At 29.7% G+C, this 126,566-nt stretch overlaps 2 protein-coding genes across 3 annotated transcripts; both read left to right on the forward strand.

Annotated features, from left to right (window-relative positions):
• Positions 1 to 26,370: 26,370 nt before the first annotated feature.
• Positions 26,371 to 32,954, forward strand: LOC129959944 (uncharacterized). Its single transcript, XM_056072859.1, has 4 exons — positions 26,371 to 26,525; positions 27,287 to 27,971; positions 31,162 to 31,423; positions 32,692 to 32,954. Exons 2-4 carry the CDS (start codon positions 27,287 to 27,289, stop codon positions 32,876 to 32,878), a joined length of 1,134 nt encoding a protein of 377 aa, XP_055928834.1. The 5' UTR covers positions 26,371 to 26,525; the 3' UTR covers positions 32,879 to 32,954.
• A 10,714-nt stretch (positions 32,955 to 43,668) lies between these two features.
• Positions 43,669 to 103,465, forward strand: LOC129960011 (potassium voltage-gated channel subfamily KQT member 1-like). Of its 2 annotated transcripts, none has more exons than XM_056073010.1 (18): positions 43,669 to 43,720; positions 45,169 to 45,325; positions 53,178 to 53,306; positions 55,566 to 55,656; positions 58,490 to 58,616; positions 58,713 to 58,791; positions 65,629 to 65,725; positions 66,876 to 67,016; positions 71,954 to 72,064; positions 76,517 to 76,612; positions 77,921 to 78,037; positions 78,116 to 78,193; positions 82,015 to 82,153; positions 83,000 to 83,132; positions 89,700 to 89,775; positions 92,785 to 92,879; positions 93,476 to 93,572; positions 94,351 to 103,465. In XM_056073010.1, exons 2-18 carry the CDS (start codon positions 45,195 to 45,197, stop codon positions 94,450 to 94,452), a joined length of 1,839 nt encoding a protein of 612 aa, XP_055928985.1. In that variant the 5' UTR covers positions 43,669 to 43,720; positions 45,169 to 45,194; the 3' UTR covers positions 94,453 to 103,465. The 2 variants fall into 2 exon arrangements, with proteins under 2 accessions (XP_055928985.1, XP_055928984.1); XM_056073009.1 differs by having other exon boundaries at positions 43,714 to 43,847.
• Positions 103,466 to 126,566: the final 23,101 nt, after the last annotated feature.

The following is a 126,566-nucleotide window of genomic DNA, read 5'->3' on the forward strand; positions in this document are numbered from 1 at the left end:
TTCTTTAAATTATATATATTTAGAAATTTTTAGAAAGTGAAAGATTATCGATAGAAATTCAATTATAATTACAAAAACTTTTTCATTATTTTTCAGTTTGTGTAGCATTTTATTTCCATTTATTCATTCACAAAAACCTAATTTATTCTGAAGAAAGAAAAAAATTCATTATCCTGTAGCTAAAAATATTTTTAAAAATTAATAAAGGCCAGCTTTCTATTTTTCATTTTTATTTTAATTTATTTAATTATAAAAGTTTGAATATCTTCAAAGCTTTGTATATATTTATACATTCGGCAGTTTAAAAAAATTACAGAACCACTTGTACAGTTTTATAGAATGTGACAGAGAGATCAGCATTACTTTTCCATCGTTACAAATTTTTGACTTTTATCCTCGATCAGTTTTCAAGATAATTTTGATTACAATCCCACATTTCAATAAGATGCATGTTACTCACATAAACGCATAAGCAAAAATTGCGTATAATAAATTTTAGATTAAATATTTTTGACTAGCTAAACACGAGCAGAACAGATACGCTATATTTGTCCTTTTGGACCTATCGAGAAAATAGTATCGGAATAATTTCAGAAAAAAATTTTAATATGTTTCCTAGTAATCACAAAAATTGCCTAATTAATTTAAATTAACTATGCACGTTTATTAAAAATTAAATGAAATCAAATTTTAACTCTTATTTAACGAATTTTCTGAAATATCAGGAAATGAAAAATAAACATAACAGTGAAGGATTCATGCAGACGCATCAAATACTAATTATTAATTGATTTCTATAAGTTTGTTACCATGGTTTTTTCGATATTTTGTAAGTTCCAAATATCCCCACCCATGCTGATTTATGATGATTGACAGTATTTTCATGATACTGCAATAACCAATTATCTTAATTTAACTTTAATTTATATTAATTAAATCAGCAAGTTTTGATTCATAGTTCGTTAATTAATGCAACAGATTCTGGCTAGTAAAGAAAGCTAGATTATCAAATAGGAAATTCCTTGCAGACGTCCAAATTGTTGGAATTTCTCCACTTTCGTTTGATTCATACGAAACGTGTACTCGTAAGAGTCAGTTATCGCTTTCATAGAACTATCAACATATTCGAATTTACAGATTTTTTACAATATTTTTTTTAAGTAAACATCATAAAAACGAAAAGTGAACGTGCTTAAAAGGCAATAGAATGTAAGTAAAATTTTCTAATGCATAGGTTAAAAATGCAAAACATAGTGCATAATTATAATTAATGAAAAATAAGGGCGTCAAGTATTTGCCATACATTTAGTATATTCAATCTTCTTTTAACATTATAAATTGAGGATTTATTCGAAGACAAAATTTCCATAAGATACTCATCATGTTTTAATACCTGTAAATTTCCTGATTAATAATATTACTAATAACTTACAATTCTACAGACATTCACTAACAATCAGGTACAAATTTACTAAATATTTGAAAATGTTAACATTAATAACCTAGACAAAGAGAGAAAAGTTATTCATTAGTTCATGAATTTATTTTGATTTTTGTTCTTTAAGAAATCTGTGCATAAGTAATATAAGAAAGAAAGCGAGAGATAGAAAGGGTCAAAACTAGTGAATGATGAAACGATAGGGAAACATACAATGTATTCCAATTTAAAAAAATAAATTCCAGAACACTTTCATCAATTATTAGAATAAAAAGGAAGGGTATAACATCTATCTTTTCATTCAAAATTCTCGAAAATAAATGAAAACATTTTAGTGCTGAAGTAATATCCAATAAAGTATATTAAATATTAATTCAATATTCAAAGAAAATTATCAGAAGATACCAAATTATATCAAGATAAACACCATAAAAGCACCAAATTCCAAAACTGTTTATTTGTTTTTTAACTATAATGCTAACGTAGCCGCATTCATCTAGTTAGCTAGAAATATTGGCTGCGTTTAATTTCTATAAAATCTTGGGCATAGCTTTCATTTTATTCCTGTCTCCTCAAAAAATATTTTTAAGATCAAGCTTTGATAGATATTAGAGCCTTGTTATTTTAGTTGCCCTGGACTTCTTCGATTTATTATGTAAATGAACCTTCTATACGGATCTTTTACTGTGTAAAGGAACCTTCTTTCTTCTTAATGTCTAGTCCCAAAATGCCATTAAAAAGATTAGCTAATCAACTGATTAAATCATCGTCTTTGAATATATTTTTATTTCAATTTTTAATTTCTTTTGTAACCTAAGGAGGTAACATTAAATTGCATTAGAATTAATAACATTAAATTAGATCATTACATTTTTAATCCTTCGAGCTTCGATGAAAATTTACCGAAAACATTTCCTGTGAATGTATTATAGCCCGTTTTCATTCAGGCAGCGGCAAAATGTCACCTAACTGTGTCTTTCTTCAACAGTCTGTACATGAAATTCAATTTCAGCTGCAGATGCCTCTAAACAGGAAAAGTTATTTTATAGTCATCATGTATTTTAAATTCCGTAAAAAAGTATCAAACAATTCTTAACTGATATTTATAATTCTTAAACTCATGATTTTGAAATTTTTTATGTAGTTATACAACTATTATTAAACATGTTTAGTAATTCTGAAATTTGAAACTTAAATAATATCTCATTTAACAAGAGCATTCCATAATGTCCTACTTACCAAAGAACATTATGTAAATTTTTTCATAGTATTCACATTTATGTAAATTTCTTCATAGTATTGACATTTATGGAAATTTTGTTTTCTCAATAATAAAACTTAAGCGTGTCTCCTTCACTGTAATCATTAAAATACTTTACAAAAAGAAATCTAATAATTCATTCATTCATTATTTTGCATTATTAACTGCTGCGCATTATTTTATTATTTATGAAACTAATAGTTCTCTCTTTATTTTTTTCAATTATAACTAAAAAAGGGATAATGAAAGACAACTCAGAAACTGGTGAAGAAAATGTCTCTCACATACATTGTTCGCATACAAATACTGTGATAGCTAATGGCGGGCATTAAGAGCTTGATTAAACTTAATGGATTAAAGTAGGTCTGTTTATCAGTGCAATAAGCAAAAGATATGTAATGAACAGAAGTGTTAAACATACTGTCAAAGGCACGTAAAAAAGTGAAAACTGTATCTATTTAACTTATATTGTTACAAGTTGTTTAACTCTACTTGTTGAAAGCTGAATGCTCGAATATTAGTGCCAATATGTTAAATAAATGTAACATACATATAAATATATATATATATTATATATTTACAACTATATAGATAGTTAAAATTGATGTATTCTAAAATGTTTAAAATCCTGTTGTCTTGAGCATTCATGGCAAGAAGTAAAATGCATCAAAATTGATTAATTTATATTTATAATTTTTTTAAATTTTCTTTTTTAGTTTAATTTACCATTAATATCTTCATTACGATTATAAAAAATTCAACACAAATAATTTCAGATGAAGAATTCAACATGTTCATCTTACAATGCAATTCTTAATTTCTCCGAAAACTGAAAACATATTTTATTTTAATTTCCTAGTAACTTAAAAGAAGACAGTTATATAATTCACTGAAGACTAAAATAATACCAATTGAAGTTACTCACTCTAATCCTTACTGCTGTAACATTGTTTAAAAATTTATGACAACTATTGAAAAGAAATTTTAATAAAGAAAATTTCCTAAATTTTATTCTTAAAATATATTCGAGATTCAGAATCAGCATTCAGTTATTCCAATATGCATTGAAGATTGAAGTTAATTTTGTAATTGTTAAGTATTTTAAAGTCTTCAGGAATCATTTTTGATATCTAAAAGTTCATTCAAAAATTAAATTATACATTTCATGCTAATACACCACTCCTGTTTTGGAATTTTTATAGCAATATTTTAGTTCAATAATTATGAACAGGATATTTTGTTAAATAATAATTGGTATTAAAACAATTGCAATATCAAATTTGAAGAATATTCTTCTAAAATATAAGAAACAATCCAGGGCCTTATAATATAATAACTGTATTATTAAAAAGAAATATCAGTTATTGCAAAATATTTGTCCCTTTTTTTTCCAAAATTAAATTTCATTTTATTGAAAAACATTTAAAAAAATCAAGTAAAGATCATTTTTCTTAAGATGTTACAAATTGTTTTTGAATTCAAATGCAGCTTCAACTAAGAGCAATAAATATTTTTGCCATGAATGCAACACAAGTTTATTTTTGCTGTTATTTTTTTCTGTACTTCTTAGCACATTAGAAATATTTTTTGTTGAATATCTGTGAAATATCTGAAATCATGCATTCCCTTTGAAGTTTTACAAAGGAAATGTGGAATTCTTCTAAAATAATTTGTATCAACTGTAAGTTTAAAATTGCAAATAACTGCCAATACATAAATTGTTGATGTGAATAACTGCAAATATTATGCGGTAGAATAATTTATGTATCAACTGTTATTTTCAGTTTTAAACTTGTTATTAACTGATGGATTCCTGATGACTTGCTGACTTTGGCTTGTTCCGAAGTCTTATTTTCAAATGAATTTTATTCATAAAAAAGTGATATATGTATAAGCTTTAAGTATATTATTTTATGCAAAAGAGTGTGTGCAGATTCAAAATTCAGATATTTGACAAAAATGCAAATTGTACAAAAACATAAAAAGTCATATATACACATATAGTATTTAGATATTTCTGTACGCATCCTTTAAAACTGGAATAAATCTGTAAATGTTTTATGTTCTTGGACTAAAACTGTGCATAGTAATTCTACAATGTTATAATACCTTTGTAGCAAGTAGACTGCCTCTTCCATTCAATATCCCACATTTATGAAATATGCTGCTTTCAATTGCTTCAACATTTTTAACATTTGAGCATTTGAGAAAATATTTAAAAAGGAAGCGATTGAGTTTGTTGAACATGTGCTTTCAAAAAATTAATTTTTAATGCGAAATACATTATTTAAAAAATTTTCTTGGAATGTAATTGGAGTGATTTATATGAAATTTAAATTCAAAACTGTTATGTTGTTGTCACTTGGCAGAATTCTAATCGGAATGAAGTAAAGCATTTTAAACATTCCAAGTAATTTAGTCAGGTTTAAAGTAATCACCCAAATTGCATCTTCTGGAGGTTAAGTGCATACCTCTTCAATCAGATGCGTGTTCTGTCCGAACTTAAAAGAATTATCGACAGTTCCTCTGAATAAAGAAATTATATTCATGGCATATAAACATATTTGTTTGCTATATTTTGAATAAATTCAGCACATGTAAAAATTTGCTGAAAAATTGATGTATGTACTAAAGAGTCTATGAATGTTTGGTGTGTGTTTAAGTACGACATCCCAAGCGATGCGTATAGTTTCATGGATCATTCTTTACAAATGAAACACACTGTGTTTGTATGAATAGGCTGTGATAGCAATGTGTACTGCGAATTCTATCTCCCTGAGAATAATTCTAGTTACCTCCGTCCTAACTTCAAATTATGCGCCCTAGTTATTGTCCTAAAATCCTCCAGCAAATTAAATTATTGATGTTCTATTATCATTGCGTTATGATTATCGGATTCTTTTATTTGAAATATGTCAAACAATAAAACGTATTCATTTATTATCTATAAATTGTTTTTAATCCAGGGTTCTTAAATTGTGATTTCTATATCATGTAAATGAAAAATAAATTACAGGTGTGTAAAACATTAGAAATGTGATTTAAGCCCGATATAATTATTAATTAGAATGTTTAATGTTGATTTAGCCAATATTAAGAAACTGAATGGGTAAAAGAAATAATTTAACAAGAATTAAAAGTCAAAATTTTAATAACCGTGTCTCATAAAAAGACAAGACTTTCGTTTTTATTATTCTATTATGTAATAGTTATACATGAAAATGGTCAAAATTTTCAACCCTTTAGTACTTTATTCTAAAATGTTGGTTAATTTTAGAAAAAAAGACTGCATTATATTATATTCTCTGAAGTTAAAAATTCATCTTCACGGTGCAGTTTCTCAGATAAAATTAAATATCGTCAAACTTAAATACAAATTTATTATTCGTAGCTGTTATTATATGAAAAAATTGTGAATTTCAACAAAAGTAATTTATACTTTATTTTCAACCGTTGATTAAAATGTACCTGGGAAAATTCTTATACAAAATTTATAAGAGAAATGCTCATTTTATTTGCTTCTCTCAAAAACATTCATTGAAAGTACTTTTGAAAACCCTATTGTATGTTAAATTGCATGCAACATATATATTTTTATATGGGTAATTTAAAATATGTGCGTTAAAATAATTTAAAAATTTTAGAAATTATTTTGCCAGCATTATCAATGAAAAAACTGTAATCATGCTTTTCCCCACAAAACTATTATGCCTGCTTATAAAAAGATTATGCTAATTCGAAGATAACTATTAAGTGTGTTTTTAGATAAAAAAATATTTTATTCCAAAAAAGATATTTTGAAGCTTAGGACTGGTTAACTGGAAATCTTTTAGTTACATAAAAAATGACTTTTGAAGATTATTATGCGCTTCCAGGGAAATATACATTGTATGTTGAATGAATGTGGCCTTCCCACATGTATTTCATGTACACAAATATGACTGTATATATTTCTAACATCTGTACGCGTGGTGTCTTTTCTGTACATAGATAATGTCCTTCGCAATCACTCTCTAGCTTCTTTGTAGAGCATTTTCACGTTAGTCCAGCCAGAAAATGTGTAACTCTCTTCCTTATGTGTTTATTTGCTACTTATTTATTTATTATTGTTGTTACCTTTGATCAATGTCTAAAATGAAACCCAAAGTACAGAGGTATTCAAAACATTATTCTAAGGAATTAATTTAATGAAAAAATTCTTAAAGATATTTCTGCTCTTGCTATGTCTTTTTTTTTATAAAAGAATTCCCACAATAATAAACAATAAAATATTAGTAAATGTAATAGCTTCGTTTGAAAAAAAATATTTAGCGTCATTCTTGTAGGAAAAAAACCATATCATTGGACAGAACAATTAATTGAAACTTCAATGAAAATTATTAACTTGTTATTTGTCTTGCAAGAACCAATAATATTTTAATTTTAAATATGAATTGATTTCTATTTAAAAATTACCCTCGAGCATTAGGAAGCCTTTTAAAAAATTACTAATATGACATCGCTATTATATTTTCCTGGTTTCTATAATTCTTAATAGATAATAATTATTATAAACTTTGATGTTTTGAAAACCTCTGTTATAGTTTAAAAAAACCGTCCATTCTGAACTCCATTATCGACTTTACCCGACAATCTTTGCGTTAGACGCAGGTAATATACAGCCTTACTTCATGTGATTGTTTGTTAAAAGCCTTGGATAAGCAACTTTTATGAAAAACATTATGGATCGCAAAAATTCTGAATTCTAATTTTTAAATTACGATAATTAAAATGAATGTTTAATTATGTTTCACAAAAAGTGATCCTTAAAAATGATTTAAAATATAAAAGTAATGAATAAATTGTTTCCAGAAATCATATCTAAACCAAACAATACCTCGATTATGAAACTGTTAGACTCTGTATCTCATTGAACCAATGTTTCAATAATTATTTTGCAACAATTAGTAAATTGCTATATCTTTTAAGCATTAACAAAAGGCTTATTGATTAACCTTTGCTTTTTCTCAAGCAGCTAAGTTAACGCAAGTAAATTATCGGTCATAATATTCTTTCATATTCATATCAAATTCGTTTAAGTTTATAAATTTTTTCGGGATATTATTCAGTTTTTTTGTTTCTTTAACAAGAAAAGCAAATCTTGCTTGCTCTTTCCAAGAAAACAGGCGTCTGAAGTAAGGTCTTTAAAAAACTCTGTGCTTAACAAGGGTTTATATTTCTTGACTAGATACTTTAATAAACAATTTTGTACTTTAGATAGTAAAATCTGTAAAGTTGCTCCTATGGCCTTTTTTCATGACTTTATATGTGAAGATATTCAACAACTCCTGTAATAATAAATGTCTGCGGAGGAAAGAATTATTAATTAACATAAGCGTTATCCAAGTCATTTAATATTTTGAATTCAACGAAATTTATGTTTTTAGATGTTGTAACTTTATCGGGAAACATTTAAAATAAAACTGTGTAATCAACCTACATATAATAATCATAAATATTAATTTTGGAGATTTTATTTTTAAAAATCTTACGATACCACTTACATTTTTGGTAATAAACGTGTAATTTATAGCTTGGAATATAAGCTTACCGTCGACGACTTTTTTTTAGTCTGAACCGAAGTATGTGGTTACATTATTTAAATATGTAGAAACTTAATAAAATCTCCTAAATTCTCTGTGTTTCAAAACATTTTTCTGGATATTATGAAGGAAATACTCTCTAATTTCCCTTTGAAATAGTTTCAAAAGATGTATTGTGAACATTTAAATACATCAAAATAAAATATTAGAATTTATCATTCGTACTTTAAAATTTGCATGCTGTTTCAAATGCGTGTAAACGATCGTCTGTTCTCTTATTAGATTGATTCCGGACGATTAAGAAATGGTGTCATGTCCTTGTATTTTTATTTATTTTCTATGTCCTTCTATTTTTTATTCAACATATTGATGATTATCAGACTCTCCTAAGTGAGGTCTTCACTTTCTAAAGTTATTTTTGTAGATTAACAGCCCAACGTGAGTAGAGCAATAATGTACTGAAGCAATAATGTACTCGTATGCGTGTTTCTTGTCGCCCATCCTTTTAGCAATAAGAAATTTGGTTTACATATTTAAAAATAATTACGATAGTTTACGTTTTCATCAAGGATTCGTGTTCGTGTCAAATTTAATCAAAATGTTCGTGCTGTTTAAAGCTGAAGATTGTTGATAGAATGTTAATATTTTGAAGTATCATAAAATCATCGTATTTATCTTTTAACTTGGTTTATTAAATAGTGATAATTTTTCGTATAATTCCATATTTTCCTGTTTAATTGTTAAAAAAAATTTCTTTAGAATTGGAATAATCATTTATATCTATTGTATCTAAAAAAATCTCGTAAAGTTCTTTTTAATTTGAATTTGTTTTTCATGTGTAACAAGAAGCATATTAATTATGCAATTCGTTACATATTTGAAGAATTTTAAAACTTCTAATTTATACAATATTTAAAGGAATTTTTTTTTGTTCATGTAGACATTTTATCAAAACATTCATCTTACAGGGTTTATTTTTTTATATTGTTAGAGCATCAGAATACAATGATAGAAAACTGGGTGATAAATGAGTTGATACTTTTGAATTTTATAATATTCAGATTATAAAGTTCAAATCATAAAGAATATTTTTATGTTTATGTTATGTCATGCCAGTTATCTTTAGAGGACGTAGTTGCCGTAGTAAATTTTTCTCATTTATAATGACGTGTTGTGTTAAATTGTTAAAACATAGTTCTGTCATAACTCCAGGGATTCTTCCTAGATAATTTAAGAACAGATTTATAAAGTTCCGAATGCACAAATGAAATATCTTTTCATAGATTTCTTACTCAGGGTTTTACTTATCAGTCTACTTTGAATTATTTCTGTGTTGACAACGTTTTTTATTTTGTCCTTTACAATGTTGAACGAAACTTGATTTCTGTACGTGACTGTAAAGTACTTATATAAAGATGTGAAGTAGATAATAAGGCATGAGCTGATATATCTATAATACAATTCATATTTTCTTTGTTTTCCATCTTCTGCTTAATACGGTATCAATGATAGGTGAATTATATAATAATATGATAATTTATTTTTTGTACCGATTTTCATGTTGCTTTTAATAGCTTGTAAATATCCTTTTGATTAACATCGTAAGCAATTCGTATGATTGTAATATTTTGCTTATGATTCATTTGAACCTTAAATGCTACGCATAACACTTACGGCTCAAATAAATCATAATTAAGAATTAAAGGACATTTTAAAAATTAAATCAATTTTATGGTTTATTTGATATTAAAACTAAATTAATGACTTTTACAGAGTAAGCATGTTCTAATAATACCATAATTATATTATTATAATACCAGTTTAAATAGTTGAAATTTAGCATTTGTATGAGATTAAAAACTTTTCCATCGAACTGCAGTGATTCAAAAGGAAGAGAAATGCATGCTTTTAACATTTTTTTAAATAATTTCTAAAGTAAAAATGGCCTTAATTTTAATTTAAAAATATTTCAAACAACTGTTAAGTAAATCTAATTTTATATGATAATATGTGTATGATATGGTAATTCATAACCTTTATTTTTAAAAAAATAGAATACAGAAATGAATTATCAAAATAATTAAAAAACATTTTAGTGTTGGAGCACCGGCATGTTTTTTTTTCTTTTGATAACAAACTGAAAGTAACACTTATTATTGCTTCAAGCAAAGCTTTCTCTTTTTTTTCATAAATAATAATACAAATATTTATCCTTATTTTAAGAATTCGTCATTAGTCAAAACGAGTTTTAAAATTAGTTAACCGTTTATTTTCTTTCAATTTTGCGTTCCTAAATTTCTTACAAATAAGTTTTGATGGCCATTATTAGACATATTGATAGTGCATTGTACAGTGGTACAGTGGTTTATATTTATTTCAACTACCTTTTATGTTTTTTTTTAAATTTAGTTTTAAATATTTAAATAAAGGATAAATAGAGTTATTTACATATTATAAATCTGAATAGAAAAAAAATCAGTCTCGAAATTTTAATTAAATAATTACTTTTTATTTTTCATTTTTGTGAAAAAAAAATTGCTAGAAGTTTATTTCCTACTTATTTTTCCTATATTCTTTTTGTTCGTTTATTCATATTTACTACTTTTGATGCAAAAATTCGTACAGTGTAAGATTAAGCTTTCATTAATATTTTCTAGGCATAACTTTTTATTGATTGAATTTCTTTAGAAGAAACCGTGTTTCATTTGAAAACATAACTTTATGACGGTTCAAATATTTTATAGTTTTAATTAGACAATAACATTCATAAGAATAATTTATACTTCATTATAATGAATTTTATCGAACAAATAACTGCTTGGAATCTTTAACTTGTTTTCGTCTGTTTTTTTTTTTTAAGAATATTAAATATTAATAATTCTTTAACATTTATGAATTAATAATTATTTTACAAATATTGTTTGCATTCGTAGTTCCGTTTTGAGATCTTTCTGCAATTTTAATTTAATAAATTTTTATCGTCTTTATAATGTAATGTATCATCTGTTTTAACACTGATATATTCAAAAAAATCTTTCACGCTCAGAAATTGGGAATATTTTAAGATATTTAATGCATTATAAGTGATTGAAATTATGTAATATCTTCAAGAAAGAATAAAACTTTGTACACAAGTAGCATTTTTATAACAAAATAGTATAAACATCATTTATTTGGTTAGTAGCGTTCTAACATACAATGCTTTTCAATTATCTTAACTTCCATGATTTTATTTCTAAAAAGTGTGAAAACTCTACAATTTCAAACAGTTCATTTAATTCGTAGCAGTTCGTTTGATTTGAACAATTTCGACTGAAAAGTTCAAGTCTAATTAAAACAAAATATGTATTGCCAATTGCAAAATTTTATTAAAATATATATTTCAGTAATAAAAATCTATAAATGCAAATTTCATGTCGAATAATTTATCTATAGATGCAATTTTTACAAAAATATACGCTATTTTCTTGTCATTTACGCCTTTCAGATTTAAAAAGTGTGCAAGTTATATTACTAACTTCCGAAATACTGGGATGTTTTTAAGTTAATAGAAAATCTCGAATACTATATTGTTTAATGAATTTTTAAATTTTTCGACCAAAATTTTGTAAATTAATCTTTCAAATATGAATCTTAATTTTTCTCATAATTCCCAGAAATAAAAAAAACATTAAATTGTAAATAAGTAATTCTTCAGTGATCACCATTAGATAACTAATATATCATGTTTATGAAACCCTTTATAATAGTATAAAGATTCTAATTAAAACAAGAAAACATCCGCTCATTTTGGAACATTGACAGATGTTACTTGTAATTTAATAAATGTTTATAGTCAATCGATCCCACATTGTGCATTTCTCTTCAATTCAAAGGAGGCAAAAATCCCTATAAATCAAAGAAAATTCCATTTTGTGGGCAATTTTCACAAAAAGAAAACATATCATAACAATTATTTTTAATAGTTACAGCAGGAGCCGGGAAGTTTATTGTTTAATGTGAACTTCTAAATTAAATCCTAAAAGATAAGAAATTAAAGTGGTGTAATGCCAATTTATATGAGAAGTAAATATCTATTTAACATTCGATTTAGTTATTCTTATTTCTGATAAATAATTTAATATTAGTGTGTTTGAAGATATAATTTCTAAAATATCCTCACATATCATTGATCAGAGTTTTCCAACTTATAAATTAGTCAGTAAAGAATTATGATTAGAAAGAAATCATTACTCACTTGAAGCTATCTTTCGTCAACTAAATCATTTTATCGAAAGAAGCCAACATACCTCTTTAAAATATTTAATTTGTACTACATTAGAAATTAGTGATAGCTTCATTTTTATATTAGTAACAAAATAAATGAAATAATAATATGATACTAAATCTCAACAAAAAAAGAATTTTACTTTTAATGCCTTCCTGCCTCATTTCATGTTGAAAAATTTCTCTACATTTCTTACAATAGTTTTAGTTTACAATGTTATTAAATAGAGTTTATAAAGCTTAGAGCTCTTTAAATCTCGTCATCGTTAATTTAATAGCTCAGCTTGTTTTTACCTCTTCAGCTTGTATATTTTAAAATTTTATACATTTCTCTATACATGCACATATTCGTGCCGTCTGTGCAACCAGCTTTTCCGAAATACTGACTCCATTCTTTTTTATCTATTTTTTACTTAGACTTTAATTTTAATTATGATTTATATCTTGATGAAGTAACCTAGCTATATAATGTAAAATGTACAATGTGCGAGATATATTATAATAGAATCATTGCACAAGTGATTTACATTTGAGCACTTTTTCAATAGAGATGTTAATAACATAATGGTTATCATCCGTGGAAGAATTTTTTTCTAATTGTAACTTGCATATTTTAAACTTAGAGTAAGTATAGGGTATAGCTTATTTCAGTTTGCTATTTTTATACCAGACAACTCCACGTTCTGTGTAAGGTATGGAAAGCGATCCTTGTACAACGGCTGAAAAGAATTATGGATAAGAAGCTGATTTTTAAACAAGTACAAATATTGCAAAAAAAAACCAACCAAAACTATTTTCCGCGTAATTTTTAACTCTAGGACACTTAAAAAAGATACGTTTAGATGATGCGTCGCACCTATCAGAAGAGAAATTTCGTAATTCACTTATATTTAGTGACAGGATCGCTACTAGCTACGTACATTACGTCAGAGGTTTTAGCACTGTGATGATATTTCGAGTGAATTGGACAAGTTTCAGAATATAGCGCACTATCTATATATTTTTTTCAAATAGTGTTCTCTTTTGTTTTTCTTTCAATGCTATTTGATTATTTATTAATGAACCTGAAATATAATATACATAATTCTTTTTTTAACTTTATTTTTATCATTTTCCAGAAATTTATCTTCGCTGTTTAACATAAATTAGCAGCTTTTATTGTGTGAGTGTTTGTTTGTTAAATATATTTATGCTGCTATCTGTAACTTTTTTTTGTCATATTCTGATCGTAATGGCAAATAAAGGGAGGAGATTTTATAATCTTGTGTAGATAAAAATTATAATTTGTTTGTCAAGTGCGTCCTATTTCAGCATTTCTAAAATAGAAAAGAGAATCTTATAAATACTAATAGAATACAGAAATGTTTTGGAAGAACTCATTTTTAAAGGTCTTCTCAAAAACGGCATGCAACAGTTTAAATTACATTTCTTTTAAAAGTGTTGAAATTTAGCAGTTTATTACTAACAACAAAACTAAATTGAGTTTTATTCAAACATAAATTAATCCTTTATCAGCTCCGAGTAGATGGTATGTAATCAAGCAAAATTATTATTTGAATATATGAGCTTGATAAAATATGACATTCATTTTTTAAATATCATTTAGATTTAGTACTAACTCCAATATACACGAAATAAACTCTACAATGCCTTTCTTATAGTCTATGTAAAAAAAAAATTCATTTCTTTTAATTGAATAGTTCTAAAATATATACATATATAAATCTTTGCATAATAATATAGTACACGCAATTCATGATCATGGAATGCAACATTATATCGTAATTGAAATAGATCATCTGTTTTTGTTTTTTTAATATTATAATGAATAGAAAGTCTTGCTTTTTGTATGCTAAAGAGTAATTCAAGCATTATACTTTTCAAAAAACGGATATTATTTCTTTAACAGAAATAATAAGTATGGAATAAATAATATGGAAAGGTTTACTAAAAAACAAAACATTTACCACTATTCAGAAAATTTTAAATATTCCATTGTAGAACATTTTTACAGATGGAAATTAAAAAATCAGAAAAATATACTGTTTTGTATTTTAAATTTAATTTTCTCTGAAAAATCCTTTATCTTGTTTTCCCTTTATAAATAAAATCTTTTTGATTTTTCCAAAATCTTACAAAAAAAATCCTGGCTTTTACATTTCTTATGGAAGTTACTTTATTTCATTGATACCACTAGAGTCCTTTTCAAAGACTGTACGATAATAGCTCTTTCAAAATAGTAAGGATTCTTGATTTAATCTATAAATTTAGTCTCATATTTTTTTTTTGCCCAGTATAAATTTAGAAGATTATCTTCATTTGCTAATTTTATCTTTATCAAAAATTATTAAAGTTCTTTAAAATAGCTTTACTCAAAGAAAATAAAACTTGAATAAATATTACAATAATTTTATTTACTATTTTATTTAGTTCAAAACGAATCTACTACAATGAGAGCTTGAATCTAGTTGCAGTATAGATTTGAGGTGAGCAGTGCCAAAAATATGCGATATTTTGTTAACGCTTGTTTATTAAGACTAACTGGGGCATCATATTTATTCCTTTATGGTTAAAAATTACCTTTTTATGTTTTCAATACTTAATAAATTTCGAAATCGTCGTTTTGAAATTAAATGTTGCAATAGTGTTTTTGTACTAAAATTACATTGTTATCATATAGTTTTTAGAAAGAAAAATTCTTCTGAAAAGGAGAAAAAACCTACCTTTTTCTTATTTATGCAGTTCAAACTATTATTATGTATTTATATTATTATTATCAAAAAAATATTCGAAAAATTTCAACTTCAGAAAAAATGAGTGAGTACAACGAACTGTACAAACCCTCATTGTACTTAAAAGTTTATATCAAATAGCTTCCTCCCTTGTAAGTAACTTTTTCTGTTTATTTATTTAACATTATTCCTTAATCATTTCATTCATTTGTAAATAATTAGTGTTTTTTTTTATTGTCAGAGAATATATATTGTTGATCGTACGAGTCGTATAAGGAATTTCCTAAGACGTGATTTATAGTGCGGTAACAATCATAAATAGATAAATTGAATCAGAGATCATAACTATATATATAAATTGAGTTGCCTTATTTGGTAATGTAAGGTGTTTTATGCTATATTAAAACATCTGTATGTGATATTGTTTGTTATGAATTGTTATTAATTATTAGGAAATGTAAAAGAGTTTATTACCCAATATTCCTAAATGTATTTTATTTACTGCAAACCTTACTTTAAAAAATGTTAAAATAAGTGTAGATTAAAGTATTTTATGAAATATAAAATACATAATAAGAAGAAAAAGAAGCAATACAGAGCAAATTACTTAAAACTTTGTCAGAGTGGATCAAAAATGCGTAAAATTTTATGAAATGTTTTTTTATGCTTGATGATTTTATTTTTTAAATGACTTGCTGTTAAATATTAAATCTTAAAAAAAAACCAGTAGTGCTTGTTTTTCAATGCAGTTGATTATAGCGTCTAAAGAAAAATGCACATTACTCTAATAGCATGAAATTGCTTAAGGTGTGCTGGAGATATACACTCATACTTTCAATCCTTGTGAATTGAAAATGTCAATTAATATTTTAAATATTTATTCAGCAAGAAATTTCGTAAAAAAAAAAACTTTTTTCATGACAATAGTCGCAAAATTATTTAAGCGTAATTCAACAACTTTTCAATTTTTTAAATTTTTTAATCGAAATGCGAAGTAAATAAAATTTAATATATTTGATCATATTATCAATTTAAAAAATTGCACTGTTCCTTTAAAAAAAATCAATTATTCAATCAATTTCCTCTAGAAATGAATGCAGTAGATCTTTCAAATAATTAGTTCTTTATAATTAGATTAGATTCTTATCTTTGTTTAAATGGGTATGATAAAAAGTGCAGTTTTAACAAAAAAGAGAGAAAATACTTCTATAAAGAACAGTAAAATGCCCATTAGGTTATCTAATGTTTAAATGTAGCCCAAACATTCATGAAAATTCCATCTGTTGCTGTTTCTCTGGGCCAGATTAAACATCTTAAGTAAAAATTTCATAGGGGATTTAATTTTAAAAAATGAAGGTAAGTATTTAGAACATGTTTTTCCCATCTTATTGATTTTTATCTTCAGCTTTTGAGTTGGAATTTCAATGTTGGGAACTGTGATAACAGGACTGATTATTTAACATTATTCGATGTGCTTGAATACATATCAGAAGTTCTCATAATAATTTTCACTTCTTCCAATATTATTTGTCCTGTACAAAAGGGCATTAGTTATGATTGAATCTATCCTCCAAACAGTTTCACATTTTCGTGATTCTGTTCTCTTAGACAGTATGTGCTACTGCTCAAAAATGGCTTCTTTTAAGTAGCTGGGTTAGCTTGCTGTTGACACTTTAGTCTTTGACCTTTAAGATACCAAATCTCTCCTGATTATTAATAGATTTTTTTTTCAGAAATTATTCCATCAAACGAAATTCTTGGAGTGAAATTTATTTTGTCATGTATTATATTCTAAAAATACTTTTTTTTTGCGCATGAATTGAAATGTAAAACAAATTTTATTACATCGTATGATGTTGAGACTAATTAAAAATAAAATTGTAAATTTGCTTTCCTTATCCAATTCCAAAAGTAAGTCTTCATATGCAACATTTTTTCGTCTATTTCTAAGAAAAATAAAGCTTTTCCTTTAGATTGTAGAAAAAACAGGATTTTAGAAGTACTTCTGTTTAAAAAGCAATTATTTAATGTTAAACAGAAAACATGACAATTTTCAATAGAGCTAAACTACATTTCTTAATTATAGCATCTTTTCTATTTTAGTGGCAATATTGCTTGGATTATGCCACTTTGAAATTCTGCGAAACATAGTAAACTGTTAACTGTATGAATATGCGAAATATATACTTCGGTGGCTCCTTGTTTTATAAATATGCAACCTAATTCTGATTATTGCTTGTAAAAATCAAAAATTACGATGTCATTTATTCTATTTTTAGTTTATATCATGTGTATAATATGAAATTGAATGTATTTTTAAATCTTTAAACTATTACTTGTTTAATTATAACTACAATTTATGCTGAATAGAGTAGTTATGCTACTACTTGTTTATGAACTGGAAATTTTTGTTGAATAGAAAATTCTTCATATGAAAGAGTTTACGTAACTTTTTGTAAAGAGATGGAACACAAGTTTTAAAGTAATCAATGTGCAATCAAAAATTTAAAGAATTTGAATGCTTCAGAATATTCAGTCATCTATTCAACATTAATTTCATATCTGAAAACTTAACTTGGTTTTGAAATTGTTTACCTTACTATTTAAACATATAAATGCAGAAGTAATACTACTGGCAATTGTTGCTTAGAATGTATTTATATATGTAAAAAATCATTTTTCTATTATTTACCACTAATTTTTCAAACATTACTGAAGATGCCTTTGAATGAAATGGCATTCCACTGTACAGAAGCGAGTTTCAAAACTCGTGATTAAATCAATTTAATGTAAATAAAAATTTTCTCTTTGAGATCTTTTACTAAAAATGTACAATAAAAATAATTTCCGACACTTTGATTTATTTGTGCGTCTTTATTCCTTATAATCTAAAATTCTACCATAAAACATGATAAAGTATATCATTTTATACAAACTATTTTTGACAAAACATATATAAATGTTAAATAATAGTCTTTCATCCACTCAGTACTTTTCAAATTATACACGATCAACTAATGCGAAAATTATCTATAATACTACATTTGACAATACATTTTAATTACTGACAAACGCATTAATACTAATCTATATATCTATATACTTATAATAAAGCTCAATGTGTGTGTGTGTGTGTGTGTGTTGGCGCTCTACAGGCCAGACCGTTTGACATAAAGCTACCAAATTTGGTACATGTATACCTTAGAGGTCGGGAATGTGCACCTGGGGTCCCTTTTTTTGAAATTTTAATTAGAATTTTAATTATTAATTAAAAACTAACTTTCCCGCCAAAAAAATCTTCCATTTTCCCCACCGCCAACTTTTCCGCCAAAAAAATCTTCCGTTTTCCCCACCGCCAAATGATTAAGGCTTTATTTATTTTTTCTCCCAACAGTAATAAGGCTAGGGTTAACATTTTACGGCGGATTATTTCAAACGATTCTGTTTATTTTCTTAATGTTTTATGCATTTAAAATTAAACATTGTTAATTAATCCATCTTTCAGATTCATTCTGAAGTACTTTTGAATTAAAATAAAACAGAATAAAGGAAATTAAAAATTTCTAATCCGCATAGCGTTACCCCAACTGGCGTAGAAAAAATCACGTATTTGCGTTACGTAACCGGCGAAGAAAATTCACGCATGCGCATTCTGTTCTGATTGTTGCCATGACAACGTTATCAATGGATGATTTAAATTATTTTTGGGTTAGTTGCATGCTTTTGTAAGTAAATTGTATTTATGTTAGTTATATATTTTTTGTATATGCTTATAGTTTTAAATACATCGTTTTTTAAGTAGTTTTTTTAAAACCTGTCTTCAACCGTTTATTTTAAACGATTCGTTTTATTTTCTTAGTGTTTGATGCATTTAAATTTAAACATTGTTAATGAATCGATCTGCTCATAATGAATGTAAGAAAATTTTGTTGACCAACTCTTGAGATATTACATAAATTAAAAAAGATATTCTTTAGTGCCCATAAAGTTTAAACGCTGAGTGACTCTATTTTCAGTAATCAGATTATAAAAAAATGCTTTGTTTCAGTAAAAAATATTATTATATTAATTGAAGATAAATTCTTTCCATTTTAATTTAAAGCATAAATTCTATGGGTGCTAACAGAAAATGAGAGAGATACATATTACGTTATGACTGTCGGCCTTTATAATATTATGAATGATTTATATGATAATCAAAATTTGAAGTTTTAAAATATTTTGATGAAGAAGCTATTAAAGTAGAAATTGCATAAAATATTTAATTATTAAAATTTTAATGAACATTAAGATTGGCGAACTGGCTGGTCGCCAAAGGCGGCTAGTATACTAATGTAAATATGTAAAATGTAAGTTGACTAAATATGTAGAAATGATTTAAAGGAGTTGCAGACACTTAAATGGAATAATTTTTTAAGTCTTTAATTATTCTTTTTATCGGCGAAAGAGTACTTTCAAAAACTCTTCAGAAATTTTTTAATGCCAACCATGTCTATTGTCTCGTAAATACTGACATGAATTACATAAAATTATCCAAACCAGGAGGACAGGCTGAGAACTCTTTTTATGTTTTTGAAATATTGGAATTCCAGGATTTTTGCAAATTTAGCAGTTAAATATTATGGAGCTCAGGATGAGGTAGTCTCTATCTTAAAAAAAATTAAGTTATAGTTACTGAATTTTGAAAAGCGTGCGGAATTCTAAAAGCTCGCACAACAGGAATTGAAATAAGAATACTTTAGTTGAAGGTGAAAGTGTTTACATTTTAAAAAGTTAAGCGGCGTTAAAAAAGGATTTATTTTAAAAACTCAGATAAATATAATTTATTGCATACATGGATTCAATACACTATGAAACAAAATAAAAGCCTTTCTTTGATATTAAAAATTGCAAATTGATGACACTTCACTTTCTGTTCAATCAATTAATCTCCTTTGATTTGAATTATTTATATAAAATCTGCAATATAGAACTTCTGCTCTAAATCGTAGCATTATATATGTAGTAGTTCCAAATCTTTTTCATTCCTTCGTTTGTTTTCTCATCCTTGTGAAAGTACATTGTGCTAACGTTTCACGAACAAATTCTGAAAATCACAACTCCATTAAATCACTATTCCTTCATAAAAGAAAACAATAAATTTATCTCACTTCAATTAACTATAAGACCCTGAATTATAAACAAAATATTTTTATATTTTCTTCTTACAGAATTATCTTAAATATTTTTAATAGGGGCAGAAGTCAAAGTAGCAGAATATGTGCAAACGCACTTAGTTTCTAAATGCACTTCAAAAAGCAATTCTTTAACCATAATAAAATGAATAAAATCTGCAAAATCTTATTATATAGTAGATCAAAACTTGAAAGTTACAAAGTTACAAATCGAAAAGCATTATTGATTTTAAAAACATTTTTTCATGTAAAATTTTTTAAATGCATATTATAAAAATTCAAAATTTTGTTTTAAAAACAAAATTCCAATAAGGAATAGTATTTAAAACATATGTCGATATTCCAGAAATAATTTTATTGTTTCGATCACACTCAGAATGTGCTAAGAAAGATCGATATTTTATATGCCTATTTACTGGAAAATAATTAAATTAAATATTTCTTTAATTCATTCTGTCGAAAATTTTTCAATCGTTGTCCTTACTGCAATGACTTTGAAATTAATAAGATGTATAACAATAGTATTTTTTACCCTCACGCATATTAAAAATGTTTTGAAGGAAAAAAATGCCTTTGTAAAGCTATATTCTCGTAAAAAGAAACAGGTTGTATTGCTTATGCTGCGGCAGTTGAAATTAACAAATAAGTAGTAGCAAATAATTCTATCACAAGTTCGTTATTTCTGGAATATTATGGAAGCTATTGCACATAATGCAGTTTGATTTTAAAATTATATTTTAACATTTACATCATATATAAAGTTTTTTTAGAAATACTTACAATTCGTAAGAGTGCTGTTAAAGTCATTAAAGTGCGGCTATAAAGTAAACAAAAAGTCTTTGAAAAATAAGCATAAGTTGCGTATTACAAGAATGCGATAATTAAACTGAAACATGAGTTCGAAAAAACCAAACGATATTTTAGCGACTCTTTATGGCGTGAGTTTAATTACTTAAAAGTAAACAAACCATAAAAAACTAGAAGAGCCATCTGACGTCACTTCATAGAAACGCCGAACAAGCTCCCAATTTTATTTTAAATGTTGAACTTCGAAGAAGGAAGAATGAATGAAGCTGTCAATACATGAAGCATTGATTAAAAACTTCATAGAAATAATAAATACTTAGCAACACATCATACCGAAAAAAATTATTTTCTTAGAAATTATTGCTTATTAAGCTTTAAAATACGATTAAAGCCAATACTACACGTTGCTTCGATTCTTGACTCAAACATTGCATCTAATGTTTGAATCAAATGATTCATCATTTGCAGAGAAAAGGGTTTCGGATATACGGGTATTGGATGTTTTATCCAATTAAACTTGATCCAACGTTTAATGGTTTGAATGGAGTGGTTGATAACGGAAGAATTGCTGTTGTTGATGTCACAGTGATGATATTACGTTGTTCCAACTCGTTAATTTAAGATATGAAGCTTAAAAATTGCTTATTTACCTGATTAACGACGGCAAAATGACTCATGCCATGTATCTGTATGCCCACATAAATACAAGTTCTGCTTTTTGAGAATGTTTTACGAATGCTCGAGACTTCCTTTGACCAGCAACCGTTGGAACATCTTCCAACGCGATAGTTCGACCCTTGACAATGAGAGCCCGCAAAGTTGAAGTTTCACCACATGATGTAACTATCTAGCGTTAACGTTGAAAGGTATTCTTAGCAACGTATAGTTCCGGCTTAACTAATAAGTTAGTAAGAACAAAAAATCTAAGAAAATAGGAAAAGAAAAAAAATATTTTACTCTTATAATAACTTTTTTATTCTAGCAACACTAAAATTTTACATTTGCTATTAAAATTAATTCAGCTAAAAAAGCAAACGCTTGATGCTTGTATTTACACAAAACAGAATCATTGCATTTGAAATCAGAAATTTTAATAAAATTGTATAGTATTCCATTATTCTTTTTAAAGTAATTTTCACAATGAAATGGTATTAATATTTCATTGAAATTGGTAGTTACTTTCTCGAATATAAAATCCACAAAGAGAAGATCTGTAATCGTCAAAAAATTAGGGATTTTTTGAAACCTCCTCGCTTCAGGCCTTTTTAAATATAAAAAACAAATTTTTGGAATTATGTCTGTCTCTCTATGAACACGACTGATCAAAAATGCTTTAAGCTAAACAGATTAAATTTGGTATATGGACTTTACACCACATTTATAAATTTCTATGAAATTATGAACAAAATCCATTCAGAGGAAATCTGTCCGCTTGTCCGAATATAAGTTAACATGATAACAATGAAACGAAGAGTGCTAGATATATAAAATTTCATACATATTTATTATCTACAGTGTAGATATTTATCAGACTTGGAATCAGATATGTCAAGAGATTGACCGTTTGTTGATATGAACTTTCACAAGTATGAAAATGCGATTAATCGCAAATGCAAGAACTTAAATATATTAAATTTGGATTGTGATTTTGGGACTACAATGAAAACCTTTTGTCAAATTTGATTTCAATCAGTCTGGAAAAAAGGATCCAAAATACACATTTGATGTTCTGGCACTTGTTCTTTTACCATATTCCAGCGATTAAACGCCAAAAATTACAAACTAATGGGCACTTTCGTAACTACAGTTCGCCAGTAGCATGGAATTAAAAATACACAAATATGTATATTCATTGCGGAGTATGTGAGAAATTTTGGAGAAATCACTTCCGCTGGTTGTTTCTTCTGTATTCGTCAGGCACTCGTAGTATTTAATTTTTTTTTGCTTTGAATAATTCGAAATGTATCTAAAAAAAAGAAAAATGTAAAGAGAAAGTTAAGGAAAGTAAAGAAATATACAAAACGCTTTTTGTAAAGTTGATTGAAATATTTTCTCAGTTAGGTGCGTATAAGAACATAAATGTAATAAACATATAGTAATTTATTTAAAATATAATTAAGTTATAAGTAATTCTTAGCTTTCAGTGAACTCTCGTTATTTAAAAACATCGACTCCTTGCATTAATTGAAATTGATCAAGTACAATAAAGAATAATAAAAAAAAGACTTCGATACACACACATGTTATTGAAGATGGCCTTCAATTTTTTAACGCCATCAAGATTTCAAAAATTGTTCCAATGTAAAGAAATATTTTCAATATTCTGGAAAGGCTGTGTACTTGAATCATAGTCATAAACTTCTTGACAAAGAATTCATCATAGTTGAAGAAGTAAAAGTCATATATTATAAAAAAGTGTTTTTTGCATTTTATTACATTGTTTTTTATGACTCACAAATAAAACACATTCGAAACTTTAAAATGATGTATATAACTTTCAAAAAATTTTGAAGTTTGACTACTTGTAATAGAATTATCAAAAAAAAAAAATAATAATGACATACATATCCCTGGATTTGTCGTTCTCTCCAGATTGAAAGGCAATATAACATTAATATGCAGCTATCTTACTTTTTAAAAAAATAAAAAAAAATGTATGAAAATGTTTTTTTAAAAAAAACATAGCTTGTTGAATATATGAAAAAATCTTGCTTTCGTAAGATTAATACCTAAAATAAATACAATTGATGTTTAAATAAAGAAAAGGATCATATAATATTAAACAGCAATCGTTTCTCTAATTCAGCCAACTTCAAACATAAATTTTATGTGCCATTAATGTTGAAAGTAATTGCATTCAGGTTGATTTAAAATTCAACATACAGAAAGGGAAGTAAAGCCAGGAACACAAACGGAATGAGTTAAAGGTGCACCAGAGCTGAAACTTGGATTTCAAACGTAGTTATTTAAATTTCTTATAGAGTATGGAGAATTTACAACAGTGCAAACACTGAGATGGCAGATATGATGATCACATCTCAATAATTGCCATTGCAGTTGCAGAAGTCCACGAAATTCCGAGTATTTTAAAAAGAGTGAGCCAATCCATCCTAGGCCGCTGTAAAGTGTAAGTAATTGTGAATGGTAAAAACCTTTCTGCCGTTATTGTATGCATATACTTTCTACGTGTAAAATACTTTCCATCCATTAACGGCTTGTAATTTCTGCATCTTTAACTTCCTACTTGCACCTCCGGAAGGGACGGGGGGAGGGGAGTGATTCCGATCATACATTCCTATATGATAATGGTTTATTTTGAGGCTTTCTGACTCGTCTACAAATTTATACTTAGAATTTTGATTTATATCAATTAATATTTCAAAGAAACAATTTCCTTATCCTGTAGGATCTTGCTGCCTTAAAGGTGGAGTGGATGCTTCTACTTATTTTCCAGGCTTTCCTTCAGAACTGATGTTATGCCATCTTCTAAAATTAATAATATGCGCAAAATGCAAAATTCAATAACTAAACCACGAGGATAAAATTTTAAATTTTCTTGTAACTTCCTATCGTATGTTGAGTTTTGTGATTAGTTTTGCCTTTGACTGAAAAAAAAAATGAATATGCATCTTTGGACCTCTTTCCAATGATAGATTCTGCTATATTTTAAGATCAATTACATAATGAAATATATCTTATTCTCTCGTTGCAATTTTGAGTTACTGGGTTCTCAAACATACCAGTAGACGAACTGACCCTCAACCCCTTAAAAGAATTAAAATCAAATTTGTTATAGATCTTCAATTTTGTGATGAAAATCATAAAACAAACCAATTTCATTCATTTAGGTCATTGCATTTTTAATTATCGTATGCCATGTGAACATATGCGGACAGACCCTGTAGTCTGATTTCGTTCAAAATTTTATGCACATCTCAAATTTTGGTGTAAGACCGCATGCAAAATTTCATTTGCCTACCTTCTACCTTACTTAATGGCTTCATAGACAGACATAATTCTAAAAGTAGTTTTTTCAGATTAAAAGAGGTCTATAACGTAAAGATTAATCAGGTTGTCAACTTCGATGTCGAATTTTTTGACAATTAAAATATTTTTCTACTTAATATACTAGATAACAGAAAGCCGTCATACTATGGTAATGAAGATAGAAAGCTGTAGTGGAGAACACGATGAGATAAAAAATGGAAAATAAAAAAGTCTTAAATTGTTTTCTAGAAGCAAATTGAAAATTCTTATGTTCATGCAATTTCTTAACTTGTGTTCAAAAATCCAACTATTAATTATCCAATTGATCCACTTACACTTTATAAAATAACTACCTGCCCGTGGTTATCATGTCCTACGATAATTGTTCTTACGTCTGCAAGAATTTTGAACTGATAGGATCCACATTTAGTGTTGTTTAATAAAGCCAGTTAGAACTTAAAAAGCGAATCGAAATTAATTTCATAATGATAGCGGTCCAAAGCAAATATTCGTTCTTTTATGTATTCCTTCTTTAATGTATCATTCATCTTATTAGGATGAAATTTCTATGTATACAGTATTTATTGGTCCCATTTTCAACTTAAAATCTGCTCATGATCTTTTGAATCAACTTGACTAGCTCTAGCGCAAGGAAAAAGGAAATCTTTTAATTCTTTGTCACAGTAGCTACTGAAACGAAATAACTCACTCTAAAGTCTATGATTGATCATTCGGTAAAAATTGAATGTTACATAGAGTAAAATATACTCTTCGAAATCGATTCCTCAATGTCAAGCAATCACAATCTATTCTTGAAATTAATTAAGTGAAATAAGTCAGTTCCATTGGTCAGATACATGTAATTGTGCTTGCCGTCCTTGAATCTTTCCATTCTTTTTTTTGTCTTTTTATCTAAGCTCAACGTAAATAGATAACTACTAGATTTATGTTTCGCCAGAAAAAAAAAGATTCAAATTTAAAATCACTTTATTTTAACATTTGTAAAATGGCTATAATACCTTATTTCGAAAATCATCGTTCTTGTCGGTATAAAATTTATTTTAAAGAAACTGAAAGCATATAAAACATGCCGCATGGAGCTGAATTGTTTAAAACCGTTTAGATGAAGTATTCTAATACTTCTTAGCTAATCGTCAAAAAGTCTGAGCTTCGGGGAAAAGAAGGTTGTTTGTCAGCTTTTGTTGCTTGTCGCATTCGTTGAGAATTGTTCTCTCAGTTTGCTTTCATTTACATTTCGTCTAAAAATCTTGTTTAAAGGTAATGGAATTTATTTTTCCCTCTGAGTGTTTTTGTTACATCAAGTATTCGTGTAAAATTTTGTGTTTAATTGGTCAAATTAAAAATTATCTTAATTCCTCAAGAAGTCTGGTGAACAAATTCTGCCGCGTCAAAAAAGATAAATTTTATGTTTTTCTGTTTGATAAATTAGCAACCTTATTCCAAGTGTTTTCATATTTAAATAAACATAAGTTTTAAATTCTAATTGTTTCGCAGTATAAGGCATCATTGGCTGTACAAGACTATAAAAACTGTTGCTTTCTTTTTGAAGGCAGGCGTGTATATAAAAAGAAAATACTCCAACTAATGATGAATCTACTAAATAAGTAAGCTTCAGGTCTCGCTATTTTTCTCTTCATCTCCGTTGCTTTAAGCAAAAACTAAGATGTCATGAAAACGTTTCTGCTTTGCATGTCTAGTTGCTTTCGATTCGAGTAGTATAGCGGCAACAAACTCGTTCGGGAAAAACAAGAAATATCTTAAGTTGCGTTGAATATCTAAAACTTCTTACTGTTTAGGCATAAAAGATATATTTTTTCGGGAATGTATAGCTGAATTCTTCGCCGCGATTTGATTCTCTGACAGAAAAAAATGATCTGTGGAACTTTTTAGATTCTCTGAATATGTTTCGGCACTTAAATAGAATTTTCTTTTGTAATCGAATGTTTCGTATTTTTCTACATTGTCATTATTAACTCATCAAAAAAAAACTGCATTGAAATCTCGACACTTATTTTCAGATGACGAAACTAAATGGAGTTCTCTCATTGATCCTGGTGCTGACTTTTATTGCGATGACTGAAGCGGTTACTCCCATTTTTCTTCAAGCCATCACTTCAGCTTTAGCCACCATTCCGTTCAGTGGAGGTCCTATGACGACTGGATTAATTGGAGCCAAGCTGGGCATTGGAACGAAACTATTATATTACCTGGGGTATTTTGGTCAAGGATCAAAAAGAACCTCTCCACCTAAGCCCTCACCTAAGCTACCAAAAGCTAAAATCACCCCAAAATTACCCGAAGGGCTACAGCCGCTGCCTCTTCCATATGCTTTATCTGGAGGTGGAGGATTCCAGCAAATGGGTGGAGGATTTGGTGGTCCTGCAAATTTCCAGCAAATGCCTTTTGCTGGTTTTGAACCTTCTCAAGTATTTCAAGCTTTACGAGCTCAAGGATATGACGCAAATACAGCTATGCAAATAATGAATTATGGAGCAGGCTATGGTATGAATAGCGGAGCTGGTGGCTTCGGAATGAATATTGGAGGATTCGGTATGAATGCTGGAGGATTCGCGCCAAATATGCCGAACTTTCCGCCTAACATGGGAAGTGGAGGATTCGGCCAAAATATACCTGGTTTTTCTAACGGTATGGGTGGTGGATTTAATCCAGGATCCACAGGTTTTCCAGCTGGCACACCTCAAGGTAAGTTTTCCATAATCAAATCGCTATATAATGTTTTAAGTTAGAACAAGTGAATTAGTGCCAAACTAAGGTTTTATTGAATGTCGATATATATAAACTGAGAATCTTCTGTCAAAGTAATGGCATTGCATACTATAAATGCTTATTGGTAGTCCTTTGAACTATATAGTCTTGCATATAGCAAAGTTGTTCTTCCTAACTAGTCCACTTTCAGATTTTTATCAAGAATAGTAGAAAACTGATTTTAAAAAAAATGCTCCGCATGTACAAGCGACACTTGCAGGACTGAATTTTCAAAGTTTTTTCCAAAGAAATTTCAAGATCTAACATCATTAAAATGCCCTTTACATTATTCTCGCGGTAATAAGTTTACACGGTTATGTCTAGTAAGCAATTGCGTTTGCAAGGTATGGCAGATACGGCTGAGGGCTATTACCGGGGTGGGGCTCATAGTTAGGAATCGGTTAAATTTATTTCTCCCCTAAATTCAAATATTCTTGACGCTAAATTTGAAATTGTGTGGTGATAAAAAAAAAATTGGCAGAAAATGAAGTAGTCTTTCTTCTTAAAAACCAAGTCTAACTATATTCCTAGAAACAAAGAGGTAGACAATTTCATACTTGAAATTTGATGACCAAAACCCTATTTTTGAAAGGTGAAGCTCGTTAAGGTCACTTTAAAATATTTGTATTAATAGAAGATATGCGTGACTATTCTCAAATCGTGAGAATATATCGAATAATCCATAGGATAACTCGGGGCTTCTCTTGGTATACAAGTGAAAATTCATAAAAAGAAGCAATTATTCCTACATGTTTTAAGCTCAAAGGAATCCTTGCATATTATCAATTCGGAGTTTCAAAGACTGAAATTACATCAACATTTATGGGCTTTCCAGGGAATTTAGTGATCTGCATAAATCTTATACCGTATTTAAGATGTTAATGAGGTAAACAATTGTTTTACCTATTTAGAATAAGTTGGAAACTATGATAAATTCATAAATATTTTAATTGTTAATAATAGATGCATTAATTTCAAAAAGAACTTTAGTAAAATTTCTCTGGAAACACTCAATTACTTTAAATCGTCTTGTTTTCATACCTTGCAGATTAGAGCCATTCGCAGTTAATGCTTAATGTTCAATTATTCTACTAATATTAAAAATAAATTAGTCTGTTGGTGATGCATTGAAGAATTGGCCGCTTGACTGAATTATCAATCTTGGAACAAATGAATTTAAGATGGGAATATCACCTTTGCGTGATTATTCTAGGCCCTTTAAATGAATTATGATGATTGAAAATTTAACTTGGCGAGTTAATTAAAAATTAACTTAAATGAACTATGAAGTTATTAACCATTGAATTTTACTATTTTTGGTGATAACTTCTGAGCATACTGCCGCAAAAAATTTTCACGTCCTTTTCACTCTAAAAATTCTGTAATAGCCTTCTGCAGTTTTAACAATTTTTTAAATGCACTCAGATTAAAGTTGCAAATCACTTCGTAATTTCATCAAATTCTTAATTCGCTTGTATTTCTCTTGAATATTGAATCTCGGATAAGCGTTTTAATAAAGAATTTTATTTTGCACTTAAGATATGAAAAGGCAGTGATTTTTCAGGCTTTCAAATGGATATTTGTTATTTATAGGCTAGAAAAATCTAATCCTGAAATGAGAATTCGAAGGTGATATTTATTAAACGAGTCCTAGATATTTTAATTTTCCTTTTAGAATAGTTTTTAACTATAATTTTTTTACGAAACAAAAAAAAATCAAATCTTCAATGTGTGGCTGTGAATTTGCTGTAACTTATGCTTTGCAACTAGATTAAATATGCAATTTCAAGTCGATGTCAAGATTCAATAAATGCAATTGCAACCATTAGAATCGTGGCTCCAATTTAATCTCTAAAAATCCATTATGTATATCGAATGGAACTTTCCACCCTGAAAAAATTTTGAAGTTAAATATCCAAGAAATGATTCGCAACTTATGCATACTAACTTTTCTGGATCCTGTTGTGAGCATATAAATTATAATTTCGAAATATATTTAAGTAGATGAGCAATTAAATTGCTTTAATATTTTTACCTACTAAATATCTTGGTTCGTGCATTTCATAATTTAATTTCAGGCTAAAATTGTCTACAATTGGCTATAAAATTACATTTTTAACTACCAAAGTAATGTGCAATTGTTAAGTTACTGATGAAAATTCTTAGTTAAATCTTATTTTCAGAAAACCATTTTAACACTCTTGGAGTACTTAGAGCCTAAGCTGTTAATTTGCTTAGCACTGAATATTTTGCAACTTTCATTTTATTTGTGGTAAAATTAAGTTTAATCTTACTGCTTCTGTGTGTCGTTTCTTCCCTTTACGTTACAAACAGGAAATTATAATAACAATAAATACTTGCTGCATACCAAAAATTAAACTAAAGCTTGCATTTACGAAATTAAAACAATTAACTAACGAACTAGCTAAATGCTGAAAATAGCTTTGGTCATAAGTTGTAAATATGTAACATTTTTGGTTTGATTGCAACTTTATTAATGGCTCTACTTGACTTTACATATTGGTGATAATATATAGGTTAGGTTTAAAAACAGGGAAAGAGCGCTGTTTTTGTATTTGCCTTACTTGCTGTTTGATGAAAGTACGTTTCTACTCGTAAAACATGCGTTAATTACTTAACAAACGTATTAAAGTGTTCAATTCACTGGACTTATTTTATAAATCTCTCAACAAAGTAGGGTACGATAAAACGGATCGTGAGAAACCTGTTCAATCCTTGGTGAGCAAAAGGATACTGACGTTATATTAAGAGCAACGGTGACTATTGAAGCGCAAATGGAAACTGGGGAATTCATAAAAGGTGAATTTTTAGTACCGTATACCAGTGCAACTACTGAAATGAAATTGGGAGTTTCCCTACACTCGATTAAATATAACTTTTGGAAGTTTCGCAGCCTTTTTGCTAAAGTAAGCGGTTCTAGAATAGTATTAGAACTGTATATTAGCAATTTGGCACAGAAGTGGCTCCGTCACAGGCTCATTTTTTAAATGGAAGGGAGAATTGTGAAAGCTCGTTAATACGTAAGCGATTAACAATGTATTAACTTCTATGCTTAATCTACTTGTGTTTCTTTCAAACATTTGAATTAATGCATAGCAACTTTCAGGAGCATTTCCTCCTGGATTTCAGCCAGTCTCTAATGAAGGTGCAGATGTAGAAGCTAATGCGGATATTGGAATGGGCGAAGACGGTCAACCATCTTCAAATGCTGAAGGTGAAAGTTCAGAGGAGCCAAATGACGTCGAAAGCTTCTTTAAATTCTTGCAAGATATGGACGACAATGGGTGCATCTCGCGTCTGATTTGTGATATAGGAGCAGATCCTAAATTTCTCGGAGAATTCTCTGAAAATATTCATGGAATAGTCGGGTAAAGTATTCCATAAAATATTCCATCCAATCGGGTGGGAACAATTCTAAACTAATTTATGAATCTTAAAGTACTTTGTTTGTCGATATTTAATCCTTGAATATCCGGCTGGAGTTAAACCATCGTTAATAAAATTCAGTGGGTTCAGATTAATCTGCTTTTCTTGAATTTTGAAAGTTGATCTAATCGCTTTAATCTTTTGAATGATCATATCGAATTATTGTGACTAACCAGTACTACCAACGACTACGTACCAAAGATGGGGGTTATTAAACAGTAGCTGTAGAACAATGTAGTTCGAAGCATTTGATAAATATAACTTGGTTTACAATTATACCAAGAAATGAAACCGATTAAAATAAAGTGCTTAAAGTATATCTTGACAAATTTGAATCGGAAGACCAGGGGTATTCTTGGATATTGGATTGGAAGGTACGGAAATGGTCATCTGATTTTTCTGTTATAATTTAACACTAGCATTAAAGGTTCATATCGCACGTAATTGAATATCGTCAAATAAATTCAACTCGTGGTTTGATTTTGTAAGAATTTTGCTGAAGTTGCTTGCGTTTATTAATCTAGAAGTGGGTGAACATGCTTTTTAATACCGATACCGCGGTAGTCTCGGGGCAATCCCTCGATAGTCCCGACTTTTAAACGCTTATATTCAACTTAAAAATTGTATATAGGATCCGTAACAATAAAAATGAAATTTTCATGAAAACTTCTCTTCGCTGGTTTTGAGCAGATGTTCAGATGGAGGTCGCATCTATTAACCATGACTCAAAATTACGATGTTTGTCGCTAAATAACTCGTGTAGTTTAAAATGCGACGTCGATTCTGTTTTCGGTTAAGTTTGATTAACATTTTAGTCTAATATAATAAAGTACAGCATTTCCAGCATTAGTTTTTGATACTGATAATTTAACGCAAATTTTCTAGCAGCCTATCAATCCCCTTTAGGGCCCTCGTGGCTGCATGTTTTAATTTTCCATTAGAAAAGAGTAACTTTTCAAGCCATCATATCGTTCATTCATGGGTTGAATTTAGTCTACCCATCAAGTCTTGTAAACCTTGCTGAAATGAAGCGTGGTTGAGTAACTTGTATATCCGTGATACCGATGCGTTAAATTTACTATTAAACTTTGACTCCAGGTTATATGCAAATGTCGGATTTTCTGCGTTCTTGAATTTTAGATTAATATTAAAATGGTATCACGCATTAATATTAAATGAATTTCGTGTTAATTCTCAATTTTCACTTTAGATCCCTGGATGTGCAACCTTCTAGTCGAGCCTATCCATACGTACAAATAATGGAAAGTGGAAAGGAAGGTGGATGCTCCGCTAAATTTCCTCAGTGCGGTGATATGGCTTATGGAATAGTCAAGAGTATAGCACCAACTGTTGGAATTCCTCAAGATATCAACTTAGAAGCTGTGAACAATCTTTAAAAACAGATTTACAATGCCATTTGAAAGCGGAGCTTTTAAAAATTTTTATTACAATGCTATTGTGAACTGAAATAAAAAAAAGTTTGTAATTATGTCTGTCGGTCTATGAATGCAACAACTCAATCTCCAAGTTAGACAAATTTCATTCGTCTAACTTAAAGTGCGAGATAATTGTCCTTAATCCGAATTTGGATTTTTATCAAATTTTGAATGAAATCCATTAACATTGTGTGCCTGTCTGTACGAGTAGAAGGGAGAATAACGTTAGCTATCATGGATAACGAGATCGCTAACGTGAGCTATCATGGATAAAAGGATTCGGATTTGGTATCTAAAGTGTAGATCTGTATCAAATTCGCCAAAGGGTTGGTTGTCTGTCGGTTTGTACTTCCGCATGTGTGTCTAACGCGATAACTCAAAAGCACAAATTTTAATAACTGGAATTTGACATCTGAAAATTTAGTCAATTGTTTATAAAAAAAAAGTGGCTTCAATCGTGGGTGTAAAGGTATCCAAACTGAAAATATCCAGTTTCCATTATTTATACTAATCGCAACTCCCGTTTGCGGGGCTAAAATAAGTCCTCGGCATCCATGGCCTAGCCCAAGTCGTAATATAATGGAGTTTCCGAGAAAATTTCGAGGAGACTGCCCTCGCTAGTTTTTAAGCTTCAGTCATTGAATGAAATGTTATTTCACTTCAAAAGTCAACTAGATTTTGCCATTGATGCATCTTCTAGCATTGGCTTCAAAATCACTTGTTAAAATTAGTCGGTTAATTGGTTTTAGTTTTGCATTTTCTTACAGAATTTTATCCTTTTAACTCTGCATTAACAAGAATTTTTTTCTTTCTCGTACATGAAGTATAAAGCATTGTAATCGTCGAAAAATTCGAACTCGAAATTTTTGATTCATTCCACATTTCTGATCTCCCAAGTCCGAAAAACCAGTTTTTTAATTGTCAGTCCATGAATACAATAACTACTCTTTGAGCTAGGTGGATGAAATTTGAGTACATGGAATTACGACCAAGTTTGTTGATGTCAAAGAAATTTTGAACGAAATCCATGGGCAGGAAAGGTTTCCATTCAAATTTTGAATCAAATCTATCAAATAATTGACCATTTGTCGGTCTGTACTTTCGCATGAATGTAAAAAGAATGACTTGAATCAATGAAATTCGGAATGTATCTTGCGACTATAACATTTCTGTAAGATTTTTTCATTTTGTGGAAGCAGTTTATGTTAGAAAAGGATTTGAAAAAGAGAATTCCTTCACCAACAAATGGAAATTTCTAGAGAAACAGACTATTATGAGAAATGGAGCAGCTTTCTAGAATAATTTGTCATTTTTGAAAACTAGAAAGTATCGTGTTGCTATTATACTCCCGCATTTACAATCGGAGAAAATAGTTAAATACATAACATTTTTTTTTCTTATCCTTCTTATGAGTCCTTCAAGGTCGGTTAATTTATTCCTTTGTTGCTGAACTGTCACATACTATTCAAAGGCTTGTTTTTCAACGACTGCTCATTTCGAATTCCATGTTTATACAGATTCTGATGCTTAGGGACAATAATTTAATTAAATCATTACTCTCAATCATAATGTTTTGAAATAAATGAGATACTTCATTCTTTTTAAGGGGGTGGTTTTTTAATAATTATTAAAATGGCTAACACTCATTTCTCGGGAGAAGGAAAAAAATCTCTTAAGTTAAAAAAAAGCAATTCAGTTTGGCAGTTTCGCAAGTGTAATAACAAATGGTGGGAATATTGTTTTTCCATCTAGTCAACGTCCAAAAATAAGATTTCTGACTTCAAATAGCCTTTGTTTAGCTTTCCTACGGACATTAATCTCACATAATACAGCAGTATGACGGAGAATAATTAAACTAATCGTGATAGTGTTGATCATAGCCATATAATTTATGAAATTTGAATTTTATTTTCGAAATTGAAACGAAATATAGGAAATGGATAGGCCAATAGTTTATATTTGCTGTTTTAAAAGAAAATATTGCATTGTGAAACATTATCAGAATATGAAAAGTTTTTAATATTGGTTCTTTTTGTATAAAATTGCGTCGTTCAAAAATTTGTGTTGATATATTTCACAATTTACGTATTATTGCGATATTTTTCTAATAAATGTAATCTGAATATCATAATTCATTACAGTAGTTATTTGTTGACTGTTTAAATTTTTACAACTATATATCATTTGATATGAAAAGGGTAATGAGTATCTGAATAATGTCGGAGTTTGATGAATAATATTCAAAACTGTGAATAGGCAATGATTCAATTAATAATAATAATTTTAATAAAGTAGAAAAATGCAAATTTTTTTAAATGTAGGCATTTTTGTATATTTTTTATTAAATTCTTATTTTTTATTTACAATATTTCATTACATGCTCTAGTAGAATTATTTATTTATTTTGCTTTCAGCTTTCGGTTTTGCTGGCAATTTAACATCATAGCAGGTCCGATAATGAAAATAAGAATTCAAGTTAAGGTAACCGACTACGTTCGAAGGGATATTTTTGAAAAATTGGATTTTTTAAAACCTATTTATGGTTTTTAGATGTATTGTTAATTATAAACACTATAAATATAAAAAAATTATTTGGAAATATAATATATTTTGAGAAATAAGAAAATTTGTAGTAAATTTTAATGAAATTTAACCAAAACGGTTAACACTCTACACAAAATTGTAATGCAGCAAGCCTATTTTCCTTTGAACACAAGTTATAGAATATAATGATGAATGAAATGAACCAAAATCTAAGAAACATTTTGAGATACAAAGAAATTATAAGTAAAAATATACGTATATATACATTTTTTCCATAAATTTACAACTTAATTTTTCTAAAAACACCTATAAAAGAGAAAGTATTTCACCAGCAATAAAACTTTTGGTTCATTTCATTGCCCACAGTATTTAAAACACACGCTGAAATTTTTATGTAAATACCTCTTAGTTTTTGAAATATATGTTAACGGTGGATAATTTTTATGCAAATTAAAGTTAAAAAAAAAATTTTAGCTAAAAAATTGTTTAAAATTCTCCTGGATGATAGGTCAAACCTTCCTTTTCCTACAAAATACTATTTTGGAAAGAGAAAAGCCTGAACTACAAGAAATAATAATAAAAAAAGAATTCGCCAATGTGGTCGATAACCAGTGTTTTTAACGTAGTTGGATACCAAAAATCTCTCTAATCCACGGATAGCTGCAAAATGCAATTGTTTTTAATATGCATCAGGGGATCTTTCCTTTGGCAATGTTTCTAAAAATATTACAACTTCCAGGCCCATATAGCTTGCGAAATCAGTAACAAATTCAAAAAGTTGAAAATATCTTTAAATTAAAAAAAAATTCTGTATAATATTTCATTTAATAATAAAGTTGATGCTGTTCATTTAAGTACAAACTGAAGTTCATAATAATGCCTTTTAAAGGCACTTTTTAAATAAAGCTGTTTATTTTGTTTTTTTAAAAATTGGAGTGAATTTTATGTTTGATATTCTCGTATATTTGCTTGTAAGAACGCTATATATGGTGTGGGGCAAAACTAATTATGCTTATTCGCCTATATATATATAATTACTTGTATTATTAATTTGGAGTGGAAGTTTGAAGGGTCGGATGAAGGCTCAGAGGTCTTCAGTCATCCAATACGTTCATAAATTCAATTTCGGTCTCAAAATAGCCTTCGAATGACCTCAAAATGAGAGTAGAGTCTAAATAATAGATAAGAATTAAACTGAATGTAATCGTGCTAATCACAGTCATAAAATTTATTAAATTTGATGATTTCCGAAATTAATATGTAGCGTATATTAGTAAACAAGTAGATTAACATTTTATGTCTGCTTTTAATAATAGAAATTAATGCCCTTGCATTAATATGTGATAGAAGCTTGGAAAAGAAATTGCAAATAATTTGTGTTCGTCATCTGGTCTTCGTTCAGAATTATAAGGTCAGTGCCAAAAAAAGTATTCATCTAGCTTCAAAATAGGAAATTAATCTAGCATAATACAATTCTTTAAGGTAGAAGAATTAAGAATAGGAGAATTAATTAACAAGCCATAAAATACAAAAAACGCACATTAGTAAATAAACATTAGTAGAGATCGATTAATGCTATGTGTAATATAAAACAATGTTCTTATATTGGTATGGATTGGAATTTTGGAAAGTGGGGTGGTGATTCAGATGCCTTCCTTCTTATCTGGTCAGTATTTAAAATTATGAGGTCTGTTCTTAAATAGATCTTATGCAATTTCTTAAAAATAAGATTTTGATCTAATACCGCACAACAGGAAGAATAGAAGCGGACTATATTTGCAATTCCTACCTTATCATATTTATGTTCCTCTATCTTGCATGTACCATTATATCTGGAGATAGCTTTGAAAACCCTTATATGAATTATTTTTATGCCATATCAAAATTCGACATATTATCGATTCAGTGCTGCCAATCGGGAAATAAATTATAATGTTTGCATTTAAAATATTTATTTATTCTTTTTGCTATAAATTGATTTTCTTTAAAAAATTTTAATTGAAATGAAATTAAATAAATCACCAATTAAAATAAAATTTCTTCTGCTTCCCCCACCCCATCCCTTCTACAAAGTATTCTAGAGGTATATAAAAGAGAACTGAAATCATTAGACTCGAAAATATAATCTGATAAACTTGCAAAAAAAATCATTTCGAGAAAATACCAGTAAATGTTTACTGAGGTTCAATCAATCTAAACTAAAGATTTAAAAAAATTGAATCGAAATTTCTCAAAGTAAAGAAAGATAAATTGCTGAAAAAGAGTTGCAACCAGCCTTTCGATTGTCAGTCATGCATATTCTAGATTGTATTGTCTACACATTATTTTTATTGAAATTGTATTTTATTTTTTCAGAGAAAGTTTTAATGAAAGCAACGCACATAAACTATATTTATAAATCATAAATTTTATTAATTATAAAATGTTGACTATCCAAACTAAAATACCTTCAAATTAACATTCTTATATATTAAAATAAATTCTGCATTTTTTAAAAATGTTTATTGTGAAATTTTTAGCCATATTTCTTTAGAAACGTTTGAAAAATCGATGTCGTGTAGGATATAGATAAATGCGTGTTTGTGTCTCAAAACTATATGTTTTTAAGAATTAAAAAAAATATTTTGTGCAAATGGAATGCTTTGAAATGTTATATTCTAAACGTATAGCCGATAAAAATGTCTTAAAAATATTTCATAATTAAAATAAAATATATAATGTAATGATTTCAAATGAGACAATTTCTACCGATTTAAAAATCTCTGTACCTGAAACATAATTACTGAGCCAAATATCAAATTTGCTGAATATGTTTTATTGGGAATTGCGCTTCTAAAAAACAGAGAAGGGTGAAAATTCAATTGAAAATTGTCTAATATCTTCTCAACACTAAATTAATAATAATGGACACTGCTACTCTAAAAAAAAGTAAAGGTAATCGATTTTGTTTGATCCCAAGTCAATTTTTTTAACTATTATAGATTCTAGACTTTAACTACAATCAATTCTTTAATTATTATAGATAAGACTATTTCATTCTGAGAATTTGTTACTGAATGAGAGCATTTGGAAAAAGTTCAGAGATTTAGTGCAAAAATTTCAACGTTTTCTCAAATATTAAACAAGTGTATGTGTGCGTGTGTATATATATATATATATATATGTTGTTTTGGAGAAAAACTGAAATTAATTTTTAAATTAAATGAATTTCATCTTTGAAGAATTGATACCTTCCTAAATGATATAGAAATAAAAAAAAAAATCTTTTTTTAAATCAATTTTCTTCAAAACATGTCAATTTTTCTATAAGAATTCAGATTTAAAATGTGAAAGAATTAGAAAAGTATTATTTAAAATAAAATTTCATCCAGATACTTTTCCCTCTATGTTTCGAAGTGTGTTAAATATGAAACAACGCAACGTTCAAAATTTCTACTGATTAAAATTGGGCGTGGGTTTACGGAAAGTCAACCTTCTAACTCTCCGACCCACCCTAAGGCACACGGATTTAAACCATAGAACTGAATGACCGGACCGCCTCAACAGCAATTGGCGGGAACTGTGGTTGAGTCCTAAGGGCCGTCACCGGCCACGGTACAACCCTCCCCGAAGGAAGTACGTCCCGTCATCGATGGGAGGAGCCAGATCCCCCACCTATTAGTGTACCCTCCAGGGTGGCGAGATCCAACCACCATGCCGGAAGCATCTCATCCTCATTTCGAGGTGCCCCCCCCGAGGGTCTGTAGGTTTACGGAAAATTAGCAGATGTTTTGTGCTTTGGAAATCTATCCTTCATTCGCCCTCTTCCTGAGTTTACTCGGCCCTTCACCACCTTTTATAACTCAACTTCTGGGGAAAAACTCTAACTGAAAAAGAGGATCAATATCTTTCATTTAAATAGGCAATTACTAAACATGTGTAGAGAAGTGAATATGTTTTTTTCTACACCACTCTTTCTGATGTCTGCAGTTTTATTTTGTTTTCAGCTTCTTGCATGTTTAAAAGCTTTAGTTTTAAATTTAAAAAAATTGTAAATCGAAATTATTATTTTTTATTGTTCACCAAATTTTTAATTGATAATTTTTTCAGAATCTCCTTTGAAAACCGCTGGCGAATATATTTGATTCACTAATCTTGATTGTGATTATTGTAGATTTCAATTCAAAATGTTCTCAAAATATAATTTAGTTGAATTAATGTTAAAAATATATAAATAAATAAATAAAGCTAAAATGCAAGATCGCTGGAGATTGTAGGATTTTAGGCAAAAAAGAAAGTTAATAAAGCATTCTAAAAAAAATGCATTTAAATGACATGTGGATGGACACTAAGGATTTTTTATTTGTTTGAAATCTTTATTCCAAGTAGTTATATTAATTAATAAATTTGCCGCTTATTGTAAAATATCATTTTTTATAATTTGAATTTTAATGCAGTTGTACAACGTATAAAATTCTTACTTACTTATTATTTTATCGTAAAATCAAATTAGCCTCTTATTTATTTTTATGAACACAAAAGAATATATACATTCATTTAATGGCAATGCAGCACAAAATTAAACCCATAGAAAAATTGTGAAAAAAATTCAAAGTGTAAGTCCTTCTACGGTAAACTTGCAGTGTAGTAGAATAAGACAATTAATGAAAAATTTAATACAGTAAAAATCTTACTTTTTCTGGAGGTTACGAGAAGAATTCATAGCATTCGCAGCATTTTAATGAATACTATGAAGAAATATGGCATGATAAATATTAATAAAAATGCAGAGTAAATAGTTAGGATTTTAATTCATTAATCATTATAAAATATTCTAACAATACTATTTTTTCGATGCTATGAGATCAAATCTGTTCTACTTATTCTTAAAAATGCACACACACGCACACACAAAACAGATACAAATATTTTAATAGCAGAACAAGAAATAAATTCACGCCATATAAAAATTATACAGATATATACATTTTTTTTATTTCAGGAATTAAATCTTTCTCCCTAATTTAGAGAAATAATTTTACAATTTAATATAATAAAATTTTTTTAGTAAGTTTAAACATTTTACAAATATTCAAGAGATCGGACGCATTTAATTTATATCAACTAGAACCTTATCAAAGCAAAAATTATAAATATTTGTTTTTTTACATAAATTTTATGCAGTGTTATATGAATCAATTGAAAAACGATTACCAATTCCCACACAGATTTGCTGTGTTTTGAAAGTACAAGGCAATTTTAATTTTTCTCAGATATCGAAAAAAAAAAAAGGATCTATTCTTCTCACAAAGCGAAAATTCGATCCGATAAGCAACACTGATACTGCTTTCAGGTGACAGAGAATTAACATTCCTACTCGGGCGGAAAATCTGCAGAAGGAGAAAGCAATATCTTTGCCCCATTAGTGACACTTAAAAAGTAGTAAACAATGTAGCAAATATTAAGCAATGTAGAAAATGGTAAAATTGAATTTTAAAATAATCGTATTTCAGAGCAATGCATAAATATATTACGTCATCCATCCTTAAAAATTAGATTTAAAACGAACATTTTAGAAAAAAAAAGTTTATATTTTTTCAAAACACTTTTTTAAGAATACAAAAAGCTTATAAAAGGAATATAAAATTAGCTATGCTTAGAATAATCCATTCATCTATTGATTCTTTCTAATTGTATAGAAGAAATGAATGGTTTCTTTTACAACGATCTAGGAAATCACTTCCATAAAAGTATGTATTTTGTATGAGAAATATTTACACGATAACATTTTTTTTTTTTTCAAAATATATTTAACAAAAAAGAATATAAGTACCACTTTGTTGTATAATACGTGGAAAATAATCAACTTTAAAAAAATTCTTTTCACTTTATTAATATAAAATTAATCATTCTCAGGTTAATGTACGATGAAACCTCATGTAAACACTGGATAACTCTTCGTTATCAAAAACAGCAGAAATGAGATAGAATTATCAAAAACTGCAATTACAAATTCAAGGAAAATGAATCTCAAGTTTCCTCAGTATTGATATTTTTACCTTGAAATTCTGAAAAATGTAGTGAAAAAAAAATTTTTTTTTATTCATGATGCTTAAAAATTAATACAAGATCGATCATTCTTAGGTGAATATACAAAAAGACATCGGAGGAGTCAGTCGATTTTAATTTTATGTACGATATTAATGCAAAATCTTCGGCAATAGGCAAATATGTTGTAAGTGGAAAAGGAATAAAAGAAATCACGGATTCCCTTCAATCTAAAACCGCAAAGGAACAATTAACTTTATTGATATTACTCAATCAAAACTTAAGTGGCCTGAGCCGACATGTCTGAAAGAGAAGAAGGGGTATCGGCTGATCCCCAACCCTACAGAGGGAGAAAAGGAAATCCCAGAAGCACAAAACATTCTTTTCTTGTGTCCTCAGGGTCCATTCCCTTAGCGGGAATAAAGGGAAAAGGAGAAATCTGTGAATGGGTTGAAAAGTGAACGGACCAGCTATTCTTGGAATTATCGTATCATTGAATCGCAAATCACTGAAATTTATCGGAGCGTTGACTCACTAGAAAGTGTGAAGCCCCGGTTCCGCTTAATGGCAGAGACCTTGACTTTCCGATATTTTCATTTGACAATGCACTATCCCATAAAGATCATTTTTAACTGCCTGTGACATGACTTTCTGATAACATTCATTCTGTTCACTCTGCTGGCACCATCTATTGGTAGAATATAGAACTAAAGCAAACATTTTAAAGAAATGACATTTATTTTTAATTCAATTTTTTCAGAAAATGTTTTAATAAATAAATTAAATAAATAGTTTTGAAAAAAATCAAATTTAAAAAGTAAGCTGAAATAGATAAACTAATTCAATCACACGTTACTTAGATTAGTAAATTAAGTATGAATTACTAGTAATAAATTTTATATTTAATACTAATTAATAATTTTTAATTAATAATATGATTGAAATAACAGATATTTGGAGCAAATATTTAAAAATAACAATAGCAAAATTATTTATTATTCAAAAAATCGCGGATTAGGCATCTGTACTACTTAATGCTGAAATTTCAATTTTCTTAAATTATATCAAACCCAAAACTAGTAAATAATTTCGGAAAGATTGCAACTTTTTTAATATCCTATAGTTTCAAAAGCAATTATTTTTGCACTTAATTTCCATAATTTATTGTAATAACAAATCTTACGAGTGAAAGTCACATCCTCTTTGTCTTCAAATTCATTCTTAAATTGAAATTGTAAATAATTAATGTAATTAAAAAAACTGTTCAAAATTAGATATAAATGTACATAATATCTCACATCGAAAAAACTTCTAAAAAGTCATAATTTGAGAGTGGGGGTTAAAAACTTGTTAGTCCAATGAATAAGAATACGATTTGTTAACGGAAAAAAACTATACAATAACATTTCCAAATGGAGTAAAAGCATAAATGAAAACATAAGGGAGGAAGTAACGTCGAGGGTAAAACGTCTTTTCATAGAAGTGACGTGCATCGGAAGTTTGAGCAATGAGATTCCGATTCGGGTCATTCTTTGTCATTTGACCACAGTTGAGAATTATGAGATTAATCTCAAAATAACTCCCGCGTCAATTTTTTAAAAAATGTTAATTTATAAATCAAATCAAATGTCAATTATCTGTCATTTACCTAGGCTTGTTGCATGTTAATCTGTCGGTATCAAACGTAAACATTGGAGCAGCGAGAAGTGTGTTGTAGAGTCGCAGCGCAGACTCTGGAATTGTATTTAATATCAGATTAATTCAAAATATCAAAGTCCATAATAAAGTGCCATTTGAAAATAGGACTTTGAATCAGAACTTTGTCTAAATTATTGGAGCATTAGAAGGAACTGATTATCGTAAGCAGAATCTTATTTTGCAGTAATTTTACTTTTTCACTGGTAGTTTTTGTAGCATGACCTCGTTTCTGTGCTGTCTACTTTGTAACGGGCATTAATATCTGTTTAAAGTCCAACTATCCTTTAATGTAAATATATATTATCACCGCCATTTTGCTTAAAGACTGTATAAATCTTAATTTAATTGGATGAAGGTGAGCTGAAAGGTATTATCTCAAATTTCTAACAATGAAACAACAACTTGCTCTAGTTTGTTATTAAATCAGTTAATACGAAACTAATTTTCATGAGCATTTCTGAAATGAAATGAAATGATTGCTGGAAAAAATGAAACAAGAACGAACTTAATGCATATTTTGAAACATTGTTCGAGGTAAACTGCACGCATTCGTCTTCTGTATTTCTGATGTTCTGTTTATAATTAGGCAGACGTTGCTTCCTTGCGTATGCTCGTTTTGCATTCGTCAATTGCATTCAGTTTTCTCAAACTAAACAAATGTGTTAGTATGCTGTTTATAAATACGTCGATACTTCTTTTAGAATTTTGCATCTTGGGAAAATTTTATTTTGGGAAGAAATATTTTACTATATAAATATTAAAAATTGATAACTGTACTGATTATCTATAAACAAATAACAACACACGATAAATAGTTTATGAATTGAAACTTATTAGCATGTACAATCCACTTAAGATTTTAATTTTTGACTAATTATTGGTGATGTATTTTGGTTATATATATATACATTCTTATTTTTTTATACGGGTTCTAATGCATGCACATATGTATTTATGCATAATATGCTGCATATGCATGTTCTAATGCATAAAGTTTTGAAATCAGTAGCCGATATAATTAATATTTATTTTAAAAATTGTGCATTCTTGTTATATTTCATAGAGTTTATTTATTAACTGTAATTGGTCTGCTAGATGCAGTGAAAACTGTGTTAGCCTAATTTGAAAAAAGCTTGAACAATTTCTTGCAGTGTTAATTTTTTGCCATTAGAGATTAAATTATCTAAGTAAAATAAAGACCTGCAATTATCATAGATATTCTGTTTCAGTCAATGCATGTATGTGTAATCATGCTGTCATAATTATGCATTTTATCTGTAACTATCTTTTGTATATCTAATTGGTGTTAGTTTATATTTAATGATTTTTGTAGTTTCACGGGAAAGGTGCAGAATTTTTTTATTCATTGATATATTTGTATTTAATGGGTTTTATTACAGTCTCGCTGTTTTATTAGCTGGAACCAAAAGTAAAGAAATACTTTGAATATGTAAATCCAATGCATTCATTGCTTACAATTATGTATAACAGTTTTTCCAGTGAAATTTTTAATATTAATCATATTGCTTGTTACTATTGTTATTTTTATAGTAAGTTCTCATTTTTAGAAAATATTTTTACTGCGATGATTATGCTTTGAGAGATATTTCAAATGGTGTAACCGTTTTATTTAATTTCTCTTTATAATGTAATTCTGAAGCAAAAGTTGGTTTTTGCAGACTTATTACTGAGCCGTTATAACCTCATCTGATTGATCTAAATATTCTTGCCGTAGGATTGAACGATTATGAGAGAGCTTGTAAATTTATTCATTCTCATTTTAAAAATTTATATTAATTATTTCTTCATAACATACAATTGCCAGTTTTCTGTTTATTTATTATTTTATTGTTCTATTTAATTTACTATAAAGTAAAAGAGTATTTTTTTATGGTATGAAGATAAAACTGTATAGTGGTAAATGCTTATATCCATGTATTATTAAGAAAACATTAGATTTTATGATATTAAATATTTTTTAGTTTGTTTATAATTTGGAGACCCTTTCATGGCTTATTCTGCATATCCTGACAAAGAAGTACCATCTACTAGTCTTACAATGGTTGATAGATTGCCTTCAAGTCCTACAAATACTTATATTAGTGGCATACACTTTGATCTAAAGCCTTCGTTAAACAGGTAAGAATACATTGCAGTTTTCTGAGGAATCGCAAGATAAAACAATGATGAATTTTGTGTGTGTATTATCATAAATTAGAACTAGCAAATGAAAATATAGAGAATTTTTTGTAATTTTAAAATTTATTAAAAAGAGAAACTTAGCATTCGCACAATATTATTAAAAAGATTATCGAATCCATTCAGTTTTTAGCTGAGAAAAACCTCCTGTAACAAATTATTCAAAAGAAATAAAAGTAGTCTTAGATACAAAATTGCTAATTATCGTGTGATTATTTTTAACCTACTTAAAATTGACTTCATTATTTCAAATGGCCCAGCTTTTAAATCAGGATTTTAATGTTTAAATAAGCAAAAGTAAATATTTCTATTTTACTGTTTTAAAAAGTATTATGTTAGTATGTATGTATGTATGTATGTTATGTAATTACCAAATAACTTAAATAGATTATAATCTATAAAAACATTTATGTGCTGGCCCGCTCTGCCTATACGTGCAAGACAATGCAGCACAGAAGATACTAAGTCAAAAAGATACTAACATCTACCCTTTTAAAAAAGTCCAAACAGGGGGAAAAAATCCTTCATAAAACCAAATTAAACTTTTCATTGTCTTTATGGTGAAAGTAAAGTTCTAATACTCGTTAATATCAACAGTCTGTCTCTCTGTTTAGATAGAATAGTTCTTGTCTTGTTTGAATGTTTCTAAACTGAAAATGTGCGAGGCCAAAATGTATGAGGATAGGTATGGTCATAGGTATATGAGGATAACTTTGGATCAATTTCTTAGAACATTTATGAAAAGATAAAGACTATAGATTTGAAATTTTAAAATTTATTAAAAAAAGAAACTTAGCATTCGCACAATATTATTAAAAAGATTATCGAATCCATTCAGTTTTTAGCTGAGAAAAACCTCCTGTAACAAATTATTCAAAAGAAATAAAAGTAATTTTTTAAAGTGTGTGGAGATGATTATAAAATATGTGACCTTATCATGTCTCTACATATTAAGGAAACTTGAATTCAAACAAGGCATACCTTGGAGATAAAATTCAAAATGAAATAATTAGTGGTAATATAAAAAAAATTTAAATAAGGTGATTTTTTTTTCTATTTTTTTTATTGCATCCTTTATACCAGCTGTCAAGAGTATATATTAGTTTGTATGAGGTAGAAACTCATACATTTAGTTAGTTATACATTCATTAGTATTTTGTTCTGCAACGGATAAGAGAGGTGAAAGATTAACAACTTTTTTTATTAAAATTTTTGAAGAAAAATGGTTTAAACATTAGCTTTTTACGTGGTTAAGGATGCAACGTTTCAAATGTAAAAGGTAAATGTAGTGACTTAGCAAAAGGAATTTTGTATATCAATCCTAGAGTATTTTTTTCAGTCTAATTGTAATCATGGTTGGTAACTTGTTGTAAACTGTGCTATGAACAACGCTGTATTTAATACAAATGTTTTTCATCAGTTCAAAGGCTTTACATTTTTTTTCTCCTGCTTCAGTTAATTGTCTGCTTTTAATAAGTTGTTTCAAATCTAATGTTGAAACCTTTTCCAGATATGCATTGGTTGAGCAGGATATTTGCTATAACTCTTTTAAATTTCAACTAATAGGAGTTTTTGAGCCCTTTATGAAATAATTGAAAAGAATTGGTAATGCCACAAAAAATCAGGCTGTATCTTTTTAAGGGGGAGGGATTAATTTTACATGTGTACAGTTTTATCATACAAAATATTAAACAGAGTTAATGTTGTTTGTAATATTCCTCAAGCTAAAAAAAGCTTCTGAAGGTTTAAATAAACTATACTGCTTTCTGAAAGAATATGCAATAGGTTTTAAAATTGAGTATACACCAATTACTCTCTTCTTTATAAAATGTAATCCAAACTTACCATTTAATCTTAATATTTGCAAAAACATTAAAATATACATTAAGAAGTATATTGGACTAAAAAACAAATATGAAGTCTTTGGAATATTTAAATTATATAATTTTCTTGTGATGCACACAAAATTTTAGTCACGAAATTGAGTTTTCTAAAGAAGTTGTCAGTTTATCACCACTTTTTCTGACGAACATTTTCTTTAAAACATTCTAGTTGTACTACAAACATAAAAACTTAATAATTATTATTTTATATATACAGTTATTTTTTCACCATAAAACTCCCTTGAAATAAATTCTAGGAGGGAAACTTTTGAGAATGTATGTTTAGTCATCACACAATCAAAAAATAGCAAATATCTTAAAAAATTGTTTCATTGACTGGGAAAAGTCATGGTTGCATCCAAAAAAATATCATAGAGGTATTGTAAAAGCCAATGTGAGGCCTATATTTCAGGAAGAGAATGTAAAGAAATTTTGAGTATTACTGCAAAGAGAAAGATTATACATTCAGTTAAGAAAAATCTAAAATTAAGTGCCTCAAAACTTGCATATAAGTGTCTTCGACAATTTTTTAAAAAGCTTTCAGGTGAAACTGTTAGACGTTTTCTATGAATGCAGGATTTTATTTTACTCCTTTCATGATATTTACATTGCTTCATACAATTTAGCAAAAATTCTAGTCTCAGTTGATACAGCAGAGAGATCTTTTCCAATATTCAAAATAATTAAAAGTTATCTAAGATTTTTACAAATCAAGCAATTAACAATTGATTTAGTCTATTTCTTTATTATATGCTTTACTAACATTATCAAGCACCATTTATGTGAAAGTATATTTAACATTTTATTGTAATTTAATGGTAATGATTCAAATGAAATATTATTTACTTATCTGTATTTCTACATAACGCATCTTTTGCTGTGTATTAACCAAATATCTAACACATTATATACGTAAATTGATTTCTAATAGCAATGTATTTTGAATTAAATATCCTTTGTATTTTATTTTGCTTTACTTGCAGTTTTTTTTATATATATATAATTTTAATACATGTATAATTCTTCAATAAATGTATTTGAGTGGATGTTTTAACAAATCTAGAAATGTTTGCACTTGTAAAAAAATTAAAGGTTATATGTAAATAATTTTATTTTCTGTATTTTCAAGTATTAACCATAAGCCATTTTCCCCTAATATTACCATTGCATAAAGGTGCTGATTGGATATTTGCACGATGGTACCAATTAAGCTGTCACCAAGGTTCTGTGTATGTGTAGCAATTTTGTTTTCCACCTGGAATTGTTCAGTGTTTAAAATAGGCCTTCATTTATTTATTTATTGTCCAAGATTGTTGTTCTAATTTAAAAGTCATTTTAATTCTTTCCCTTTTATGAGAATATGTTGATTCATGAAATTTGATGAAGATATGAGGTACAAAGGTACATCAACCATCATAACAAGAGTTTTATATTGCATCATATTTCACTATGTATTTTTATAATTAGATTGTAAACTAAGATTTCCTCTGCACTTCCATTTCATGCTGTGACCCAAACACCTGTTTATTGCTGTCTCTCTACAATGGATATAGATTTATTGAGAGCAAATTTAATGAATGTAACTGGAGATTCCTGATTAAAGAAATTACGAAATAAAAATAATTTTTACTTCTTGCTTTTTTATTCCACCTAACACTAATCTACACCTGTGAAAGAAGAGTCCTTATAATATGCAGTATCCCCACATTTGAATATTTGAAATGAGTGTGTGTGCATGAGAGTGCAAGGGAGAAAGTGACTGTCTGGTCCAAAACTCAGATTTTAATCTTAAATTAGCTTAACCCTTCAAGTGGCTGTGTATGGCTTCTCTAAAATTTATCTCTAAACTACAAAAATTACTTCAAAAAATATCACATTCATGCGAAATAGAGTTTAAAAAAGAAAGACATTTTTCACTCCCCTTCCTTCCCAGCTGTGGGGAGGCCAATTACTACAGTGGGGAGGATGTTTTTTATCAATCTGGTTATTTTATTGATTGACCCCTTTCCTCCCCCACTCTTCACTCCCAAACTTTTTTCTCATATTAGCAACATGTAGTTCCAAACTAAACTAATCCAAATTCCTTTTTCGAAAAACTACCGTATCTTGGAAAGGGAAAAAATATTTTATATTAGATTATAATTTTTCTATAGCTTGATTATTATATGTCTTTCTTTATTTCAACATTTTTGCAAAAGACTCTCTATATTAAGAGATGTCTTTTGATTAATAATTAATAATATTACATAAAAACAAAGAAAAGCATTTACAAATATTAATGCATTAAAATCCTGCTACACATTTATACTTTTTCTGCAAAATTTATAAGTAATATCTAATGCAAATAATTTTTAATTCATATTAATTTTCAAAATCTGTATCTCCTACACTTTTTTTCTTTTCTAGAGACTTAATTTAAGATAACTTTTCTGCTGAAAATAGAAAATTTTACATTTTAGTGATAAAACCTCCCCAATTTTTGTCGTAGTCATTTTATAGAAGTTATCTTGAAAATATCATTTAAAGGCTTTCCTACATTTAATAACAGTGTGATCTTTCAATTTTGAGCTCGAAATTCTGGACTTTTTCACTAAATTTTTTGAAAATTTCAAACTGATAGAATCTGTTTTAGTGAGATATGAAGTGATATTGACTTTATTTCGGGCACAACTCTTTTTACTATTTATTTTGTATTTAAGAGCCTAAGTCATCTAAATTTTGCCATGAAATAAAGCAAAATTTAAGTTTTGAAAAATTTTTCCTTATTGAAGTAGTAAATACAAGCCAAATTTGCGAGCCCTAGTTAAATTGTCTTACAGAGATTTTCATGGATTTTTGCTTCTCGCAATTCACAGAAAGTACATCAACTTAAAAACATTAAAATATTTGAAGCGAGAATGCAAAAAAAATGTCAAATGCTTGCGAAAATTAAGTTTTGTTTGGAAGCAATACAAATATATTATGCAAAGCCGTGTCTTTTTACCTTGCTTTATTTCATTCAAAACTGCAAAAAGTTCATAAATTATTATTTTTTCAATTGTAATTATGAATAATCTGTGTAACGCTTATATGTAATTAGTTGGGGAATAATTATAACCATATTTCCCTAAAATTAGATTCATTTATAATATTTCCTGGGTGTTCCAAAATGAATAAGTGTACCATAAGCATTATTAAAAAATAGAATGAAATATGAATGCTGTTCTATAAAAAAATCATAAGAATAGATTTCTATATCTCTTCATAAAATATTCTCATTGAAAATTTATTATTCATTCTACATAAAACATTATAGTAGTACAGAGGAAAAATTAACGTTTTCTGTAAAGGTTTATTGGAAATGAATTTCTTTTCAAATTAAATTCTGAAACGAATTGATGTTTCAATGCATTTAAAATCTGAAACAAAACTCCATTTCTTAATTAAACAAATTTCTTTCAAGACATTATTCAGTATTTAAAAAGAAAAGAAATATTTGTGAATGGAGAAAATTTTGAAACTTATGTCAAAATATAAATATAACAAAACTGTCTTGACATCTTAATAGATGCACATTTCTGTTTTACGCAATGAGATTTCTACCCAAGTGTTTTTGTTATGGATGAACTTTGCTGCAAAGTTGGGTGTGTGTTTGTGTTCTTTGGGTGGAAAAAGCAATTTTGTTATTGTTACCTTGATGCCAATCGATATATTTTAAGATTGTTTAATCATATCTTTTTATAATAAGATTTCAAAATTATTTTGCTTTATTTTTGAAAATAAGTACTTAATAAAATTTTACATCCAAAACGATTTAAGAAAGATTTTCTTCCATTTCGAAAGCAACATAACTTTCCGCTCTTAAATCATTTTCAAGATAAAGAATTCGCAAGTTAGTGAGTGCAAATTAGTTCCATCAGAACTACCAGCAGTCTCTCATACATCACTGTCAAATAAGTCGTTAGTAGTGAGGGTGGTAAAGGCGAAAAAAGACGTCTTCGCCGATTACAACGGCAGAAGCCAAAATAGGAAAAAACTGTTTGCACTCATCTTGAAGACAACCGAAGAGGAAATAAGAACGTTTCTGCCCATTTGGAAGTGAATTTGATTTGCGGAAAAGCACGTCTCCGTCGCTTGGGCGGTTAAGGAATTCATCTATTAGGAATCTCAGCTTTTAATTAGTCTTATTTTTTAAATGTTAGAAATCGACACGATTAGAAGCATTAATTAAAAACAATTGGTAAAATAATAGGTTGAATTCAACTTATCAGGCAGGGTTTTTTCCCCAAAACTGTTATTTTTACAAAGAATTATTTTTATTGTTTATCAAAAATAACTGAAATACCCAACTCTAGCATTAATCATGTATTTGATACAACTTCTACAGTTTTGACAAAAGTCATTTTTATTATATATTATATATTTATTATTATATTTTATTATTTATTATATACTAGAGCATATCGATATATACAGAGGATGTCCAAAATAATGGAAAACCTATACAAAAAGAAATTTGTACCAAATATGATATGGGAGCATCTTGAGCAGTTAAAAACCGCTTGAATCTTCTTTAAAATGGACATATGCAAGTTCTGTATGATGGTAAGTGGGATGTTGTACCATTCCTCATGCAGAGACTACTCTTAACTTCCGCAGAAGGAGGATAACGGGATCTCACACTTTCTTTCAAAAGAAACCACAGGGACTCTACGATGTTCAAATCCGATGATTGGGCAGGTCACAGCAGGTGAGTAACTGAGTCCTCGTGTTCCAGAAACCATGACTGAACAGTTCGATATTTTGAATCGAGGTATTATCATCTTGATAGGTGCAATCTCCAGATGGAAACAGTTTCTGCGCCGTAGAATGCAGTTGATCAGCCAAAATATTGACATAGTCATTGCTAGTAACCTCTCTATGTAAGGTGACAAGAAGACCTACTCCAAACCATGCAATGTGGCCCCAAACCACCCTCATTCTTCTCGGTAGAAAAGAGGCAGTCTGGATTGTAGGCTTCTGCGAGGATTCGCTGCACGTAAACCTGCCCCGTGGTGGGGAATAGGGAGAAACTGGATTAATCGGAAAACAAGACATATTTCCATTGATCTGCTGCCTAAGTTTTATGGTCTTTGCACCACTGTACTCGCCGTTTCGATTTACATCTATCATATGAGGTTTTACAATCGCTTCTCTGCCCCAAATATTTTGTATATGCAATTCCCTTCTAATTGTATGGATCGACTCTGGGTTTTGTAGATATTCCTTCAGCTTCAACAGTCACTTTTGCTGTCGTGATCTTCCTTCTGGTGGTCACAATTCCTCTTAATGTCCGCCTGTCTCTCGCAGTGAGTTTGGTTTTTCTCCCACAGTTCGTTCTAGCTGACGTTGTTTAGCCATGATCGTTGTATGCTGTCATGACCTTCGACACAGGGCCTATTACTACCACCAACAGCTGAGCCACCGTAGTTACCGATGCACCAACCAGACGGGCTTCCACTATCGGCCTTCTTTGGAACTCTAACAAGTCTCTCATTTTAGCTTCACTCGAAACAAAATTAAGCAGACAATGATGAACAATACACATGCTCACACTCTTGAAACTGTAAGCTACATTGTAGTCCAAAAAAAAACCTGGTAGTTACGTATTTAACTTAGTTCTATATTTTCACATATGGAAGTCACTGTTTTCTGTGAGGCTTTCCCATTATTTTGGACAACCTCTGTATATAATAATAATAATATATTGACCTATCAGTTTTTAATAACCTTTGATTACTTTTTATTTGAATATTTATCGTTTAACTTACAGAAGAAATTCTTTATCGCATGAAATATGATTAGATGTTTCAAAGAATTATGTCATTTGAAAATCGTAGTGTACTAATGAGATTTGAATTATTCATACTTGTTTCATTTATCTTTTTAAGGTCTTTATGGAAAACCTGTTATGTATTTCGAGAAGGAAGAAAGGGAGGGAAAATGACATTTCAAGGAAAGGTTTATAATTACTTAGAGCGTCCAACTGGTTGGAAATGCTTTGTGTATCACTTCACTGTGTAAGAATTCTTTTTTGATATAACATCTTCAAAATCTGCCCCATGATCGTCAGATAACTTGTTTGCACTTTTTTTGTCTTGTATATATTTTGGAGGGGTTCAGTTTTTTCTTTGTTGAATAAATCGAGGGGTGCAGTTTTTTCTTTATTGAATAAATCGCTTATTTGGGTGTGAAGCTTAAATTTTGTTTGCAAAATTGTTGCTTAAATTATTGCAAAGTATTTGTTTATCTAACTTGTGATTTATAGACACGGGAATCTTATAGAACTGACACCATGTATATATAATTTTCAGAATGAGTTTGCAGAGGCTTTGTTGTAGAGTTTTAGAAGCGATTCTCTTGTTCATATATTTGTTTGGTGCATGTTTAGATTTATAGTCAAAAATCAATTTTCATTTCTGTTTTACCTGGAATTCTGGAGAGACTGCTGTTGGCTCAAATGTCACGCTCTTTTCCTGATATGGTTCAAATATGCGAAGTCCATCCCAAAACATCCTTCGTGTAGCTTCAAAACATATCTGCTGAAGTTCTGAAATTCAATACTAAATGTTGATACTTATTTTGAAGAGTTAAATGAAAGATTTCCCATAAATTCCTTTCTCATGCATGTTGTAAAATGTATATTCCAATGTGGTATATTTGAATAGTATTAATTGCTTTAAAGTAGATCTCTGAATAAAAGTAAGCAATTTGACAAAGATAATTCAATTGTCAAGATCGTTGCTGAGATAGGAGATCTCCAGTATTGAATGCAGGGGTGTTTGTGCTCCGGGGAAACCCCGGAATTCCGGGGATTTTGAACTTCGATACCCGGAAATTCCGGGGATCGTCGTTCAAAAGGAAGTAGGAATAATAATGAATTATTTATTTTGATCTGGGTAATTTTGTTTGCTTTGAAAGCAGAAAACGCAAGGTCAGTGTGTGTGGTGAAAACTTTTCCTTTCTTTCTCCAAAGGCAGTGATAATGCGTGAAAAGGGGGAAAAAACTTCTTTTTTGTTCTTTCCTTATTGCGAGTTATGACTCATTCCCCCGGTTCTCGGACATTCTCTTCTGGATTCTTTTCGGCAAGTAGGCGCGGCAGAAAAAAAAGGGAGAGACTTCGTTCGACCAGAAGTGCGATCACGTGACCTGGGTTCAAAGGTCTTAATTTTGCGGAATTAATGGTTATTAATTTTGCAAAAAAAGTAATTCATTGAACTTTTTATATTAGGTCATTCAATACTTCATAATCGTAATTTTTCATTTCTCCCCCCCCCCCTTCTCGAAACTCCAAAATGTCGGTAGTAAGTCCGTAAAAGTTTCCGGGGATTTTTTGGGGTCCCACAAACACCCCTGTGAATGTGCTGTGACTTTAGTTTATTTATTATATTTCATAATATTCTGACTAGAGACAGTAAATTCAAAATTTTTAATTGGCTGATCATAAAAAAGAAAAACACTCTTGAAGTTTTCTATGCTGAGTGCTCATGTAGTAATGAAAAAGGCTGGATTTGTTCATATAGTGCCTTGAGACAAATATTAATTTCAAGAATAATTGTAAATATAGTGGAACCTGGCTTAATGAGTAATAATTCATTCCCGAATTTTACTCGTAATTCGAAATACTCGTTAGGTGAAACAATTTTTTGTATTGGAATCCATGTAAAACAGGGCAATGCACTTAATTCCAATAAAATTACTCAAACAAATTTATAATGATGTAATTTATTATTTACAGTGCGTGCTTTTTATAAGAATTTTCTAACGGTATTTATTTAGATAAACTTCAAAATTTGTCAAAAATGTGATACTGTATTATCAATAAATGAATTTATAGCATGCATAGCTGTTGCCTTTGTTGCTTCTCAAAATGCGATGCAATAATTCCCCATTCGTTCAACATATCACTTATTTCACTAGAAGGTTATTGCTCGGTTAAGTATTTTATTTATTCTAATAGTTTGCTTTCCTTAATTTATTTTATTACCAACACCTACTAATAGATTAACTTAAAATCAGTTAACCTTTATTGAACTCAGGGATATTTATTTTCTAATTATATTGAAGGGTTTGTAAAAATGCTAACTTATTTGTGTTGTCATTAAACTTTGCTATTAATATGATTTTCGTTTTTAAGGATTAAGGTCCTTCTACATCTAAATTTGTACTTTTGAAGGAAGATTTCTGCGTGAAGAAATTTTAAAAATGTGTTATTATATTTGTAAAAGCAGATAACTTCATATTTAATACTGATGTCCTAATTTTTTTTCTTTTTCAGATTTTTAGTTGTTTTGGTGTGTTTGATATTCAGCGTTTTGTCTACTATCGATCAGTATACAGAGTTTGCTATTGAAACCTTGTTCTGGATGGTTTGTAACTTTGCTAATGTAGTTGTAATAAGTTTTGTTCAATAATTTAATTAGTTTTATTTCATTGATGTTTATAAGTATTAGATTGTATTAAATACCTGCGGTATTCATTCTAGAGTTTGTTGGATTGCATTAAAACTCTTTTAAATGAAAACAATCGTAAAATCAAATTACAAATCCTGCAAGCAGTTTTTGGAATCTAATCAAAATTTGTTCAAACTGTCCTCTGTTCACAATACAGAGGTGGCGCAAACGGACAACGAAATTTGTTATCACTCCCTGAAGTATCTCAGTGGAGACGGGCGCACATGCCGCACAGATCAACTCTTCAAGCTCATCCAGTGTCGCGGGATTGTTCCGATAGACCGAGTCTTTCAATGCACCCCACAAAAAAAATTGTCACATGAGGTGCGATCCTGCGAGTAAGGAAGCCAATCCCCGCCTACTTCAATGTATTTGGAATAATCCAACGTAATCACTGTTCCCAAAGTATTCACCCTGAAAGTGAAACACCTGTTCGTAGCGATAACGGCGTACACCATCCTGCGTGAATCACTCAGTGTGTGGTTTCTCCTCAGATGCTTGCTACGTGCCGACAAACCATTCCAAAATTGCTATGTAACACTCGCTAGTGAACACATTACGCATAGGAAAAGACTCAGTAATGCCTCTGCTGCATACAGCCAAACAGTCACCTTGGGGAATGTACTGCTTTCATCACAAGCATCTGAGGACTTTCGGTTCATCAAACTGCCAATTTTGTTTATTCACAAAACTATTTAGGTGAAAATGTGCTTCATCTGTAAACCAGATGCAGCCAATATCGAATCAACCCCAATCACTCATTGTGAGCATCGTGTTCTTAGGCTTCTACACAGAAATGCACCATATCTAAAAACTGATGTCCTACCCCCCCCCCCCCCAAAAAAAAATGTGTAAATCAGTTTTTAGATAACTGAACAGATAATATTAATAAAAGCCTTTTTCAGCTCTTTAAATGTGTATTTATTCAAAAAATTTATGAATGCATCGTTTCATTTTCATAATTTGGGCTTAAAGCTTTTCGTCAAGCAATTAGGTACTTCAAGGTCTGATACATTTGTCAAATATCTGCTACAGAAATTGCTAAATTGGGGGGGGGGGATTTTGGGTTCTAGAAATATTGAATTATTTTTTTAAGTAATAAGTCTTTTTAGATAGTTTTAACTTTGTAATGGCAGTTCATGTGGTTCAGGCTTTCTGATGATTTCTATCGAGGCACTGATTAGTTTTCAGAAATAAATGTAATGATCAGTACTTTATGTGTAGGGGGGGGGGGGGAGATTAATTTTAAAATTGGGTAATTTCTGTTCAATAGTTCATTGGTCCACTGGTATTCTGAATTTAAAGAATGTTCGTGTTTGGTTGGGGGTTATCTCCAGAATTACTAGATCTATAAAAGCAAGTATATTTGTTTAATATGATTTAAAAATAACCTCACGACAATTACAATACGTACATTTTGTGCAAGACAGTATAGGGAAGTTTGTAACAGATTATTTATTCTGAAAAAAAAAGGGGTTACTAGGGAGCATGGCCTGTCGTTCATTATTTATACAGCTCTTTAATATGAATTCATATCCTGTTTGAATTTTTTTGGAAGTCTAATTCACTCCTCAAGTATTGCTTTTTTTTCAGTTGTGCGAAGGGAAGATCAATTGCAGTTAGTCTTTCAAAAGCATTCTAAATGTGCTCCTTGTTGGCCAGTCAATCTGGGAAATATCCTACTTTCAAATGATTAACTCAAATGGGTTTTGTAATTGTCTTTTTAGAGACACAAGAGGCCTTAATTTCAATATATGGGACAATGAGGAGTTTTGGCAATTTTCTGGAATGTGAAGATGTTTAATAGATATAATGGCCAGATTTTTAGGCTTAAATTCTGTAAAGCACGTCTAAAAGGCTATTGTAAAATAACTCCTCTCATCTAGGGTCTGTCTAAAAATAATGTGGCTTGAGAAATGGAAATGATTGCCACAAAGATTCTTATAATATCTATTTTGTTATATGAATTCGTATTGTGAGAGACTCGTATTTGACAGAGGGGAATATGCTTCCTGTTAACTCTTTTTTCTGATATAAGCCTAACTAAGATCTAAATTGGCCTTCGTATGCTGCTTCATCTCGCATTTGGTATGTGTGTATCAGGATTGCTGATGGCTCCCCTCTCTTAATAAGCTTGCCTTAAATAGATGGAGAGTGCTATGGTATTTACAAAAAGGAAGATTAATGCTGAAAAAAAACCCATAAAGTAGTTCATCAAAACACTGTGTCAAAATATTTATTACTTCAAATAATCATTAATAAAAGACTTCTAGAATATCTTTAAGCAATTCCCATCTTATTCTTCTGAAAACTTCTCTTATTAGTGAAGATTTAAGCTGAACATTAAACTGTCAGCAAAAGTTTGGAAATTTCTTCCTCTAAATAGTTTTAAAGATAATGGAGCATATTTCACATAGCAATATATACCTTCCTTTTTCCATCTTCAGACATATTTACTGTGCAAAGAATATTATGCGTCTTAAATTCCCAGTTATTCTTTGAAAAATAAAAGCTCTAAGTCCATTAAAACATTTTTATTCCATTCACATATGAATGTTGCGTTTCAACATTGCTGTAATAAACATTTTTGATGTAATTTAACAGAATTTGGTTTTAATTGTATTACCAAAAGGTGTTGTATAGAAATAGCTAATCTTAATTTTTTTAAATTTATAAGGAGTTTTAATTTATCTTGAACATGATTTTTCCTTTGAAACATTTCTTTATTAATCATCATTTTTATTCTTAGGAAACTGTATTAGTTGTGTTTTTTGGAGTAGAATATTTGATACGCCTGTGGGCTGCTGGTTGTCGAAGTAAATATATGGGACTTTGGGGTCGACTAAGGTTTGCCCGAAAGCCTATCTCTATTATTGGTATGTCTTAATAAAAGTTTATGACATTGCATTTGCTAAAAAAAAGTAATTAATATTTAAACTGCAAGTTTGATAAAAACTTCTATTAAATTTCAGATCTCATCGTTGTAATTGCATCCATATTAGTGCTTGCCCTTGGATCTAATGGTCAAGTTTTTGCAACATCTGCAATAAGGTAAAAGCTTGGTTAAAAATATTATCGCAAATTAGCGATTTTTTTTTTTTTCATTTCAATACTTTTTTAATTATTATATCAGTCAAAAATTCTAATAGTTTACTTATGAGGAAAATGCATTTAATTTAAAATTATTGTAGAGCAGTGGGTTATGTTATTGTTTTTTATGTAAGTAGAATACAGTATTTTTTTAAAAATTGTGTTCATATAAATTGAGATTGAGCAAAATAAAATGATAAAGATGCGTGAGACTGCTATAACTGCCTGAGAGAATAGAATACATTTCTCTGGCTTTAATAGCAACATTTAATCTGCGTAATCATCGCGGTGGTATTTAGTCACTCGCACGTAAGTTTATAGAATGGTTTATTATTTGAGAAATTGGGAGCTTAATCGGAGTAGATTAGAGAACATTTTAAAATGGGCTGTTTAAAACCTGTATTTAATACGGATTTGACGGATAAAAATATGAATCCCAACTTCGCCGAATTGGTTAAAATTTCGCAAAATCGATTTGTTTTGTACTGCTCGCTTTGTAAGAAGCTTGTAAGCTTAAGTAATATGGGAAAACAGGCATTTACTAGTCATATCAAAATAGGAAAATATGCATTCAAATATGCAGTTAAAAATAGTTATCATTGATATCGGACTAAAAGGAATACAGGAGAAGATGACATGTTAAGTCCGAAAACATCAAATCATCAATAATAAGCCGATTTCGAACGTTTTAGTTCAAGAACAGTAATCGAAAACGGAACTATTCTGGACATTAAAATTTGTGGTGACACATTCGCCCTTTAATGCATTCAGTGATATATCAGAAATATTTTCACATATGTTCACTGATAGTGAAGTAGACAAAAAATGTACTTTAGATTGTACAAAAATGCCATACATTATTTGTTACGGATTTTTTTTCAACAACGTACTTTGTTAGATTTTTTTTTTCAGCATTCGTCTTGAACAAGAGTGAAAAATACTGTCAAAAGAAGCATGATCCGAAGTAGCAAAAATTTTATACAGCTTGATGATCCTAAAAATATAAAGCAAAGAAAAAATAGCTACAAGTTATTTGATTACTAGTGAGGCTACTGAAACTGGGAAAAAAAATGCTTTTTTGCAGAGGGTTTTATATTTGGGAAGAATTCTACGAAAAATATTTGAACGCATCTCCAAAAATTTTATTGTTTTATAAACTGCATCTTTTTTAAGTCCATATTTATTGTAGAATCTTGCTTTTTCTACTCATTAAAACTATGCGTTATTGTTATTCTAATATTACTAGCACATGAGTGCTGTTTTCACACATTTCTTCTTTTATTCCATATACGTAAAGGGAAAACATAGCGAATTCTTTTTCCAGATTTGAGTTGCAACCCTAATGGGAAAACTGTATTTTAAAATCCTTTGACATCAAGTAAAGGTATTTTATTTAATATAGGAGACTTGCACTTATTAATGCAATTTCTGTCTGCTTCAGAGCAACAACGCATATTTTTAAGATTCTTTGACATTGGTTACGATTCAATTGCATCCAATAAATTCGATTCTTATGCACAAGATTCTTTTCCCCGCTCATATAGTTTGTCATATACACCGAAGAGCTATTACATTATGCCCACCCTCCATCTATAACTATGGGCTCGCCCAGGAACAAAACCACTGCGCGTGCGCGGCTGATGTTAATGTATATAAAGCGACTATGCGTTATCTTTCAAAACATAGCGCGATTAGCGAAAGAATGGGAAAAGCAGCTGATTTATCAAACTTCGATAAAGGTCAAATCGTTATGGCTCGGCAGCTGGGAACATAAATATCAGAAACGGCGCGTTTAGTGGGCTGTTCACGTGTAGTTGTTGTGAGCACATATCGAAAGCGGTGTATGGACGATGAAACGACAAGCCGCCGATCAGCAGTGTGTCATCCACGGCGCATTAATTTCAGGGGAGAGCGGAGATTGTTCGCCGTGACTGAAGAGCTACAACAGCTGAAATCACCACCAGTTACAACAGTGACAACCCAGATAATGTTTCTCAACACACTGTGCAGCGTCTATTGTTGCGTATGGGCCTACACAGCCGGAGGTCGAAGCATGTCCCTGCACTGACGGCACGGCTGCGTCTGTAATGGGCCAAAATACATCGGAATTGGACATTAGAAGAATGGAAGAAGGTTGCATGGTCCAACATATCGCGTTTTCTGATCCATCACATCGACGGGCGTGTGCGAATACGCCGATTTCCAAAGGAAACCCTGGCTCCCGGATGCACAATTGGACGGAGACAAGCTGGTGGCGGGGGTATAATGGTGTGGTCAGTGTTTTCATGGAGCACATTAAGACCCATTATTCTCATAGAACAATCCCTGACGTCTGTGCGCTGTGACATCGCTGCAAATCAGGTTCCCCCCCCTCGTGACAATAGTATTTACGGCGGGGGATGGTGTTTACCAACAGGATAATGCACCATGTCATAATGGTCGAATCGTCAGGGATTGGTTCATAGCACATTCCAATGTCTTTCAAATCATGTATTGGCCTCCAAATTTACCTGACATTAGTCCCAGAGAGCATTTGTGGTCCCACCTGAAAAACCAAATTCGTGCTGCCATGCTACCTCTTCGCAATGTGAGGGAATTGCAGGACCAGTTAGTGAGCGCTTGATACCAGATACCTCAGACAACTTATGAGTACCTTGTGGAGTCAATGCCTCGTCGGGTGTTGGGAGTTTTGCTGGCTAAAGGTGATCTTACATGTTATTAACAGGGTGTTCATAATGTAATGGCTCTTCGGTGTAGTTACCGGGTATGCTATAAATTCTAGTTTAGATTCGAATCCCAGCTTTTTTGCTTCATAAAATTAATTTGGTAGCCATGAGTTTAAGTTTCATTCATAATTCTAAGTATATGACATCTTGAGCCTTGAATCTCAACTTTTTAACAATATTTCTAAATCGCAATGATCCTATGATGAACAGCTGGAGGGTTCATGTGTTTTTGGCTGAATTACGCAATTTCAACAATTTTTCTCATATTTACAGAGACATTGCATCTATGCATTAAGATGGGCCGAAAAAAATATTTTCTTCACATTTTGCCACGGAAAGTTGTAAAATGTTGAAGTATAATGATTAGAATAAATATTTCTCTCCATAATCTTATAATAGTATTAACTGTTAAATAGTCACTTTGTTAAGAGTAATAAAATTTATTTGGTGAAAATCATTTCGTGACTTCCGATTTCACATTCCCTACAAAATTGACAGACATGCATGAAATTGTAATTGTTATTTCCCACTCATCACGCTGATCATCACACAATATCTTGTCTTTGAATTGCGATAGTTCGGTGTCTATGTATAAATATATATACATATTTGCAGATAATTTTAAAGTACATATTAGATTGCACTTAAAAGTTATTTCCCTGCAATCCACATTATTAAATACCCGTAAAAAATTCATTGTAGTGTCACTCAATGCGACGTGGCTATGAAGATGAAAATGACCATTGCACAAATGTACGAGACGCACATATGTCTAGGTAATGTACATATGCACACCGTGACACATAATGTGTTAAGTAAAAATAATTTTTTTTTTCGTTAAGTATCTTGATACTGGCAATACAACTGTAATGAGAAGTAAGTGCAGCTGTATATTGGACATAATGATTTGTATTAGAATTTCTGTATTTAAAGGTGCATTTTATGGTTCATGTGTTATTCCGTATAATAAAAAATAAATCTGAATACAGTACACTCCCGAGTATCTGGCCTAATGTTTCGGACGGGTAGGCCGAATAACAAAAACGCCGGATAGGCTGGAGTTCTCTGAACTAATTTCTTTCCCTACCATTACCAGAAGACAAAGTTTTTTATACCAAAACTCACTCTTATAATGCGCGAGTACTTATCCCTCCATTTGTCTCAAGCCACGTAGAATGTGGACGCAGCCACGTCCCGGTGAATCATAAAAGCAATTGTCGGTAACGTATCGAATATATATATATATATATATATATATATATATATAAATATAATATAATATTGCACGTTATTGGGCTAAAATGCATTGCCAACTTGCCAATGCAACGCCTTGTCTTCCTCATTTAATTACGATGAAAGAAAACTAGGCCGAATAGTACGGAAGCCAGATACTCGGGAGTGTACTATAATTGATTTATTTTTTCGATTTGTTGAAAATGTCAAGGTTTTCCAGAAGTAAAATATTTGAGGCACAAGTTTCTGGGCGTGGGGTTGCAATGAGAAAATCTATGCGTATTTAAAATAAGGAAAAACCCATTAAATAATGTGTTATGATTTTGAAAATTTGTATTTTTTATTAAAGTTAATGATCTTTAGATGCATCATCAATAGTTCTAATCCCCACCCATTTCCATTTTCGAGACAAATCTAACAAGTACCTTATCGGATAATCTACAAGTACATTCTCTATCGGATAAAACCTCGAAACCCTTTTCATTTAAATATTTTGTGTGGCTTGATGTTAATTTCTTGATCAGTGAAGTTATTTCATATTTGCTAGAAATGTAATATGTACAATGTTAAAAACCTTACATTAAGTTCATTGTGAAATGCATTTTAATTTTCTGATTGCTCATCTAAAATGTGAATTTTTTTGAAAATCGGAAATGTTAAACCTCAAAATATATATATTTATAATACAAACACTTTCTTTGCGAGACAAAACATTTTTATTTAAAATATAAGAACAGAAAGTAGAATCCTTCAGTATTGATATTTTATATATACAACAGAATATTTTTTTTTATAATTTATATAAGCAATTTTCAAGTGATAAGAACTATATATTTTTATACATTTATATTAAAAAGTAGCAGTGTCGAAAAGCGGATTCCGTTTTAAAAAAATTCATCTCTACCAAAGTGAAACCTTAACTGTAAGTACAACAAAATAACATATATATATATATATTAAAAGAAAATAATACTTTAATATAAATTTACTTTACATAATACTGATGTGCTTTACTAATCATACTTCAAATAGAAACGTACTCATTATGGGAAAAATAAGCCGTAACTTCTTACTTTCTTCATCAACAATGAAGAGAAAAAAATCTAGATGTAATATTAGTGGTAGCGGCAAAAATGATTTAACTGATTGAAAATAGAAAAAAATTAATCAGCAAAAAATTGGTGTATTGAAAAGAATTTTTTAATTTTAAGATGTCGAAAAGTCATTTTCCTGCAATGATAATTTTTGACATTGTTGCAGGAAAACGTTAACATTTTGCTTAATTTTAATTAATTGAAAAATAAATAAAAAATCGCTCTTAAGTGCATACTGATACCTTCAGAAATATTTATGAGCAGAGTGTGACAACCGTTGGTGAAACTGTCTGGCCTATAGAGCGCTATTACATACACACATTTATCTTTATTATTAGTAGAAATAATATCTTTCTTGGCAATTATTTCATTATTGATATCTTGAGAGATCAATTATGACGTTTATCACGTCATTAGCGAATCCTTTAAAATTAAAAATATCAGTTTCGGGTTGAACTTTCCAAAAATTTGTTTGAATTAATATAAAATTAGTATCATGAAATTGTTCAAGAGCTTATTTTATTTTTATATCCCATATAAGAAAATATATTAAATTCCTTCGTTAGATTTAAATGTAATAAATGTTTGTATATTCAAGTCTTTTTTTTTAATTTCAAATCTTTTAAAGTATTCGGTAAGATCTGTAAAACAGAAAAAAAATATCTGAAAAATAAAATATTTTTTGATATTAGACAAATATGGCTGTAACCTATTCGAGGTTATTCACGTTTCTCTCTCTTACAATGCATAATAATTCAGAACTAAAGTGACACTTCTTTTATGTCTTAAATAGATTGACTTACTGTTTCTTGTCGAATATCCTGATATTTTCTTTGCGAAAGAAAATTAAATTTGTTACAGTCGTAATACAAAGCTTATGCAAATATTATTCATGTATAATTGCATGCTTGCTGTCATTGTCGTCTAGTACTTACGAGCAGGAAAAGCATTTGGAAATACTTTCAAAGCGCGTGCATACAATACAATTTCCTTCCTAGTATAGCAAACAAATTTTTATATCTCGATACGAATATTTACATGAACGAATTTTTATCCGAATATTATTGAAAAGACTGTATACCAACTCGACCAACTTACAACTTCTATAAAAATATTTAAGCTACCCAACATATTTAGGTTGAAAGTTTATCTCTTGATTCTTCGCATCTTAAACACTTCATTTGAATGTTTTAAACTGACTGTAGTTATAATTTCATGATCCTTATTGTGCAAGACCGTTTCTCCATGTAAAACTAGATAGTAGGCGAATGTGTTTTGTTATCTCGTCTCCAAATATCACAAGGAAAATTTAATAAAATCTGTGACTTTCTTATGTTTTTTATTTTTAGAAATATAACAAAGAATTTACAAATATAACAAAATAAATTACCTATTGAATGACTTAAATGGCGAGTTTTTAGAGAAATCAGAATAGGATTTTTTAAAAAAAAAATCTTATTCGATTATTCTTTTGATTTATAAAAGAAATACATTAATAATAATTACTTACAGAAAATCTCACATAGAAAGAACATGTTTCCCGCGAAAATATGTCTATAATCTTTCCAAAAATTAACTTCCAATAAGCTATTTTTCCGTATCAATAATTAAACAGTTTAAAAATTCGTAGATATCTCAAGATTCTCTCCTTTTTTATTTTCTTTTTATGTTATTTATAAATAAATTCAATATCATGTTTTAAAATTGTTTTTGTTTTGCTTATATATATAATATTTAATATCTAGGGGAATTCGATTTCTTCAAATCTTACGCATGTTACATGTTGATCGGCAAGGAGGGACATGGCGTCTTCTTGGTTCAGTTGTGTTTGTTCATCGTCAGGTCGGTAATATTGAGTTAACTATTTAATATTTTATAACGTACCGCATCTCATACTTAAAATTTTATTGAAGTCTGATTTTCCTGCTTGCTTTACTCTTGCTCACTTTAAAAAATAAACATCAAATAAATTTTTTCCTCTTCTCTGTAATAGGTTGTTCATATTCCTGTGTTCGACTTATTTTACCAAGCAATTTTGTCCTATAATCTATGATAATTGCCCTGAGTAATAGTAGTCTCCTTTGGAATATTTTATTTTAAAATAAGCTGGTTTGTGGAAATGAATAAATGAACTTGTAAAAGAAACAGCAAAAGTAATGTTATTTATTGGCTTGACAAACCATCTGTAGAAGTAAAATTGAAAATAAAGTAGTCTTTTTGTATGTACAGACTTCTCAATGATCTCGGCTAAATGTTTGAAACTGGAAAAAGAATAAGGACACATTTTTTTTACATTATTTTCCTAATCAAATATTATATTAAACTCATTGAAGTATTATTTTATATGAAGTTGATAATTTATATGCTTTGTGTGTTGATTGCAATGGAAGTGCTTTAGTAGATTTCTTTTTAAATTATCCATTTATATCTGTTAGAATAACAAATCTGAGAGTTAAAATTGAATTGTCTAAGATATTGATTAGATGACTGCTAATAATTCTTTCTGTACCCATTGACCACAGGTAACAAAAGAATTTACATTAATTTGAAGTGCAGTGCTATGCATATGCCTATAAGTAGCAATTTGATTAAAAATTGCCACCTATTGTAGCACAAGTAGTGGACTTATTCACTAGCGTTACATATAATTAATAATTAAAATAAGCAAGAATTGTATTTAGGTAAAGTAAAAAAACTACCCCAAGGCTGGCTTGATAATGTAAAAATAGATGCAAGTTCAACATTGAAAATTGTCTTTCTGATTTTTGTTTCATATTACAATCATGATATAAGGAAATACATCTAATAATCAGTATGTTTTTGTTTGCAATTTTTCACTTTTCATGTAATAATGTGTTCTGAAGATCTGAATGTCACTTTCAGCAATATTCAATTATTGTAGTTCATGTAGAGCGTATACTGTACATTATAAAATATGTCAGTTTTTCATAATTTTTTAAATTAGCAATTTAAACATGCATATTTTTTTCAGGAGCTTATTACAACTCTATACATTGGATTTTTAGGCCTCATATTTTCTTCATATTTCATGTATTTAGCTGAAAAAGAAGACGTTGGTATAGTAGGAAAATCAGATTTTACAAGTTATGCAGATGCCTTATGGTGGGGAGTGGTAAGATTTCATTTCCAGTTTTGACATTGTGTTCATCAGTGATATGAAAACACTTTTGCTGCTGCTGGTTCATAATTTAAATTTGCTTTTTAGCCTTTTAGTTTTTTTATTTTCTTAATTTTATTTTAATTTTGCTGTTAAAGAAATGCCAACATTTCCACCTGAATTATAATGCTTGTATTGTTAAATAATAAGTTTTTCTTTAGATATGCTTTTCAGATTTTGATGGACATATTTTTTTTTCTTTTATTATGTAAAGTGCATAGTAAATTTCATCTAAATCACTAAACATAATCAATAGTAATTTTTTAAATCATCCTCTGAGAATGAGCTTAGTATTTGCTTGTGGTTGGCATTTCTCTTTTTTTCTTTATATTTTGCTATTTCCACAAAACAAGCACATTTAATCTTTCAGGCTACTGTACAGTGAACTGCGTTTTGGCAGCCATTGTTGCTCCTTATGATTAAATAACCTCTTGGCGGCTGATTGTGTGCTTTCACCTCCTCGCACTTTGTGTAAGTGAATGTATACATAAATATTAGATTTCAGTTAACCTGACTTTTTTTTTATTTATGGCACCCTTTCATACAGTTTTTTTTTTTTTTTTTTTTTTTTTTAATTTAATGTGTTTGTTGAATTTGCTTTTGAAAACTAGATTTTACATTTGAGGTGCATGAAATTTTTGCTTCATAGAATACCCTTTTGTTAAATACTTTTTAATTACATGCATGTATTGAATAGTTATTTTATGAATGTAATTTTTTTGTATTTATACGCATTTTATGGTATAGTGTTTGTCAAATTTGTGTTATTTTAGTATAAATGCTTTGTCATTTTAGTGCCCATACTGATAGGTTACTCAATAGTATCTTAGTATATTATCTGATATTTGTTAGTCTTGTCATCTTAAATCTTTTGTGCATCTTTTTAGATATGGTAACTCATAAAGACAGTCGGGTCCTAGCATGTTGCATTCTACAGATATAAATCATTTTTAATTCCAATATTAGTATTCATATATGCATCTTTATAGATTGCCTTTGTTTACCCAAATAAATTCTAGAGCTGTCTAAACTGGGTGTGGATCAAATGAAAATGAATAATTTCACTTAATTTTTCTTATGACTTGCATTTTCATTGTTTCTCATTGAAATATGTTGTTCAAATGATTTAGGCCTAAATGTAAATGATTTTAATTAAATGTAAATGATTTAACAGCAAAAAACTTTCTGTGGTGCGTGAGCACTAACAAAATACACCTTTCAACACTAAAAAATCCATAAATTGGTAATGATTGTGTTATTATATATTCACTGGGTTTTAATAAAATTTATCAAATAAAATTAGGTATCCGATTCTGCGTAGGTTTTTTGTTGTTTGTTTCAATTATTTCAAAAGTTTCAATATATTTATTTGGTGATATTTTCAGTGTAGCTGTTTGACATACATTTGAACTTATATTTTCCCTTTACTGAAGATTTTGGATGACAATCCTCTGTATTTTCCTTCAGAAATATTTCTGTTTCATAACTTTTCATGCTATGATTTACCGTTATGGAAACGTGTGTAATTTCAAAGATCACATCCATTTTCTATTTATATGCAATAACAATTGCTACCAGTTTTATTTTCAAAAATTGAATACTAATATGGAGAAAATGTGCAAAAAATCTAACTTTCGTAATTTCGTGTGTTGGTTTTGTACATCATTACAGATCTTTAATTGTTACTGTAGTTTCGTTTACAATATCCAGGGGAATTTAGCTTTTTCTAAGAAAAATAAGTTGCCTGATTCATTACGGTGGGGGGTGGTCGATTTTTTGGAAATGGAGTTGTTACAAGCTGATGCTGCTGGACAACACTACAAGGCTCAATTTTCTATTTCATAAACGGACATAAAAAAAATTTGTAATTTTGAATTCTTAGTTTGATGAACATTTTAGTTGCATCTTTCTGAGCACATTTTATCAAAATCTGCTAGAAGGTCCTGAAAGTTTTATATGAACGACTTATTTTCTACATTTGTTTGTATTAAGATAAAACCTAGATATTTTTGCCATTTATTTCTGGTTGTTTATCGGTGAATCAAGTAAAATTCTATGCTGGTGAGGGGTTTTAGTGTATAGAATAGTTTAAATAGAGAAATATTGATTATCTTTATTGGAAAGCTTGAAGATATGAAAATTAAAGTGGACACGGTCACTTGTGCCAGTGTGATGTAAAGAAAAGACATTATTAAAACAAATGGCATATTTTATCTGATTTTAATGTGCATGGATTACGAGAAATCGAAAGTATTCAGCTACATTATCGGCGTATTTTTTCAGAATTTCGAATTTTTATATATCGTAGAACATTTTTTATTTGTTAAAGAGCCTTGGGAAAAGTGTCTACTATGTAGTTACATATTTCGTAGTGCGCTTGTTGTCATCTATAAATATAATGGAATATGAAGATTACAAACCGCGAATATGCTAGTAGTTTCTGCTTGTCAAAGTGAAATATACTATTAACAAACTATGTGCGTGCCGCGTATATTACAACCCATTGCATAGCTTTTTGGATCATGTGCTCAAATTATATCTTTTATCGGCATTTCAGGGTTGAGAAAAATTTTCAGCCAATACTTTTTTAGAATTCTCCATTGTTAATTTTTTTAAAGTTAATAAACCATTGATTTGAAATATTTCTTTAAGATACACTATACAATCGCTACGAAATAAATTTGCTTTTCGTTAATCAGTGTCTCATCTTATGTAATTTTATTTGGGTACTGGGTCACAAAATCTTTTCGTTGTTGTTCGGTCGGAAATTTAGAAAAAGGCTGTGTAATAAAGTGGTAACCAAAACTGTAGAAACCTTTAGGGAAAAATCATTTTTTTGATGTTTGAGGGTTCAGAACACTAAGTTTTATAATAAAATTATTTATGATAGAAAATGTAATTATTCAAAATATTACTGGAATAACGTTTATGCAGGAAGTTATATTACGACTTAAGTTATAAAAAAGAAAAGTGAAACACATAGGGAAAAAAAGTAAAATACGAACAATCTGGAAATACCACTTAATACTTAGTTGGGTAAGCTTTGATTATGCCCTTACAATGCCTTCCTATTGAGTGAAGTAACTTTTTAAGTTCATCAGGTATTATAATATGAAACCAATATTTAATTATCGCTTCGATTAACTGGGTTGTTGCTCGCGTACAAGTTTCTTCGGCCACTTCCATAAATTTTTGATTGGGTTAATATCTGGGTTACTTGGAGACCACTCCAATAAAAGAATGCTATTATCTTGAAATCACTTTTTGCACACATTAGCGACATGGAAGGGAACTGAATCTTATTGAAATATAAATGCTTGATTGTCTTGGAAAAGATCATGAGATGAAGGCTCCAATTTGGGCACAAGCTTACTAAACGAAAGAACAGAATAAACAACTAATTTACTAGCAATGACTTAACACAGACTAATGTTTTCGTTTGAACTTCAATAAATGATATCAAGACTGTAAATTGATTAATTTCGTTGGCAAAACAAAATGATGCCTGATTGACTCTCTAAACACTCAAGGTCATTGGGTGCGTTCAATTGAAGAAAAGCTACTCACATCAAATTAAGCAAGTTGTGCTTCTTTTCCCTTGTTATTTAGCTGTAACTTTTGATGAACTGTAAATAATTGTGCGCACTTTAGTGCATTGTATTTATAATTAAATTGTCTTTTCCATTATATATAATTTTATGGCAATACTCTAAATATATTGAAGATGCGAGACCTCAAGCCTCAAAAATGATCTTTCTCTTGAGGATTTCCACAATTTTTGGCCACTATTATATATTCCATTTTCTCAAAGAGTGTGAAAGATTTTTTTAATATTGTTTTTATGTAAATATTTATTTTGACCTATTATAAGAGATTTTTGTATAGTTTTCATGAAAAAAATATTTATTTTGAGCTATTGTAAAAGACGTTTGACTTGCTATAAAAATTCGAAATATAAGATTTTGAAAATATATGTAGTGAGATGTCTTTGATATTCAGTAATTGTCACTTGAATCAGTTTCGTTGTAAAAAGTAAAATACTTATTTGAAAATGTTTATCTTCCATATCCATCTTCATTTTTAGGATATATTTCATATCAATGATATTTAATTTTTAAAATTGAATATAAACTTCTAAATTAAAACTTGTACATTATGAACCTATATAAATGATTGATCAGTCATTACCTTTATTGTTGTTTTAAATTATTCATGGAAATTTTCTACTGTATACTTGTTAATGCTTTGCATCTGAATATGCATTTTAAGTAGCTTGAAAAGAATTTATTTGGAGATTATGATAGTTAAAATTTATCAAATATTTTCCAATATGTGAATAATGTAAAACTGGTTTCAATTTTATTTTGCTATCTTTAGCAATATGGGTTTTATTGTTTTCTGTGATCCTATGTTATGAAATATTAATAATAGCCCGTTTTATCTTGAGTTTTAGTACTTAATACTCGTTTAGTGAAGTAATTCATTTTCTTTGCATTTTTTTCAAAATTTTAACTGTATGGGACACTCATATTACATATTCTATAATAATTTCTAATATATTAGTTTAGTTTTTGTACAAATTATTGTTTATAGGATATCTATTATTCTTAATTTTTGTTTCGAATTCGTACAACGTTTCTGGAATAGTTAACAATTTATTATTTCAAGTAAGATACTTATAATTGTTTTTATGATTCATACATTTTTAGATTTAATTTCATGAAGCTGCTGACTGTCATTTCATTGACTTTCCTGAAGCAGTAAATGACTTGCGCAATATTTAAATTAACGGATTTTTTAAAATTTTTATATATTTTAGTCTATTAATACATTTTGCATAATTAATATTTTGTTAATTTTTATCTGACAGGATTTTCTTAATAAATTTTCAGATAACAGTTACTACAATTGGATATGGTGATACTGTTCCTAAAACATGGATGGGCAAAATAGTAGCATCTTGTTTCTCTGTTTTTGCTATTTCATTTTTTGCATTACCAGCTGTAAGTTGTATTTTTCAGTTTGTTTTTAATATTATTATTATTATTTCTTAACTATCTTTTACATTTTTTTTATGTATGTGAACATATAATATGATCCTCTAAAAATCTGCAATTCTGTATATTAAAATTTTTCCTTTTTTTATGTCTAATTTCTCATCGGGGCCAAATTGAGCCCTGTAAGAGTCATTAAGAAGTATAAATTTCAGAGCTTTCAATCCTCTCGCCAACTTAATTAGCCTGATTGCCTTTAATATATTTTAGTTTAGTAGCAATTTTTTAAGAGATATATTATTACAAACTGAAATAACATTTAATTAATGACATTGGAATTAGTTTCAATAACTTCCATGTAAAAAGTTAAATAGTTATTTTCCTCAAAATCGTAATATATATAAATAACTTTTTTAATGCCATATAAATACTCTAATGCAAAATTTTCCCAAGTTGTTGACTTAAGAATCTGTCAGCCAACTATGAAAAAAGATTGAATAAATTTGAAAACATGAAAAAAAGTCATATGAATAATGTTCTGAATCAGCAAACGATTCGATTATTTAACTAGCACGGCTATTTTGAATCACATGAAGGCATAAAATTAATTACTTTGGAAGACAAAGAAGAGCCTCCACAGCTGAAAAGGCAATGCAGTTTCCTGCTTTTTCTGTTTGATAATTCGGCAGGCTAGATTTCCATTAAGAAATTTTGTACTATCAAGATTGACATTATTTTTTTTTTTATAATAAAAAGCAAAATTTGATAGTTTCTAGTATAGTCAAACAGATGGTTGGGGGGAAAAAAATCTGATTTGATGGAATTACTGAAAAATAAAATGAAAAACGAGGGTAGTAAATTAGTTATTGGAAGATTTGATTAAATCAAACAACAGTAATTGAAAACTTACTGAAAATTTAAACTAAAAAACTTCAACTAAAAAATTGATTCTTAGCAATAATTTCGATTGTTGCTTTGCTAACTCCCCGCCCCCCCAAAGGTGAGTTAGAAATCATTTTTTTTATGCGAAAAGAAATATTAAGCAATGATTGCTCTTTCTCTCAGAAATTAGATTTGTTTAAAAGACAAAACAAAACGTTTTAAAGGGAGAAGTAATGTTTTCCTTTCAAAACTTAATTTTGTTTGGTTTCTGAACTTTCAATTAAACTATGGTGAGACGTATATCTTTTATACGTAAAATCTTGAAAAATGAAAAAAGTAACACATCTTTGAAAAGACAATGCAAACTATCAGAAAATGAAGTAAATGTGTAAAATTTGAATGAGCCCCTAGAGGTCCATAAACTTTCAAAAGAGAATTTGCTTCTGATAGTTAAATTACATAGTCATACTGATAAATCATACGAAATCAAAACTATGGTCAAAAAAGAAATACTTCGCCTTTATTGGGAAAAAATGTTTTATTTAACTCAAAAAATGAGATCAATTTTTGCTGAATAATGGAAAATGTTAAAATAATTCTGCAGCAATACATTTCACTTTTAACACTTTAACAAAGTTGAAAATTTAAGCATTTTGTGACATAAATGAAGGTGTATATACAATATTTAGTGAGAGTGAAAAAAATCTAGATTATTCCGTTTAGGCATTAAAATATCGCAATTTTCAGCTGAGAGATGCAATGATGCTTCAGTTGGGAATGATAGTTTTCCTGATTAATGATAGGTTCATTTTCCTTGATGAGTTGTAGCAGTTATGAATTAAACAAAAAGTAAATTTTTTGTGGAGATAATTTTGATTTTTTCTTGCTTGTTTCTCAAAATATATATCTAAACAATCTATCTTAATGAAATGACATGTTTTTCAACAATGTTATTCCATAAGCTGTAATTCCTAATTTACATAATATTTAATTACTATTGAATTGTAGAAAATTCCTCTTTGAAAATGGCATTCTTTCAAATGTAAGCAATGTTTCAGGAAGCGAATTATTTTTTAGGCGCTTTCCAGTTGTATATTCAAATTTCTTTTTACTTAGAAACTTTCAGGCAAGCATAATTCTGATTTCTTTATCACTGCAGAAAGAACTTATACACACACCACCCATGTTGTATGAATGGATTGTAAGGTGGTAGGGTAAACAGAATTTGAATGAACAGATCTGAAACAGAATTACTCTGTATTTCTGATTTTCCATTAGATTATGAATGTGATGCACAAAGAGAACTTTTTAGTTGAAAAAAGCATGTGCTATGTGCTTCATCTCGCAAGTTTGCACCTTTGCTATAGTTTTATTAAGTTCATTGTCATTACAAAACATTCTCCCTCATTCTGATTATGTGATTTTCCAGGACTGATGTAGAGCATGCATACTTATCCATTGAGAAGGAGGAAAATTACAGTATTAAATTTCTATTGTTAACATACATTTAACAGAGAATTATATAAATGATATGCAATTTATAAATCCATGATATTATTATACACCTATATTTGTAAAGTTGCTTGAGTAGTGTTTAATAATAATAGTATATTTATTTCGTGCTAAAATTTCGTAGGCTTTTAAGTTTTAGAACCTCTGCTTACTGGCTGCACTTTTGAGCGACTTGATCAATTTCTCAACTGATAACAAACGGTTTTATTTTATTTACTGAACATTTTAATTAAGACTGAATATATCTTTTAATTATGATTTGATATTAGACCTGTTATAAATAGTTTTACTTAATCACTTGAAAACAGATTTGATCCTTTATTTCAAGCATAAACAATTTGTTTTAGCAGCTATTATTCAAGGAAAACAATTTGCTCACAAATTTATAGAATTCAAAAATATTTTCTCGCTTACTTATCTTTGCTGTAAAAAGGGTATTAAATCTTGAAGTCATTACAGATTTGGAAAAAAAAAAAAAAAAGCAAAGAAATAATTGATGTAAAAGATGTGGCAGAGGCAGGACAAAGAAAGAAGACATGAAAAAGCAAGGAAGATTTAAATTTTCTTTAATCAGCATTGTCAAAGCGTCTGATTAATGAAATGTTAGAATGTATTCTTGTAAAAAAAAATTTACGCTGGGCTACAGAACAAAAGTAATCTTTTGAGAAGTTTTTTTAATTAATTTTGCACATTTTACTGGGAAAGCTCTTTTTGTTGTAATTAGATACATAATTTGAAAAATATGTTTAAAAAACAGTCAGTACTTGTGAATCTGTCTGGAAAACAATCAGTTCTTTTCCTTTCAGAAAATCGAGTTACAAAAGCTGTAGTATTTTTGATGGCAGGTGTTAATATGGCTAGAAGGAATTTGGCTCAAGATAAAGATAACTAAAAGCATGGTGTAACAAACTAGAATTTCTTTTAGACGCAATTAATGTTAAAAACTTAAATAGCATTATAATTGCATCTTTTAATTTTTTTTTAATATGAAATATATTTAGTTTCTCTAAAAAAAAGTTAATAAAATTTTTTTTGCTAATGATCAGTGCAGCAATTTATCCATTCAGATGATTTTCAGTGACAGCTATCATAACATTAAAATTCTTGTGCACTATTAAGGTTTTTGAAAGACAGAATGTTCTTGTACTTCTAGATTATTTATTTTCCGAGAAATATATCAGAAGAAAGACGGACGGTTTTCTAAATAAATAAATATGTATTTTTTAAGTTCATACCAAGATGTTGACTTCGGATTTTTTTGTGATTCATGTGATTATATGAATTGGTTTTAAAACCCTTTGGTTGTACAAAGGAAAAAAATCAAGTTTCGTATCTGTTTTACTTTCTAAATACATTCCAGATACATTTGTTTGATTAGTAGGATTTTTTTTTAATCGGAGGTTTTAAATACGAAATATATCATTCTGCTCCCCTACCCTTTTTTCTGATAAGCTATGTAATTGAATTTAGGTTAATAGTATTAATACCCCATTTTAAAACAATGCAAGAGTTATTTTAGAACACATCTCATAATTTTTAACTACAGTCAAATGACGAGGACAAGTGATATATTTTTGACACCTCTTCTTCAGACTTCTATACCATACTAACAAGAGGTGTTTTGGCCCATAATATCAAAATTTCTGTTCAGTGGATCTACATATATGATTGATCTTTAATGGAACAGGATTTCAAACTTGGAACCCTTCGGCCCTAAAGCCGAAACAGTCTCCAATTTCTTAATTGAATGTTTGAGTTAGTGATGCCTTATTTATTTTTCTGCATTCTTTGCTAAATCATATCATTTGGAAAGTCATCATTCAAATTGCACTCGTGGAATACATTCGCAGAATATGACAATGAAATTTGAAGAAATTATTAGTAAATTATATATCCTTTGTTTTTTATTTGTGAAGGAAAATATTGCAAGTAAATAAATATGAAAAAATTGTATTTGTTTTCCTTAAATCTGAATTTGAAATATTTGCATCATTCAAATAAATTATTATTAGAATGAAACACAGTAATATTGTAATTGTATTTTTCAAAAAATTATGTTATTATTAGGGCATTCTTGGTTCTGGTTTTGCTCTGAAAGTGCAGCAAAAGCAACGTCAGAAGCATTTCAATAGACAAATTCCTGCAGCTGCAACATTAATTCAGGTATTCTTGTGTTTATATTTGAAATTTTCTTTTTATTTACCAAAACATTTATCAGTTGAAATTACTTAATCTGATTAAATGGAGCAACATTTATTTTGATAAAGCCGAAATACATTAATAAAGCGATTGTCAATACAATAAGGAAAAATATCGATTTTATTAAATTACATAGGAGCCTAGTATTTTATGAGTGGTATTATGCAACGGCTTTGAGCTAAAATGATTCCTTAGTCGACACTACAGGTCAGTTGAGAAGGTTGAGGCAATTAAATTTTCAGAAAACTCGTATCATAAAGCTGCTGTTATGCCTTAAATCCAGTAAAAAGAATTAAATTTTCTCTATACAAGCTTTTAGATGCATTTTCAGTTTCAATATTATTATTATTATTATTGATTCACGTAATTATGCTCATTTAAACTTGTCATAAGATCGATGTAGTCATAATATGCAATTTATAAATCTAACTCTGTAATTATATTATACATTTGTATTTGTGCTGTTTAAAAGGTTTTTTAGAAGTTTTAGAACCACTATATGACATTGATCACTAGTTGTATTTTTAGGGTTAACTTGATGGTGGTTCTCTCAGTTTAGATATTGACGGCAACGGGTTTTATTAAATCGTTTAAGAAAACTCTAAAATGATATTTACTCAATTATGATGGTTACAAAGGATTTTTTGTACTGGATCACCAAAATTGCTTTCTCTCTTAATAGTTTATTTTCTTGTAAACTCCCTACATTATAAAGACATTTTTAGTATTTATATCTCCGATGCTTCTAACAATTCTTAAGAAATAATTTTATGAAAAGTTCGAAAGTTAAAAAACAATACCACCAGAAATATTTCTTGTTCATCTAATAATGGATATGAAATAAAAGACAATATTGGTTCTGAGAAGGGAGATTTAAAAATTCTACATTTATGGCAAATGCTACATTGTATAATACTAAATCTAATTTTGACAATTAATTGTAGTTAAAGTGAATTTGTGAAATTGTTAAGAAGGAAGTTAACTAAAGAAACTCTTAATTGTAAAAAAATGATATAAGCTAAATATGGCTAGGGGGGTTAATTCCCCTCATAATATCACAAAAATCGTAGAAATTCGTCTTTGGTCTCATAGATGGCCATGTTTCTTACAACACATTTTTAAACATTATACATACACTTTTTAAAATAGTATGCAATTTTTAGAAATTTGTATGAAAATATCTACATGTAAAATTTATATTACAAAATGATATAAAACTAAATGTAAAATCTATCTAATGTCTATTATATTAAGTTACTGTATTCATTTCAGTGTTTATGGAGATGTTATGCAGCTGATAAATCTTTTATGTCCACTGCAACATGGAAAATTCACATCAAAGATTCGGAATTGGGTAATTCTTCTAACTTCAATACACCTTTGAGCAAGGTATGCATTTTCTTAGTTTGTAATTTTCCCCCTATAAGTTTTCAAGAAATAATGAATCATACTTGTTACATTTTATAGCTGCTGCTGCTTTCCCGAGAAACTGGTGACAAAGGTTTGTTTCCAGGAGTTTCTAAAACATTTCAAGAAACATGGCAGGTATGAAATGATTTTAAGTATTCTTTGTGTATAAGAAAGTTGACAAAACAGAGAAAATAATGCAAGGTGTTCCATAAATTCATTATTTTTTAAAAAATTCATTAAAAAGTAACAAGTGCTTCCAAGCTACTGTAATTTGAACAAATGGGAAACAAAATGCGACTCTATGGGAGAAATTGTTTTTCTTAATAAAGTTGTAATTCCAGAAGTTGCCAGCAGAGGACTCTGGAAGATAATAACAGTGCAACTTTTCATTGCATAAATTCCTTAAACAATTATTTAATGTTGCATGAGTTATAAATGCAAATAGTAGATTTTGAAGTGATATGACACAATTAAGGCAAATAGCAACCTGTGGCAACTGAATGTAGCATGTGTAAATGGATTCCACTTTGGCTGCCTTATAGCATCATTCAGTTCTGTCAGTAATAGAAAGGTGGTTAAATTATCTTACACCAAATTTCCACTGGAATCGAATTTAGGGATTGAGGGGGCCATTTGATTTTACAGTCTGAATTTGTGACTCTATCCTCATCAGAAGTATCCTTCATTGAACTTGCAATATGAGGGGGGGGGGGTCATGTGCTATCTCCAGTTACTATCCTGCTGGAAATTATTGGGGGACACCACATTTGTTTTTTCCACTAGAAAGCAGACAGAACATTTTCAAGCAAAATAAGTGAGTTCACCACTCATTTTGCTATTTTTTTTTAGCCTAGTATTATCTAATGTGCTTCAAAAAGTAAAGGCCAACTGTAAAAGATGCAGTGTAGCTGCACCAAATTGTTATACTCAGTGATTCAATGTTGCCCAAATGTGAATCTTGTTCCTGATGATAAACCTATGCAGTTCAAAATAGGATTTATCAACCCAATAATTCTTTAATAATTGTAGCACTTGTTCAATTATTTGTCAGAAACCACATGTCAAATGATTCATGTGCGCAAATTTGCTGGTAATATTGAATGTAGTTATTGCAGTTTGTACGAGAACAAATGAAAGATAGTGTGACGAAAACTTTGAATTGGGGATTTAGGCAACCCCCAATATTTTACTAGATTCAAGAACACCACCACCATCATGAAAATTAACTCCATACCCTATATGAAGTGCTCTCAAAGATAACTCTCCTTCTGTCGAAGATGATAATCCCTTTGTAAACATTTCTCCAAGCATTCGTCAAACTTCATTATTCTCGGCATGAAATGGATTTTCTTATCTTGCATTTACAGTGCAAAACTTTCTGCTATCAGTTGTTATGCTAGTATGGAATGAACCACTTGCATTCTAGATACTTTTATAAAACCGTGATTTACATTAATCCACTATAAATTTCGCTTTGGCGCCCTCTATGACTAACTTTTGAAACTAAGTTGTTTTGCTATGAAAATAAATCGTTTTCTTTCTGATCATTATTGAATGCGTGGTTTTTTGTCATTTTTTTCCTTTTTAATGATTTTTTAAAGGAACGTATAATGCATCTTGAATAAACCTTTACATATGTATGAAAGTAGTTTTTGTTTAAAAATTGCATTTCAGGTAAAAAGGTAGAAATTGAAAAATGATTTCCAAATTCAGTAATTTTGCACGGGTCTAGTGAAATGGGTACTTCTACAACGCGTCCTTTAAAAGGGGTTTCTTATTTCTAAATTATGTTAAAATTTATTTCTGTGTAAAAAGATATAAAAATGTTTCCATAAGTAATCATTGTCATAGTTATTACATCTAGTTATTAATTTTTTGATGTGTGGTTTGATCATCGGAATCGGAAGTTTTATAAATTCGTAAAATTGCTAAGAATTCTAATAGTTACTCTGCATCAATATTTCGAATACTTCGCAAAAGACGAAGTTGCACCATTAAAAACTCTCCAATTATTTTGTACATCGTAAAATGCAGCTTTGTTAGTCATTTTTCAATTAAGCAATTTCTGTAAAAGACTAGAAAAGCGAATTTCACATGTTTTCTTGCATTAAAAAGTATATTTTCCTCTGAAGATGGACCATTTATAATTTGTCATATTTAAGGGACAACTGTTTAAAAGTTCGATTTGCATTTAATTTTTTACTTAAAAACATAAAACTTTTTCAGTGATGTTTAATATATCGCAGCATCTCTTTAGATGTTTCTGGAAAAAAGACTTAAATAAAAAAAAATTTAAAATCTGATGTGCAGTTATCAGCAATAGTTAGTTTATGCCAGTTACTTTTAAATGCATTTTTTATTCATTGTGGTATAGTTGTAATTTAAATAGTGTCAGAAGACTCTGACCTGGGGGAGGGGGTATTGTTGTGGGTGAGATGAGGAACAGAATTGAGTGTGGGTGATATAGAGAATAAGCAGAGGATCACTTCAAAATAAAATATTTTTAATGCATTTAAGACTATATTTTATCAAGGCTTTGAAATTGTGAAATGATAAATCAACCATGAAGCAAAGCCTATTTTGTAGATATTGCTTTTATATTTCTTCGTCAAATATTATCATAATGGGTGTTGTAGTTAAAAACAGATATATAATGAAAAAAAAATTTAAATATTCTTTAATTATGTTTAAATTACACAAATTATATCATTTCAATGTAAAATCTAGAAATGGCTAAATAAAAACGGTTTGAACGCATTAGTGACTAGTCTTTTTGCTCTGACAAACGACTGCATTTGCTGAGAGGGTAAAAAGTATTAAACGGAGAAATAATTTTATAGAACTCGTCTGATTGTATTGAACTTTTCTCCTTTCGCCTATCTATAGAGCATTTGTAAATTTGGTGTTAGGATAGAGCAAAACCAGATCTGGCAAACCGTTTCATTTATCGATATAGACTTTTCTAATTTTGCGAAGCTCTTTTGTTATACCCGCCTTTCACCATAGTTGGGTCATAAAGTAGAAAATATGAGTTTTGGTAATCGAAACATGTCGAGGAACATTAGACTTCTAAGAGTTTTTATTTATTTCTTTTAGCTTTTTTTCGAAATCGCCTATTAATAACATATTACGTTTATTGATGTTAAATATAACTCATAATTTCAAGGACTAGGATACGACGAAGATCGTCCTGATTCAAGACGATATCTTTATATATATTCTTTTTAGAAAAAATTTAAATAATTCCGGTACAGTATTCCAGTTCCACATCGCCCTTGCTTTTCAGTGAAACAAATTATTATGTGTTTCAATATAACGAATTATTTAAAAAAAAATACCAATAGTTAAAAAAATAAGTGACGAATTAGTTGCGAATTTCTCATTTAGTTTTTAAGGAATTTAATTTCGTTATTGAAGGAATCTAATTAAACTGTGAATAAAATCGTGTGTTCAAAAACACAATTGAAATTCTGGAAACCTTAATGTTTGTTTGAATTTGAAAGTGTAATAAAGTCATGTTCTTTAAATTTGCAAATAAAACAGTGGTCATAAAATTAGTAACAGTGCTGCACAAAATGGCACTTCTTATATTCTTGAAACATAAATGATTAAAATTAGATCCTTTCTAGGACATTTAAGAAAGTATGCATTGAGGAATGTTGAAAATTAAAGAATTCCATATTCGTTTCATTATGTAAAAATGTGCATGTTTTCCTAAAATGATTGTTTTTAATATAGAAAGTGATGATAAATTTTTTAAATGATGAATCTTTTCTTTATTTTGTATCTGATGTATCTTAAAATGAAAATATTTTGAGCGAATAGAAATTATATTTCAATATTTTATCTCTGTATAAATGGTACCAACCTCTTTGTGGTAAAAAGAAAAGAAAAAAAAAACTCTTGGGCTATAGTTTTTAAAATTAATGTATTATTTGTACTTATTTAATTTATAGGTGGCCAAAAAGGCGAGTGTTCTGAAAAGAAGAAAGTCTAAAACCAAAATTGAAGTTCTCTTAAGTAGCAGTAACAATGAATTATCTGCCCAGCAAAGAGAGAGTGACAATGAAATAAATGGAGAAGAAAACAAATCGGGTTTGTTCTATGAATGTTCTTTTTGTTTTTAATATATTTATTTTTTTAAGTTGCTCTGAAAACTCTTTGCATTAAAATCATTGTTGAAATATATAAGAATTATTAGGACTAAATAAATTTAATAAGCAACACATTATGTTTAGTTAGATTCTATTACAGCCTAGAAGTCAGCCTATTCAGAAAATTTATTTTGCTTTGTAACTTCGAATGTTCATAAGTGCACAATAATATAGTAAAAAATAAAATTGAACTCGTACAAATAAATTGAAATTTTGAATGATTTCATAAAATTGCCTACTCTCTTTATTTCTTTTTAAAAATTATCTCTTTTTTTTTTTTTTCTAATTATGTTCAACATTAGTTTTTTAAATTATAATTCTCACTTAAAATCAAAAGTATGGATGGATTTTAGGCAATAAAGTTCATATAACTATATTTTTTTTAAATTTAGATGAATAAGTATATCATTTCTCAATCTATGAATAAAAGTTCATGATTCTAATTTTAGTATTTTGTGTTTGAGATTATATTTCAAATATTATTTGGGAGAGAATTAACATAGATTTATGAATTATAATATCGAACATAGTATTTGAGGGAATGTTAAAATATATTTTCAAAATTGAGTGATAATAAGTAAATGTATATACACACAGTCAATTGAAGAATTAGCTGGTTTATTTATTTTTCAAAAACAGTATTTCTTTTAAAATACTTCCGTATAAATTTGCAGCTAAGAATGCTGAAATAAGTGTGCGTGCGTGTGCGTGTGTGTGCGTGCGTGCGTTCTTAATTCTTTTAGTTTGTTTTTACAAAGATTTCATTAATTTATTAAATGTTTTTCAGGTTTAACCCGTCAAAGATCAATAAAAAAAGATTTTAAACTACAGTGTCAAGCAGCACAAGCCCAAGCATATCAAAACGATGTAGGTTCTGATGAAATTGAAATAGATATTGATGACCCACCCATGCTGACAGTGTTAGTAATATTGTTTATGATGTAATAATTTTTTTGTTATTCCATCAATCTTAATTGATTTACAGAATGTCCTAAAAAGTCGTTTCAAAAGTGTTTTAACTTGCTGGCCTAAGGTTACGACTATTTTTTGCATCGGATATGAGCATTATACTGCCCATGATCTAACCTATGTGTAAGAATCTGCCTTATTATGGTTGCGAAAAATTCAATTTTTTTTCTTCCTCAAGTAAAATTTAGAAAATTGACATAAGTAGGTTTGTTAAGCAAAAAAGTATATTTTTGTTGCACAAAAATTATTTTATGTTTTAATAATCATTTTATAATTATTAAATCAAATTTATTTTTCCAAATCATATATACTTTAATAAATTAGTTGACGATATATAAATTTGGAAAATTTTGTGCCGTTTAATATTTTCATTTCTAAGCCTGAAATTCACTTTCATTACACAAGATGCCTATTGAATTGATAAACTTCAAATTCTATCATCCACACAATATCAATTAGATTTTACTTTGGCATGGCTTTGTATGTAAGGGTGGACGATGATAGAACTCCATCATTGCGATATATCGTTCAACATAAATTAATATTTTTTTAATAAATAGTGGTTTTATTTTTTATTTCTTGCAGTTATAAATAGCATCTCTTAATAGGCTGACTAAGATGTCAGTTTCTTTCATCCTCGCGAAAAGAAAGAAAGAAAAGTAGAAATATCTTTGCCTTTCGCATGCAAAATTCAGTAGTTTTAATAAATTTCAAAATTTGATTACAATTATTAATGACAGATTCAATTTAAATATACAATTAGAAGTTTAAGTTAGTTTTTAGATTCAACGATTAATGATAACTAAGGAGGTTTTAATATTATTTACAATTTCAGGAATCGGAATGATATTAAAAAAATATTAAATCATTTGTAAAACATGAATAGTAAGTATTACGAAATGGAAGTGCATTAAAGGAAGAATAATGCAATACATAAAAATGCATGCACAAAAAACATGGGCAAATAAAAATACGCCATAATTCATTATTATTAAAATAAGCTGATTGAAAAAATAACCTGCAATCAAACAAAATGCTTATATTTCTGAATATTAATACCATTTCCAATCATTCTATTAATATTTAGATATATTATGAAATTTGAGTTATAAAATTGCAAATAAAATATGAAAAAGGATTTTATAAAAAGAAATAAATTGAAAAACTACCATTAGAGATAACCTTTGTCTGAAAAACAAAATATTTCAACAAAAAAAAGTAATTAAAATGGAGGGCAACTTTTAAACAATTCAAAATACTGCATGTTTAAAAATAAAAAAAAAAGTTCCTGAATTTTTTTTAAAAGAGAGGAAAAACGTTCTTGAAAAATTATGTGAGTACGTGGAAAAGCGCAGCACATATTTAATCTGCAAAAAAAAAAAAAAAAAGTTATGAGCATTTATTATTTCTCTATCATATATTTAAGGACTATTAATCATATCCACCTATTAAGAGTACTCTTTCCTCAACAGAGAGCCGGTTTCATTACCATGTTTAAAATCGAATAGGGAAATATTTCCGATACTAAATTTCGATTGTCATGAATGTTTGATCTTCATAAAAAGTACGATCTGCATTAAGCGTTTGAATTAGCTTTGAAAGGAAGTGGTTAGCACTTTAAAGGATATAATTATTATCAGGTTGGATTCTTTTCTATTGCCCTCGAGTGGGAGGGGATTCCCATTCAGATTTACTCGATTTTCATAACGTGTTACCATTTATAATGTGTTACATATGTTATAACAATTATACCAGATAAAACTTTAGAATTTTAATGCTGTTTGATCGTTAAAAGCTCTGATGCCAATCTCACTTAAGTTTATAAGTCAAGGACCTGTCAGAACTTTTGATTTTTAACTGAAATACTGCTGCCAATTATTTTGGTGTTATCCGAAAATTTCATAGGCTATAGCATTTTCTTTTTCCAGATTATTAGATATCACATTCAGCTTCATGCAAATACTAAATTTCTAATCCCAATGCATTACTAAAAATGACCATTTTGCGTGACTGCTTTTACATTTGCTTACATTTTGAATGCAGAATGTGATAGCTATCAATAAGGGTGGATCGTCACAAACGAGCAGTGTTATTCAAAATATTTCATAAGAGAATATTATACAATTTTAAAAGCAGCTTTACCTCTAAGAAGCCGAAAGTTTTTTCATTTCGTTTTGGGAATTTTTTCTCTTTTTTTTTTTTTTTTCCCAATGAGTGACTTTTAATAAAAGAAGCATGTCTATTAAAAAATGAGTCTCGCCAAAGCAACGGAGAAACGAAGCCAGAATCAAATTATAAGTGAGAAAAAATGAAAAGCAAATCAAGAGAGCATAGCGGATTTTGCGTGGGAGAAAGACAAATAGAAAAAAGCTACTTATATTTAATCATGCATCTAGTCTGATCTGCAATTCGAAGCAGGTCATTTGCCTCCAAACTGGGGTAGAATCTTTCGTTTTCGCCATTTGGGACTGGTCTCTGTGCAGCCGCAACTTACACAATTTTCTATGTATTGATTCGTTTTTTGTCTTCTTATTTTTTCCGTTTTCGTTGTCCAATAAACTCTTAATATGGAAATATAACAACAGGTTTTTTTTAAAAAAAAGTTGAGGGGCCTTAAAATAAGTTCAGGTGCTGCAGTTTTGCATCCCTAATGGACGAGACGTCGCTGGATATCTGTAATGTTGATTTTAAGAAATTCTTTTGTTTCTATAGAATCAATTTTCAAATCTCTACTATATTTAATCGTCAATCTATCATTCTGAAAATGAGATATAATATTTGTAATCCTTATTAAAAGATGTTTCTCTTTAATTTTAAATATGTTTAACAAGATTATTTATTTACTGTGATGTTGCATTCGCTCCCTTGTCTGCCTAGAGCAGCAATACAAAGATTACAAATGCTTATTTTAACTGTACAAACATTAAAAGTTATTTGTAATATAACATTGTGATAAGATTTTTTTTCGAAACTTTTTAAAATATCACTAAAAAATTGAAAATAAAAACAATTCTTTTTTTAAATTAATTTTTATCATGAATTAAGTTGCAGTACTTTCTTAAAAAATATACACAAATTTTTGAAATGCATTACCAAATTTAGATTTATACAAATTCATATAGAAAGAATTAAATAAAAGTGCTTTTAAAAAATATAGCAACGTTCGAATATGCATAGCTGAATAACGAATTTAAGTAATTTAATTAGTTTGATTGTAACATCTTCTATAAATTGTTTAAGTGCTATAATAGCTGTTTAAAATTCAATAATGTTTAGCATCTGTTACCAAAGAGATTTTGAGTTCACTTATTTGCATGACGTTTAAGTTTAATTTATAAAAATATATAAAATTATCTCAAAACTTTATCATTATTTGAGAAAGATATTTCACATGTTTAAAATTACTAGAAAAAAAAACATTTGCTTGAATTATAAATATAGCAGAAAAAAGTTGTAATTGTTTTGTTATATTTAAATAGCGATCAGTTGCTGAGAAGTTTATATTAGGGACCAAAATAATTTATTACAAAATGATATGCTTAAAGCATTATATATTAAAATAGGACAGGCTTTTTATCGAAAACTTCAAGATTATGTAGAAAGGAAAAAAAAAAGGGAAAAAAACCGCTCTCGAGAACAATTAAATTTTTATGCAAATACTCAATTCCTTTTCCCTATCATCTCGGTTATAGGTTTTCTAAGCCGACATGTGGTGGTCTCACAAAAATAAACATTTACATTTTCTTCAGATTTCATCCTTAGACACAACTAGTTCTATTTCTGAAAAGTGATATTAATTCAAATGCACCAATGATGAAATTTCTAATTAACACTTTTTTACATCGAAAATGAAAATAAGTGTAGTATTCATTCATCGTGAGTCATGATTCATCGCCATGATATCGCTAAATTGATTTCTCTCAAAAACTGGTGTATAAAAAAAGTCAAATTTTCGGAAATATCGATTTATGTTCGATAAATTGTCATAGCCTTACTGGAAGATTGATGTTCATCCATTGTCAGCCCTCATTTATTGTGCCATTTAAATTGGGTACTCACCGAATGCAAGTGTGATGACAGAGCTTGGGAGTACATGAAGATAGGCTAGGAGAGGACTTGCTGCGTGCTGTTACAAGGCAAGCAAATCAACCTGAGGTACGGAGTGTCGTGAATGACTCCCTAAAAGAGATAATATACTGCCCATTAGCTTTCTATTCCCTTGACTTTCTATTGCAGAATGGCTTGTTGTCACTCCGTTTAGTTCTTTGTGTAAAGTGATCGTGAATGTCTGTCTTCAGCGTCTTGATTCCGATTAAAACTATTCGTGAACCAGAAATTCATGTTTAAGTCTCATGTTCAGGATGTCCTTAATTAAACGGCCTTATTTTAAAGTTGTTTGCAGACTAAACTGTTCAGAAAATTAGGAAATTTTGTGTAGCAATTAATAAAGGGATGGGAAATATCTTGAATAAAAAAAGGCTCAGAATTTCGCCGCTAGATTACATTTTTTTAATGAATTACATTTAGCATACATTTATGAAACTTTAATTACAACGAAACATGTTCAACACAACGGCCATCACTTTCAGGTACCATCAGGAATTTAAGTTAGCCTGTTCCACAGTTCACCTCAGTGTATTCTGGGAAATGATGTCTTTAAGATCTGGCAAAGTTCTTGTATTATCACGTTTTACCAGATATTTCAAATACCCTTGGAGGCAAAAAATCACGTGAATTAAGGTGTGTGATTTTTGAAGATATCTTTCACAGAAAAGCTAATGTGAAGAGGCATCTTGCATAAAAAAGGTGCTTAAAAGGACTGACAAGTTTACAGACCCGTAACAATTTTGTACTGTAACGCAGATAAATATCGCTAACCGGTGATCGAACATGTCGCTGGGCCTCTAGTACTTAATTTCTCGATAAGTGTGGATCGAAAATAAATAATACAATAAACCCACACCACAGCTTTAAGTTTTGGTGACTACAGTGAAACCTGTGAGATTGAACGTTGATTTTCTGGTTCTCAATTTTGGCAGTTGAGTATTCATCGAATCATCCAAATGAAAGGGCACTTCGATTGTTTAGAAAATATTCCGAGGCCATTCTGAATCCACCTCAAAGGAGCAAAAAACTGAAGTGAATTCCGGCGTTGAGTCTCGAAATCGTGTGGGAACAACCTCTGCATAGGTTGTAGCTTGTACGGATAATACCGGAATTTATTCCGCATTATCTTCTAGACAACTGAACGGAACATATCCAGTTCTACTGCCGCGCGACGGACATTGGTACTCGCCTGTATGTTGAAAGCTTTGTCCTCTTCCATAATGAAAATTAAGCGAACCTGCTTTTGCAAATTTGACTATCAGTAATCGGATAATTTTAACATTCAATGGACTTTTTCGCATTCTTTTCAAAATCCAATATTTCAGTAGAGCAACTGCTGTGGAGTTAGTTTTGGTAAAGCAATTTATCTGAAAAAACTCGATTTGATTAACATTAACATCTGATTAGCTATATTGAGCATGTTGAAAACAAAATCTCAGCGAAGGTTTCTATGTTTTATAATAACTGCTGCTTGACGTGGACAGAAATTTGCATTTTTATTTCTTCTTCATTCCTTTAAATATTTTGTTCAAAAATTTGTTATCGGACTTTTCGATCGGGTGCAATTATCGAACGACATCCTGGTAAGAGACCTTGTGCGTCGCATTTACTCATGCATTTAAAAAAAAAAAATTCGAATGGGAACTCGAGTGCCTACATCGAAAAACATTTCGCCTCTTGAATATTTTGTTTTTCTTTTATTAACTATCAAAATGACTTTTTTTTTTCTTTGTAAGTTTCAGTTGAGAACAATGAACTCAAGTGTCTTCAATGGCAATTGCTGTCGAAGGTGTAACCAAAAGGATTTTTAAATGTTTTAATTAAAGTTTACATTTCATTTCAGTGATTGTGCAATTTTATGAGTTAGAATGAGCAATGGATAAAAAGGTGAAATCTAAATAACCTGTCACAATATGTAATTCATTTTTCAAATTTTGAATTTTTTTAAATTATTATTATTATTATTTGCTTAAACAAATTAGCATACATTCATTATGTCCTACACAAAATTTCATAACTTTTAGAATAGTAGATTCGTCTGTACTCAACTTTAAAATAGGATCGTGTAATGATAGACATCTGTATTTTAGAATAAAAATTTGGACTTAAAATTTCAAGCGGGTTACCATCTCATTGACACATTGTTTGATTTTTAGTATTTGCTTTATATATATATATATTTACGACATTAATTTTAAAAAATACCATTGTAGAAATGTCTTGAATCGTAATTGCTTTATTCATTTAGAGAAATGTCAATGTAATATAAATTGCTTCTGGCAGGAGTTATTTAGTTCAGAATTATAAATGTTTCACAGGAGTTAAGAATTATTCTATATTAATTTATTTTGTTGCTTTTCAATATATATTTTAAAAACAGTGTAATATACCAGTGCTTTATTTCTCTTCAGACTTACTGAAGCACACAAAAACGCCATTCGTGCTATAAGAAAGATAAAATATTTTGTTGCTCGTCGGAAGTTTCAGGTAAATTTTTGTAGCATGCCTTTGTCTTTATTATTTGTTTTGAATGTATAAAAGCGTTTTGCATAATTACAAAGCAAAAATTCAGTAATTATTTGGAATTCAGAAGTCATTTAATGTAAATTTTGCTTTATTTATTCTCTACTTCAGAACAATAATACAGAACAGTATATGAATTCTAACTTTCATTGAATTTATCATTGAAATTCAATTAATGTTGCAGGACTGCTTTCATCCGAATAAAATCTGGAATTAAGTTGAGTTTTTTTTTTTTATTTATTTAGAATGTTTGTACCAGATATGTTTACATGTGCTGAAGTACGTAGATTTTTTTTTTTTTTTAATGCAGGGAACGCGAAAGAATTCGGCGAAAGGGAGTATCTCAATCTAGCATGATAAGCTTTCAGATTATGTTGGATATTTAAAATTATCGGATTTCATAATTCATGTATCTAGGGAAAGTATTTATATAAACGTATCATCAAATAATGAAGGAACGATGTAGAATATTTATGATTCAAACAAATTCTAGATCTTCAGTGTTTAAAACCATTTTAAAAAATATTTGCCATTACCAACAAACAAATAATTTATCAAATTAATTAATAAATTTGATAGTTGAATCTTACTCAGAAATTTTTAATTTTCCTTATTAGAAAAGACTTGAATTTAAGAATTTCGGATATAGTATTTCTATTATGAAATATTTCAAATATCATCCTTATCTTCGAAATTTTAAAAAAGATAATTCAATGCATTTAAGTTATTTTCAACCATATTCTATAGAGCAAGGGTGATGAAAGTGTAATAATTGAGGATGTAAGTTGATTAATGGTACTCTTACATTTAAAAGACATTGTTCTAAATCTGATGTATGTGATGTTCTAAACAGAAGTTCTGAATTGATTCCAAAAGGTTAAAACTGCATTAAAGAAAAATCAAGAAATCCTTATTATTTATAAAATTAAGTTTATATTGATCGAATTTTTTTTTTTTTTGTATTTTAATGAATTTATTTGTTTTTTTTATATTAATGAAATTAATTTTATTTTTATACTCATGAGTGAATACTTTTTGTTTGTCCTTTTCTTTCATTGCGTTGAAAACTTTTTGATCGTATATGATACTGCAATAAGTCCAGCTTGCAACCAAATTTTCCATTTTACTCTTATATGCAAAAATAATTTAAAATAATACTATCCTTTGCATTTTGAGCATATTTATACAGTAGACACCTTGGAAATATTCACTTTTAAATTGACAGGATTCATCACTAAGTCAACATTTTTACTGTTATGCACACATGCCTTCAGAAGTGAGATGATAGTAACCATTTCATTTCTACTGTTCTTACAAAGAAATTGCAAGTAAACTCACTTATATGTACAAAAAAGATATTAAGATTATTTCCTATAAAGTATGTGAAATAGTAAATTAGAACACCGTGAAAGACTGCATGGATAATATGCAGAAAAATTTATTTTCCACTCTGTTCTGTGAAAGTTAAATTCATCTTTGGGTGCTGTGTTACGGAATCGCCTCTTCCGTCCGCCGGGAGTCTTCTAAAGATTTGCTGGTCGATGCAGAAATAAATAGTCCTTTAGTAGAAAACAACGACGTCGTTTATTGAACACGAAGACACTAACACAGAGACGAAGAATACACAGACAATAAATATATACAGCTGAGACGAACACAGGACAGCAACCAGTAGCTTATAAGTCGTAAACGGTAGTAATAGCAGCCCAAGCACACAAAGCGGCCAGACAGAATTCAGCAGGAGAGGGAATCTTCGTAGATTCAATCTGCGCTCATGTAGGTCTCTCCAAACGGCTGAAATTCTCCACTGCCTACTCGCTTTAGCTGTGTCCGCCTCCGACATACTACTACACGACTGACTACTCCTCGGACGACACAACGCTGTTTCCACAATAAACACAAGGACTCCGCACACAGCTCAGTTCAGCACTCGCTTGAGCTCCACACAACGCTGGCACTTCGCCTGACTATACCGCCGTTGCTTCGCTATCCTCTCGACAACTCCTTACTTGTTTATGACTCCGATTCTGGTTCCAATTCATTCCGGCTTGAGACTGCCGGCGTTTTATAGTTCCCAGGGGGGGGGGGCGAGAAGGTTTTCGGACCAATCAGCCGTATCTCTGTTCCTATTGGATGAATCGATAAAATTCTCAAAGTTTCCGTGGCACCCGATTTCAAAAATTCCGCGGCACACCTGACACGGCACCCGATTAACACCCAACTAGGCTCACACTAAAACGGTCTTTCTTACGATGACACTATTCGTGCTGAGAAGCAAAATTGCAGGTTTATAACAATATTTATATAGTAGACACCTTGGAAATATTCACTTTTAAATTGGCAAGATTCATCACTAAAGTCAATATTTTTACTGTTATGCACACACGCCCTGAGAAGCGAGATGATCGTAACCATCTCATTTCTGCTGTTCTTACAAAGAATTTGCAAGTAAATTCACTTACGTGTGCAAAAAGAGCAATAATAAAATAGTTAATTTTAAGCAATAGTATATTGGATATTAAGTTTATTTCCTATAAAATATGTGAAATAGTAAGTTAGAACACCGTGAACGACTGCATGGATAATATGCAGAAAATTTTAATTTTTACTCTGTTCTGTGAAGTTAAATACATCTTTGGGTGCTTTTGTGGTGAAACCAGATGATCTGTGTCTTTGTTTTGAAGTTTTTATTATTTTAAAATTCTGGTGTAGTAACCAGAGGCAAAATGAATATCGGTGCCCTAGATGCCAGTCTTAAAAGGCCACATATAGACAAAATGTTAGTGCTCTTGTTTATTTGGCGGGAAGGAGAGCAAAAAATAATGCTATACACTTGTCACTATTTATTCTTGATAAACTACTGATGGGGCACTGGGGACAAAAAAAAAATCATATTTTACCTCATTTTACTATTTTTTTTTCACTATTTCACAGGTTTTAAATGCTACAAACTAAAATTTTCTGTTCTTGTAGCAAGCTCGTAAACCATATGATGTTAGAGATGTCATTGAACAGTATTCACAAGGACATTTAAATATGATGGTTCGTATCAAAGAGCTTCAAAGAAGGTAAGAGTTTTTTCTTTATGCTTGAATTAATATTCACAACTTGTATGTTTTTATTGATTAAAAAATTTAGTTGTCTTTTAATTTTAATTTCATTTGATGAACTGCAATAAATGTTATGAAATATTTTATTCCATGAAACATAAACAATTATACAGCACCCAAAGCATTCTTTATGACAGTGGTGGACATTTTGTACAATTATATCATGAAACAAAATAATTTTGAATGCAGTTTTGCTATTAGTGGTTTTCTCTTACTATCAACTATTGGTATGTGCGGTTTGAGACCAGAGGATCTAGTTCTGAACCCATTTTCATTAAAATTCTCTCATGTTTGAGGCCTGATGCATGCTAAATCTAGTATTGTAGGTTAAATGTTTGCATTGTTAACATCCTCCCGGTGCTATGATTGGGAAGTTTGGAAGGGTTGTGTTGCTTCAAAACAGGACTATAACTAAATTGTTCATATTTGATCTACGAATTTTTAGCTATCTTATTTTTGTAATGAATCTGTAGATTCGTTTACATAAACACTTTATTATGTTTGAAGTTCAGTGTGTATTTGTATAAAAATTAAAATCTTTATTATCATATCAGGCTAGATCATACTCTTGGGAAACCAGGTTCTTATCTTGCCGAAAAGGGTATGAAGCCTATGACAATTGGAGCTCGTTTGCACCGCATGGAACAACAAGTATGCAATATTTAGTTCATATTTTGAAAATCACTGAAGAAATTAAATTCTGTTTAATTATATGATTATCGCCTTATAAAATTATATAAAGTAAAAATGCTTTTAAAAAGTCGAATCTTTGTTCTCCGATTAGTTTTGGCAGTTTTTCAGCTGTTTTCTAAATAGCTTGTTATGTATCTTTAGTTAATTCTCATATTGACAGAAATATTAAAGTGTGTATGAAAAATATTTTATCTTAATTTAGACCATAAATTTGTAACTAATGAAATGTATGTTAGAAAGAGAAGCTTTTAATGTTTAAAACGCTTTATTCTTGTATTAAATTTTTAGTTCGGAAAAATGTATTAATCATTTCAATTTTTTTAAATTTCACGATGTCCGAATTATTTTTGAATTAATATGAGTAAGTCAGTGAGTTTCTTTTTGATGAATGGTATTATGCATGGAATCAGTATCAACCAATTTCATGTTTGTGTAGTGATTTTAAAAGCTCATAGTTCCAAGGCTCGGACATTTTTTTTTTCGTGAATGGAAAGAATTGTCGCTTATTGCAAATGATTATTGAATATTTTTTCTTCCATATTGTTTTTATTAACTCTTTATTTCCGTGGGAATATGGAAAACACATAATCTGTCACCTGGAGAGTCTGAATCCTGAGTACGAAAATTCGCACAGATTCTTTTATCCACAGTGTTGTTTTTCTTATTTGATAAATATAATTTTGTTTTTATAGCATTTCTAATATGTATGTATGTATTTTGTTATTTTTTGTTTCAGCTGGTAAATCTGGATCGGAAGATGGATGTTGTTATATGCACTGTAAACATGTTAGTAGAAAAATTGACTAGTGGACCAGTAAACGTTGAACAGGATATATAATGAATTGAAAATTAACATTTGTCTTAGTTTGCTTTCTTTTCTGTCATCTATTTTATCTTTTAAATCTCGCTGTAGCATTTAATAATTAGCATTTTTCTTGTAAACTGTTTGAATAAGGTTCTTTCTGCCCAGTTAGACTCAGTATCCTGAGAACTATTTTGAATTTTAGTTTATTTCTGATCACAATGTTGCAAAAAGAAAAGGCTCTTTCTAACCAAAACTAGAAGACGAATAATGTTTTAGGTGTGAAGAATTTCCAGCCTTAATTTTTCATAGGCTCTTAGGGATTTGCTTTCTGTATTTTTAACATTTTTATAAAATAAAGAAAAAATAATTTTAATAATAATGATAATCAAAATAATTTTTAATAATAGAAAATGTCTATTTATGCAGACATAATTGTTAAAGTTTGTCTTTCAGTTGTATGTGGAATTTATTTCAAACTTCTTAATATTTTTTTTTAAATACATTGTAAACGATTGAAACAACCGAGATATAAGAGCTTGTTTATCTATCAAGGATTCGTTTCCAGTCATATAGCCTAATTCTGTTTTTTTTTTCCCCTTCTCTTTGTGTATTGCGTTTATTTTATCCATAATTCTGATATTTTCATTAAATAATCTTGCTTTTTTTTTTCTTAGTTATTGGAAGCTGTTCGAAGGGTTACTTTGCATGATTTTACTCAAAATGTTTCAATCGCAAGTATCTCGTTAAAATAGGAGCCATTCTTAAAAAAGATTAAATTTGAATGTTATTAATATTCTAAATTTAAAATATCTTTCTAAAATATTCTTATTTAGATATTTACAACTCCAACTGATAATTTCTTGTTAGCACATTGTTTTTCTTTTATCATGATGTTTTTAGACGAATAATGTGCACTTAGATATTTGGAAATATCATGATCATATTTTAGTGTATCTAGCTACTCATACCTAATATTTTTTAAAAAGTAAGCCTCAAAACGCCTTAATCAAATCCCGAATAAGTATCAAAACATTTGTTTACTATACATCAAACTACAGAATTTTTTATCTTTTTTATTTAGAAATGTTTAATTTTGGCAGCTTTTTTAGAAGCAATACCTACGTATTTTTGCTCTTATTTAAGGCTACCTTTTATATTGCTAATATTAAGATTATAAAAATGTAAAATTTATTGAACTGTGAGCAAATTCTGAGTAATATATAATGTAATTATCCTGTAACTGCACTAGTGGCGTACCGCGCGGGGAGGAAAGGAGTATAATTGCAGTCTTAGGGGGCGCCATAGATTAAACATTATGTTTGTCTCTTTCTCAAGTGAAATATCATGAAGACGCTGGAAAATGGTGGCATGTCTTAGTTTCCATTTACGTTTGATGATGATTAAGGGACGAAAATAATGGACATCAATTCTTGCACAAACTTAGTGCTTAGTACTGGTTCTAAAGAACTTGCTTACACATCAGTGTGTAAACAATGTTTTGCCAACTCATACAATTAGTTGTCGTGTAGTGTACACAGAAGTTGTAATAAAAGTTTAATATCATCGATGCATGAATAATATATACACTTTTGTTATACATCTTTTCATTATTCTAGATATAATTCTAGACGATTTAAAGTCGCATAGTCGAATGATGTTGCCTCCTTTTAAATTGAAATCAAAAATGGGTGTAGCATAAAGAGGATAACAATATCTTGAAGTAAAGTTTTGCATTTTTAAGTAATATATCTTTTTTTGTCTGTAATCTGTTTATTACTTGACTCGTCTTAAAGTAATATTTTAGTCATTTGTCATATAATATGCTTGATAACTGTATGTAAATAATCTGTGAAAGCTGTGAATAATCTGTTTTTTGGTTTTTAAAAGTATTTGAATGAGTAAGGTAATTTCTTAAGGCAATTAATTTTCTATATTCATACCACTTAACACTAAACTTACTGACATTTTACAACACATTGATGCTACCATTCGTAAACAGTCATCTGACCTGTTGCAATTAGTTTAGTGTTACACATTTCCAATAAATTTATTCAAGATTGAATGCAAAATATTAAAAAAAAATCCAAAAAGGTCTCACTTTCGTATTGTGAAAACGTCTGTGATATTTAGAATGACATCCTGGTATAATAAGTTATATTTTTCTGTAACACAACTTGAATAGCCCCTCCCCCTCTCCTTCGCTTTATTACTATATGAAGAGAAATCGTCCTTTGCACCATTTTCATGTAGTAGCATATTTCTAGGAAATAAATAGAATAACCTTTGTTTGCATTAATGGTACCGAATTAGATTGCAGAAAAAACTCCTAAAAAAGCTTTTTATAAAGTTTTTAAAATGTACTATAAAAAATTTGATATGCGAATTTTACGAATTATATATTATGACATCTTAATCTTTTTTTTTTTTTTAACCATCAGGAATTTCATGTTTTAAAGTAAAATTAGAAGTCAAAGGTAGTCTTACTCGCCTAATATCAACTTAATTTTTTTTTTTTCAGAATTTTTGTAAAAGTGCTTTATTTGTTTATAACTTTAAAACTGAATTGATTAATTCTTAATTATATTGAAAGATGTTCACTTTTGTTATTTGGTTCAAGTTCTAAAAGAAGTTTGCCTATTTTATTATCTCATTTTTAATAGTGGGCTTTTGGTTCACATAAAACATGCTGAATATCATACTGTAAGAAATAAGCTTTTTATCTAATTTAATTTGGAACATTTAAAACATGATAAATTTATCCATCCACCTCCATCGCGTTTTCGGTGTATACAGTTTTTCCAACATATATTGAAATTTATAATTGTATAAAATCGGTAATACCAGAAAGAAATAAACCTCTAAATAAAATTTTTCGCAACTTGAATTTTGCATATGAATACAAAGAGAATATGACCTGACAACATTCTGTAATTTCACATATTGTATGTCATTAATTGAACCATCATTAAATTGATTTCATTCCTAATATTTAGAAGAGAAAACACTGCATACTCAATAAATATACATTGTATTTCAAAACAATTGTTTATTTGACTGATTTGATATATATTTTCATGTAGTTATGCAACAATTTTTGAGTCAAGACTCGTAGTGTTCAAGAAATATTGATGAAGCAGTCCTGTGTGTAGTGGTATGAAGAAAAAAATTCAGTTTTTGTTTTGTTTTTTTTTTACTTTCAATGCTTTTTTTTGTACAAGCTTTTTAAATATTTTCTTGTCAAATAAAATATAATTTGAAAAAATTTGAAGAAAAAATTATGGGAGTGTTAAATTGTATATTTTTTTTATCATACGTATCTCCTTGATTTTAAAAAGCTACTTATTGTTACAAATGTGTGAAGTTGTTGAGAGCACAAAATTAGAAGTATCTACTATATATTTTGGAAGAAGCACACTTTACCATTTAGATATTTTTAAAATATGTTGTGTCTTGCAATTTTCAGACTTCATATAAATGTTTGATAGCATATATTAAAGCTTTTGTAAACACTTTCTTAGGATTCCCTGAAATTTTTTCCAGATAAAAAAATTGTTATCGTTTTAATATATGAAATTCTGTCAAGTATTGTATAAAATTTTATAGATGTTTTTAACATATATTGTGAAATTGTGTCGTCATATAAAATTATAGAAATGTCAATATAGTTGGCAACTTGATAATTTTTTTATTATTTGGGTTGCATTTTTGTGTGTCTCTTTATAAATGCACTGCTTTACATTTTCTTCCTAATATGTACATTATATTTGGGATAGCGCGAAAAGCTGCAATAATATCTGTGAATTTATATTTTTACGATGTTTGCAGAGATTTTAAATTTTGAAATGTGAGTATTTTATTTTTTTAATAATTCATGAAACTATAAATGGATAAATTGTTGCACAAATATCAATTTGGTGAAAGCCTAAAGAAGAACTCACAAATGGGAAAAAATTATTTGCCTAATCCCTTAAAAATATTTTATTCATTTGCAGAAGTTAACAACAATGACGCAGAGTTTTACAGATGAACGATATATTATTTAGTAGAAGTTAATTTCGGTATGAAATAGCATTGTTGTTTTTTAATATAATTTCCTGTGATTGTAATAAGTTTTTTAAAAAAAACGCTGTGGTTTCTGTTCATGAGTGAACATTCTTTTGTATGGCTGCGAAAAAAAATGTTATGATATCAAGTGCTATTTTCATCGATTTGAAACTATTTTACATGATAAAAAGAGCTGGCATTTGATGGATCTATTGAAAAATTACACTCGTGTTTCAATATCAAGTGAGCTTATAAAAACAACTTTTATTTGCTTGAATTATAGACTTATGTATGTGTATTAAGATATATTATTACCTCTAGCAGTGTGTACCCAAGAAAGAATATGTAGATTTATTCTTGGACCTCTCCCATCCACATACAATATTCTAGACCTCATTATCGTGATGTTGAGTGTATGTTCTTTAAAAGCAGTGCTTGATTAAATCCTAGTGGCAGACTAGGTTATTGAAGTTTTCACTCCCACCTCCAACCCTCTCCAACTTCCAAAAACAGATTTTTTTTTATATTGATTTTATTTAATTTGTGTATAAACAGTTTCAAGTAGAAAATATTATGATAAGTTAAAATGAAAGAATATATTATTGTGAGTCACCTTCATACGAGTTAGTTTCCATATCTCGAGTAAAAAATTAATTTAAAATAATAATCAACAAATTATAAAGGAATTGCAACAATTTTTAACACAATATAAATATTCTGATTACAAATCTCGCTACAGCGAAAAAATACCCGGACCATACTTAGTGGGTGGCAAACTGGAAACACGAAAAAAAAAATCCCAGGAATAGTGTTTAAATTTTATATAATCGGTTATAATTTGAATAAGTTTGAGTACAGCAAATGAAAATAAGGAAAAAAATAATATCGTGATCCTCCCAACCTTGAAAGATCCATAATCATTTGTGTATTTAATAATCCATGTTTGATAAAAACACGTTTTGAAATATCTTTATGTATCCTCTCTGTAGCAAACATAAGTATTTCATAAATTTCCAATTTAAAACTTCCATAATAAGTGATCTGCTCAATAGCATTGATCATAGTTCTCAAATTAAAAAAAAAAAAATCTATACATTCTTTGGATATTTAAACTGCAGAAAATTTAGTTATGGTTGTTCCTTCTAAAGAATTGTCTTTTTCTCTCACTCTTATTCCCCCCCCCCCTTCTTTCATTACATTAATATTTTTTCTATGAAGTTTATATGAATAATATTGATTTATTTTATCCTTCATGTCATTTTCTTCCAAATTTTGTAACTATGCATTTTGATTTTAGGCCTATCTACATATTCTTTTATCACTTTATTAAATTAATGTATGTTTATAATATATATTTTTTCTCAAATTTATTTATGGAAAGCTTGTAGTAATGTAAACACATTTTAAATAATATTTTAAAAGTTCAACAGTTGTGTGGTATTATTTAACTTTTGAAGCTTGTGTTGTAAAAATTTAGTTTTTTTTAATTTATTTATTTAAATGAAATACCAATTTAATAATCGAAACTTTGTTCCACATTAATAAATGTTGATGTATGTTGTGTACTTAGCTTAGCGATTCATTTGTTTATACCTATGTAAGTTTTATTTCTAAATAATTTACTGAATGACCCCTTAGAAAAAAACCTATTATTAATAGGGTTTTTTCTAATAACTATTGCATAACTGACAATAGCTCTGTTTAGTTGTTTCCCTAAAGTGTTTGTACTTTCTTTGATTCTTAAAAAGTGGAATGCTTGCATTAGTGTCATTAATATTCAAAGGCATTCGAGAATTAGATATTAAAGCATATTATTGTCCAATTTTTCATACTTTAATTTTTTTTAGTAATCTCTTTTTGAAATAGGAAATTAAGTACTAAAAATAATTCGGAAATAATTTTCACAGAATATTCATTATTCCCATATCAAAAACATTAATCTTCGACATTTCTATAATGTTAAGATGTTGAAATTGATTCTTCTTTAGGCATTGTCTGCTCGGAGACATTCATTTTAATTGAAACACTTTTTAGGGTTGTAATAAGCAGTAGCTAAATTTATGTGTATTTCTTGTATAAATATTGTTTTTATATTCTTTATTTACCTTCTTTCATATTTGTAAAGACGGAATTTTATAATTGATATTTATCCCACTTTCTGATGTTCTTCGAGCTCTGAAATTTCGTACAAACTTTGTGTTGTTGATGAAAATACCAGTTTTAATGTTTGCAGAACTCGATTACCAATTAATTGATTAATTTTTATTCTATACAAAGGATGCCAGCCAGTGATCAATATAACAAAAAATTGTTTCAAACTTTCATATTTTATGTAAATAAATTCTAAACTCAGCAATAAGCAGAAAAATACTGTTTCTTAAAAATATGCTTTTAATTAGTGTGCTAAAAAGTTTTGTTTTGAGGAATCTGGGATAAGGGGTTAAATGTAAAAGTGTAAAGCCCTGAAAACAAAACGATCAAGACATCAAACTAAGTATAATAAAAAAGAAAATTCCTGAACGTTAAAAATTAAAATTCATTAGAAATGTGAATAGAATTGGAGTTTATTTTGTAAATATTTCTATCTGCACTTCAAGCTTTTATGTTTTTGTTTGAGCCTCCGAATTTTTATTAAAAATTACTAATAATCCATGTTATAGTTCCATAATGAAATGTATTTTTACAAAAGAAAAATATCCACAAAACATTATGAAAGAGAAAGAAAATACTTCAAAATGAAATCGTTAATCAAATTTGGAGGACTTCTTTTATGTGTTAATTTGAATCAAAAGGCATCATCTATCTGCACTTTAAGTGTATTTTTACAGTGATGAAATTAAACGTTTCATTAGTAATATTCAACAGTGTATTTTGACAATAAGACGTCACAGACTCAATAAAAGAACTGCCAATAGGTTTTTAGCTCCCTCCCTCTTCCAAGGATCTCGAGGCCAGTTCGTCCAACGTCTGTGCGGAAAACCGAACTTGTTTTAATTTTTTTTTTTAATGATTTTCCCTGGCTGGTTTCATTTTGTAATGAAAATGGACTTGTTGTTTCTGAATTGAACAAAATGAAAAATGTGCAATAATTTTTTAAAGGGAGCATAAGTTTTCTTGATAGTTTTTATATGATAGGCTAACATCAAACCTTTCAGTTATATTCTAGCTATTTTTTATAGCAGTGGTAATATATTCTATTGCATAATATTTTATTTGCACTGTTGTATGGCTTTTCTTCATGGAAAAAACAAACCCTTATAGATAGTAATAGTGCTCTGCCAAAATCGCCTGTATATATCGAAATTGTTTGGTGCAGAGTAGCTTGTTTATGCTCTTATAAATCATAGTAATAAAATGCACATTGATAGAAATAAAAAAATTGAAATAATACTCAGATTCTGAATAGAATAAACTGTTACCTGTGCATTTACGTTGCTGATAAAAATACATGCAGCTTATATGGAGTTCAGTCATAAAATTTGGTTCATTATTACCATATTTATTCATAGGTTTGTTGTTTACTGCAGTTAAACTATAAGCATTTTCTTCTCAGCTGCGCTATTGCTACTCCTCACTGAATAACTATTACATATATTTTAAGAACGTAATGAACCATTTTATTGATGATTGAAAACTTGAATTGTGTGTTCGCCGGACATTCTCTTAATTATAAATTGTACAGCAAAATTTAATAGAGATTTTTTTGGAGGGGGAGGGGTGAAATTCTCATTTAAAATGTTTTTTATACCTATTTTTAGTTTAATGATCTTACCATCTTTTTCAAAACATGATTTGCATGCATTTTTTCATTTTTTAAAAAGAAATATTATATTCAAGTACTCATCATGTTGAATATATTCTTTTATATTCAACATTATAGCAAAACTATTTTCAGAGGATGCCATATTCTGTAATAACTAGACATATTGTATTAAGTAGAAATGCTGATATCACTGGTATATTTCATTAGATTCATCTTGTGAGTAAATTTATAAAATAATATATAAAATTGTGGCAGTAGTTTATGCTATCTTTATTTCCCCCCTATCTTTTGAATTTTTTTTTTTTAATTTTGATTTATACAAGTTGCATTTTTCATAGGCTTATTTAAAAAAATTTTAATTTCGATCCATATCTCATAATTTTTTCCTGTATTATTTCGTGTATTAAAAATCTTTAGATTGTTTTTATAATTCTTCCTAGCCGTTGTATATGAGCATTATTCATTTAATTTAGATTTGATTTACGTACCATTGTATGCCAATGTTTTTGCTTGCTTTGATTTTGAAACTACTCTTGCCGATACAAATGATCAAATGCTGTCCACAAAAATTTTAATTTATGTTCGTACGCAGTAGAGAAGTACTAGTTTATAAAGATGTGTCTAAGGTCTCTGTTGTGAGAAAACCTTAAACAGACACTTTTATACTGTCTGATAGAAGTATTTAGTTAAGCTGTATTTTCCTTTCGAGTACTGTTGACAATACAATGTTTTTTATAAAATTTTTATCATGATAGAAAAATTCTTGCAAGTATAGATTATTCCAAAATTTTCCGTTTATATATAAATAGATAAATTAGATGTAAACAGATATTAACAGCTGTGTTTATAAAATATTGGAAAGATTTTTGTTTGATAAAAAAAAAAAATTTTAATGCATCAGTATGAAATAAATTATTTGAGAATTTCACTTTGTATATGTGTGATTTTTGATTTAATTATTCACAACATGAATTCTGCAGAAGAAATACGATTTTCATATTTGCTATTAAATAAGGTGGAAACTCACCTTACTTTCGCTTACAGTGAACAGCTGTTTTGTATATGTTGACCTTAAGAAATATGGATTGCTGAATCGATAGAAGAAAGGAAGATAATTTGATTATTTAGTTATTCTATGTTAATATCAAATAAAGTTCTGAAAGTTGACATTTCTCAGACTGTTTATTAAAAATTAAAATCATTATCGTCGTTATGAAAATACTAATGGGCAAGTGAAACACGGTGAAATGTCATTTTGTAATGCTAAGAACAAAATTATTCTATTCATCATGATTCAAACATAACATGAGAGAATTAATGTTTTATAGCAGAAAAGGCTTGAAGTAAGTGACAAAACTGGACATTTTTCTAAAAAGATTTTACTGTGTGTTTTTATTCATTTAAATAATATACATATTAATGGGTCCTTGTTACATGTTAAATAATTTGAAAAAATTCAAAATTTATATAATTCCAACTTTTCCTGAACAATACAAATACTATCTAATCTTTTGAATTTTTTCTGACCGACCTTAAAATAGTATAAGAACAAATTTTTAATAAGTTTTTTCTTTCCCTATTGTAAGCAAGGCACTGGGCCCATGCTGAATAAAATATTAGCTAGCTGCTCTTGCCAGAAAACTTGCATTGAAAAAGTTTTCTTCCCTCCCCCCACCCTTTTCCCATTTTTAAAGTTGAGGTAGGGGAAAAAACGAATTTGAAAATGAAAAACTTCTTCACTAAAAATATCTTCTACTTTTATTATTATTTTATAAAATGAGGGCAGATTTCTTTGCTTTATTTCTGGTATAATCTCTCTATGCAGAATTTTGTCTTCTTCTATTGGTAGTTAAAAAATAAATTTGAATTGAAAAAGTTATCTAGACGTTTCATAGCACTCATGATCAGGATATTAAACTGTTTTAATTTCTTTCAGAATTAGTTGGAACCATTTTTCCCCCTAAGATTAAAAGAGCTTTGCGTTAAGGATAAAAAATAAAATTACTTTCCTAAATTCTTAGTCTGGAGCGTCTCTTGATGGTGAGTTTGGCGCCACATGGCCAAATATGGCTTTTGCGCCATAAAAGCAAACCAAATCTCTCGTAATAGTAACCAGGCCATCTCTCCTATCAATATTCCTCTCTAAATACGCCACTCGACTGTTCCAAGAGTACATAGCACTTTGGCATGGTTCTGCTTGGGGGCGGTGTTCATATGAAAGTAATTAGCCATAGAACGGGCCTTATAAGTAACAGAAATAAAGCATTGCAAAAAGGAATCAGACAAAGAAAAACTAATCACTTGAACTTTTGATTTATTTAATCATCTTCAGTATGTTCATAATTAGTTAGATTAAATATTCTATTAATAAGCACATATATACTGTGCCCAAATTTTTATGACCACCCCTCAATACAATGTTGGACTACCTTCTGCTCTTAATAGTTCATCAATTCTTTTTGTTATGGACTGTATTAGACTTTTATAGGTGGTATGAGAAATATGAGACCTTATCTGATGAACTACACTTTCCGATTCCTTACGATTTAATGTTACCGGATCCAGTTGCCTGATGCTTTGTTCTGTTTCATCCCACAGATTCTCAATTGGGTTGAAATCTGGTGATTGTGCAAGCCAAATTTGGAAAATGTCTGTCATACTCTTCAGGCCATTTGCCGTCTATGCCAGCTTTAGGACTGGGAGCATTGTCCTGCTGGAAATATCCGTCCCCGGAAGAGTGCACTATTAGCATAACAAAATGTATTTGATCTGCGATAGCACTTTAATACCCTCTGGCATTCACACATTGTTCCACTGTGTAAAAAGATCTATGCAATGCTATGAAAACATCTCCTAAACTATAATATTGCCTCTACCAGCTTCAAGTGTTGTGACAATGCAGTTGAGGTTCGTGCTTTCATGTTTTCTCGATATTCCCACCCTGCCACTTGTATAGTATAACTGAAAACACGATTCATCAGACTTCATGACCCTTTTCCAGTCATCTACTGTATCTTTTGTGCTTTGCGAACTTAAGAGGTTAAGGCAGACAGTAAGGACTTCAGAAAAGGTCATCTGCTTCCATAACTTATGCAGCAAACAATTTGCTCAAAGACCTTCGCAGTTGCTTCTTAATTAAGATTCTCGCAATTCGACGTATTTTATGTAGCTCTTCTGTTGTACTGGACAACAATGTCAAGTCTCCTTTATGAGCGAGCATTCGATAGCTTGATGTTGAGACCCAGTTTTCTGTTTGGTAATCTACTCTTTGTAAACATTAATAAGTGCTGCGCTCGAACGCTTCACAAATGCAGATGCTTTGCTGATACTGGTTCGGATTTTTCAAACGCCTAATATCATCCTGCATTCAAACTCAGCTAAATCACATCCACACCCCCCCCCCCCGCCTTTCTTCTCCATCAATCCAGTGCAAGTGATGTTTCATTTGTCCTCCATTCCCTTTTCATAGCTATCTCACCCTTCAACGGAGTAACCTGAAGTTATAATTGATTTGCGTTTATGTGTCAAGTGGTCATAATAATTTGCCCACTCAGTGTATATGCAAGCTTCGTAATTATCTACCTACTAAACATGATTTTCTAATCACTCGAATTCCACCTTCAATCTTCTGAATTGCGTGGGCTTCCATTTTCCCACGGTGTTCATAATACGGTATCGGCAGATTTCTTTCGGAAATTATGCAAGTTCAAAATACTTTCTCAAGCTCTTCTTTCTAGTCGGTACGCAACACTCCTCATGTGTTTGACAAAAAGATTTTGATAATAAATAAATATTGGGCTATTTCCTTAAATCACGATGAATAAAAATCGGTAAAGAACTGCACATCTATTTCCTGAAAGAAATATATAATTTGTGTGTGTGTAATGATATTTTAAACTCATAATTTAATACAAATTAATTTCCAAAGCTTTATCTTAATTTAGCCCTTAGTAATTTCATTCTTATTTCCTGATCCAATTCCACTTTCTCTACTTATTTAATTCAAGGGAAGCTTTATAAAATTTCTGAATCGGCTAAACGCCGACACTTTCACATGCTCTGCGTGAAGGGACAAAATACCGCTGACTTTACAAATTCTTCTAAAAGATCCCTGTGTTTCCCTTGCTTTTTGATTGACATGCCATGGCAATCCCTATTGAAACATCACAGTATATAAGACAGGGATAATTTGTTTCTCCCTCTTTTTACGCCATTTCTTGACTAATCTGTTGCTGTGAGAGGACGTGCTTGTCCGCGCCGCTTGTACATAAACAAGCCTGCCTGCCTCCCGGGAGAGAAAGCGAACTTCAAGGAGTCTTTCTGTCTTCTAAACTGCATTCTGCTTCAAACAAAATAATGCTTACATATATATTGTTACAAACCTGTAATTTTGCTTCCCAGCACGAATAGTGTCATCATAAGAAAGACAGTTTTACAGTCATCTGTATTGAATGCTGAGTCAGTGATACCACGGCTTAGCGACAAATTTGCAACTATTTGGCGACACAATGGATAATGTTCGAAACTACGAGAATTTTGTCGATCCGTTCATTAGGAACCGAGATACGCCTGATTGGTTTAGAAGATTCTTGGCCCGCCTCCCGGGAACTATAAAAGACCGGCACTCTCAAGCTGTGGGGGTCGTCGAGAGTGACCGTCGTGATTTGTAGTCAGAGTCGCTGACAAGTAACGAGTCTTCGAGAGGATAGCGAAGAAACAGCGGAGTGCCAGTGTTGTGTGGAGCGAGTGCTGAACTGCTGTGTGCTGAAGCCTGCTGTCTTCTGTGGAAGCAGCGTCGTTTCTTTTATGTAGTAGCCAGTAGTGAGACGACAGCTAAAGCGAGAAGAGACGTTGAGAAGTTCAGCCGTTGGAGAGACCGTAGAGCGAAACTCCGAGGATCCCCTCTCCTGCTGGATTCTGTCTGACCGCTTCGTGTGCTGTGGACGATTACTACTTGTGGGCTAGTGTCGTCTGTAGTGTGCTACTGTGTGCTGTCCTGTGTTCGTCTCTGCTGTAAATATTTGTCGCCTGTGTACTCGTCGTCTTTGTATTAGTTTCTTCGTGTAAATAAATGTCGTTGTTTTCTACTGAGGCATGCTGATTGTGTTCTCACACCATACACCCACTATCAAGCGAACACAGCGGTTAGAAATCCGTAACAATATATATAATATATATGTAGAGACATGTTAAACACTGGCTCGAAAAACAGGCCTCTACTAATAGGATTATACATCAAATCAAATATCTCTCACGGGCCCTAGGGGAAAGCCCGGTTGAGATTAATGCATAGAGATGACTCATATTACAAAAATCACACACTAATTTAACATAAACGAATTTAATGAACTGGACGAACGGCTAGGCCGCTTTATATCGATGAACGCTATTATAGTACTGAACACAGTTTTTAGGGCGGGAATCGGATAGCTTCTTATTGGCTGTTGAGTGACGACGCGAGCGCCGCCAGGATGACGCTCCGTACACCACGTCCTGATGATCTTGCCGTCCTCGTCAATCTGAGAAAGAATCTGAAAAACTCAAAAAAGAAAATTTTAGATTTTTGCAAAAATTTTAGATTTTGTAAAGTAGATGCTTTATGCAGTTGTAGACCAAGGCTTCATATAATCTGCTGCTGTTGAGGTATGGTTGGGACCTTCGTGGATTCCCACTTTCTCCACTAGGTACCTCTCGTGTGACTTCTTCGCTGTGATGCGATAGGGACCATGGAACTTCGGGCGAAGCTTCAAACCACAGCCGAATTGGGTCTTCTGTATGGCCACTAAGTCACCTGGATTATATTGAGTAGCTTTCTTCCTGTGCTTGTTGTAAGCTTTTTTATTTTCTTCTTGAACGCGCAAGATGTTCTGTCGCGCTTCTTCATGAATGTCCTCGCGGTTGTTGATGACTATTTGCTCATATTCTTCCTGTAGGATGTCGAGAATTTTCTGGTCATTTTTATGCCTCATTTGCACACCGATCATGAGTTCGAAAGGAGTAAATTTTGTACTCCGTGGAGCAGTAGAGTTAAATACACGTTGTGCTGCTTGAACATGAGTGTACCATTTCGTGGGATCATTGATGGAAAGTTTGGCAGGCAGGGGATAAGAGTTCCATGAACCCTTTCCACTTGTCCATTTCCTCGAGGTATTCCTGTGGTAATTTGAATGTGATTAATATTTTTATTCGCGCAATAGTTTGTAAATTCCTTGGAGGTAAATGCGGAACCTTTATCCGCGCTGATGCACATGGGATTTCCGAGCACTGCTTCCTGCAATTGCAGTTTCGTAATTGCATCATTTGTAGTGACACCTTTAACAGGATATAACCAAACAAATTTTGAGAATGCATCTATTATAGTGAGAATATGATTGTAATTTTTATTGGTTGACACTAAGGGCCCAATAAAGTCAACATGGTAAGTACCAAGAGGAAAGTTTTCCTTCGGAATCGGATGTAAGAACCCTTCAGGTTTACCACGCTTTCGGTTGACTAGGATGCATTCGACACAGTTCTGTATTACCGATTCAATACTTTTTTGCATATTCGGGAAAAAATAGTCACGTTCGATAATGTTTTTAGTTTTCTCCACGGCGAAGTGCCCTTTTGAATGCGCGTTCTTAATTATTTCGTGTTTCATTAGTTCAGGTATTACAAGCAAACGGCGGTTGTCCTGACATTTATACAAAATGTTATTTTGTACCACGGAATCAGCTTGGTTGTTATCTTTACATAGTTCTTTCAATTTTTTTTATGTATTCATCTGACATCTGTGCCACCTGCACTCGCGCTGTTAAATCATCACAAAGTGCAGTCATGACTGTTGGGTATCTACTAAGTGAATCAACGTGACGCATTTGACTGCCTGAGCGATGTACTATCTCATAATCAAAATCTTCGAGGAATAAAACCCAACGCGCTATTTTAGGAATTAATTCTTTTTTAGTAATAGTCTGATTGAACGCAGAGCAGTCAATGACAATTATAATTTTAGTTCCTAAAATGTAAGTACGGAATTTTGTTAATGCTTTAATAACAGCAAAAACTTCTAGTTCATAGCTCGATAAATTTTCTTCCTGAGGTGGTGTTTTTTTACTCATATAAGCTATGGGATGTAAATTATCATTGTCGTCAGCTAGAAGAAGGATTCCACCGTAACCTAATTTGGAAGCATCTGTATGGAGTTCCAGTTTGGAACATGGTTTGTACAGATGTAAAACTGGATCTTGCGATAAAGCTCTTTTAAGGGTCTCAAACGCTTTTATTTGAGGGGGGCCGAATTCAAATGTTACATCATTTCTAAGTAAATCGCTTAGAGGTCTAGCTATTAAAGCATAATCTTTAATGTACTTCCGAAAATATCCCGTTAAACCCAAGAAACTTTGGATTTGTTTTTCATTACGTGGTTGAGGAAAATTTAGTACTGCTGAAGTTTTTTCAGTTGATGGCCTAATTTGTCCATTTTTGATGACTTGACCAAGAAAGTTAATTTTTTCTTTCAGAAACTGACCTTTTTTTAGATTTAACTGTAGGCCAAATTCAGAAGCTATGTGTAAGACGCGTTCCAATTTTTGAATACCTTCAGAAATGGTTTGAGAGGGGATGATAATATCATCCAAGTAAACAATTAAAGTTCCATCATGTATTAATTCTTGAAAAATTACTTGAGTGTAACGTTGAAACATAGCAGGGGCATTCGTAAGTCCGAAACAACATTTTTTAAACTGAAATAATCCTTCATGGCTAATAAAAGCCGTGTACTTTCTGCTGCCAGGAGTCAAATCAATATGAAAGTAAGCATTTTTGAGATCTAATGTGGAGAAAATTTTGCCTGAGTGTAACTTATCAAAAATATCTTCTATATTTGGTAGAGGAAATTTATCTTTGATTGTTTTCTTGTTCAAAGAACGGAAATCAATACACAGTCTGGGTTCGCGATTTTTACGCTTCACTAAGACAATTGGAGACGCATAATCAGAATAGCTTTTTTCAATGATACCCTGGGCAAGCCATTCCTCGATTTGTTTTGCAACTCTTTGTTTTGCTTGCTTGAGAGCAAGTCTACGAACCGGTGAGGTCACGGGGATGTCATCAGTTAAAATAATAGACATTTGCAAATCTGTAGTACGGATTTTATTTGGAGAATAATTTGAAATTAAATTAATTACATGATCTTTCATATTTTTATCAGATAAATACCGTATATCAAAATCATTTTCAGAATAAACATTTAAAACATTTGTGCATACTTCCTTCACTAACCATTCAGAATTTACATCAGAAAAACTCTTTTCAAAACAAGTATCAGTTATTAAATTAACATCAACAAATTTATCTTTATTCAAAGATATATCATCACTCTGTAAATAAAATTCAGAGTCAGTATTTATTTTCGAACCAGTAGTAATACTTTTATTTTCATTTAGAAGAGAAGTTAAATTATTTTCATTTTTTATACAAGCAGAATGAGAAGAAATGTGTTTTGTTTCTTTTTTATTCTCACGGATTAATTTATTCGATTCGTTTCTGATATCAACAGAAGGAATTATGCAACGTTGGTATTCTTTTTCACTTGATGACTCACGCTCGGATTTATTTTCAGAAACGTATTCAGTTGTAGGATTTTTATTGAAAAAAGTATTTTTAAGATCTACATAGCTATTAGATGATATAATGCATTCAAAAGAAATATTTGTATCTGCAGCTGCTAAAACGCTTTTCGCTTCTGACTTTTTATCAACATGACTAATATCTATCGCCACTAACAGAAGACTGACAATTGAACTGTTCGCTAATTTAATTTTTGTGCTACGGCCTACATAATTTGATTTCTTTACATAATTAGGATTAATAATCATTAATACGTTTCCGCTATCAACCAAAGCTTTAATAGGAACGTCGTTTACAATAATATCTACGTATTCCAACTCAGCGATTATTAATTCTTGTGGAATTTCATTTGATTTAAACATGGAGTTTACAGGATTTCAGTTATGGGATCTTCCCTGATTGTTATGTTGTCTAGCATCAACATTTTGGGGGCAGAATTTTATTAAATGCGATGTAGAATAACATATAAACAAGTTTTCCTATCAATATTTCCATCGTGTACATGATCGTTATTTTGGCGGGAATTATTGACGCGTGGCCTTGAGCTGTAGTCATGTGTATGCCTACTCCCTTCCCAAAACAAACTTTTATTTCTTGCGCGGAAGTAAATGTCTATTTCTTTTGCTAACATCAATGGTTTTAGCCAGTCGGGGCCTTGTTTGATCAAAATGTGCTCGGATGTGTCATTGTCAAGAGTGCTGGTTAATTTATCGGTTACAATTAGTTCACAAAGGGTCGCAAAATCACTTTTCTTAGTTCCAAATAATATTCTAAATTCGCTTTTAATCTTGAGACGAATTGCACTTGATTTTCCCCTTTAAATCTTTTGGCGGATTGAAAATTATCCCAACATTCTTTAGCAGATGGTTCGAATTCTCTTAACACTATTCTTTTGATTTCGTCATAATCTTTTATTTCGTTTTCGTTCGCGTATAACAAAACATGTCGGCATTTCTCGCCTAACAAATTTAGAAGGACTTCGGCTTTATATTCAGTTTTAACCTGTTTTATTTCGAAAGCACGTTCCAAAATATTGAAAAAAAAATTGAAATTTTCTGATTTAGTTGGTATTGGCATTGTCAATGTGCGGATGCTTTTAATTATTTGCTCGATGGACTCCGCAGGACTTTCTGGAGGAGGTCCGTTAGGACTACTTATTCCGGTCGCTTGAACGGTTCCCATACTTCTAAAAAGTTAGTTTTAAGTTCTAAAGTTAGTTTTAATTTTTCTAATTCAAACTGTCTTTCCTTTTCACGCGCTTGTTCTGCCTCTTCACACGCTCGTTCGGCCTCTATTTTTCCGCGTTCTTCTGCTTTTATTTTTTCGCATAACTCTACAGTTGAAATGATAATGTCTTTAACAAATTCCAAATCAATTTTTGGCCGCTTGACTATTTTCTATAATTTGTTTAAGCTGCACAATATTTGTTTTTTCCGGAACTACCTCACCTATTGCTTCAGCAACAATAGTTAAATCTTTCTTTTTTGTATTTTTAAACATTTTGAAATGCCTTTATTTTTCCTAATAACAAATGCTAATATAATAACGATAATAATAATAATGCTAACATTTCTTCAAAACAGAAATTTCTAAAATAAACACATTCAAACAGTTTCTTTTTCTTGAAAAAGTCATTCACAAATATACATATCTTAAAATAAATGCTTGCAAGATTCTTTATTCAAAATGATATAGAAAATTCTTGAGATTTTCTTGAAATATTTTGTCGGCCACTGTCGATCCGAAGATAATTTGACGAAAACTAATGGTGAAATTTCCAGATTCTAACCGGATCGAAGATTATTTTTCTATTCCCTAGGTCATTGCATCCAGGACCGAGCCCCCACATGTAGAGACATGTTAACACTGGCTCAAAAAGCAGGCCTCTACTAATCGGATTATATATCAAATTAAATATCTCTCACGGGCCCTAGGGGAAAGCCCGGTTGAGATTAATGCTTAGAGATAGCTCATATTACAAAAATCACACACTAATTTAACATAAACGAATTTAATGAACTGGACGAACGGCTGTGCCGCTTTACATCGATGAACGCTATTACAGTACTGAATACAGTTTTAATGGCGGTGATGACGCGAGCGCCGCCAGGATGAAGTTCCGTAACCAAACACACACACACACACACACACACACACACACACACACACATATATATATATATATATATATATATATATATATATATATATATATATATATATATATATATATATATATATATATATATATATAACATTATTTTATGTGAAGCATGATGCAGTTTGAAGACAGTGAAGAGACTTTTTATCTTTTTAAATTCTTTTTAATCCATCGGGAAAGCATAATTATTTACAAGCAGAAACGCGGACAAGACGTCCGCCACAGTGCAGACAAAAGCCGAAGTGGAGAAGAAAGGCGAAAGAAATTATCCCTAGCCTTATATAACCTTAGATTTTGATAGGGAAAATATTTCTCCACAGTGCTAATATATTAATAAGATTCTGATAGGGATTTCTGATGCATGTCAATCACGTGTAAAGGAAACCGAGGGATCTTTTAAGAAAGAATGTGCTTACTGGACATTTTTACCCCTTCACGCCGAGCGTGGGAAAGAATCGGCGTTTAGCTGATTCAACAATTTTACACAGCTTCTCTTGAATTAATTAAGTAGAGAAAGTGGAATTGGATCACGAAATAAGAGAATATTTTAGAATGATGTTACTATGGGCTAAATTAAGATAGAATCTTGAAAATTAATTCAATTGAAATTAGAGTTTAAAATATCATTACATATATATATATATATATATATATATATATATATATATATATATATATATATATATATATATATATATATATATATATATATATATAAGCATTATTTTATGTGAAGCAGAATGCAGTTTCGAAGACATTGAAGAGACTTTGTATTTTTAAGTTCGTTTTATTTTCTTCCGGGTGGCATGAATGATTATCTAGAAGAAGGCGCGGACAAGGCACGTCCGCCAGAGCGCGTCACAAAAGCAGAAGTCGGGAAGAGAGAGAAATAAATTATCCCCCGTTTTATATAACATGAGACACTGAAAAACATTATTAACACTGATATTAACACTATAAAATATTTTTTTATAGTGTTAATATATTATTAAGATTCTGATAGGGATTTCTGACGCATGTCAGTCACAAGTAAGGGAAACACAGGGATCTTTTAAAAAGAATGTGCTTACTGGACATTTTTATATCCCGTCACCCGTGTGAAAGTGCAAATGTAAGCTTTTTTACAAAACTTCTCTTGAATTAATTAAGTAGAGGAAGTGGAATTGGATCAGGAAATAAGAGAATATTTTAGAAGGAAGTTACTATGGGTTAAATTAAGATAAAACTTTGGGAATTAATTAAATTGAAATTAGAGTTTAAAATATCATTAATATATATATATATATATATATATATATATATATATATATATATATATATATAACATGATTTGAAGAAGCAGTCGTTTAGTTCTTTAACATTTTTTATTCTTCATAATTTTAAGAAAATATCCAAATTTTATATATTAAGGTTCTTTCTGCATGTCATGGCGAAAGCCGAGTAACGTACCAAATAGGAAGGCAGAAAACCGGAAAAAGGTAATAAGAAAATTTTCAGAGCTTATATTGTTTTAGAAAAGAATTGATAATAAATAAAGCATTTGCAAAGTCCACAGCACTTTGACTCTGTGGGATAACTAATAGCCTCACAACTCAGAAGTTAAATTTACGGAGAAACCGGCGTTCAAGCGACTAAGAAGCTATATTCTAGAGAATAAATGAATTATAAATATATATGTAAAGAAATTTTTGAAATTTTTTACTTCAATTTATTTCACTACGGGGGGCATTTTATGTACAAGAAGCGATGATAACACTGATGTCTGTTTACATCTTGATACAAGTGCAAAAAAGACTGTAATTTTGCTATGCGATTTTAATAGGGATTTTTTTGACACTTCTATTTAGGAAAGGGAATCTTAGATATCTTTTAAATAACGTTGTAAGCATTAAGGGTTTTTAACCCTTCACTCGGGGCATGAGAAAATACTGAGACCAGCAGTTTTATAGAGAGTGTATAGAATTTATTAAATAAAGAGTGGGAATTGGATCAGGATATAAGAGAACAATTGAGAATGAAGTTAATATGGGCTAAATTAGGATAAAAATTAGGAAATTAATTAGGCTTTAAATCGGATTTTAAAATAGCATTATTTATATATTATATATATATATATATATACGCGTGTGTTTATATTCATGGTGATGCTTTCAGCATGCCACATTTTTATATTTTTAACTTTTGGGGATATCCAAAATACCCAACCTTTCTTAATCTGGTTTTTCAGTTGACTTCAATATCCGTAATGTCACAAAATGTTCTATTATATTATTATGACGTGGGTTGTAATATTGTATACAGCATTGAGAATATTGAATGTCGTAAATTAGTTGTGCAGTATCTTTATACTAATGGGGTAGGAATAATTACAGACCTAAGTAATTTTTAGCTTATTATTTTTAGAATTTGTATTCGATCTAAATTTCTCTTTTTTTTTTTTTTTTTTTTTTTTTTTTAGCTTAAGTAATAACCGCATAAAAATTTATACTACAAACGGAAGTAGGTGTATGTGTGCGTTGGCGCTCTACAAGAGAGACCGTTTGACCTATAACTACCAAATTTGGTACTTGGAGAGTGGGAATGTGCACCTCAGAGCGATTTTCCTTTTTTTTTTTTTTTTTTTTTAGTTATTAATTGAAAAACTGAATTTTGGCGTTTTGCGCGCTAACTACCAAAAATATTATTGCACAAAATAAATTTTTCACCGTTTCAAAATTTTAAAAATTATCTTTTTATTGATACCAATTTAATAATAGTACGAATTTCCGCTGAATTTTGGCAATTTTTTAAAAATATTTTTCCCAATTTCTAGCAATAGATTATATAGTTCTCCTGAAATTCAAACCGTTTCCATTTTTTCATCAAATATTTAACCGCGTAATTTTCTTCCATTATTGAAAACTAAGGAAGAAGGGTTCTGTTTAATATCTGTATTTATCTGAATTTCACTTCATTCAGTTGTTTCTCCGCTTAAAATACTTTCATGATGTGGATTCAAAAGACAAAATAACAAGCATGTTAATCTGACTCCATTTATTTCCGTACTAAAGATTGGTATTTTCGATTCTATTTACATAGATGTTGCCATTCTCAAAAAAAAAAAAAAAGGAACCTTCATTTTGTCTTTAACTGAGAGTTTAATATTTGCTCAGCGCCAGCGGCGCTCTTGACAATCAGTGCAGTTCAAAAGACGAATAAAAAAGTGAAGTATCGCAAAATTTAGAAGATTTCTAGAATATAGCAAATGAGCAGAATATTTACGTTTTTAATAACGCCACGATGTCATGGTACTGCTCTAAATTTGGAAGGTTTAAGTGCATAGTAAACAGAGTGTATATGAGATACAATTAAAATAGTATGGCGAATTGAGATGCTCGAGGATAGAACCTGGGACCTTGTGGTTCGCAGCCCAGTAACATGACTACGATACAAAAGCAATTATTAGGGTAGCGTAGCTGTTAACTGGCTTATAAGCTTTCACTACAGACTCTCCCTCCAGTGAGTCAGAGGTGAGACGAACGTTATGGCTGTTGCATGGTGATGTATTAGCTGTTGATTCTAATGCGCCTGTACAATTTTGAGTAGCACCAAGCGTTATGGCGATTGTGTGTGGGTGAGTGGTTGCTGTTGCTGCGTCAAGTGAATCTGACGACTTTGGTTTGCTGTGGGTAGATGGCGCCACAGCAGCTATACGAAGGTTGAAGGCTCATCGACCGAGGTAACCAATGTGGCGAATTGAAATGCGTGAGGATAGAACCTGGGGCCTTGTGGTTCGCAGCCCAGTAACATGACCACGATACAAAAGCAATTGCTCGTGTAGCGTAGCTGTTAACTAGCTTATAAGCTTTCACTACAATAGCATGGCTTTAATATCTGATAATTTGGCGGAATCATGAACATGAAGTTATATCTACACAATTAAAAAAAAAAGTATAACCAATATTTCCAACAAACCAGCTGGTTGCCAAAGGTGAATAGCTTTAACAAAAAGAAAGTTCCACTTTGTTACGACTAAAACTGAGAAAGTTATGAAAATTTTAATATAACTATTTTATAAAAACGCGAGATTTTAAACCACTCCATCGACCATCTCAAAGAAGATATGCCAGTCAGTGACTAGAATTTCTCCAATACTGTTTGACCTAAGATTAAGAAAATATTGATTGTTCTAAAATTATAGCATTCAAAACTTCATAAGTCGGCAGGTTACAATCGCAGAAGATAGAAACGTTTATTTATTTACTTAAAAACTTATTGTATCAAGAATATGTCGCAGAATATGATTCCTTGGGACCAAAAGACTATAAAATTTAGACTTCATAACCTTTTGAAGTATATTTATATACAGAAGCAAAATATTATTATTTACGTCATTTAAATTCTTTTGAAAATAAAACTAAAAACTGAATTTTATGATGAATCAGAGAAATTTTTATAAAATAATTCTTTGAGATATTGCATAAATTATGAAAATTATTCTGTAGTTTACATAAGACTTCAGTGCAGAACAATCATATTTTTGAACTCTTATTTTTTTAAGTGCTTGGTTTCAGCAAAAGAAGTTTTACATTATTTAAAGTTTAATCACTTCAGCTTTAATTTAAAGTTAAAAATTTTACAGAGTTGACAGAATGTTAGAGAGATACATAATATCAATGAACACAAGTGTTTAACGTTCTTTTGTAATAGAATGAGTTACAAGACTATAAAAATTTGAAACAAAAATATTTTGCTGTAGAAGCTATACCCTAATAGCACACAAATATTGTATAATATCGTATGACATTGGTCATTATTCGCAATATTCCATAATATTGATTAATATCATTGAATATCGCACAATATTGTACAGTATTGTGCAACAGGCTGTGCTACCTTGGTATAGAGGTGCATAATCCACGATTTTCTGAATAACAAATAATTTTGCTATTGTAATTTTAAAATATATGGTCCAAATATCTGTTATTTCAATCATATTATTAATTAAAAATTATTAATTAGTATTAAATATAAAATTTTTAATTTACTAATTTAAGTAACGTGTAATTGAATTAATTTATCTATTTCAGATTAGTTTTTAAATTTGATTTTTTTTTTCTTCAAAAAAGCATTTTTTGAAAAAGTTGAATTAAAAATAAATGTCATTTCTTTAAAATGTTTGCTTTAGTTCTATATTCTACCAATAGATGGTGCTAGCAGAGTGAACAGAATGAATGCTATCAGCATGTCATGTCACAGGCAACTAAAAATGATCTTTATGGGATAGTGTATTGTCAAATGCCAATATCGGAAAGTTAGGGTTGCTACCATTAAGCGGAGCGGTGACTTCACACTTTCCAGTGAAATCACCGCTTCGATAAATATCAGTGATATGTGATTCAATGATACGATAATTCCAAGAATAACCGGTCCGTTCGCTTTTCAATCCATTCACAGATTTCTCCTTTATTTCCGTTATGGGAATGGGACACTGAAGACACAAGAGAAGAATGTTTTGTATTTCTGGGATTTCCTCCCCCCCCCCTGGAGAGTCGGGGATCAGCCGATACCCCTTCTTTTCCTTCAGAGATGTCGGCTCAGGCTGCTTAAGTTTTATAGTGTAATGTCAATACGTGGAGTTGTTCCTTTGCGGTTTCAGATTGAAGGGAATCCCAGAATCCTTTTATCCCTTTTCCACTTGCAACATATTTGCCTATTGACGACTTTAAGATTTTACATTAATATCGTACATAAAATTGAAATCCACTGGCTCCTTCGATGTCTTTTTGATACATTCACCTAAGAATGATCGATCATGTATTAATTTTGAAGCATTGTGAATAAAATATATTTTTTATTTTTCAATACATTTTTCAGTATTTCTAGGTAAAAATATCAATACTGAGGAAACTTGAGATTTATTTTACTTCAATGTGTAACTGCAGTTTTTGATCATTCTATCTCATTTCTGCTGTTTTTGATAACGAAGCATTAACTAGTGTTTATCATGAGGATTTATGGTATATTAATCTGAGAATGATTAATTTTATATTAATAAAATGAAAAGAAAATTTCTTTTTTTTTTTAAGTTGAATATTTTCCATGTATTATACAACAAAAAGGTCTCTTCTTTTTTTTTTTTTTTTTTTTTTTTTTTTTTGTTAAACTATATTTTGAAAAAAATATTATCGTGTAAATATTTCTCATACAAAATACATACTTTTATGGAAGCGATTTCATAGATCGTTGTAAAAGAAACCATTCCTTTCTTCTATACAATTAGAAAGAATCATTAGATGAATGGATTATTCTAAGCATAACTAATTTTATATTTCTTTTATAAGCTTTTTGTATTCTTAAAAAAGTATTTTGAAAAAATATAAACTTTTTTTTTCTAAAATGTCCGTTTTAAATCTAATTTTTAAGGATGGATGGCGTAATATATTTATGCATTGCTCTGAAATGCTATTATTTTAAAATTCAATTTTACCATTTTCTAAATTGCTTAATATTTGCTACATTGTTTACTACTTTTTAAGTGTCACAAATGGGGCGAAAATATTGCTTTCCTCCTCTGCAGATTTTCCGAGCAGTAGGAATGCTAATTAATTCCCAGTCACCCGAAAGCAGTGTCAGTGTTGCTTATTGCGTCGAATTTTCGCTTTGTGAGAAGAATAGATCCTTCTTTTTTTTCGATTTCTGAGAAAAATTAAAATTGCCTTGTAATTTCAAAACGCAGCAAATCTGTTTGGGAATTGGTAATAGTTTTTCAAGTGTTTCATATAACACTGCATAAAACTTACATAAAAAAACAAACAAATATTTATAATTTTTGCTTTGATAAGGTTCTAGTTGTTATAAATTAAATGTGTCCGATATCTTCAATTTTCTTTAAAAGTTTAAACTTATTAAAACATTTTTATTACATTGAATGTAAAATTATTAGATAGATTTAATTCCTGAAACAAACAAAAAAAAAATATGTATACAGGGTGTCTCAAAAACCTTGACCGCGGCTTTTATTGCTTAAATATTGATTATAGACATATACTGTATATTACAAAGTTGCGTGACAAAAGGTGCAAAATGTTATGAAATCAATTAAAATTTTCAGGGGACTAAACTTAAAATAAATACAAAATTTAAATTTTTATACGGACCTCGTACAAAAAATTACCAATGAGTAAAATGTGCCTCATCCTTTAATAAGATCATGTACAAAATTTCAGAATTTCATCTTGAAAACTCTGAAAGATATGTTAAAGCAAAGTTGGTGAAGGGTCAATCACAAATTAAAATGCAAATGTTTACAGCTTCAGTGCAGATGACGTGATGCAAGAAGGCAACTTAAGGAAATAAAATATGTTTCATATCTTTAGTTTTAAATACAAATTTTAAAATCTATGCTTCCTGAAAAATACTTTAAAATCTTATATCATGAATTACAGAATATAACTTAAAAATAGCAAAGTCAATGAACTTGTACAAAAACTTAAGTAATCTTCCCTTATGTAATCTTTCCTCTGAGTTATTATTTCTACAAATTTTTAAATCTTTTGAACCAAAAAATAGAAAAATTATTATTTATTTAGTCAATCATTACTTTCTATGTTAATTTGTGTACGACCCCAAAAACACGAACATCCGACATAATTTTTTCTCTTTGCGAACTCATATCCAGGCATCGAAAAGTGGTTTAAGTCAGTATTTATGTAGTTTCATATCTTTGAGACTTTTTGTGATAAATTGCTGAAATTTTGTACATGACCTTATTAGAGGATGCGGCACATTTTACTCACTGGGAATTTTTTTGTACAAGGTCTGTATAAAAATTTAAATTTTGTATTTTTTGAAGTTTAATCCCCTGAAAATTTTAATCAATTTCATAACATTTTACACCTTTTTTTTTTTTTTACGCAACTTTGTAATTTACAGTATGTCTATGATCAATATTTAAGCAATAAAAGCCGATGTCAAGATTTTTGAGACTGTATATTTGTATAATTTTTATATGGGTGAATTTATTTCTTGTTCTTCTATTAAAATATTAGTATCTGTGTTGTGTGTGTGTGTGCACTTTTAAGAATAAGTAGAACTGATTTGATTTCATAGTATCGAAAAAAATAGTATTTTTAGAATATTTTATAACCATTAATGAATTAAAATCTTAATTATTTTCTCTGAATTTTCATTAATTTTTATTATACCACATTTCTTCATAGTATTCACTAAAATGCTGCTAATACTATGTTTGCTTCTTCATAAAAATAAGATTTTTACAGTATTAAAATTTTTCAATTTTTTTTTTTTCATTAATAGTCTTATTCTACTACACTATTCTGTAATTTTACCGTAGAAAGGGTTTGAACTTTTTTCACCAATTTTCAATGGGTTAAATTTACTGTTGCATTGTCATTAAATGAATGTATATTTTTGGGATTTCTAGGCCCCAAATTCAAATTTCGAATTGTAAGAAAAATTTCTCTCTTACCTTGTCATTCCGGGATCTTCTAAATGAAATAGAATCGAGGTATTCCAAGGTGAATTAGATCATATAGACATCGAAATCATGAAACAGGGCGATGAGATAGGTAGTGTCAGGTTCTGAAGTATCTCCCTCCTCAATAATACCCTGATCCAACCAGTCCTTAAAAATGTTTTCGTATTCTTCTATTTTTCCTAATTTCTTTAGAGATTTAATGGAATTTGCAAGTCTTTTTTCAGAAATACCTTTGCAGTTTGTTAAGGGGGGGATGCCTTTCCGCACAAGATAATCGTACTTGGTATCTTCCTTCTTCATTTCTAGTTACAGTTCGAAAAAAATGCTCCTTTGCTGATTGTTCCAAATCTTCATTAGTTTTCTTTTCAATTGGATCCTCAAATTCCAAGTGTGTCTAATCTCCATAAATCTGAGATGACTGCATCATTAACGTGACAGGATAGAACAGTAGACGTATTGTCAATCTTTTCTATTTCATTTGTCTTTCCCATCAGCGTCCAGTCTAATTTAGTTCCTACACATACTACTCCTGAACTAAGTTGCCTTACCTCTCCTGTGAGCAGTTTACCAGCAACGGCAACCCCAATTAACAAATGAATTTCTAATGGCGAAGACTGATACAATAATTGGTCATCATAAGCATGCACTACATCAGTTAAAAATATTCTATTAGATTTAAATTCACTCACATAGGGAGCCAATTTTACTCTAGATATATCGGAACAAATCTTTTCCTGATCTAGCACCTCAAAATTACAATGGTAACTATTATCGACATTACTTACGCGTACCCGATACTTTTTATGGTTTTCCGCCTTTTCAACCCACTAAATAAAAAATGCAAAACAGATTCCTCACTGATAACTTCATAATTCATCTTTTCTGCTGCGTATTTTGATATAGTATAGGATCTTTGCGATCCTGTATCATAGAGACAATGAATTAATTTAGTTTCACCATTCCCACGAATTTTAACTACTAAAGTTTGTAAATAAATTTGACATAAGGATGTTTTATTAGTTAAAGAGCTGTCTGTAACACTTTTTCCTTCCGAACTTTTTTCATTATTTTTATTACTCTCACATTCATCATTCGCATTACACATGATAGGTAAATATTTTCCATTGCATTTAGAACAATTAATTGTTTGTTTATAGAAACGAGCAATATGTCTAGATTTAGAATTCAAGCATCAAAAACAAATTCCGCGGTTTAAAAGAATTTCCTTTTTTTTTTTTTTCCGTATGTTAAACCCTTCGCAAATCTACAATCTTGAGTCATTTGTGATTTATCGCAAAAAGCGCATTCTTTATTTTTTTAATCAACCGGATACGAATTTCTTCTTGTATTATTAAATAAATCAAAACCCGATGGGCTATTTATTTTTTCACAAATATGATGATTCAGCGTTTTTTTATTATGTTTTTCTAAATCGAAAGAAGAACGCGCCATATTTAATTTTTGTTCCGATTCGATTTCCTTTTTAAGATAGTTTAAGAGATGAGTCAACCTATCACTTCTGCTGTAATTAATTCAATTTGATTTCGTTCGTAAATTCGCAATAAATCGCTTGGTAAACATGACTCTACAAGACGATATAGCAAAATACTTGTAAAGTTATCTTCTTCAGCTCCTAATGATTTTAATGCTCTGAGCTGCCCTTCAAAAGTATCATACAGTTTAACTAGAGAATACTTTTGACCTTGAGGATTCGCGTTATTTATGACCACCGAAAGAAGTTCTCTAATATAAACTTCGATCAGTAAATCATCTCTTCCGAAGCGCTGTTTTAAACATTTGACAGCTTCCTCGTAATTTTTTCCTGTTGACGGTAAAGATTCTATTAATTGCCTAGCTGGCGAATCCTGTTGTGTTGATTGCAACAAATACTGAAATTTGTCATCGTGTACAATATCTTCATCTTCATGAATCTTTTTAAACTGCCACCACCATTAGAGCCATTCTTTAATGTTTCCAGTAAATTGTTTTAATTCTAGTTCTGGAAGCCTAAATTTACTATTAATATTATCGACAGATTCTTTCATTACAGTAACATCTTGTTTAGATTTTTCTAAAGCATTTAATCTTCTCTCTAGTTTCGTTTCTATAAATCTGTCTGCATAAGCAGTAATTGCTTCATATTCTAGTTCAAAATTTTCTTGAGTGCACATTGTATCGCTTTGCAAAATAGCTAAAACTTTTGTATCTAAATGTTTTCTAAAATTTCACAAGCTTTATTTAATAATCTCGTAAAATTACTCCTAGTAGGAGTTCTTAACTTTTTAATACTTTCGACATCCATTTCTAATAATTTCTAAATTCTAATTCTAAATACCTCAAATTCTATATCTATTTACGTAGTCTCTATATACTACGTAAATCCCGGCAGCGATGCCAGATTTCGGGATTTCTAGGTCCCAAATTCAAATTTCTCGAAATGTAAGAAAAATTTCTCTCTAACCTTGTCATTCCGGAATCTTCTAAATGAAATAGAATCGAGGTATTCCAAGGTGAATTAGATCATATAGACATCGAAATCATTAATCCAAGTGTTCTCATTTTTGTCATCTTTTTTATTTGCAGGACGAGGCACAGATAATTATATACAAAATATTTACATATATTTCATTTTACGTGAACGAATTCTTTATAGAACACAAAACCATCTTTGGTTTCATCATGCACTTCATCCATCCAAACTCAAACCTAAACTTACATCTCTTATTCTCTGGGATCATGGGAAAATTTTTCCTGACGTCAACAGCGGGCATGCGCTAAAGGGTTACATGTAATTAGGATTACGCCAGGAATTCCAACATATATATTCTTTTGTGTACATAAAAATAAAGAAGAGACTAATTTTATTTTACAATAAAATAATAACTAAGTAAGATTATTATACGATGTACAACTGCATTAAAATTCAAATTATAACAAAAGGTATTATACAATAAGCGACAAATTTAATAATTAATGTCACTACTTGGAATGAAGTTTTCAAGCAAATAAAAAAAATCCCTAGTGTCCATCCAAATGTCATTTAAACACATTTTTTTTTTTTTTCAGAATGCTTTATTAACTTTCTTTTTTGCATAAAACCGTATAGTCTCCAGCAATCTTGCATTTTAGCTTTATTTTTTTAAAAATTAAATCAGCTAAATTATATTTTTCAGAACATTTTGAATTGAAATCTACAATAATAACAATCAAGATTAGTTGAATAAATATATTCGCCAGCGGTTTTCAAGAGAGATTCTTAAGAGATTCTAATTATCAGTTTAAAATTTGGTGAGCGATAAAATAAAATTACTCTGATTCCATTTTTTTTTTAAATTTAAAACTAAAGCTTTTAAAAATGCAAGAAGCCGAAAACAAAATAAAACTGCAAATATCAGAAAAAGTGGTGTAGAGAAAACATATTCAAGTCTCTACATGTATTTAGTAATTATCTATTTAAATGAAAGATATTGATTCTCTTTTTTAGATAGAGTTTTTCCCAGAAGTAGAATCATAAAAGGTGGTTAAGGGCCGAATAAACTCAGGAAGAGGGTGAATGAAGAACGGAGCTCCCAAACACAAAACATTTGCTGATTTTCCGTAAACATTTTACCCACGTGCCGATTTTAATCAGTAGGAATTTTGAACGTTGCTTTGTTTTATATTTAACACTTTTCGAAAAACTGAGGGAAAAGTATCTGAATGAAATTTCATTTTAAATAATACTTTTCTAATGCTTTCACATTTTAAATCTTAATTCTTATAGAAAAATTGACATGTTTTAAAGAAAAATGATTTTAAAAAGTTTTTTTTTTTTTTCTATATCATTTAAGAAAGCATCAGTTCTCCATAAATGAAATTCATTTAATTTAAAAATTCATTTCAGTTTTTCTCCAAAACAATCTCATGTGCAAACAATAATTTAGTGCGGAAATGTTAGTACTCATATGAAAGCTAAGAATTACACACACACACACATGCGTGCCCGAACAAAAGGGTTGTCATATTTAAATTAGTATTTATGATTCAAATTTATATATATATATATATATATATATATGTGTGTGTGTGTGTGTGTGTGTGTGTGTGTGTGTGTGTGTAATGATATTTTAATTCTAATTTCAATTTAATTAATTTCCAAATTTCCAAGATTTTACCTTAATTTAGCCCATATTCTCTTATTTCGTGACCCAATTCCACTTTCGGTTTAATTAATTCCTTTGTAAAAATAATGCGCCATCAGTACTACGTATTAAATGAAAGTGATACTTTTATCCTTGAACAGGTGTCAAAGGTCATTTCCTCAGCGCGTGGCCGGAAATCCTATGTTATAAAAGGCAAGTCATCATCTATTCGTCCTTTTTTTTTCCCCTTTTTTCGCTCTTCTTACTTCTGCTTTGTGCCATGCTGCGTTTTCTTGTAAATAATCATGCCTGCCATTCGGAATAGAATAAAACGAAATTAAAAATACCAAGTCTCTTCACTGCTTCGAACCTGCATTCTACTTCAATTAAAATATGTTACATATTATTTAGTCGACAAGGATAGTTTCCTGTGATGCCTTCGCAACTTGCCGTGCTCTGAAGATGTTTTCGTGCTGGCTCGGCCGTGCTGTCTCTCGCTACGCTGAAGTTCTCCGACAGCGATGGTTTTCTACGGCCACATCGTTCCACTCAACCGATGCAATATTTTCGATCGTCCGAATTCCTGAATTACCCGGCTGCTCGTCGCTACTCTTGCCGTAACCTATGACCTCATCCGGCGTTCCAGCTCTCCTACGTGTTTTTGCTCCATTTCCTCGTGTGTTTTTGTGCTCCTTGTCATCATAGAGAAGTTCCCGTTAATCAGTGCTCGAAATTTCCTCTTTGTGTTTGCGCTGCTAATTTCAAGAAGTTCCAACCTGTGCCATGATTCCTCAAAAAGTTGTGTTTGAAAAAAAAAAAAAAAAAAAAAAAAAAAACGGCCTCCATCAATTGACTCAACGGATTAAATTCAAGATTCTGTACTTTTGATTTTATTTTGAATTGCATTTTTCTATTACAATATAAGTGCAAATAAACTTTTTATATTATTATCCAAAATATCATAAGTTT

The sequence above is a fragment of the Argiope bruennichi genome, chromosome X2 (assembly GCF_947563725.1).
Source record: "Argiope bruennichi chromosome X2, qqArgBrue1.1, whole genome shotgun sequence".
Classification (NCBI taxonomy): Eukaryota; Metazoa; Arthropoda; class Arachnida; order Araneae; family Araneidae; genus Argiope; species Argiope bruennichi.

Coding starts and splice junctions, on each gene's coding strand:
- LOC129959944 (XM_056072859.1), top strand. CDS start 27,287: ATGACGAAACTAAATGGAGTTCTCTCATTGATCCTGGTGCTGACTTTT. Junction 27,972..31,161: donor TCCAGCTGGCACACCTCAAG/GTAAGTTTTCCA, acceptor AGCAACTTTCAG/GAGCATTTCCTCCTGGATTT. Junction 31,424..32,691: donor AATATTCATGGAATAGTCGG/GTAAAGTATTCC, acceptor TTTTCACTTTAG/ATCCCTGGATGTGCAACCTT.
- LOC129960011 (XM_056073010.1), top strand. CDS start 45,195: ATGGCTTATTCTGCATATCCTGACAAAGAAGTACCATCTACTAGTCTT. Junction 55,657..58,489: donor TTGAAACCTTGTTCTGGATG/GTTTGTAACTTT, acceptor TTTTATTCTTAG/GAAACTGTATTAGTTGTGTT. Junction 65,726..66,875: donor TTGTGTTTGTTCATCGTCAG/GTCGGTAATATT, acceptor TATTTTTTTCAG/GAGCTTATTACAACTCTATA.